The following is a 142,800-nucleotide window of genomic DNA, read 5'->3' as shown; positions in this document are numbered from 1 at the left end:
TCAGTACTGTGCATTATTAACTTTTCTCTTTCTCTCTCTCAAACACACACACACACACACACACACACACACACACGTACTTACCCCTGCTGGATAAGCTCATTTAGTTTGGCCACATTTTTGTCATCCATCACTAGAAGTAAAAGAAAGACATCAAGGAATGTTACATTCAAAATGTCCCATGTGCAAACACTTAAAATGTCCCCCTTGATCAAGAAAACCAATTGCCTGATATACTTACAGCCTCCAACCTTCTTCCTGAGTTCAGCATAACAGATGAGGCCGTAGAGCTCCTGAGAGGACTTTTTCAGCACACGTGAATACACTGAAATGACAACAAAAGCAATAGAAATAGAAGGAATGCATTATTTCAGGTTTCTTTGATGAATAGAACATTTAAAAGAACAGCATTTATTGGAAATAGAAATGTTTTGTGAAACTGTACATGTCTTTACTGTCAGTTTTCATCAATTTAATGCATGCTGAATATATGTATAAATCTTCAAACTTCTGAATGGTAGCATACTTTGAATCAACCAATAAATGACCAGAAATTGTGTAACGTCACAGTAGAGGGAAATGCTGTTTATATTACACTACCGTATGCTATTAAATCACAATAAGGATGCAATATATGTAATCATTAACAGGCAAACAAATGTGCATGCTGTGAACACACTCATGATTTGATAACACCCTGACTCACAAAAACAAGGCAGTGTGGCAGCCAAGAAAATTAAACTATAAGACAGATGAAGGTGACAGACTGAATTTAAATTGGATGACAGGTACATCTTTGTTGTGGCAAGCTGACTGGTGGACAAACAAATTATGTGTGACATGATGGGAAACAGAACTCAATGTGAGCCATGCCTGAAAATTGGTGGGGGAAAAGCTAATACAGCAAACTTGAAGAGGCATTTGCAGGTAGACCATCTTAGAATTCATGCAAAGAAAACGAAATCTCAACTGGAGAAAGTATGAGAAACTAGCTAAGTTACTGTTCGGTTTTGAAAAGATTATTTAAACTCATACTTGTTTGCACCTGATATTTGCTACGTGCACATTACCTTGACCTTGGAAGGTAAAGTTTAATAATAAAACAACGGCAAAGGTAAATAACAAAGCAGTGGTCATGTAGGTACCACCATTTCTGAATAGCACCAAACACATTTTTGGTAAGTAAGTCTGTTAGTGTGAAAGTAAAATGTGAAACTGTAAAATACAAACTTTTCTCAGGAGTCTTTGAACAGAAAGCTTAAAAGAACACCATTTGTTCGAAACAGAAATCTTTTGCAATCTTATAAATTTCTTTACTGTCACTTTTAGCTCTTTCAAAAAAATATATCTTACTGACCACTATATATTTATATATTTAGGAACTAATCTTGACAACTAACAGTCTGGTGAGAAGCAGGACAGAGGACAGCTTTCCACAAGACAATATCCTCCTATCAAACAAAGGACTCCACTGTAGCCATAAATGTCATACAAAGTATAAACTGTGCATTTGTCAGTCTCACCATTGTTGAAATCAATGTGTTTAGAGATCTTGTGCCAGGTCCTGTAGTAGAAATGGCGCACCTGCTCCTTGTTCTTCACCATACTTGCCGGTTTACCCTTCTTCTTATATTTAAGAGCAATATTGTTCTGAATAGCTTCAAAGTCCTTCCCATGCTATGAGAGGACAGGAGAGAGAATAAAAGACGAAAAGTTATTTATAGCTGTTTTCCAAAAGACTTAATGAAATACAAAAAACCTTCAGTTACATGACAAATCAGGACTTATTAAGAAATAAATTAATACAAGTCATCACAGACCTTAATTATACCATTAGAGATGACATGTAAACAAATTAAAACTATTAGGAGATTTAAATATCAGTTCATCCCTGGCAAGTCAGGGAGGGATGGAAATGTGGATAATGGAATTCGGAAAATGTTATTGTCCCATATCATTGAAAATAATCCTGCAATTTGCTAAGAGTCCAAAGAGCCGCCAAGAGCTTTGAGTGAGTTTTGTTACCATCAAAGCTGAAAAATCACCTCATAAAGTCCTTCAAAGAAAGTGTTTTTGTCCTCAGTGCTCCAAGACTCCCACTGTCTGCGCACTCGTTTCTGACTCCCCCCTTCTTCCTTCTCCGCAGGACCCTGGCCCTTTGGGGCCGATCTGGATGTCCCACCTGCCCCAGAGCTTCCAGCTGAACCTGCAGCGGCTGTCACACACACAGAGGGACCTGCTTCTGCACCTGACAAACAGAAAGGAAAAGAAAGAGGGTTAGTGTGTCGGTTGTTGAACACACACATATATACACACAAAGTACATATAAACAATAATATCATAATGTGCATCTATGTAAGCATCAACTATGCATTACTGTGCATAAATATAGATTTCTAATGTAAAATACAGTTTTTCAGATTACTGAGCACTGTTGACTATTCATTTAACTGAACACCATGATATATCACTTTCACCAAGGCATAGCTAGACCAACAAAAAAAAAAACAATATTAAACACACACAAATAAAACAACTTTCACTCACACACAAAAGATATCAGTGAAGAGTGTTGATGTAAGCAAGCTTAATTTGAATGACTGTGAAACCACAATTTATTTATAACACTTTGGGCTCCTAAATTTATTTTTGAACATAAGAGGTTTACAAAACCCAACTCACAACTCTTTTAAAAATCAAATTATCAGATCAAACAAATGAAATTTAATATTGAAAATAATTGCATAATGTCAGACCAAGACCTAAGAAAAATGTAACCCTGGACCACAAAACCAGTCTTAAGTAGCAGGGGTATATTTGTAGCAATAGCCAACAATACATTGTATGGGTCAAAATGAGCGATTTTTCTTTTATGTCAAAAATCATTAGGATATTAAGTAAAGATCTTTTGAAGATATTTTGTACATTTCCTACCATAAGTACATCAAAACATAATTTTTGATAAGCAATATGCATTGCTACGAAATTCATTTGGACAACTTTATTTGTATTATGCACCCTCAGATTTCATATTTTCAAAGTTGTATCTCAGCCAAATCGTTCTATCCTAACAAACATACATCAATAGAAAGCGTATTTATTCAGCTTTCAGATGACGTATAAATCTCCATTTCAAAAAATTGACCCCTATGACTGGTTTTGTGGTCCAGGGTCACAAATACTATACTTCTGTTCTTAATTAAGAAGGCCTACAAATTATTAGCATATTTAAATCATTTTATACACTGTGTTAATGTGCGTGTATGTCAGCAAGAGTGTCAGGAAGTATGTACAGAGTCCCTCGGACAGCATCCAGACCCGCTGCTCAGTGCACTGGTCCAAAAACAACACGTGGGGAACCGGAGAAGCCAATAACTCTCCCCCTTACTTACATAGGAGAGCATGCAATGAGAGCACCCCAGAATACTTTACAGCATGCAAGCCTATTGTCTAAATTTAAAATAAACATCAATTTCCATTTATAACCACTCGAAAACAGATCATTCAAACTCCTGACTTGTGATCCTGATCTGTGACCCTGGACCACAAAACAAGTCATAAGTAGCATGGGTATATTTGTAGCAATAGCCAAAAATACAGTGTATGGGTCAAAATGACCCATTTTCTTTTATGCAAAATAAATCATTAGGATATTAAGTAAAGATCATGTTCCATGAAGATATTTAGTAAATTTCCCGCTATCAAAATGTAACTTTTGATTAGTAATATGCATTGCTAAGAACTTCATATGGACAACTTTAAAGGCGATTTTATCAATGTTTAGTTGTTGTTGTTGTTTTGTTTTTTTGCACCCTCAGATTCCAGATTTTCAAATAGTTGCATCTCAGTCAAAATACTGTCCCATCCTAACAAACCACACTTCAATGAAAAGCTTATTTATTCAGCTTTCAGAAGGCACATCAAACTGACCCTTTGTGGTAAGTGGTCAGATTTAGTGTTGATGCAATCTCCTGAACAGATGCATCAGAATGAAACTCCTCAGTGATTTGTCACCTGCTGCTGTGTGACAGCTAAACTAGTGATATGAAAGGGAAATAAATAAATAATCATCGAGCACGCTGATTTAAAACAGTGCACTGATGCTTATTAAAGCATTTAATGTGGTTACAAGCAACCCAAACCTCCCAGTGCTGAGATTTCAGGGACTTGAGCAGATTGTCAAGTCACTTTCACTCCAGAAAGCATGAGAGCTTCTCCGCGTTGTCAAAGCAAAAGCAGCCCAAAGACTCACAGACGACAGCACAAATGCTGCAGAACACGGTCAAAAGTGAGGTGAAAGTGCAGGGAAAGGATGCACTGACAGGTGTGCGTCGGACGCACGTCGAGATGGCCACTCACCTTTCGCTTTCGCACCGCCGTGACCGTTCAGCGCCGGGGACGAGGCATCTTTCCGTATCCGCTTGCTCGGAGGTCGCACGCTGGAGCGGAGAAAATGATGCTGGTCCTGGTTGTTGGGGGCTGCCAGCACCGGGGAAAGCGCTGTCGGGTTCACCTGGGCTCCGGGCGGGCTTGATATTTGGGTGGAAAGGGTCGGAGCCGAACCGGGGCTGGCCGTGCTTGATGGATTAAGTGTTTCCTCTCCGACTCTCTTTGTACTCGTCTCCTCGCTCGCCTGATCTGCGCTCTCTCCATCCTCGCCTCCTTCGGGCTTTCGGTCCGGTTTGCTCGGCCCCTCGACTCCCGAACCGCCCCCTTGGCCCACTGTCATCCTGCGCAAACACAAACGAAGCACAATCGTAAACATTTTCCGCGACACAAAACAACGATCAACTTGGAAAGACGACATTCTGCTCAACTCAACATGGCCGCCGCTGTTTGTTTCAAATCCCCTCTCACCGTCCCGACAAATCGCATCGAAAAACAGCCCTTCGACTATTCACGAATGCGAGCAAAAACACACATCGTGCTTCCATCCCAGCCTCCCTTTTGTGTAGTTTCGCGTGGCTCGACTTGCGAGCTGCCCTTTATTTACCTTGAAATTCAAGCGAGAGCGCCTTCACTTTAGCGCCCTGCAGAAACGACAGACGACAACGCAAATCTTTCGCGCATTCGACCTCTATCTAAAGTGCTTGTTTCTCCAGCACCCTTACCCATTCTCGAGCTCTTCGGAAGCAGACGGCGTCTTCTTTCGCTTCACCATGAGTTCGAAGGTTTTCGAGAGCAAAACTTGACGAATTTGAACATATTCAAAGCGCGAACGAGGTCAGGCAAAGTCGTCCTCTCCTGGCTGCTGCTCCTACTGGGGTTCAACTCCGCGCAGCGCAACTGGGAGCTCTCGTAGCCACAGCAACTCTGACTCACAAACTCACTAGTTTTAGCACAACAACAAACACCTGTCATTTAGCACATGTTTGTGATAATACATCGCACGACCACGCTAAGTTTGAATCCTGGTCCGTTTTCAGGCATTTACCGCTCAATGCAAACCTAATGCACGCAGCCACTATTTCTCTCCCTGGACTTTGCTTACTCTATCTACGTCATCATAACTATCAGATCAGAAGCTGATTTATTATTCAAATTTAAATTTCGCTCACTGACACCCACAGTGCCAATTTATCCCAAGATAAGTGGACGTTGATTTCATCATCTCAAACACGAGCGGGACAGACTTGATAGAGCACATAAAGATCACGTACGCGAGAGGGGGTGTGGTGCTTTGCATGCACAGCAAAAACTTAAACATTAAACATTAGTAACCGCATATATGGCAGTGACTCCTTCTTGAATCTGTCACCTATGCCCGTTTTTAAAATAAAAAGTTTGCATTAGTCAACTAACACCATGTTTTGCTTGATTAGGGTGTGTCTTCAGTTCATAACAGCTTTGACACAACAGACTGTCAAAAAGAACAAACATTGAAGTTTTTACTTTGTAAGTGTAGTTGTGAACACCGGCCATGCATGTTTAGATGCTAGAGGTCTATTGCTTCCTATTATATTTACAACAATATTGCAGCCAAGAAATAAACCTGTACAGTGCTTAAGTCTAGTCCCAGACTAAAATGTAAGTCTGAGCTGTTTCAGCTGAAAGAAACTTGCACTGACTGATCTTAAAACATATCAGCAGCTTTGTTTTGTCTCAAGATGCAGTAATGTTTTTGTTTTTTTCTAAGGCGTGTTTATAAACATTTCTTTCATGTTGTAATTGAACTATTGCCTAATCCTAGCTTAGTCTAAGCCTTGTTTGTGAAACCAGGCCTATATATATAAGGTGTAAAGCAACATTTTGCTTGATTTATCCTAGGAACAACATTGTTATAATGTCTTTATGAAATAAGATACAGCAAGGCAATGCTGACTTCAGCTGCTCAACCACTGCTACCAACAGCTGCAGCTGTCAATACTCCAGTGCCCAGTCACTATTTGAGGAGAGCATTCAGAAACAAAATGTTTTTATATCATTGAGCGTTTAGTGAAATGCACTCACTAGTATAGACACCTTAGCATGTACAAAGCTAAAGAGCAAATTTGCACTGCATGAAACTCTGCATTTTCAAACATGGTACATCATTTGACTGGGCACCAACAGTGGCATGTGTGAAAAAACAGCTTGACATACAGTGACAACTTGATTTAGTGTCACATGCACCATTGTGAGTACTGTTTGATAGTAAATCCAGGTGGTTTAGCTATCAAAGCAACCCTAATTCTAAACTTAGGGTTAGTTTTTTGATAAGTGTTCAACTGTCAAAGTCACAATGTCATTGGGTGGCTGCTTGTTTATAGTTGCTTGTCAGCCCACAGAAAGCTTAGAGCGTCTTTTGGGGGGATAACATATTGCTTAACGGAAGGACTGTTAGTTTGATTACACCATAAGCGAATGCAACAACTGATACCTAACCAGTAACAGTTCATGTCAGCACCACAGTTGTTGACAAAGTTGCTTCGCTAACTTGCTAGCTAAACAGTTACCGTTTCGTTTCTGCTGAAGTCTCATAATCAGCTCGGTTGTGTCATGAATAATTACGTCTTGACAGAAAATGATTTTACGAGTTCTGTACCTGCTTGGGAGATTTATTTTTGGCCTTGAGAAACTCCACGGTATCCAGAAAGACCAGAGCAGAGGGGTAGCAGGAGAAACACTGAGAGCTGCATCCCTTCCTGTTTTCCTCGGCTGTCAGACACGCCTACCACAACTCAAAAACAAATCCTCTGATTGGTCGATAGCACGCACGTCGACGCGTTCGTAATATGATTGACGGACAAGATATGCAATCAATCATGACAGACAGAAGGGGCGTTTTTTCAAAGCAGCCAATCGAAACTTACGTTCACGGAGCGTATTTTTATTCAGCTGGCAAATGTTTTAAAATAACGGTCCCACCCTAAATGAACAAAGACCGACAGAAGTCGCGAAGGAAAACAGTATTGTTACTGAAATGTTAAATGTAAATGTTAAGTTTTTTTAATGCTTTAAAAAAGTCTCTTCTGCTCACCAAGCCTGCATTTATTTGTACTGCAAAAACAGTAAACTAATATATATATATATATATATATATATATATATATATATTTATTTAAAATAACTGCTTTCTATTTGAATATATTTTAAAACGTAATATATTCCTGTGATCAAAGCTAAATAATCATTACTCCAGTCTTCAGTGTCACATGATCCTTCAGAAATCATTCTGATTTGCTGCTGGATAAAACATTTATTATTGTTATTATTATTATCAATGATTAAAACAGTTGAGAAAAAAAAATTCTGGATTCTTTGATCAATAGAAAGATCCAAACATCTTTTAAAATTTAAAATTATGCAATTAATACTTTTATTTACCAGTTATGTTTTAAACTTATAAAAGGTGATGATAAAGACATTTATAATGTTACAAAATATTTCTATTTCAGATAAATGCTGTTATTCTGAACTTTTTATTCATCAAAAATCTAAAAAAAAAAAAAAAAAAAAAAAAAAAAACTTAGCTTTTTTCAACATAATAATAATAATAATAATAATAATAATAATAATTGAGCAGCAAATTAGAATATTAGAATGATTCCTGAAGGATCATGTGACTGGTGAAATGATGATAAAAAATCAACTTTAAAATCACAGGAATAAATTACATTTTAAAAAATATTCAAATAGAAAACAGTTATTTTAAATAGTAAAAATATTTCAAAATTGTACTGTTTTTTGCTGTATTTTTGATCAAATATATGCAGGCTTGGTGAGCAGAAGAGACTTCTTAAAAAAAAAAAACATTAAAAACTTTTGACTGGTAGTGTAATATATAAAATGTGTATCATTATTGTATGTTTAAATACAATAAATATTTTATATTGTGTATAAATTATTTATATATTAAAAATAAATAAATAAACAAGAACATACAAAGCACAAAACTGTACACCATGATAGAATTTCCAGAAATTATACAGGAAAATAATGCATTTTTTTGTTTGGTGAATTATACCTACAAATATAAAATGTAACTATAATAATAATAAAACAGTCACATATGGTTTATTTTCAAAACCCTTATCGCAATTTTTCATAACAAAACTTAACTTCTCTATATTATTTTTTTCATATTTTATAATCGAGGTTGCAGTCAACACTACTTAGAAAGTATTTAGTTAACCAATCAACATCCGACTTTGCACACTCTGTTGGCCATATTAACCTCACAGCCAATAGAATTCTACTTAACTCAGATTGATTTCTAAGAGAGCCATTCACATAATCATATTTGCAGCTCTGCCCTAAATGCATATGAGATGTCCAAGCCTTTCTGGGCGTGGTCGTTTAGACTTCACGATTTTTTTGGCATAGACTTGCAGTTTAGCGGTTGTGGCTGGGCACTTTCTGCAGGGAGGGCTGTTGTTGAAGTTACTGGGTCACGTCGCAGCAGACCGAGACAAGCAACCATGACTTCAACAAATATGTTTCAGGGACTTGATAGTACTGGCAAACCGAGTTCAAGGTATGGGCCGTGTACTGACAGTTTATCTGCAACAAACCGGTGTTTGTAGCTGGTTTGGTGTTGACACTTACATGTGTTGATCTGAATCAGCATTCGTGATTCTGTAGAAGGATGGAAGAGGAACTGTAGCATGGCTAAGCGCTACATGCTAACTCTTAGTAGTTAAGCGACAAAACTTGTTTTATATTTACATTGTGAGTTCAAATTAGTGGATATAACTATATGAATAAACTGCGACAGAGTGTGTGATGCTACAGTCTGATATTAGAAACTATGATTTTAATATGGTCAATATTATTTGTTAGCCGTTAGCGGCATATGTGCCGAGGCTCAAAGAGAAGTTTTGGGAGCTACATAGACGCATTTTACTTTCAACCAGAAATGTATTTGTAAATTTAGATGATGCTACCTTGAAGATAAACATGAGTTTCTGAATAAAGATGAACGTATGCACCATGCAGACTTTGAAGTAGGCGTATTTCCTTGAAGTGTTGTTGACCGGAAACGAAATTAAGCCGCAGGATTTAGTTTTGTTTACTGTGCGGGTCTTTATGTTTCTTAAAGAAATTAACTAATTATTATTAAAATTCAGCTTTTTTAACGATACAACTTGGTGGCCCATAAAAGCCTGGCCGCCTAAACTTATAACTGCAATTGCGAAGTTCCGCCTCACAGATATGGTGGCGCTGTAGCTTTAGATCATTTTATTAATCTATACATTTCAGTAATAACATATTATGTGTAATATCCTTGTGAATTATATGTATGTTGCAGGGTACTAAGACCTCCAGGTGGAGGATCAAGCAATCTCTTCGGTGGTTATGAAGAAGACACCACTGCCTCCAGACGGCCAAACAAAATGTCCTCCTCTATTTTTGCACCTCCGGAGGAGACCCAGGGGAGTCCCAAACGCACCAATCCACCAGGTGAGATTTCAGCAGACACTGTGTTTTTTGTCTGGGGCCTCTTGCATTCTCTGAGTGAAAGTCATCACCACACTGTTACTTAGTTTGATGTATTCGTGACTCTCTTTCTCTCTCTTCTTTTATGCAAACACGGGCACTTTGCATTCGTTATCATGTCACCAAAAGCAACATCAAAACCTCTCAGTCTAACTCTGTGAGATCATACACAGACTGAACTGATGAAATTAGACATCTTGAGAAGGTTAAAGGTCATAGTGATAAAACACTAACAGCTCTATCACAGGCTAAGTAACGATCTAAGTCTAAAGTGCTCTTAAACGTTGTCTAATTTTGAGACTTTAAGTTCTGGGTTGATAAATGATAAATGTTCATCTGGAATAGTAATAATATTTCATGCCGTTTACATGCTTTGCCCTAAGGAGCAGGTGTTGAGAATGACTCTCTCTCTTTTTTTTTTTTTTTTTTTTTTTTTCCTTCGCTGACATACATGGTGTTTTATAATTGACCAGGAAGAAACTATGTCACTGTGGTGTCATTACTATGGTTTTAGAAATGACAAGTTAGACCTGCAAAGAAAGGTTATTATCGTTACTTGAAATTAAAACCAAACTTTCTTAACTTGTTTATTAAGATTTTAAAAGAAGGTTTTTTTTTTAAATCACATGCAAATGTAAAACATATTGTGTCTTAATCTTACATAAATTGTAATTTTGTTTTGTTTTGATTTTATTTTATTTTATTGTATTTATGTAAATTGTTTTTTTTGTAACTTTTGTTACTACTACAACTAAAATAATTTAAAAAAAAAATTTAACTGATAAAATTAGAAGAACTTGATGTGCTATAATAAAACTAAACTGAAATAAGTAATAGAACTATATAGACACACACACACACACACACACAAACGTACATGTTTGATTCCACTGCAAAATAATCAGTTTCTCTGTTTTTACTATTTACAGGTAGGCCTATGTGATGGAGTAAAATGAACATTTTTGTTTCATTCTATCCACCTTTTTCTTCCTGTAAGAGTAGGCGTGGCCATTTGTAAATTTTATGGGTCTGGCTTCTGTTCTCATCCACGTCCAGCTATTTTTAGCTATACAAAACAGCTTGTTTGATGCTTGATATTGCAAATTGTTGTCCTACCATATTATTTTAATGTATTATGTATTTAATATATTATAATAATGTATGGGTTGTAGTACAAACAGTTTTACCATTTACTGCATGCTGATATTTTATCTTATTTCCCTATAGCGGATAATAAACTGGAAGTCTCACCCACAGACTTGTGCATTGAGGGAAGAGGTGGATAAACTTACTTTACTTTTGTTTTACTTTAAATTTTTAAATAAACACATTGTCTTTTTAGAGCATTTATTTGCAGAAAATGACAACTGGTCAAACTATTAAAAAAGATGCAGTTTTTTCAAACCTCAAATAATGCAAAGAAAATAATTATTCATTTTTAAACACAATACTAACATTTTAACTTCAGAAGAGTTCAGAAAACAATATTTGGTGGAATAGCTGTGAATTTCAATCAAAGCTTTCATGTGTCTTGCAATGCTCTCCAGCAGTCTTTCACATGTTGAGTGACTTTGTCATTCCTGGCGCAAAAATACTTCTTTGCTTCTCATTGAAGAAGGGCTTTTTTCTAGCTTTGCACGACTTCAGCCCTGCCCCTAGGAGCCTGTTTCAAACCGTTCTCACTGTGCACTTTACCGCAGCTGCCGTTTGCCATTCTTTTTGTAGGTCATTTGATGTCATCCTACGGTTGGTGAGTGATATTCGAATGAGTTGGCGGTTATCCCGGGCAATGGGGAGTCATTTTCGCCCTCTGTTGTCTGTAGCTTTGTTGTCTCCAATGTCTGCAGCTTGACTTTATGATGAAACACTGTCTTTGACATTTTAAGGATGTTGGAATCTTTTAGAGCTGTATGTTAAAACATAATGCAATAAAAAAATATAATAAACAATACCTATTTTTGGTCTAAAAAGACCAAAAAATGAAACTCTGCTTCTTAAGCTTCATTGAGAAGACCGTTGCTTGCTTTATGACACTGTATCTCAGTAAACTCTGATTTATGCATTTCTCATTGACTCAGGCGGAAAGAGCAGTGGGATATTTGGAGGACCAGAGGCTCCTTCGACTCAGAGCAAGCCAGTTACCGCTGGTGGAGCATCCAGTAACATCTTTGGGGGTCCAGAGTCAACCCCACCTTCTGTGAAAAGTCAACATCCCAACAAACCAAAGGTAGACAAACCCTTTTTTTTTTTTTTTTTTTTCCTGGAGCAGCAAATCAGCATTAAATTTAAAAATGTAAAATTTAAATATTAAAATTAAAATATTAAAATTATTTCTGAAGGACCATGTGACACTGAAGACTGGAGTAATAATGCTGCAATCAGAGCGATGAATTACATATTAAAATATATTTAATAGAAAGATATTTTAAGTTGTAATATTTCACAATTATCGTGACTCTATTATGCCATTTTATAAGTTTCCTGATGTTGTTTTAGGAGACTCCTACAATCGGTTTACATGCATGCAAGGTCAAAAGCCGTTTTTGTTTTTTCAAAATATGCATTTAATATCACCTAATATTTTCAACGATTCTCAAACAATACATTCAAAGCAGTTCAAAGATTCAGTCTCTCTAAACCCCTCCTTTCCGTGAGCCTACTCTGCTCTGATTGGTCAGATGGCTTAGTCTGTTGTGATTGGTGTACCGCGTTTAGCACGTGTTGGAAATTATACACCCACTGTCATAGTTCCGTATTTTGAATGCTCGATAGAAAATATAAACATCTATTATTTATCATACTTGCAGTTTGTAATTCAGTAGAGCCCGCTTGGTACTGAGCCATCTTTCAAAAGTAAGCGTTTTGTAAATCCGCCGTTAAACTTCCTGAGATTAGAGAAGCTGTCAGTAGTAAAGTGTCATGTTTGAGGATGGGTCAAGTTGTTTGCGGCATTATGCAAATGTGTTAACCCAAAGTGGGATTTGAGTTACTAACAACTCGATTAGGCTGTACAGATTCGATTCTTTATTTTGGGAGACAGTAACGTTATTTATACTCTTTCGGCTTTACAACTTTGCAGATTGTTTACGTTTACATACAGCTACATTACACACTGTAGTAAAGGCAATATTGAAAATGGCATAATGGGGGCACTTTAAAACTCTTTCTGAACAAAAAAATCCAACCTTGGTGAGTGTTCTTGTACCAGCCCTAAACTTTTGAATGGGAGTGTATGTGAGTCAACACAAATCTGTAATCATTGTCATTATGCTTCCAGCAAAACTGTATAAATCTGAAAATGTCCAATCATTTAAAAACTAATGGCCTTTTATTCTCTGCAGGACAATTTAAGTGTGGGTGTACCTGCTACTCCGGATCCACCAGGTAAAGAAAACCTGTTATTTACCCAACATTACTCATTTGTTCTTCATGCCCCAGTTTGTTTCTCCTCGGACATTATTGTTGGTAGGCAGTTCCCTTTCCCACCATTTTTCTCTCTGTCGCAGCCCCAGTGCCTAAACAGGAGACTGTAGTGGAGAAAGTGAAGACGGAGCCAGTGACTCCTCAACCAACACCTGAAAAAGAGCCAGCAGCCCCTGCACCAGCAGCCAATCAGAATTCTGAGCCAGCCACACAGCAACCAACAGAAAAGGACCACGAGCCACGCCTCGGACCCCGCCCTCGCTCTCACAACAAAGTGCTGAACCCACCAGGTGGAAAGTCCAGCGTGGTTTTCTATTAGCCATTGCATCATTGTCGCTTCCTTTCATCCATCTGCTTTTATCCTGTACTAAACCTATCCTTTCTCGTTATTTTTTTTTCCCCCTTAAGTCTGTCACTCTTCATTCCTTTTTGCTTCTGCACTTTGATTCATTCCTCATTTTCCCTCTTCTTTTTCATCTAATTAGAATCACTGTCGCTCAGAAAGCTGAATGGTTATGTTTCCTTTCTAATGGTGTGCGTTGACGGTTGTTTCTCTATATAATTGTTCTCTCAATTTGCTAATGTATTAAATACAAGTATGCCTCATGAAACTCAGCACAGTCTATGCAGTGTTCAACTGGTACCACTGTTGGTCACCAAAGCAAGCTCTTCAGTATCGGCATATTTAGATCTTCCTTTGAAACCCAGTGAATGTGCTCTGATGGCAATTTCTTTTGTGCAATAAGGTGACTTCATTTCTCATTTTTTACTATGTTTATGCTTTTTTGACACAAAGCGAATTGTAAAAGTAGTAGTTTAGAAGCCCAAACCAAAATGCACAGTTTTTTGTAACTGATGATCGCCAAAGCACACACGTATGACAATGAATCAGATATGTACAATCAGCCATCTTTAGCATATCACACTATTAAAATGTCCATACATGCATTTGAATGTAACCCGAGACCCTTAAACTCAGAGAATCGTCTGATATGCCTGATTCTGTACTTGAAAAGAGTTGCTGCTTCATTGATTGCGTCAATACTTCTGTTGAATTTGGCCGTTCCTCCCATTAGCCGTCTGTTTTATTCTTTACGTGGCAGGTGGAAGGTCAGATATGACATGTCTGTGAGTGTGTGTGTGGGCATTTCCCACATTACTAGTGCCATCCCTGCCCAAAATACTTCAGTGGTTGCTTGGCAATGTGACTGGTTGCGATGATGTCACAGAGGCCTGTTTCACACAATACACCCCTGTATTGTTCATTTGTATGCTGTTTTGTATTGCTTATTTTTTTTTTCCATGACAAAAGGATGTTTTACCATGTTGCTTGAAATAAACTAACAGAAATCATCATCTGAAAAGGTACTTGTTCATGTGCTTGTTGAATTTTTTCAGTCAGGTCAGTATTGTTCAAAGTAGGTGTCTTGAGTGATTCTTGAGTACAAAACAGACTACGTAATTGCAACTTAATTTGTTTATGTAACACTGAATTAATTTGGTTTCATGTTTTTGTGCAAAGCACAAAAACATGAAACTTTTCACAGTACGTCATCACTGTCAGATACAAAATGAATTTATACTTGGCATCAAAAATGTTTATTAATGAATATAAGTATATTATTAGGCCTACTTACTTCATAACATGTTAAATTTGGGAAGTGGAGCTTCAGGATGGAGGCTGATTTTGATATTGCCTGATTTTCTAGTATGTGTAGCCTTAAAAGGTATAATTTTTTTTAAGCCCTCTGGTATTCCTCATTTAATGGGTTACACTTGGGAATCTCTTATTTTAGTATTATTTGTTCTTTAATGTGTTTTAGTGGATTTCATGGTAATAGGCAATATTCAACTCTGAACTGTGCTATTTATATATCAGATATTAAAATGTTATGTATTTTTCTCTATTAATACCATGTTTAAGTTAGAACTACAGCAAAGTTCTGTTTAGTGTTAGATTAGTGTTGTCTGGAAAATCCTAGATGCCTGTTTATAGTCCCAAGTGCCCCCTTCAAAACCCCTTCATTTTTTGTTCATGTTATGTTGCTGCCTTATGTTAAACGGCATTAAATTGCCCCCCCCCCCATCAGTCTACACTTCATACACCGTAATGACAAAGTAAAAAACATGTTTGTAACAACTTTATTGCAAATCTATTAGACCCCCCCTGAAATGATTCCATTGCATAAGTATTCATACCCTTTTCTGGGACACTTGAAATTTAGCTCCGCTTTTATATCGCTTGTAGATATTAATACACTTTGAGTGTAGTTAAACTGTGGCAAAATCAATGGAATGAGTATGATTTGGAAAAGCACTCACCTCCCAAAAGGTCTAACAGCTGAAAATGCTTATCAGATCAAAAATCAAGCCCTGAGGTTAAGTAGAGCTCAGAAACAGGATTGCGTCAAGCCACACATCTGGTGAAGAAAAATTCAGCTGCACTGAAGGTTCACAGAAGCATATAGCCTCCATTATTCATAATGGAAGAAGTTTGGAATAAGTAGGACTCTTCCTAGAGCTGGCCTCCTGGCCAAACTGAGGAATTCATAGAGAAGGGTCCTGTGTAGACTGGTGACCAAGAACCTGATGGTCACTCTAGTTGAGCTCCATGATCGTACAGTGCAGGGGTGGCGAACGTCAGTCCTGGAGAGCCGCAGCCCTGCATAGTTTTGCTTCAACCCTAATCAAATGCACCTGAATAAGCTAGTCAAGATCTGAAGAATTATTAGAAAGCAACAGGCAGCTGAGTTTTAACTAGGATTGGAGCTGAACTCTGCAGGGCTTCAGAGTTCGCTACCCCTGACACAGTGTTTCCCGTAGGTTTATGGCTTTGGGAGGGATATCTCAACATTTTCTGGGAATTTTTCATTAACGATAATTAGACAATATTTTTCTTAGTGTATTATTGTGCTGCTGGTATCTTAAGGACTACCGTGGACACCTGACTCCTGAATTTGCAGTGATAGAAATAAATCTTCCAGTAAGTTTAAATTGATTTTTACTGTTTATGAGCATTTTTACATTTATAAAGCCATTTTTTTTCTAAAAGTGTGCATCATCTTTTGGGTCCAATTCTTACATTTAACTAGGCAATTAGAATAATAAGACATTTGGGCTGTTAGAAAGCAAATAAAATCAGAATCAACAAAATTCATCTTTGCAATGCAGAGGAAACACAGAAGCTGTATCTGAAGTGGCATTTAGATGTATTTACACACTGTTTAATGCAGCTCAGAGGGACATGGAATTCTTTAACCAACAGTTACAAATGCATAAATAATGTTCAGATATTTTAAACATATCTGAAATTATTTAAAAATGAAAAAAAGGCTACTTTAAGTATGAAATTAAAACTGCCAGTAGGTGGCAGCAAGTCACTGTTAAGTGAGTCATTGCAATTAAACCGAATCATTTTAAACAGTTGACTCATTCATGAACGAAACACTGTCATGTTTCTCAAAGAGTGCTAAGGCTGTGGCGAACAGTGCTGTGGCTGTGTTTGGAGTGATTTTTGTTGGCGAAACTGAGCAAAAAGAGGAAACATGCTATCTAAAAAGTAAGTCTTTTATAATATTAATTGCTTGTTTATTAAATTGTTGTATAAAATCAATCCATGTAGAGACAGAAATGACATGGCGTTGTGTAAATAAGATAAATAACGTAAGGCTATTCAGTTTGTTTAATAAAAGAATAAGGTATGGACTTGTTCTATAGAAAGGGTAACCTTAAATGACTTCTGTTGTGATCTGGGGTGGGGGTTTAGGGGAAACACTGTCATATATGCAGATGGGAGAAACTTACAGAAGGACAAACATCACTGCCACACTCCACTGATCTGGGCTTTATGGCAGTGTGGCCAAACTCAATCCTCTCCTCATTGAAGACACATGAAAGCCACTTGGAATTTGAAAAAAAAATCATCTAAAGAACTCTCAAACTGTAAGGCACATGATTCTCTGGTCTGATGAACCTCAAATCCAAGCATCATGTTTGGAGAAACCCAAGGACTGCTCATCACCTGCAAAGTACCATCCGATCTGTAAAGTGTGGAGGTAGCAGCATCATGCTGTGGGGCTGTTTTTTTTTTTTAATTATTATTATGCAAGTAGAAATGTGACAATATTTACATGTTCCGAAAACCCGGGCTGTTCTCTTTTTTTTTTTTTTTTGCTCTTTTTCAGCGGCAGGGACTGAAGGACTCGTCAGAATAGGAGGAAAGCTCAACACAGCAAAATATAGAGATAAACTTAACGAAAACCCAGTCCAGGGCGTTCAGAACCTCAGACTGGGCAAAAGATTCACCTTACAACAGGACAATGATCCTAAGCAAGAGTGGCTTATAGACAACTTTGTGAATGTCCTTGAGTGGCCCAGCCACAGACTGGGCTTGAACCCAATAAACATTTCTGGAGAAACCTGAAAATGTCTGCCAACCCCCATCCAAGCTGACGGTGCTTGAGAGGTAAAGAGGCAAGGAGAAGTTTGGCAGAGAACTGCCAAATGACTTATGCAATTATTTCAGTGTTTTATTTTTAATACATTTTTAAAGTTGTCACAAATCTGTTTTTTGCTGTGTCATTATGGTGTATGGAGTATAGATTGATGTGGAAAAAGAAGAAGCTATTTATAGCAGTTTAACATAAGACTGAAACATAAAAACATCAAAAAAATTAAGGGGTTTGAATACTTTCACAAGGCACTGCATATGAAGAGTTCAGATGCAAAAGTCTTTAAATTCATCTGACATATTTCTTTAAAATTAGCATTTCTTTCTGGCTACTTTGTATAGGTTTCTATGTAAGTAGGGAATTTAGCGAGTTTGAAGTAAAAGTATTTGATGGATGTATAATATGTGTCAAGAGCATTCACTCAGTATCATTATCTCATTTTTGACTGAGATGGCTTTTAGCTGGTTTTGCATCTGAACTCTTCATATATATCAAGTTTTGTAGGATTCCTATAACATAAAACAGTTTTAAATGACCGAAGACCACCAGAGGGTTAAATAAATACCATTTGCGTGTACATTTTGTTAAGAGAGAAATGTGTCTGTTAAAAACACTAATTTTTATTTTTCATGATGTATTGATATATTGTGACATTCTCATGAGTTTCGTTCAAGAATCAGTGGTCAGGTCAATACAAAGATGCAAATGCCAAAAGTTTGTTAAAAAAATGTCACAGGAATTTAATTAAAATCTATCTTCCTTTTCAATAAACTGCTGCAGACTGTGCCACACTGCCAATTGCGTTAATCGCAATCCCATTTGAAGTCGCGTGGGGGCTAGAGAGCAACATGATGCAATCCGTGATGGGTTTGGCGAGAACTTTTGCGGTCAGCTCAAAAAAAAAATTGCTGATGTGATGCCTTAAACCGATTATCTTCAACTGGGAAAGTGACCTTATATGTGTGATTCCCTGGGCCCCTAAATTAACAGCTTCTGTTTACACACTCGTTAAAAAACATATTTAAAAAAATCTTAAGTGAAAGAAGGACTATGTATTAATCAATGCGCCATTGTTTGCGTTTAATATTTACGGTATAGAATACATTAAACACAACAATAACATAATTCATTTCGTTAATGGTCGCAGGCGCACAGCAGCGATGAGACATCATTATCCTGGCCTGCTCCATGCAGGCGCTGTGACGTCAGCTGGCCCCTCCATCATCAGCCTGCGAGAGTCACCGACGGAAACAGCATCACGAACCCCCGCCGCCCTGTCAAGCACCGGACTGATCTGTAATGCCACAAATGATCAGTCTAACATAACGCTAGAACGCAAAATCCGATCAGTGACAGCAAGAGCTCATAGGCAAATCGCAAGGTAGCTATTTATTCCCGTATTTATTTATTTATACTCGTTTTTTTCCTCCATTGATTTTTCAGTAATGGCTGGGCTGGCGAGCTGCGGCTGTTGAGAGGCAGGTGCATCGTCAGTCAGACGCTCGTTGGGCGTGATGTGATGCGATGGATTTCGCTCCAGTGCAGCGATGAGACGGACGCAACCGGAGAACCATCGAGTAGCGGCGAGGCGCGTGTGATCGAGCTGCCGACGCTGTGGCGCAGGAGCACGGGCGGGGAAGAGGGCTCGTCCCCTCGAGAGCGCTCCGTCTGATCAACAAATATTGAATATTAAACGGCCGTGCGTCCCAAAATCCGGCTGTTGCTGGTGGAATCGGGCCGTGGAGCGAAGTGTCATCATGTGCACCTGATGACATTGTCATGAATTCATAGAAGCCATTTCGCCATTTCGATTCGTGTCGCCGGTGTATTATTTATTCTTTCTCTAATAACGAGCTTTGATCAAACGCCGCCAAGATGATGGAGCTGGACGAGGTGGTGTACCAGGACGATTACGGGGCCGTGTCTGTCATGTCAGAGCGGGTGTCGGGCCTCGCCAGCAGCATTTACCGGGAGTTCGAGCGCCTCATCAAGAGCTACGATGAGGAGGTGGTGAAGGAGCTGATGCCGCTGGTGGTGAATGTTCTGGAGAACCTCGACTCGGTTTTAACGGAGAACCAGGAGCATGAGGTGGAGCTGGAACTTCTCAAGGAGGACAACGAGCAACTCATCACGCAGTATGAACGGGAGAAATCGCTGCGCAAACAGGCGGAGGAGGTAAATATAATAACAATATTATCATCTCATCACACATCCTGCCATTCTCGTCATACAACCTCCTCTTCACACAAGATGGTTTTATTATTTGATCATAACTGGGTCTGTAAACATTTACAAGGGCCCTGTAAACACTGGCACTGGCTCTTTAACCCTGTGGAGCCCGGCATATGAAACAATAGTCAGAACAATGTATTTTGTTGAAATGGAAGTTTATAAAGACTAAAAAAACAAACCAAAAAGTCTAAAAAACGAAATAGTTTGCATGTGTTTGATTTGTAACATATTCAATACATCAGGCTTTTATAGCCAATTTAGCAGTGAGGATATGGAGTTCACTCATAAACAGATCAATTTTATTCAAAGCTGAGATAAAAGGCAATTTGCGGCTGTTGTTATTTATATGGCTGAAAAGTAAGATGAAATTCTAATAGCTTGATTTTTTTTATGACGGTATAACAGACTATTTACATAAAATGTATATAAATATCAGTCGAAACTCTGTATCTCCCAATAATATGACTTTGTAAGATGATATTCAGATTTGTAGATTTATGCTCAAAGCTCTGCCCAGATAACACACGTACGTCTGCAAGATGTCTGTTAAAGATCTCTTGATTTGGAAAACATCTGCTGTGTGCAAACGTCTGGCAGACGTCTGTAGGATGATAGTTTTACATGCATTCTAAAACATAGGCATCTTAAAGACATCTAATAGACGTCTATTTGACATCTGATAGGAAACGTTCAGTAGACGTATTGCAGATGAGCAAACTGCATCTTGCAGATATAAATGCAGAGGTCAAATAGACGTCTCTGAGATGTACGTGTGCTATCAGGGTGTAGTTTTAATTGTTGGGCGCCTAACATAATGCAGTGCAACACAATGATGATTGACAGATGTACAAATAAATGTTCCTTAGCTGTCTGTTGTATAATATTTGATACTAACATTTTAACATGATTTTCTTAAAGGGTTAGTTGACCCAAAACTGAAAATTCTGTCATTAATTACTATCCCTCATATCATTCCAGACCTGTAAGACTGTTAATCTTCGTAACACAAATTAAGATTTTTGATGAAATCCGAGAGCTTTCAGTTGCATAGACAGCAACTGAGATGACCACGTTCATGGTCCAGAAAGGTACCAAGAACATTGACAAATTAGTCCATGTGACATCAGTGGTTTAACCATAATTTTATGAAGCTACAAGAATACTTTTTGTTACGCAAAAAACTTTATTCAACAATTCTTGTAGCTTCATTAATTTAAAGTTGAACCACTGATGTCACATGGACTATTTTAACGATGTCCTTACTACCTTTCTGGGCCTTGAATGTGTCAGCTGAGTTGCTGTCTATGCAGGGTCAGAAAGCTCTCAGATTTCATCAAAAATATCTTAATTTGTGTTCTGAAGATGAATGAAGGTCTTAGGTTTGGAATGACATGAGGGTGAGTAATTAATGACAGAATTTTCATTTTTGGGTGAACTGTTCCTTTAAAAAATCATAATCAAGTAAACCAAAGTTGCTCCAGTCCAGTTAACATTCAGCAATATAAAATATTCTCACGTTTACTTTTTTATTAGTTATTATCATTAAATATTTCACAGTAAAAACACGTGTACCACAACATGAAGGGGGATGTTTTTAAAATCATACTAAAAGGCCTTTTACTTTAAAAAGTATAAACTGTCGATTAGACAACAGAAGGAATGTAGCAGATTGTGTGCAACAGGTTTTCAACACTTTTGATCATGTTGATAATTTAGATGCTTTATAAATTCATGTAGCAGATATGATGCTGTAGGCTTTATGGGGTTAAAGCCTCTGTCTATATCCGTTAGTATGAAATACTACCTTCTTTCTTTACTTACACACAGAAACTCATGTTGTCAACAGCTGTTGGTGTTTGACTTGGTCAATTTTTTGTTCTTGACCCTGGGATGTCCACTCGAGAGACTTAAGCCAACAGTCCAGTAGTAAGCACTACAGTTCTTCTGTCAACCCCTCTGCGTTGTCCCACAACAAAAATTGTATGTGTTGCTCAGCCTATACTTGCTGGAAACAAATCTCTAAATCTCCTACAAAAGATTATCTCATACATACTCTCATCATTTTGGGCATCAGAAGCAGGCATTGCTACAGCTACAGGGAACAGATGCCCTTTAACATTGTCAAAACATTTTCCAAATGTAACTATATTATCGACTGCACAGCCGGAACATTATTGGGATTCTTGTTGTGTTAAGCTTTATTGTAGAGTTTAGGCGATGTAAGTAACACACAATCAAAATGTGAGTGTGCTTCCTCTTTAAGTCATTGCAGTAATTGTAAAGATGTATTGTGTGAATATGTAATGGAGAGCGAGTGATGATAGATCTATCAGAACTGAGCAAGATTATTGTATCAGACCACAGAAAGAAAGAGAAAATACAGGCTGTGTTTCAGTATTGCAGATGCTACAGAGAAGGAACATGTGCTTATGAAATGCAGTAACTGCAGTGATGCTTCTCACCCATTACTTGATTACTTCTATTTTGCCTTGGAATTTTAACATGAAAGCCAGCCAAACATAGCAGTCTATTTGTTTTTCTTCTAGATTTATTGCTTATTTTAAATAGTTTTCTTCATTATTTTTTCAAAAATGTTCTTTATTTTATTTATTTATTATTTGACCATTTTTTTTCGAAAGAGGCTGCATTTTTAAGTAACGCACTTTTTATTTCTAGACAGTATTTACTCTATAATAAACATTTCACTCAAATCTATTGTGCATTTATGTAGTAGTTTCTAATGAAGAAAGTAATAGGTTAAGGTTTAAAACAATACAATTAATAAAATAAAATAGCTAAGTGTCAGGGATAGGTGATTTATGTTTTATTGCAGCAATGTGAAGACTTGTGTGCTTGGGGTGCAGAGGACAAAAGTGGGAGGATGATGGGCAGGGAGGGTGATTATGGGTAATCAATTTTCTCATGGAAGGAGGCTGGCTGCCGCTGTAATCCGATTCTCATGTTATGAGACAGACAGAGAGCACAGAGCGAGTGAGATAGTGAGGGATGGAGAGAGAGAGGGAGTAAACAGCATTCTCCAGTTTCGCATCCTCTGGGATTATGGCAGTAGACTATAATGGCCACAGTAAGAACATCCACCTCACTATTTCTCGCTGTCTTCTCTTACATAGACTCATCCATGTATGAACACATATTCTGAATGTCAGACAGCTTGATATAATACAATTATCGATCCTTGAGGGAGAAGTCAGTGTCTGATTACTCTGATTAAACATCATTGCAGTGAACTTGCGTTTTAGAATCTTTCTGATGAACTTGCATTCTAGAATCTTTCATTTAGAATCTTTTTGTTGTATGGTGGCGTAACAGGTGCACTTGGCTCTACTCCAACTTGTCATGTGTAATTTTATTCATTATTAAAATCGTGCATTATTAAAAAAGTGCAAGTGAAGCTGTAACTTACTTCCTCCAAAAAGTGTAAACACTGTGACTCTGCACAGTCATTTTTTTGGGCATCCCAACCAGCCTGACACAGCAATATAACCTCATCCAGTGCCGCAAGTTTTGGATGACCATTTGTCTGGCCAACCAGATTCTGACAGAGAGATGTGTTTTAAAACTTTTTCTTTGAAAGTGGGATACTGTTATGTCAAGGTATACCAAGAACTCAAATTAGCATTCTGGAATTACATTATGAAAAGGATTACGCAACTTTTAATGCCTTTATAATCCCATATGTAGACATGGTTTTGATATGATATGGGGTGTATGTAGTACTCTGGAAATGACTTTATAAGTCAAAACACTCATTAGAATGACATGATCGGCCTAGTGTGATGTGTTCACTGAAGAGAGATTTGAAATGTATAGTGTCAGATAGAGTGCATTTGGTTTTTCCCTCTCTTTGCAGTGCTGGGATTACTGAATTCCAGGAGGCTGTTTGTGGCTGGGCTGCACTGCAGAAAGAGCCTATTGTGTTCCACTTAAATCCTTGCAGCTCAAAGTCACCACACACTGCACTTGGAGTGTGTGTGTGTGTAATGTACCCGGGTAACTGTGTGTGTAAATGTGACTGTATTGTATTCGAAGAACAATCCCTTCTCAAAAATGCTTTTTGACCTTGTGCTGTTCTGCTTCATAATGTGGTTATAGATAATTTTGCACTGAAAGTCAGTTCAGTTATACATACACACACAAACACACACACTCTCTCTCTCTCTCTCTTTTTTTTATATCTCAGAGATCACATCTATCTATCATATGTTTATCAGTCTGTCTATTTATCCATCATTCCATCCAATTCAGGCTTTTATATGGTGGCCATGCAAATAATAAAACACCAGCAAAACAAGAAAACATCATTCTGACAACACATGCTACAAATACTCACAATGCAACTAAATACAGAAGCGTAGTACATATACTTACAATGCAACCAAATACAGAGATGCACTGCAAATACTCACAGCAATCCAAATAATACAAAAATGCACTGCAAATACTCATTTGCTGGTGTTTTTTCTATTTGCAGCTTGTTGGGCTCTCTTGGCCACTGTATTTTCACCTGATTCAGGCTGTAAGATAAAGGCTATAAGATCTGACCTTGTGTGAATGTGTGTGTGTTTGTGTGTTAACAGAAGTTCATTGAATTTGAAGATTCCCTGGAGGCAGATAAGAAGGAGTTGCAGTCCATGGTGGAGACTTTGGAGCTACAAACAAAACAACTCGAGCTGAAGACCAAGAACTACGCCGACCAGAGTAAGTCTGTGCATTTAACTACATTTGTTCATACACACACATTGACACAAATAGAGATTTGAGTTTCTTGCACTATGCATTTGTGTGATGTTCCTCTCCTGTAGTCTCTCGTCTGGAAGACCGAGAATCAGACATGAAGAAAGAGTATAACGCCCTTCACCAGCGCCATACAGAGGTCAGTAAAACCCCCCAGCACATATTCATAACTCAAATTAACACAGGATTCCCATAATAGAAAACCTGTAAATAAGAATGGAAAAGGATGTAGGAATTGTAGGAAGTTATGGGAATGGATAAAATAATATGGAAGTTAATGGAAATTTCGCTATTGGATATACTGTTTCTAGTTATTTGATTTATATATTTATTTAAAAAATGTTAGCTGCTAAAAATAGCTTTTTGTGATTGTGATCTTGATACATTTATTTTTGGCATGGAAAATGAATCGATACATAATGGAAGTTCATTAGTCAAAGTTGTGGGGACACTATTAGCAATTAGCTGCACTTCTCGAAAATATCAGCGTATACACTAACACTGATTTTTTTCCTCAGATGATACAGACATATGTGGAACACATTGAGCGCTCAAAGATGCAACAGTCAGGCAGCAACCAGTCCGAATCTACAGGCTGCGGACGGGCGTGAGTAACTTGTATAATTAACATTCATGCAGCAATTCCGACCCTTCATTTGCATGAAGAGTTTGGAATGCGCATTTGGAATTCATTTTTGTTTTGCATGTTTCTTTGTGCCATTAAATATCATGCTTTGTTGGTAACCAGTGGGAAGAATTCCTCTGATTTGTTCTGAAAAGAGTTAAAGGGGTCATCAGATGCCCATTTTCCACAAGTTGATATGATTCTTTAGGGTCGTAATGAAAAGTTTATAATATACTTTGGTTAAAAATTCTCAGTGGTTGTGTAAAACAACACCCTTTTTACCTTGCCAAAATCAGCTATGCAAAAATTATCCTGTTCTGGTTGAGGCTGCTTTAAATGTTAATGAGCTCTGTTCGCCCCGCCCCTCTCTTCTCTCTGTGGATTGACGAGCCTGTTTACTTTAGCCACATTTAGCCGCGTTTAGCCGCTAAACTTGCTAACTAGCACGTTATTAGGAAAGGTAATTGCAGAGATTCATAAAAAAACCTGTATACTCATTTCTGCTGTAAGTGAAGCTGGATCACGAATGATTTGCACGAACATAGACGGATATATGTAGATCAGGAGCCACATTCCCTTCACAAACAAATTGCACACACTGCATCTTCAGCGGCTCAGCTGTCGGGAGTAAATGACGACCACTACGTTCATTATTACATCCAGCAACACAACACCTCAATTGCTCAATCAAAGATATTCTTGTCTAACTTACATCCCTGCTTCAGCATCGAAACAATGGAGGTCGCACTGTGACAGCTGATCTGAGGTAAGATGCTCATGTCAGTCAACTGTCATGGGAGCCGCCTCTGTCGGTGTGAAGGGGATATTATTTTTACAGATTAATTAAAAACCACTGCATAGATTTTTTCATTATAGGGTAGATGTGTACATACACTGCCAACACACATTAATCTTCAAACAACATGAAAAAGTGAACTTTGCATCCGATGACCCCTTTAAATATTTCAAATTTTGAATTAGAAACTCATATTCTCTCATTTTGGAACATCAGCTATGACTGTGTATTGCACTTTGGATGTATGTATTGAATGCTTTGGATTTTGATAATACAAAATGGCCCATTATTGAAACAGTTGTCTTGGAGACAGCGTTGCTAGGCGCTGGGTGATGATGCTCAGTGACAGTTAGTCATATCTTGCTTAGTCAGAGCTAGAGTTGTGGCTGGCTTATAGTCATACTCAATTAAACACACATCTCCACACATTTCACACATTTCTCCTTTCATTGAAACACAGCCAGTTGATTTCAACCGATTAGGCATACTTGCAGGTTCGATTTTTGGATTTGTGACAGAGTCAGAACTGATGTTTTTTGCCTAAGGAAAACAATGCCTTCAGTTGCTGTTAGGGATGTAACGGTATTATCAATATCAAGGTACTGCAATAGCAAAACTGTCTCTGTATCATTGTGGTCACATGACAATATAAAACGATATGTCTTCTGGGCAAAAAGTGTTGTTTTTAAAATGTATTTAAACTTCTTATTCTAACATAAAAGGTCTTTAAAGTTGTGTTTTGGGTCAATTTGCTTTGGCACAGTGTCTGTCAAATGAACTAAAACCAAAAGCACAATATGGCTTAATCCCTTCGTCAAGTCGTTTCAAAGCTAAGCGAGCAGGCGATCAGCTCATGATCCGGTGTTTTCTGCGGCTCAGTTCACAGTGAATTCAATTAATGTTTATTGCATGTGCAGTGGGCTTAGCACGCATTTGGGAACGCAACAGCCACTAGTTATGCTTTATTTTCGCAGGAGTTTTCCATTAAAATAAAAGCTCTACTGCCGTTTCAATCAAAATAAAAGCTTAAAAGTTCAGTATGAATTACCAACAGCTAAAGGTTTAAATGGGTAACGTTACTGCAGTCCAAATTCAAAATATCTTAAGTGTAGAAATTAGGAAAGAAGTATTGTAATTTCCCTACTGTAGTGTAAAGGAAAAATAATATACCTATGAAATATTCATTTTCACTTATTTAACAGTATTTTACATTTTTCTTAGGTAATAACATAGGTTGCCAAACAATAATTTAACTTTAAAATGAACAAAAATATTCAATTTCTTTTTTTAAATATTGCAATAAATATGACTTCATATCTAGATATTATCATATTGTGAGATTTTTATATTGTTACATTCCTAGTTGCTGTATACATTATTTTCTTATGTTAGTAAATTATGAAATCATCAGATACAGCGCTTTTAAATAGCTTTAGGAGTTTAACCTTGACATGTCAGAGCTGAATCAGAGTCAGCTGCACTGATGACTCATTTATCCATGGAACGTAATAAATATTTTTGTTTTTGTATTAGGGTTGGTCAGTATACCAATAGACACAATTAACTAGAAACATGTCATGTGATGCTGCTGTGCTATGTGGTCACAAGAACATATAGTTTGCACGTGTTTTTAAGCATTGCTGTTTAAAAACAAGTGATTTTAAGCCACTGAAACACAATTGGCTGTGAAAGAGAATTCACGCTCAGGTTAAGACGGTGCTCATAGAGCACGGTGGTATTGAACCAAGTTATTTTTGCCGCTTTATAGTCCTTAAACAGTCAAATACATACACTTGTATGTATCAAAAAATTGGCCGTCTTTGCAAGTATCCTTGTAAAAGCAGTAATTTAGGTCTTAAGTAAAAGCAAACAGCTGAGAAAGAAAACATGTGTTTAATAGTATATGTGACCCTGGACCACAAAACCAGTCATAAGTGTCAATTTTTCAAAATTGAGCTTTATACATCATCTGAAAGCTGAATAAATAAGCTTTCCATCGATGTATGGTTTGTTAGGATAGAACAATATTTGGCTGAGATACAACTATTTCAGTATATGGAATCTGAGGGTGCAAAAAATTCAGAATATTGAGAAAATCGCCTTTAAAGTTTTCCAAATTAAGTTCTTTGCAATGCATATTACTAATCAAAAATTAAGTTTTGATATATCCACAGTAGGAAATTTACAAAATATCTTCATGGAACATGATCTTTACTTCATTTCCTAATGATTTTTGGCATAAAAGAAAAATCTGTCATTTTGACCCATACAATGTATTTTTGGCTATTGCTACAAAATATACCCCAGCGACTTAAGACTGGTTTTGTGGTCCAGGGTCACATATTAGATCCGGGCAGTGCTTAAAGTGACAGCAGTCTGATATTCATGCTGTCTGTTATTCATGTTAATCAAACAACAAAAGAGAGAAAATCTCTCACTGCTCTTGACTAAATCACTTTTGTAGCCTTAATAAGAAGAAATATATATTTCATTTACAAAGTGAAGAATATGCAGTGTTTTTATACATTTGATTACTTTATACAATGTATGTAGCATTTGCTATTTATTTGTTCTACTGTAGTTTTTTTGTCTTATTGCTTGTAATTAGTTTCTCATTCTTATTGGTTACTGTTTACTTGTTTGCAGTAAGCTTGAGTTAAACTGGTGAATACAATATGGTGACAAGGATTATGAAATTTTTGTGCTCTCAAAAATTTTGAAATGATAAAGATTGTATTTAAAGGAAAAATAACTATATTGTGATATCTATCTTTGAATATAAATTACATTTATATATTGTGAAATAAAATTACTCATGTCATGATATGGGTCATTCTGTAATTAGGGGTACATTTAGAATTTGACAGTGTGAAGAAAAAAGTTTTCCTGTTTCCCAAAAACCCAAACTTGACCTTACATAGCTGCTTTGAAACAATATATAGTGTATAAAGTGCTGTATGAAGTGCTATATAAATAAAGGTGATCTGTAGAAATATGTGCATTAAATACCATCTATGTTTGCTACTGTCTACCATGTTACCTTAACTGGGTAACACAGTTGACAGGTATCTTAGTCGACATTTTTAGTGTTTTGGGCCTACACTCAACATGGAAGACTAGAACTGCTGAGCATATGGTATGTTTAGAAATATATCTTCATAAACAAAACATATATTTTAGTTAAATTGTCAAATTTGCAGCAATAATGCTTGTGTAGCACTGTTGACATGCAATTAATCCACTCTTGACACAGGTTTGCTAGTTTAACCAGTATTAGGGAAAAGAGAGAGAACATGTTTCATCCATGTGCTTCTAGAGGAAATATCATCATATTGTGCAAATTATGTGAGAATGGGACAAATCATTCCTTTCTGAGGGGGAGGTTTCTAGTGGGTAACTTAGATGAAAATGTTTTTTTGAACACTTTATTAACACATTAACACATTTTATTAACACATTATTTTTTAAGCGCACACCCAAATGTCTTGATAACCTAATCTAACTGAAGGCAAAACTATGAAATTAATTTATATTTGAGGTAATTTTCATGCTTAAATACAGAGTAGAATGAGCAACTTTAGAAAATCGAACAGCTGGATAAAAACCAAACAAAGGATATGTCTTGTTCAATATATAGTAATGTGATTGTTAAAAACTAGAAAATTAAGTATCGGGGCTTTATACTGATGAAAATGTATAAAAAATGTACTTCACAGACATGAGATGTACCCACAATTATAGAATGACCCATATAAGATTTTGGTCATATTGCCCACCCCTATTTTGTATGTATGCAGTACATATGTATACATACATTGCTATAATGAAAATAACAAAATAACACATTATGAAATAAGTCATCCAGTTACACAGTTGCTAATTGTGACAATTAAGGTTTTGCTTGCAAATTTATCATGTTTCCATCTGTTTTTTTATGTACTGTGTACTGTATGTAATGTGACGTTATGTCCGGTGTCAGTGTAGTGTGACTGTGTTTGTGAGTGTGCGTGTGTTCACCTTCTTTATGTTTCTTTCTTTCTGTGCGTGTGCCTGTGTGTGTCTCTGCAGTCATCGACCCAACTGGAGGAAAAGGTAAAAATGCCCCGCAATATCGGACAGCTCCCCAAACCCCTGTGTCTCCCTGCAGTCCTTTTTATCTCCCATTTTACTCCTTTAAAATTTCACGAGTTCACCCTTACATCTAACCTGGTTGAGTAAACAGTAAGCTTATTTTGGCGCCTGGAATATGGCCCGAACCCAGAGAACTCCTCCATCCGAAGTATGGGATGAGGATAGATTAAGAGTGAGGAGTTGGGGTGGAGGGGGGATGCCGAAAAACTGTCAAATGACAGGGGTAAGTCAGCTGTGTGTATATATATATGACTTGTGCAAGGTCGGATGATTAGCTAGACGAGTTGCACCTGTGCTACTCGTGCTGCCGAACTTTGTTATTAAAACATCATAAAAAATTAACCTGCCATCCACCCAAACACCCAGTTTAGCAGTCTTGAAGTCAGAGACTGAAAAACCTGTACCTCTTTCTCCTATGTGGTTTTGTGTCTTTATATGTTCTCACCCTGTCCGTTGAGCTCATTTTTATGTGCCAGTGTTGGTTTAGTGTTTATAATATTTAATCTTCTTTGTCTCTCTTTCTATTTCTGCAGTAAAACAGAGCGCCCCCCATCACTGAGTTTGTTTCCTGGCGGAGATGGCATGGTACGTGGGGGTCCTGGGGGGGCTAGAATGGTTTCGACAGACGTCTGGCATTCCAGCGATCTCAGCAGACCTGTCTACGCCCCTGGCTACCAGGTGTGACAGATATGACTCCGCCCTGAAGCGTCAGGGGAGGAGTCATGATAATCATCATTCTGTCAGCCACTGTCAAGATCAGGTTCATGGGTGGTTTTCCGATGGACACCAGCAGGCCTCCAAGGGCCCATGATTTCGGTTTGGCCGTCCATCCTCTGCCTTGTCCTGTGACGTCGCTGTCTTATTTTAGCCATCTGAAATGAACAGATGTGTTTAAAATAAGCCGATTTAATGAACTGAAACTCAACTACACAAAGCATCTGTCAGCTGTGCACACATAATTATACATCTGTTCTTTGAAGGAAGAAGGAAGAACGTGATTCTTCACTTCCTGTTTTCCAAATGACTTAAGTCACATGAGTATAAAGCACTTTGAGTTTCAGTGCTGTCTGAAAAAGCTTTTGTTTCTGTTTTCAGCTTATAGATTTTTTGTTTTGAAGATACATGTCTTGATATTTAAAGGATGTAGTGGTACAGATATTTTAATATTTGAAAATGTTTTAAATGTTTTTTTATTTTTATGACAGTATATTTTTGTAGCATATAAGCCTGGGTAGTAAGCAATACCAAATTTGCTAGTTTAGAAGTTTAGCAGAGTGTTATCAAAATGTGTATGTAATATGTTGTTGTCTCTGTTTTAAGGAGGATGGCTCAGATTCAGATTCGGTCGCAGCCACGCCCAGCAGCACAGGGAGCAAATCAAACACTCCCACCTCGTCTGTCCCCTCGGCAACAGTTACCCCTCTGAACGATGGGCTGGTATCGGTGGGAGAGTACGGGGGGCGGGGCCGCAAGAATGCAAAGCGTCTTAGTAGAAACATGGAGGTGCAGGTCTCTCAGGAAACCAGGAACGTCAGCATTGGTGAGAGAGGGGAAGAACTGAGACCAAGAACAAAGAAAACTAGTGGTCGACCAATTCGACAAAGATTTATTTAAAGGCTGATGCCAATGCTGATGTTCATCAGTGTATCAATATTTGTTAACATATTCCTGTGGAAAAAGTTTGGGGTTAGCAAAATGTTTTAGTGTTTTTAAAAGAAGTCTGTTATGGTCACCAAGGCTACGTTTATTTGAAGAAAAATACAGTATTTCCTGTTATTTGAAAACCTTTTTTTAACAGTTATATAACAGTCTCTTTTACACAATCAGTTTAATAGACCTTACTGAACAGAAGTATTTTAAGTCTTACTGACTCCAAACTTTTAAACAGTACTATATATATTTTAAAGGAATTTAAAAGATAGTAAATAACATTCAAAACCTTTTTTCAATAATTATTTTTTAATATTTGTAGATATTATTTACTGTTAATTCATTTTAATAGTTTTTTGAAAATAATTAATATAATAATTGTATAATAATAATTTGAACTTGATAAGCAATAAATATTTTGTTATGTAAGCCTATTATAATATATAGCGGATGCTAGTAATTAAAAATTTTAGATATGGCTGCCATTAAAAAGTTTGGGATCAGTAAGATTTTTAATGTTTTTGAAAGAAGTCTTTACTGCTCATCAAGGCTGCATTTATTTGATTAAAAATACAGAAAAGTTATATATTACTGCAAATTTACTACAAAAAATAGTGTTTTTCTGTTTTAATATAATTTAACATAGATTTTGTTCCTGTGATGCAAGGCAAAATTTTCTGTATCAGTACTCCAGTTTTCAGTGTCACATGATCCTTCAGAAATTATTCTAATATGCTGATTTATTGTCAATTTTGGAAACAAATATTTTTAATTCTTCAATGAATAAAATGTTAAAAAGAGCAGCATTTATTCAAAATATAAACCTTTTGTAACAATATACACTGACGTTTCCAAGTTTGCGGTCAGTACATTTTTTTTCTTTCTTTATTTGTTTAAAAGAAATTAATACTTTTATTCAGCAAGGATGTGTTCAATTGCAAAAAAAAAGTGATAGTAAAGATTTACATTTTTAGAAAAGATTTTTTATTTTATATAAATCCTGTTTTTTAAACTTTTTATTCATCATAGAATCCTGAAAAAACTATCACAGATTCCAAAAAATATATATATATATGTTAAGCAGCACAACTGTTTCCAAGACTGATAATAAAGCCAGATATTATAATGATTTCTGAAGGATCATGTGACACTGAACACTGGAGTAATGGCTGATGACAATTCAGCTTTGCATCACAAAAATTAATAATATTTTAAAATAGAAAACTCTTATTTTCAATTGCAATAATATTTCATAATATGTGACCCTGGACCACCAAACCAGTCTTAAGTAGCACGGGTATACTTGTAGCAATAGCCAAAAATACATTATGTGAGTCAAATTTACCAATTTTTCTTTTATGCCAAAAATCATTAGGATATTAAGTACAGATCATGTTCCATAAAGATATTTTGTAAATGACCTACCATAAATCAAAACTTAATTTTTGATTAGTGATGCATTGCTAAGAACTTCATGTGGACAACTTTAAAGGCGATTTTCTAAATATTTAGAATTTTTCCCCCCCTTAGATTCCAGATTTTCAAATAGTTCTATCTCGAACAAATATTGTCCAATCCTAACAAACCATACATCAATGGAAAGCTTAGTTTATTCTGACTTATTTATTTATTATGACTGGTTTTGTGGTCCTGGGTGACATATTATTTTTTTCTGTATTTTTGATCAAATAAACAGAATTTTGATGAGCATAAGAACATAAGACTTTAAAATCTTACTGATCCCAAACTTTTGAATGGCAGCGTATTGGTTGGCAACTACTGGAAACCGCTCCACTCACTTACTTTCTACTAATTGCAAAAGTTTGATTTTTTTTTTTTTTATTACAAGAAAATTTTTGTCTTTTTTTCATTTGCATGTGTTCATGTGTGTCTGTAGGTATGGGCAGTAGTGATGAATGGTCAGAGTTTCAGGAAATTATAGACTCAACACCAGAGCTAGACATGGACCCTCGAATCTTCGGAGGAGGAAACAGGTAGACATACCGTACATATCATTCACACAATTAAGTAAGAAAATAAAAAAGTACAAAATTGCCAGTCCACACAAAAGGACCATGAAGGTTAAAGTTCTGAATCATTAAAAACGCTGTTTAGAAAGTAGCTTTGTGAAATATAAAGAATTTAGCCATTTAAGACATTTAAGCTTTGAAGTGAAATAAGGCACAGAAATAATGACGAAATTCCTGTTCCTTTGAAGTCCTTCTCAGGGCATAGTGAATGAGGCATTCGGCATCAACACAGACTCTCTGTACCATGAGATCAAAGACGCCAAGTCTGACATCATCGGTGATGTGGACGCAGGAGCGGAACTTCTCGGTAAGCTTCATAGTTCCAATTATGAACCTTTGTTGAATATTCTACCTGTGCAGTTTCTCATAAATGCAGGTTACCTTGGTTTATACGTAACCTGGATTTAAGATCAGTGATTTTTAATTTTCTGTTTATATAAGTACCATTGCTAAGCGTATGGTGGCTAAGGGACTTTCTTCCCTGCACTTTGAACTGCATGCCTTTTGTCAGGAAGCCACACTGCTGGATGTACCCCCAAAGCAAGGTCTCTTGGGATATCATGCTTGCTTCATGGCTGCGTCTCCTGCCCCTAAGCACATTTTAGTCTGATAGAAGTTATCCTGAGTTGTTTCATTTGAGTGATTCCTGTTATTTATGTTGGCAGATTTCTGATTTGTTTTGTTTCATTATCAAGGTAGAGCGGTTGATTTGTTTATCTCAGTGTGAAGGTGGATCTTTCTTTTGATTGGCCGTCTCACTCACTGACCCTTGACCCCTCTCTGTGCTTCCTTCCTGTGTGTGCTTCTCTCGGCCACGCCCCTAGGGGAATTCTCAGGTGTGTATCTGATCACCGATTGGTTGGTATTTTTTTAGTTCTCACTCTTTTTTTTGCTCTTCATGACCTTTGCATGGATTTAACATCAACATGAAACACTATTAGTCATATTAGTTTAAAGACGACAATAAACTGTACCTTGGAAACACATGACCAAAAAAAGAAGAACACACTACTGTTCAAACGTTTGGGGCCAGAATGATTTAGATTTAAAAAAAAAAAAAAAAAAAAAAAATACTTTTGTTCATCAAGGACTTTAATTGTTTAAAAGTTACTGTGGACATATTCACAAAAATGCATATTTCATATAAATTAAATGATTTCTGAAGAATCAGGTGATGCTGAAAATTCAGCTTTGCATCACAGCAATAAATTATATTTTAAAATGCGTTCAAATAGAAAACAGTTCTTTTAAATGGCAATGATATTTCATTATATTAATCTTTTACTGTATTTTTGATCAAATAAATGCAGGCTTGGTGAGCAGAAGAGAGTTATTTAAAAAACATTACAAAATCGCCCTGACTCCAAACCTTTGAATGTGTATGTGCATGTCTTTAATAAATAGCTATTTTGTAATTGTTAAAGGCAGTCCCTCAAAAATGTAATATATTTAAAGATCTGATATATTAATCATTGATTGATCATTTGTTTTAATTTTGCTTTATAAAGGAATGATCAGGTGTGTGTGCGCGCGTGCTTATTTGTGTGTGATGATAAATATCTAACATGTACCTGTCCATTTGTTTTTCTCTCTTCTCTTAATCTTTTTTTAATTCCATCTTTCTTCACTTCCGTCATTATCTTTTTCCTTTAATTTTCTCTTCTGTCTTTACGTTCATACCTTTACTCCTGTCATTTGGCTGCCTCCTCCTTCCTCGCCACTTTCCTTCCGTTTCCTCCTCGGCTCTCTATTTCAGTCCGGGATGATTTCTTTGGTAAGGCTCATAGCCTCCTGTTCCCCCTTCATGTTATTTTTAGTAGGACATTGTGATACTTTCTGTATTTGTAGCTATGCTTTGGTGAGATGTTCTCCTGTGCCTCTGCTCTTCTAATCCTATTAACTTCGGCTGCTCAGTGCTGTGCTTTCGAATGCATGGCTTTACGGCTCATATGAATCATATTACCAAGTCAGTTTGGATGTTCTCTAGTCCACTTATCAAGTTAGGCTGTATATCCCTTTGGATAAAACCCTTAAAGGTCATTGTTTAGTGTCCCAAATAAAGTGGAGATTTCACTGAAGTGATAAAATGTACTGTAATTCTTTGTGATTGTGGTGTAATTTTAAACAATTGTGATGTAGTTTTGAATCAGCTGTCCCTTAGTTTGTTTATCTGAGATTTGGAAAGAGCTCATGGTGGTCTTTACTCCTGCTAACACTGTATATCCCTCAGGTATGGGGAAAGAGGTGGAAAACCTACTAACGGAGAACAAACAACTACTTGAGACCAAGTAAGAGAGAAAGAAAGACAGAATATGTATATGCGTTTGTACATGTAAATATCCGTCTACATGTTCTAATGGAATCATTTGCTGTCTGTAGGAATGCCCTGAATATTGTGAAGAATGACCTGATTGCTAAAGTGGATGAGCTGTCGAGTGAACAGGAAGTTCTCCGGGAAGAGCTGGAAACAGTGAAACAGTCCAAGACCAAAGTGGACCAGAAAGTGAAAGAACTGGAGGAAGAGCTAAAGAGGTCTGTGTTTCCATTGAATTTTAAAGGTATAGTTCACCCAAAAATGAAAATTCTGTCATTATTTGTTCACCCTCATGCCGTTTCAAACCCGTAAGACCTTTGTTCATCTTCTAAACACAAATAAAGATATTTTTGATGAAATCCGAGAGCTTTCTGACCCTCATAGACAGGAACACAACTGACACATTCAAGGCCAAGAAAGGTAGTAAGGACACTGATAAAATAGTCCATGTGACATCAGTGGTTCAACCTTAATGTTATGAAGCTAGGAGAATACTTTATGTGCGCAAAGAAAACTAAAATAATGACTTCATTCAACTCATTCAACTCTCACGAAAGTATCACAACACGTGTGTGGTGCTGCTGACGGATGAGCCGACGTTCTGACAGAATTTGGATGCACTGCTCCTTGTTTTCAGAGGAAGGTCTTTGTAAACATATCTGAATATTTTGACAAAGAGGATGACCGGTCTTACTTATTTGAACCGGATTATACAGATGTTGAACTTAGAGAGATGGATGTTCTACATCAGCATGTGTCTTAGTACTTTTGTGAACATCGAAGACTGACAAAGAAGAGTAAAAATTGTGGAATGAAGTCATTATTTTTGTTTTCTTCGTGCACAAAAAGTATTCTTGCAGCTTTATAAAATTACGGTTGAACCACTGATGTCACATGGACTATTTTAACAATGTCCTTACTACCTTTCTGGACCTTGAACTTGTCAGTTGTGTTTCTGACTATGCAGAGTCAGAAAGCTCTCAAATGTCATCAAAAATATCTTAATTTGTGTTCTGAAGATGAATGAAGGTCTTACACGTTTGGAACGACATGAGGGTGAGTGATTAATGACAGAATTTTCATTTCTGGGTGAACTGTCACTTTAAAAACAATTTTAATCCAAGGCTATGAACATCATAGACACTGAGGGGGACAAGTCCCCCCATTAAAGAGATATGGCCAAATTGCCATGTCACCGTCCCTTCCTTATATTTCATATTATTGAAGCAGCTCTCCTGCACTCCATTACATGTAACTTTCTGTGTTGGGAAACAAACGGGTAACAAAAAGGTGAATAAGTTACATTTTAGGCTGGTCTGCCTCGGTGCTAGAACAGCTTGTTTATTATTTTATGTGATTTATGTATTTGTAATTAAATGAGAGTAACAGGGTTTTTTTGTGAATGTGTGTATAGTTTAAACTAAAAGAAAAATTGTTTACAGCCTTCTTTTGAACTACCACTAGCATGAGTTTAATCCATTACTCTTAGGGGCCGTTCACGCAAAATGCATTTCTATGCAATGCAGTATTGCAAAAAGCATGAGATGCGGGCAGTCAAAAGGACAGAAAATGCAAGGTTTTGAGACACGTTTTTATTATTTACACATTTGTTACTTATTTTAGCTTTTAAAATGCCTTGTCATGTGCGAGGCACTGAAAAATATGTGAGACTTGAGCACAATGGCCAAACATGCCCATTTAGCGAATGTTTACATAGACAACAAAAAGCAGCACAATGGAATGCAAAAAAACGTTCTGTGTGTCTAGAAGTGGGTTATGATCTTTTTAAGAGTCTCTGTGAGTCTAAACGTCTCTGTGACTCCAATCTAATTAAAGTCTGAATGTCTCCTTTTGATTAAAGGTTGAGAGCTGAAGCTTTAGGAGCATCTCAGGACTCTAAAGATGAGGGTGGAGAGGATGTAAGTCAAACACTTCAGTCTCATTTCAAACACCTGTTTTTCTGCTCCAAAATGTAGTGAGCTGCTTTACTGATGTATGTTTTTTCCAAAAACACCTTGTTTTAGCTCAGTTCAGCAGCAGCGTGGTATATCCACCTTATTCTTCAATGCCGAAGTAAGCCTGGGGGCGAGACTTCCTGTTCGCAATGAAGAAATAGAGGTTTATTTCCTCTATAGAGAAATAATGAGAATAACAACGTGCAGTAACAGTAAAACTGTTTGCACTACAAACCAGTGTGTTCATAATTAAGATAATACATTAAAATAATATGGTAAGATACACCTATTTGCAATATTAAACAGCAAAACAAGCTGTTTTGTACAGCTAAAAATAGCTGGACGTGGAATAGACTAGAAACCAGACCCATAAAATGTACAAATGGCTGCTACCGATCTTACGCAAAAAATAGGTTGGACACACTATCCTCCATGAAGAAAGCAATCCCAGAATGCACTGTGATGAGCTCAGTGAAAAATTCACGCTCACTAGGTTTTGGAACAGAGTCTCGAGTAACCAAATAAAGTTTTGTCTTATATTACTAATAATATTAAAACCATTTATGACCTTTAAAGTGTTATTTCAAAAGTATTACATTAAATCAAATCATAAACAGTCAGTGTTTGGATATGAGAACCGTTATTACTCTTCTGCAGGTCTTGCTTTGTTATGCTCTAACAGTTTTTAATGAAAATGCTATGCGGAGTAAACCTTTAACCTTCTCACAATGCTTTAGTAATCTCATATTTGATGCTGTGAACTGCTGAAGGCCTGATGCACTAACCTCCGCTTCACTGCTGCTGTGTTTTGCGGTGCTGCTCTGTTCTGTGTGGCTCTGTGGTGCAGTACTCATCTCCACTGCAGGACGATGTCGCCATGACGCAGAGACGAAGGTTCACACGTGTGGAGATGGCCCGAGTGCTGATGGAGCGCAACCAGTACAAGGAGAGACTGATGGAGCTTCAGGAAGCTGTGCGCTGGACCGAGATGATCAGGTCAGGGAGAAGCAGCCAGAGACATAAAACATCACAACTCTGATTCAGACACTTACTTTTCCCAGAGATTTGTATATCTAAATAACTTTATCAATACAATACTCACAAAAACCTGGTCGATAGGGGAGTAAAAATGCATTGATGCATTGTAATCTGATATACAATGTTGCAAAATACCCTAATGTACATAACTGATGACATACACAATACTATAAGAAATGTTTCCTGAGTGCCAAATCAGCATATTAGAATGATTTATGAAGGATCATGCGACACTGAAGACTGAAGTAATGATGCTGAACATTCAGCTTTACATCACTGGAATAAATTACATCTTGAAACAGTTTTTTACATTGTAATAATGTTTCACACTATTACTTTTTTAATGTTTTTGATCAAATAAATGCAGCTTTGGTAAGCTTCGGAAGATACTCAGTTCAAAAATATTTAAAGATCTTACCAACCCCAAACTTTTGTTTGGTACTACTGTGTATAAAAAATAAACACATATGATGCATCATGCAGGGACTTCTGGGAATGCCCTTTCTCCATTGATTTTTTTTTTGAATAAAATTATACAATAATTTACTTAATTTTCTTGTTGAGTATTATATTAATTGTAACTTTAAATTATATGCTAATTTATACTTTCTAGTTCCAAAAAAAAACTTTACAGTAATTATATAATATAATTATATAATGCTGTGTTAAAAGATTTATTATTTTCAACACTGTATACTGTAGTAAGGTAACTTACAGTTAACCAATAAAAAGGTTTTAACTGTGGCATTTATAAATAAAAAATATAAATAATTTCTTAATTTTTTCTTTGTGCATTTAACTTCTACAGGGCGTCCCGAGAGAGTCCTCCTCTACCAGAGAAGAAGAAGTCCATAATTTGGCAGTTGTGAGTATTACAGCAGATTTAGACATTTTCAGTAGGGCTGTTCGATAACAAAAATTTTGGAATTGAGTCCAAATCCGATTCCTGGTTCCAGAATCAATATGAATCGATTCCAGGAATCGATTCCTCACTGTTATTTTTGATTCTTTTTCAATTCTTGTTTTTTTGGTTTGGAGGAACCTAATTTCGCCATGACTAAGAAAGTATAATATGAATAATATGCCCATAATATGAAGCTTTATTGTAAAAAAAAATATGATACATTTCTGCATTTAAATTGTAATTTCACTGCATTGCCCATGAAATTAGTCACAGCCCGCAGAGCCTTTTGAAGCTGCATTTACACTGCATTTTGGAAATTCAAACTCATGGGTACCATAGAAGTCCACTATATGGAGAAAAATCCTGGAGTGTTTTCCTCAAAAAACATCATTTCTTTACAACTTAAGAAATGCATGAACATTTTTGTTCTGGAAGTGAACTACTTCTTTAAATCAGTATGTCAGGATTTCACATGTAATTGAATTCACAAGGCTGAAATATCTTAATGATGTTATTATAGATTCTGTTTTCCTTTTCTTTTGCTTACTCACTTTGCTCCGTCTCTCTCCAGCTTTGCACGCCTTTTCAGCTCATCTGCGAGTCCTCCTCCAGTGAAACGGCCGTACACCAGTGTCAACATCCACTACAAGTCTCCTTCTCCTGCTGGCTACAACCAGAGACGCTCCCAAACCATGTGCCAGATCTCCACCTCCAACTGCATACTGGAGTTCATGCCTGAAGAGTGAGAAGAGACATGCATACCTGACTGTGTCTTTGTACCATGTGTCCTCACATCCTCATCCACACATTGTACCTGTTTGTGTGTCCTCTCTCTTGCTCTGTCCCCCACGTCTATTTTCTCTCTCTCTTTTCTGCTCAGGCAAGCTAACTCCTGCTAAATGCTGTGTGCTAATGCTGCATTTGACTGTTAGCTGCTGCACACTCGCGCACACGTTTACTTCAATATCCAAGGAAATATCATAGACTTCTATTGCTTTAAATAATACTACTAATAATAAAAACTACAGACTAATTCTAACATTATATCATTTTTATTTTAGCTTTAGTTATTGTATTTTTAACACTTTAACTTACTTTGTCTTTTAGTTGCAGAGGCAACGTTCAAGTTTTGAGTTTTAAATTTCTTTTCTAATAAATATCATTTTATTTCAGCCTTTTCAGTTCACGAAAATTAATTTGAATAGTTCTAGTAAAGAATAGTGCACTGAACTTTTTTAAACATTAACATTTTAAAACATCAGTTCATATCAACATATACCTCACACTCCATTAGCATTAAATAGCATCTCCCAAATGATGCATCGCATTTTCACATCACGCAGTGTGTCTGGCATTTCTTTTTGGCCTTGGCTGGCTGGCTGGCTGGTTCTCTCGCTCTTTCGCTGATCGCTCCCTCTTTCTTTCTCTTCGCCCTGTAGACTGCCCAGTAATGGTGTTGCGTCTCTCCTCAGCGATTCTGCACTCTGTACACGCAGAGAGCAGCGTCGAGAGCAGTACCGACAGGTGCGTGAGCACATGCGCCGGAAGGACGGCCCCATGCAGACCTGTGGCTGGAGTGTCCCGTCCCGATTGAAACAGGTATCTGCACTTATGTTGACCCTTAAACCCCGATCTCTCTACGCAGTTTAAAAAGTATGTGACGGTTAAAGTGTTCATCTACAACAAAAACTATATATCAGAGGTTGCGTTAACTGAAAAAATTGTCCATCATTGACGGAATTTTTTTTATCAGAGACGAAAAATCTGAAGGCCGTCCGTCACGTTGACACATTACACTGAGGACGATCTATTGTAACTTCTAATTGTAATTCCCACCCCTCTACAGTTGGTGGCGAGTGTGCTCCAGTGTAGCAGCAGAGTACAGGATCCAGAACAAAAATGAAACTGTCACGAATGTTTTCCTATACGTTTGATTACACACAGGCGAGTACACAGAAGCTACAACGATCTATCACATCACATTACAGAGCGCCAAAACAGTATTTATTGCTGGAATTTCCTAATGAAATGGACAATTTGACATCTGAGACTTTGTTTCATATCAAAAGTAACACAAAGCTTAGGCTATTGCGATTTATTGGATGGGAGGCGCACATGTACCGTTCATTCATTAACTGAAAACAGCATCGATTTAAGAATCAATAATTGGTCATAAAAATGAGAATCTATTAAAATAGCTGTCACTGTGGGGTGTGGTGTTGAACATGAAAAGTTATGTCTCATTTGTTCATCTGTTCTCTTCAAAATAAAATAACGGGTAATAATAGATTATGACGGAATTTTACGACCCTGTCCGTCAAAATGACGGACAATGTTAAATTGTAGCGCAACCTCTGATATATATTACGGTAAAATCATTAAAGTGAATCTAATTAGAACCTATAAATCTAGGAGGTCAAATTGTGATGAACTAAAAACTTTTACATTTTTTAAACTTGACAAAAACTGCAAAAAACAGTTTTTCTAAAATAATTTAGGTTCTAAGGGAGACAAAAAGTGAATGTTAGCTTATTGTCTTCGCTCATTTTGCTGTAAAGCTGCAAACAGTAAAATGTGATGAAAAATACAACAATTTAGAGTTTTCTCCTGCTAACAACTTAGCACCTCTTTTGAAGGATTAGTTCACTTTCAGAATAACAATTTGTTGATAGTTAACATTCATGTCTGTCTTTCTGTAGTCGGAAAAAGAAATTAAGGTTTTTGAGGAAAACATTCCAGGATTTTTCTCCATATAGTGGACTTCAATGGGGATCAACGGGTTATAGGTCCAAACTGCAGTTTCAGTGCAGCTTCAAAGGGCTCTACATGATCCCAGGCGAGGAATAAGGGTCTTTTCTAGCAAAACGATTTGCCATTTTCTAAAAACAAATAAAACTTTATATAGTTTTTAACCACAAATGCTCGTCTTGCACTGGCAATGCACGTCTACGTCTACACACATTATGTAATCACATTGGATCTCCAACTTCAAAATCGTCCGACATTGTTGTTGTACCTTTTTTTTGTAAAGGGTGTTTGACTTTCTTTGCATGTTTGCATTGTAAACACTGGGTCGGTACTTCCGCCTACATCACACGTGACCTTTCCAACATGATTACGTAATGCGTGAAGTCAAACTAGTGCAAGATGAGCATTTGTGGTTAAAAAGTATATATATATATATATATTATTATTTTTTTTTTTTTTAGAAAATCGTTTTGCTAGAAAAGACCCTTATTCCTCGCCTGGGATCATGTAGGGCCCTTTGAAGCTGCACTGAAACTGTAATTTGGGTCTTCAACCTGTTGATCCCTATTGAAGTCCACTATATGGAGAAAAATCCTGGAATGTTTTCTTCAAAAACCTTAATTTTTTCAACTGAAGAAAGAAGGACATGAACATCTTGGATGACAAGGGGGTGAGTAAATTATTAGGAAATGTTAATTCAGGAAGTGGACTAATCCTTTAACTATTATAAATGGTTTAAAATGTTCAGTGGCACATCATTTATCTGACTGTTCCTGTGACACAGCAGCACAACTATGACTGTATGTTGCCATTGCCTTAGTAATGGCACACTGGTTAGTCTGGAATAGTATTTTCTTTTAGTTATGTTTCTTTCTAGTTAACTAGTCCACATTGTGCTGGTTTCTGGAGTGGCAACAGTGTTAGGGTTGCCACGGTGACAGTGTGTTTATCAGGTTTGCCGTGGTGACAATGTCGCCGTGGCTCTAACTGTGATCTCCCACAGAACGGCTCCCAGGCGGACAGTGCTCAAGATGCCGCAGCGAAGAGGACGCAGGCAAGTCTGAGCGGCAGAGGACCAGCATGCACCTCTCCCACCCTGTCCCTTTAAATCCTGGCCCTAACCTGACTCAGCCTCAGTCAGCAAATCATAGCATAGACGCAGCAGAAAACTGATACAGCAGAGAATAATGTCTTTGCTAAGTTAAATATATCTTTAGGAGTGAAAGTTCTAGTATTTATAGCTTTTGTCATGCTTTCCTGTTGTTTTACTAACACTATCAAGTTAACACAATGTTTACTGCATTTTAGACATTTGGACGATTTTACAGTCGCTTACAACCTACACTGAGATAACTGTCAGCGATGTCAGCGTTATTGCAAGACAAGCTGTAATATGTTGATTAATATGTAGTTCAAGTATAGTGGTACGTGAATATGGTAATCATTCAGAACTCGATATGCAAAAGAGTAGTAAGTACCATAGTATTACCATCTGATATCACTATTGTACTATGGTATCATTAGGGTGCATTTTCAATATGATTTTGACTTAATAGGATAACCAGTAACACTTTACAATAAGGTTTCATTAATCATAGTTAATCTATTAACTAACATGAATGAAGAATGAACAATACATTACATTATTTATTCATCTTTGTTAATGTTAATTAATGAAAATACAGTTGTTCATTGTTTGTTCATGTTAGTTCAGTGCATTAACTAATGTTAACAAACACAACTTGTGATTTTAATAATGCATTAGTAAATGCTGAAATTAACATTAAGATTAATAAATGCTGTTGAAGTATTGTTCGTTCTTAATGTTAACTAATGTAGTTAACTAATGTTAACTAATGAACCTTATTGTAAAGTGTTACCAGACAGCCCTTTTTAATATTTTGTGAAAGACGACCTTTCTACTAAATTTCACTTTTACTTTAGCTTATTAAAACAAACAAACACTACAATTAAAAAAAAAAAAATCATATATTTAACTTTATTGCAGAGATTTCTTAGGTCAGTAATGCAATAGCCATAGTTAATTATTATTACAATTTAATTTACATAGTTTGATTTCCCTTGTGAAAAAGCATATTTTTAAAAAATTCTGTACTTGCATATAATATTATAATAATGAAATGAAAGGCCACTTACACTCAAGTGCTTTTAAAAATATATTAAGCGCTTAACTTTAAGCATTAAATCATTGTTTTAATGTTTTTTGTGCTTTAAAGACTTGCTTATTTTGACTAACTAACTACTATAGCACATGTACAGTACTTGATTATCATATCAAATGTAGTGTGTTATTCAGTATTAAATTTCATATTAATATATATTAAATGTACTAAATTGCAAGGTCATCATTACAAATGTGGCAAATATATTTAAATACATGACACACAGGTTTCAGTAGACATTATATTTAAGCATATTTACCGTATAGTTTATCATACTTGCTTGTCAGTACATTTGGCAGTGTGGTTTAACCATTTCAAAAACAATAACAAGTATGAATTAAAAATATGCTAAAGTGTACTTCTTTTTCACAAGGGTTGCCTTTTTAAATATAATAAAGATAAATGCACTCTAAAAAAATGCTGGGTTAAAAACAACCCAGCGCTGGGTGAAATATGGACAAACTCAGCGACTAGGTTGTTTTGACCCAGCAGTTGGGTTAAATGTTTAACTCGGACCTTGTGAGTAGTTTCATTTAACTTAAAATGTAGTTTGAAAATGACTATATGTCTGGCTTAAAATGAACCCAAAAATTCATATACATAATTAGAGGCCTCAGCAGTAAAAAATAAATAAATAAATAAAAAATAAAAAGGTTAACATTTGTTAATAAGCTGTTTGAAAAATGTTTATTATTTAATTATTATTTATTCAACTAAATGTTCATTTATAGAGGATATTAATAAATTAAGTTAATTTCCAACTTATTTAAGGTTCATTTTAAGCAAAAAATATAGTCAATTTTTAAGCAATAGTTGAGTGAAATAAAACTACCCAGAAGGTTTGTTTAAACATTTAACCCAACCACTGGGTCAGAATAACCCAATTGCTGGGTTTATCCATATTTCACCCACTCTGGGTTGTTTTCTAGTATGTATATGAATCTAGTATGTAAGCAGGGTTTAGTTGAACTCTGGTCTAACAGTTTCAAACAAATTCCAGATGTCTAAAATGTAACAAAAGCTCATTTTAATATAATCACATTCCACTATTTAATTGTATACAGGGCAGATAGTCTTAGATGAAACTAAATTAATTCAGATGGTAAAAAAATACTATTTTTTCAGTGTTTGCTGGTCCATATCAAACCTTCCTCCATCTTAGAAACAGTTGAATCATGATTTACTGCTCTCTCTGTCTCTCAGTGGCATTTGCTGACTATACTGTAGATTGACTTCTGTCATTGCGCATGCGTCTGCCTTGTAACCCTCTAACACACTTTGATCTGCTGCTCTGGTTTGCTGTTCTTGGTTTCCCCTTTCTCTGTCTGCCCTAGATCAAAGCAATCTTAACCAGGGCATGATGGGAGCTCTGATTATGCCACTTTCTGCTTGTAGTGTGTGACAGTGATCTTGTTTACAAAGGCCTTGTGAACATCACTGTCTTCCTGTGTCCTCACAGGCCAATGAGAAAGAGGATAATCGCATGAAAAATGTCCCTGTGCCAGTGTACTGCCGCCCTCTGGTGGAGAAAGACCCGAACAGAAAGGTATGAGATACAGTACACAGTCTTACAGACTATTTGTTTTGAGGTATTGAAGTTATGAACTCAGACTTGTTCTTCAGCTGTGGTGTGCTGCTGGTGTGGATCTCACTGGGTGGAAGACAGCCAATCAGGAAACTGCAACTGTTAAGCCGTCCAACGGCTCAGATCCTTTGACTGGTGAAGATGAAGGTGGAGATGGCAAGAGTGAGCAGAGCTCACCAGAGAAAAAGAAGGTAAACAGACTTGAAAAAATAAAATCAAATAAAATTGGGATCTGTAATTAATTTTTTTTTAATAAATTAATGTTTGTATTCAAGGATCCAATAAATCAAATCAAAAGTGACAGTAAAAACATTTAAAATGTTACAAAAATTATATACAAAAATATATATATTTTGAACTTTCTATACAATTAAGAATACTGAAAAAAGTAACATAACCTGCACAAAAATAATAAGCAGCAACATTTTTAACATTGATAATAATTAGTTATGTTTATTGTATATAAAATTAGCATATTAGAATGATTTCTGAAGGATCATGTGACATTTAAGACTGAAATAAATTACATTTTAAAATATATTACAGTAGAAAACAGTTCTTTTAAATTGTAATAATATTTCACAGTTTTTATTAAAGTCATAATATTTTAAGAATAAAGTCTAAATATTTTGAGAATGAAGTCGAAATGTTTAAAGAATAAAGTCCAAATATTTTAAAAAATGAAGTCAAAATATTTTGAGAATAAAGTCAAAATGTTTTGAGAATAAAGTCAAAATGTTTTAAGAACAAAGTCCAAATATTTTTTTAAAATAAAGTCAAAATATTTTGAGAATAAAGTCGAAATGTTTTGAGAATAAAGTTGAAATGTTTTAAGAACAAAGTCCAAATATTTTTAAAATAAAGTCCAAATATTTTGAGAATAAGGTAGAAATGTTTTGAGAATAAAGTTGAAATATTTAGAGAATAAAGTCCAAATGTTTTGAGAATAAAGTCAAAATGTTTCAAGAGTAATGTCAAAATTCTGACTTTATTCCTGACCCTTTTCTTAAAATATCACAACTTTAATCTCGTAATTTTAGATTTTTTTATTTTTTAACATGGCACTAAAACGGCATCGTACAAAAGAGAAAAAAATATCTTACCATCTCCAAACCTTTAAACAGTAGTAGAACAAACACAGTGGGATCAGAAAATCCATGTCAAACATTTAATTTCAATTAAATTTAAATTTGGAAAAAGTTATTTTGCAGCTAAATTTAAAGTACAGAATGTAAAGAAATGTTTTGATGTAAAATGACAGTTCTACACTTTTTATAGGTTACTAATCAAATAAGCATATTTGTGAAAGTGATTAAACGGGATCAAACGGGGCACAAACTCAAAATATGAAGAAATTCTCAAATTTATGCTCATTTAAGTTACACATTCACTCAATTTGTTCTGCTTATAATAACATTTCAGTCATTTTTAAATACTTTTTAAAATCATTTGATATAATTGTTTATTAAATTCACTAGTCACTAGTTAAGAAGGGGTCATAGACTTTTGGACCTAACTGTACATCATGTACATCTCATTCCTGTTGCTTACCTTTCTATCTTTAAGTAAATAAATCCTGGAGGTGTTTAAACTATAAATTGATTTAACTAAACATTGGTATTTCTTCCACTTTTAGCCTAAAGAACTGCATGAGACTGACTCTATGAGCAGCCGCGTGTGGATTTTGACCAGTACTCATTCAGCCAGTAAAGTGGTCATTATCGACGCAAACCAGCCCTGCTCACTGGTCGACCAGTTTAATGTGTGTAATGCTCATGTGCTGTGCATCTCCAGTGTACCAGGTTTGTGTAGTGCTATACACAAGTAACTACACTCTCAATTGTTACTGACACTGTAGAAGATGTTAACTGTCGCTTGTATTTTTTGTGCATGTAGCGGCCAGTGAGAGTGATTACCCAGCAGGTGAGATATTTCTGGAGCAGCAGTCTGGAGATGGGGCTTCAGAGGAGAAGGGTGGAGTGGAGGGCATGCTAGCAGGGATCACCATCGTGGGCTGTGCCACAAACTGCAGCGTAGTGCGCAGCAACTGCTCCTCACGCACCGACACACCTGTGCAGGACCGAAGCCAAGGTGAGCAAACTGACTGAAAATGCCTGTTAGCAATGTTTGAGACTACATAGTGTTCATCACATGTTTGTGTTCAGCTCCTACAGCTCCAGTGTGCAGAAGCTTAGCAGTGTCACAGTCTGCGGAGGAAGCGACAGAAGCCATTGAGGTGTCCGAGGAGGCGGGGCCTAACGAGAATGCGGACAGCACGCTCGGATCTTTCACCGAGCATGTCTTTACTGACAACACACACAGGTACCTCACATATAACCTGCTAAATCACAAAAACTTCAGATTGAAGTGCCTAACAAATGCCTTCATAAAAACACTTTTCTAAACCAGTCCTATTTTTCTCAGATGGTTTTCTGTTTGATGAATACTTTCGGAAATGGTTTAGGTATGAGTGTTAAATTAAAATGGTCTGCTCTGCGTGTTGTGCCATCAGTGAGGCAGGTGTGCCGAAGGAGCAAGTGACATCAGCCCCCACAGACTCAGAAGAAGCAGGAGACGACCGGGCGGGAACAAGTGCTGCCCCGACCATGTGGCTGGGAGCCCAAAACGGCTGGTTGGTATCACATCTTCAGTTGCATATGCACATTCTTAAGTCATAATTACGTCTCACATATTATATGCACCATGTAAAATATTCTGTAAGGTCTTTATAAACTCTGTCCACAGGCTTTATGTCCACTCTGCAGTGTCCAACTGGAAAAAATGCCTCCATTCAATCAAACTCAAAGACTCTGTACTGAGTTTGGTGTAAGTAGAGTCCTAATGAAGTATGTGCACTACCGTTAAAAAGTTTGGGGTCGGTTTTTAAAGTTTTTGAAAGAAGTCTCTTATTCTTAACAGGGCTGAATTTATTTGATCAAAATTACAGTTATAACAGTGATATTGTAAATACCTATTGTGTTTGTTTTCTTCTTCTTCTTCTGCACTGGGAGTCTGTGGCAGCCCATAGAATCGCTTGCAGGAAGAGTCCACTCTCCTCATGTATTAACCATAGCAATTTTGGAGTCTCTATCTCAAACTCTCCAGCGTCACCAATAGGCCAAATTTGCACCCATATTTCTGCTAATAACTTTTAAACTGTAAGGTCTAGTAGCAAAATTCTTTTAACTGATTCGCTGGCTCATACCAAGTCGAATGTATACCAAAACTTAAATTTCTACAGTTCAAGATTTTTCACAGTTCTGAATTTTTTGGGGAAAAAAAATCAAACTTGCCCTAGATGGTTTGTCTCATTTTCACCAAAATTGGCTCAGATCATCTTATCCAAAGCTTTTTGATATACCAAACCATTTTTTCAAATACGGTAAATGAATTTGATGAAATTTGTGCAAAAATGAACATGAGACTTATTCGGCAGTGTTTTAGCAGATTCAGACCAAACTTGGCAAGCGTTATACCAAGCAAGACCTGAGGGCACATGAGTAGTTTTGGCACAGCACCACCTACTGGTCAAAAATTTTATTTTACATTTTTGTTTATAATTTCTAAACAGTTTGACCAAAAATGATGAGTGATCTTGTTAGATTCAGTGTGGCAAACCAAATTTTCCTATGTGAGCCGTTTTGAGCGTGGACCTTTTTGAATTTTGTAGTAAAATGAATTTTGTGTTTTTCAAATGTTTTAATATATTGTAATGAATCTAATGAATCTTACAGAATTGCTAATAGGAAAGTTATGAAATTTGGCACACAGATAGAGGACAGTTCTCATCATTAACCACAGCAGATTTGGAGTCTCTAACATAAATTCTGTAGCGCCACCAACAGACCAAATTTGCATTCATGTTTCCAATAATAACTTTTGAACTGTAAGGTCTAGGAGCAAAAATTTTTTTCCTCTGATTCCTTGGCTCATATAGAGTCAAATGCATACAAAAATGTATATTTCTACGAGTCAATATTTTAGAATTTTTCAAAAAACGACTTTTTCGAACTCGTCCTAGAGGGCAGGTTTAATTTTCACCAAAATTGGGTCCGATCATTTTCAGTTCATTGTGGCAAAACGTTATCAAAAGCTTTTTGACATACCAAACCGTTTTCGTAAAGTGCGATAACCAACACAAAAGTTGGTGCAAAATTGGACATGAGGCTACATCTCCGCAATGCTTTAGCAGATTCAGACCAAACTTGGTACATGTTATACCAAGAATGACCTGAGGGCACACAAGTCATTTCAGTATGGCGCCACCTATATAAAAATATATAAGAAATGGACATTTCTGCTTATATAAATCATAAGATTGGTATAGTTTTGAGTGTTGTAATAAATGACTGTATCGACAAATCTTTAACAGGGATCTCCAACCCTGCTCTTGGACAGCTTCCATACTGCAGTGTTTAGTTTCATCCTTAATCAAACACACCTAAACCAGTTAATCAAGGTGTTCAAGGATACTTAATTACAGACAGGTGTGTTGAAGCAGGGTTGGAACTTAAGTCTGCAAGAAGGTAGCTCTCCAAGAGCAGGGCTGAAGAACCCTGGTCTTTACTGAGTAATTAAAGACCACTCCTCAGCTCTTCATTTTACCTCTGTTGTACTTGGACCATTAATTGCTGCTTGCAGCTATATTTTTTTTTTTTTTACATTTTAAAATAATTTGTTGAAATATATTAATAATATAATATATATTAAAATTGTATTTATTTCTGTGATGGCAAAGATGAATCTCCAGCATCATTACTCCAGTCTTCACTGTAACATGGTCCTTCAGAAACCATTGATTTCGTGCTCAAGAAACATTTCTTATTATCACACCTGAAAACTGTTGTGCTGCTTAATCATTTTTTGTAAACCATATTATTTTTTATTATTTAAAATCTTTTTTACAAAGAAATATTTTGTAACAATGTAAAAGTCTTCACTGTCACACATGCATCCTTTCCAAATAAAATTGTACTGACCCAAATCTTTAGAACGGTAGTATATATAAAAAGACTACAAGCCTAATATCAGATGTATGAAAAATACTGATCATTTCCTACTTTGTCTCTTTGTGCTTCAGACATGTGAAGGGGAGAGTTTTGGTTGCATTAGCTGATGGAACTCTTGCAATATTCCACAGAGCTGAAGGTTGGCTTCATCTTTGTAATGTTAAACTTATGAAAAAAAGGAAAAGAGTATTTGTTGAAACAGTTTTGGTATAAATATTTTTCTTTTATGCATTTTATAATAACAAATGTGAAATGTAAACACAGATGGACAATGGGATCTATCTAACTATCACCTAATGGATCTGGGAAGACCTCACCACTCCATCCGATGTATGGCTGTGGTTCATGACAAAGTCTGGTGTGGTAACAAGAACAAGATCCATGTGATCCAGCCCAAGAGCATGCAAATAGAGGCAAGTCTCAAAAAGTGAATGTGATGTCCTCATTATAATCTTTGTCTTGGGACTTCATTTTATGTTTCTCTCTCCTTAATATAGAAATCATTTGACGCTCACCCACGCAAGGAGAGCCAAGTGAGGCAGCTGGCATGGATTGGCGATGGCGTCTGGGTTTCAATCCGGCTGGATTCTACGCTCCGCTTGTACCACGCACTCACACATCAGCATCTGCAAGACGTGGATATCGAGCCTTATGTCAGCAAGATGCTGGGTAACACTTCTCACTTTGTTGCTGTTGTGACTTCAACACTGATTTATAGTGTTCTGTGTAGAGATTAGTTTAAAACTGAGATTATACTTAATCTCTGTTTTCTATGATTGACAGGTACAGGAAAGTTGGGCTTCTCTTTTGTTAGGATAACTGCGCTGCTGATTGGAGGAAACCGGTTGTGGGTGGGGACTGGAAATGGTGTTATCATCTCAATCCCTCTGACCGAAAGTAAGTTTGTCTGACAAGGTCCTTGATCATCTGAACCATTTCCCTTTTCACTGATCATCCAATACATTTCCCTGTCATTGGTATATGCTGGTTAGTGCTACTTTTGGTAGTCAGCCAACATGTTCTTGCTCATTCTGAAACTGTCTGACCAAGGAAGTCTTACTGGTTAAGCTAGTTAAGAGGCTTGAATCTCACCAACCCTTGAGTTCATTGGGTTGCCACCACCCTGGGATAAGCTTGCCAACTTTAATGTCATCATCCCCGATCATTAACCGCTAGGTCAACTTTCTTTCATCCATTGATTACCCAACAATCCCTGTGACCCCTCTTGTGGTTTTCTTTTCAAGCTTTTCTCCTGTTCCTTTTCCTCTATTGTACCACTACCCTCTTTCGCTTTGTCTCATGAGTGTTGCTCTCTTGTCCGGCCTTGTTCCCCTTCCCACTTCCTCCTTCCTGTAGCTGTAGTGCTTCATCGAGGGCAGCTCCTCGGACTGAGGGGTAAGTGTGGAGCGTTACAACTGTCATTCTTATCATGTCTCATCACACTTATTTTGGGTACTCCATGGTCTTCTTTCATTTATATTTCATTATTTAATAAACCTGATTTTATTAAGTGGTTTTTGCATGTTTTGGTCATGGATGAATAACCTGTATCCTACTATCCTAATTATTTTTTGTTCATTTTTTTTTTTTTTCAAAGTTATTTATAGAGTGGAATGAAGAGTCATATAAATTCACATATGCATATTTATCAAAAAAGTTTCCTAAAGGAATAGTTCACCTAAAATGAAAATTCTGTCATTAATTACTCACCCTCATGTCGTTCCAAATCTGAAAGACCTTCGTTCATCTTCAGAACACAAATTAAGATATTTTTGATGAAATCTGAGAGTTTTCTGACCCTGCATAGACAGCAACGCAACTGACACGTTCAAAGCCCAGAAAGGCAGTAAGGACATTCATAAAATAGTCCATGTGACATCAGTGGATCAACCTTAACACTGTGTCCTAACCACACATGACGCGACAAGATTCCAGCCACAAGCAATTTGGCTGTCCACACGAGACGCATGCGACAGACGTGACAGAATCACTAAAATATCACAGCCATATAGAAGCACAGAAGTGCACTGCACTGCCAACGAAATGGACAAGTTTATAATCTAATTCATAAATATTAAACCTTTTTAACACCTTTTTTAACAACCTTTTTAAAACTACATACTGAGTGACTGATCTCATCTTTGTCATGGATAACACTTGCATTGAGTTCGCAGTTTTAATGTATATGCTTACATTTATTTTCAAGATCTGAGGGAAATTATCTATTATTGGTTTCAATATGGCTGTAAGTGTCAGGCAATATGACATTCAAACTCACATTAGACACGTTACGCTGAATAAAGCACAAAATTTCAATTATGATTATGAATTTAGATTATAAAGATTATGATATATAGTTTGTATGTTGTTCCAGCCGTGACATCGCAGGAATAGAAACCTTTTCTAAAATAGAGATTTTGCAGCGCTGTCGTGGCTAGTTAGGACAAAACCTCTTATTAACATGGGAAAGATACATTTTTTTTACCTTTCTGGTGTAATGTTATGAAGCTATGAGAATACTTTTTGTGCACAAAGAAAACAACAACTTTATTCACCAACTTCTCTTCCATGTCAGTCTTCCATGTTCACGAGAGTATCACAACGCATGCGTGTGGTGCTGCTGACACAGGAGCCGGCGTTCTGACGTAGAACTGTTAACAAGCAAAGAAAGACGCATGCTGTACATAAAACAGTCTTCATAAACATAATCTGAACATTTTGGCAGAGAGGATAACTTGCAATTTTTTGCCCAATCTTACTGATTTGAACCAAAATATATGATCACGTCACATGATCTATTTCAACAATTACTACCTTTCTGGGTCTTGAACACGTCAGTTGTATTGCTGTCTATGCAGGGTCAGAAAGCTTTTGGATTTCATCAAAAATATTTGAATTTGTGTTCTGAGATGAACAAAGGTCTTACTGGTTTGGAACGACATGAGGGTGAGTAATTAATGACAAATATTTGGAGTTAAGGATCCCTTTAACATAAATAAAAATCAATAATATAAGTCAATTATTTTTTCAACAAACTAAAAAAGTAAACACTTCTGACTTTCATTCACTCCATTGTTCAATAGATTATTTCTGTCAGCAGTTTTAGCATGTTTCAATTATTAACTGTCTCTGTGTATTACTATCTTCATGTTAATTATGCTTAATTTTCATGTTTCATGCTTTATGAATGTGCCTATTTTTGCATGCTTTGTAACACTGTTTTTCTTTGCAGCAGATTTAAGCACTGACAGTCCCAGTGAGTTTCTGTGATTGGTCGTTACGCTTTCTGATTGGTGTCTTCTGTTCTCCTGCAGCCAATAAGGTGTCGCCCACGTCGTCGGGGGGCGTGATCCACGTATATGCAGATGACAGTAACTCAGAGAAGAGTAGCTTCATACCGTACTGCTCTATGGCACAGGCTCAACTCTGTTTTCATGGACATAGAGATGCCGTCAAGTTCTTCGTATCAGTGCCAGGTTTGTGTCAATGTTAAATGTTTAAAGATTAGATAACGGAAGAAAAACAACAACATGCTGTAAACGGTAAAACTCTTTGCACTACAAACCATAATTAAGATAATACATTAAAATAATATGGTAAGACACACCAATTTGCAATAACAAGCACCAAAACCAGCTGTTTCGTACAGCTAAAAATAGCTGTACGTGGATGAGACCGGAAGCCAGACCTAGAAAAAGGTGGATATATTACATGTATTTTTTTTAGACATATTTAAAATATATATTTGAATGTCATCTGTTGTTTCCAGGCAATGTGTTGGCCACCCTGAATGGTAGTGTGTTAGACAGTCCATCAGAGTCTCAGGGGTCCTCAGCCCCGACGGACACAGAAGCACAGAGCGTTCAGAACGTGCTGGTGCTGAGTGGAGGAGAGGGTTATATCGACTTCCGTATCGGTGAGAAACAATAAATACACTAAATTATACGTGTTAGGTTGGTCATACAACCATTAATAGCATCTACTCATTCTCTTTCTCAGGTGACGGCGAAGATGATGAGACAGAGGAAGCAGATGATGAAGCTCCTCAGATGAAGCCAGCGTTGTCTAAAGCAGAGAGGAGTCATATCATTGTATGGCAGGTGTCTTATGGTCCGGAGTGACGTGAACAGACGCCTCCCGCCTGCCCCTCTTTTCCGCCCTACAAGTCCCACCCCCCACCCCCCACCCCCCAACCCCCCAAAGATGAAGTATGAATCCTTTCTGTAACTATGCCCCGATTCTGTACCTAAGCTATGTAACTACCACGGCCTTGTAACTACCCCTTTAAAGTCTTATATTGACCCCGTTAGCCTGTATTTTCCTACCCTCAATTATAACTACCTGTACGACCCTTCAATCCACTTTGTAACCTTCCCTTCCCAACAAAAACACACAAAGTTCAAGAACTTCCTGCATCTTCTGACTGAATGGCAATTTCAAATGAAATATAAACAGCTTAAACCAGTACCAAACTACGTTCCTGAAAGAACTACCCAGTTTTTGCCAAATACCCTGACCTTTATTTTTACAGTCCGTCAGCACACAGCTCACTGAACGACAGGAACTCGTCATAAACTCAAGTGACTTCAGAGATGAGAGGAATAATTTTTCTAGATGTGTAATGGAATACAAGAGGGAAATGCAAAAGAGACCTCAATGTGTAAATACTGGAAAGCATCATGGACTGCAGAGAGAGAAATACGAGTGAATACTTGAGGATTATCAAATAAGTGGTCCGGATTTCTTGGCAATCTAGGACAACCCAATGTCCAATAACATTTCAACTCATTATTAAGTAAATATGTAAAAGAACATTCAACAAAACTGACTTAAAAAGCTCTAAATCACTTCAGCTATTTGCAGCTATCCATTTTCAGCCTCAGTGAGATGTGTGCTGACTAGCTCTGCTAATTTCCCTTTGGGATTAAGAATGAGGTTAACAGCTAAACCGAAGCCTTCGATTGGACGAGGTTTGAGAGAGATGGACGTCCCAGTCGCCTTGTATGTAAATCATCACTCTGTGTTCTCTGTGTGGTTAAGTATTAAGAAATAAACATGTTTATGTGCTGAATACTTCTGCCGTCAGTGCCATAATTTGTTGAAATGCTGTCAGGATTTAATGGTCAGCGTTGCCAGGTTTTCACATCAAAATCCACCCAATTGCTACTCAAAACTAGCCCAATGGGGCCTTGAGGTGGATCCCCCAGTAAAAATTGCATCCTGGGGGTAAAATACACATTCTTCACATACATTGATAGTGTTGCCATAAAAAAAGCATAATTCCGAGACTGAGGACGTGAACAGCTCCGAGTAGAACGTCACATGTTGTCATCTGGAAATTACGGTAATTACGATATGGTGTGAACGCAGCATAAATATAACGTTATTGGCGTCACTTCAACCTGCAGACATGAAAAACAAGTGTTAAAGTAGCTCAATTCCATGGAAAACCATGGACTTGGCAACACTGTTCATGGTATTTTTCTTTAAATAAAAGGTAGAGCAATACATTTTACACATTTTATCAACGTAAAATCTCGTCTGACTGGAGCGGTGCTTTACATTTCCGGTCTGTGGTGTTTCTAGTCAAATTAACATTTTCAAGCCGATAATATAACGCTACACCTTCGCACATTTTTACACGTAGTTATAACGTTACTGAAAAAGTTTCAGTGCAGTCTACCTTTTTTTTTTTTTTTTACCCGCTTTAACATGGAATTTCTATGGAAGTAGAATCCTTAATGGCGCCGTTCATCGGTTTCTCAGAAAAACGTGGATTGATTATAATGGCGCTGTTGAATGCTTGAATCTGATTGGCTGACGAACGTTCTGGAAAAGTAGTTCCAGGCAGGTCTTGTCTCATTTCTCCCGCTCTCTCTCCCTTACAAACGCACACACATAGTACAGACACAGATGTGCACAGAAACATGTTAGCGTTTCTTCGACGATTTTATTAGTCAAATAGTTTAGCAACTTAAAAGCTACATTTCATTTCTCACTATTTACGGTGGTTTTCTTGAAGATGATAAACTTCGCTATTAGAAAACGCTGGTGCCAAACGATGTTGAAAGACTCAAAGAGGTAATTCACTCACGCTTAATCGCTCTCCTTGTAATAGTTTTATTATTAACTGCATTAGTGCTATCAAAGGCTCAAGCCTCTGTTTCTAAGGCTAAAATGACGTTTTATCTGACGAATGTCTTTACATCATCTGAACAATATTTGAGGTGTGGTAACCGTAGTAAAAGCGGAATAATTGACGACCACCTCGTGCATGCATTATTTTCTAATAATTCAACGGCCTATGGTCATTTATTCCTTACTAAAAATGTTTTAGTGAAAAATACACTACCATTTTTTTTTGAAGGAAAGTAATACCTTTATTCCTGGGACACACGGCTCAATACTGAGCTGAAATAAAATAAATTTATAATGTTACAAAAGATTTCTTTTTCAAATAAGCACTGATCTTTTGAACTTTATATTTATCAAGGAATCCTGAAAAAAAAAACAGCTTTCACAAAAGATTAAGCTGTAAAAATGATTTTCAACATTGATAAAGGTTTCCTGAACAGCAAATCAGCATATTATAATGAATTCTGATGGATCATGAGTTTTGAAATCATTGTAAGATATTCCTTTTTATAATATATTAAAATAGAATCCAAATATATCAAATGTATATTTGACTAAATGCAGCCTTAATGTGCATGAGGCACATTTTTCAAGCATTTAAAAATCTTTGCAAACCCAAACTTAGATATGGTTTACAGAAAATAACGCATACAAAGACTACTGAACAAAGGAATAATTTATTTGTATAGTAAGGCGCCCTTTGGTCAACTGAGTTCCAACCACTAGAAAAAGACAAAGCATTACTGGGATATTCAAGTTAGTTTTCAGAGCATGCTGGCCCTTTATCATTCATTATTGCTTTCGTTTTGAGTCATGATTAATTAGTGTTTTTTTTTACAGAGTGCATCAAGATGACACATGTCCACATGAAAAATTGGAGGTAAAAATGTAAACAACATCTTTCGAGTGGATGTAAACGCCTCAAGTAAAATATCTTAAGAGTAGTGCATGACCTACCAACCTACCAAAGATTAGCAATGAACTGAATATCTGTGAAGATTAAACATTTGCAAAGAAAGCAATAAGAAAACCATTACATTCAAGATAGCTTGACCAACAACTGGATTTTAGGGAATCCAAACCAATGCAATTACCTTGTCAATATAAGATAACGTTTTCTGTTTTGTTTTTTGGTCACTTTATGGCTTGAGCAGAGCAGCGTTCTCTCTATGAGGAGCAGATGAAGCTGCAGAAGCTGTATGTTACAATGAGTGCATGAGTGTTACATGAAGGGTTTCAAGCATAGATCCAGTGCTCACTGCACTCTTCCCAGCAGAACAACTCGTCATGCTTGAACCACAGTGAAATCTCCCTCTGAGCACTTTGAACTGAATCACTGCCATGAATCACATTCCTGCACAACAAGGAAAACAATTTAACAAGCATTCATGTAAATACAGTTATAGATATATTCATGCAACTCAGTCCAGTCTAGGAAAAATACTAAAAATCTATACAGTGAAAAACGTTTACTTCGAATCAGTTTTCTAATGCTACGTTTAAGCAAATTTAACATGAAATTTGGTATTTCTTCAAAAACTAACCTGCCCACTTCAACGCAATAGTCTCCTCTGATGGTGCCTGGGAGAGAGTCTGCTGGGTTTGTCTCTCCAAGCATCTTTCTGGCGGTCTTCACCACATCCAGCCCTTGCCATACCTGAATAAAAACAAACACAAGTGCAATGCACCATTACAAGTCTTTAGATGCAAAAATCGTAGCAGCATAAATGCAGAACTCATATTTTGGACCAATATGTAGGCACTGTGTTCCCTACCATTGCAACGATGGGTCCAGAGCTCATGTATTTGACCAAGCCGTTGTAGAAAGGCTTCTCCCTCAGATCCCAGTAGTGCTGCCTGAGCTGCTCTTCTGATGCCTACAGGCATAAATACATACATATATTATTACAAACGATATATTCTCTTGGTGAATTTCATTTGAAAGATGCCCCAGTGGAGCTCTCACCTGCAGGAGCTTCATGCCGACCAGTTTGAATCCCTTGCGTTCAAAGCGGCGGATGATTTCACCCACCAGTTTGCGCTGAACTCCGTCTGGCTTGACTGCGATGAACGTGCGCTCGTTTGTGCCAGTCCATCCTGCAATGAATATAAGAAATTAAACTCTTTCCTTGTGACTCTCAAAGCTATTGAAAGTGATGTAGGATGATTTTGAAGTTGGGGAAGAAAACGAGATGGGAGTTTTTCAACATACCCTAACTGTACTGACCGTATTGAACCAGAAAAAAACAGAGTTCACACAGATGTAGACAAGAAGAGGATAGAAGAGGAGGTTAAAAAGGATATAAATTGTCAATTTGTTTAAAAAAACAGGTTGTTTTGTTAGATAAGACCCTTCTTCCTCGGCTGGGAACCATTTGAAGCTGCATTTAAACTGCATTTTGTAAGTTCAAACTTGGGGGCACCATTGAAGTCCATTATATGGAGAACATTCCTGAAATGTTTTCCTCAAGAAACATAATTTCCTGTCGACTGAAGAAAGAAAGACATGATGGATGACAAGAGGATGAGTAAATTATCTGTAAATTTTTGTTCTGGAAGTGAACTTCTCCTTTAACACTGTTGCCACAGGTTGTTTTTCATGTCTGCGTGTTGAAGACAATAACATAACGTAATATTTAGCCCCTGGAATGCTAATTTTACCATGGAAACCCCACCAAAAAACTACTTTTGGGCTAGTTTTGAGTAGCAAGTGGGTGGGTTTTGTTGTGAAAATCTGGCAACCCTGACTCCGGCGTTTTCGACCCTTGAAAACAAAGACTTACAAAACGCTGCAGACCCTGTTTTAGACTCTGGGGTTGCGTTTTAGGCCTTGTCCACACTAAAGCTACGTCATTCACACTAGCATTTTCAAGCGACCTGGATGTGTCAGTGAATGGTGAGATCTTCCTAAATAAAATGACACAGCCTCAGTGTAAACGGACCAAAAGAAGGACCAAACGACAGTGTGGCTAACCACATTCGATCTGTGTATCCTTGACGACCATGTAAACCAGGGGTGCTCATCCCTGTTCCTGGAGGTCTACCTTCCTGCAGAGTTCAGCTCCAACCCTGATCAAACACAACTGAACCAACTAATTAGGATCTGAAGGAGCGCTTGATAAACAGGTGTGTTTGATCAGGCTTGGAACTAAACTCTGCAGGAAGGTAGATCTCTAAGAACAGGGTTGGGCACCCCTGATGCATCATGCATAACATCATGCTCATTATGAATGGTCTGACATGCGTTTTCATTTATGTCGTGTGGACGGAGACCATTTCTAAAATGCAGTGAAAATGGCAGTTTAGACATGGATCGTTTTCATTTTAAAATGAAAACATACTAGTGTAAACAGGGCCTCAGAGTAATCATGTCATCTCCATAAGAACACTATGACAGGCCAATTTGGACCAAACTGGACTTCATTCGTTAGCTTGTTCTTTGTGCTCATACCTATAATCTTCATTCTGTGTTCACACAGAGCACATAACTGGTAATTTACTGGTAATGTTACAACTTTTCATACTGTTAAATTGCTAGAATGAATTTATCAGTGTTTTTCGAAAAGGTCCTGTTCACACATTATCTCTTAACAGAAATTTACCAGTAAAGGCTACATGTGTGACAGGGGCTTATGTGTGGTATTCTAATTTATTGCACACCTCACATAATGTGCAGATTTGATTGGTCAGTCACAGCATTTATGTTTATTATTAGTGACTGTTTCTTACATAACTGTTCTTGCACTCTCTCTGAGATCTATATAAAACAGCAATTTAAACTTTAACATTATGTCAGTTCCATATATAATAATTTCGAGTTCGAGTATTCGAGTAATAAGCCTGAAATTATTTGCTTAAAGCCATTCATTAGATACAAAGTTTATTTTGACTGACTACATCATCCCCAACAAAACATATCTTGCAGATATATTATAATAAGCTATATAAATGCTTAACATTTACAAAAAAAAAGTCTAAATAAAAATACACATTATTAGAACACAAACCGTTATGAAAGCAGCATATGCCCTATTAATACCAAAGCAATAAACCTCTTAGTGCTCGCCACCTGTCTGTATAGGTCACATATAAACCGACGCACTCAGAACGCAGGTTTATGCCCAAATCAAATGCATTATTTTTTATTTACATACAGATAAATGTTATTATATTTTTTATAAAAACCCATATAGAATAGTAAATATGATACTAGCGCGATCTCGTTCAGTTCGTGGTCAGTGCAATACAGTGTGACTGAAATGGCTTGAGGTGTATTACTAATAGCAGGTGTTCTTCTGCATACCTGATTCAATAATCCTGGCGTGTTTTGCCGCTAAATCCGCGAACTCTTTTGTGTCAGACAACGACCTTTTAGAACCCATTATATGTGCAGCAGTCTGGCGCGGTTCAGCACACCAACTGACCAATCACGGGTCAGCATTGCGCAGGCAAATACTTAAGAACCAATCACAGGAACGCAAACCGCACTATTAATAGGATCAAGCTTAGAATGTACAGAGAACGCGTTTGAAAACCTGTTTTCTTATTTCTTAAAGGTTATGAATGTTCAGGTTTTTGGAACATTAAATATTATTCGGCAGCAGAGTAGACTGGGACCCAAGACACATTTCTAGGTGGTAACCTACTTATGTAGATAAATGACGTGAATGGGCCGCATGTGTTAAAGCAAAATGCTTGCATTGCAATGCATGCTGCTGTAACTGAGCACGCTTTAGCTCTGAAACATAGTAGTGTTACCTAAAACTCGGCAGTTTGGGCGCACATACGTACGACAGTAAATTGTACATCTGAACAGTCAGGCTAGCAAACAATAACTCACAGGATGTAGTAAAATGAGGCTCAGGCATGAGGACTGCTGGAGTCGTTCCATCACTTCAAACTCAGTCAGCACATAAACGGCTAACATTAATCTGCGGCACTACTCACCAGTCTTGAAGACGTTCGCAAATATCGTTAAGCAAAGTATGATCATCTTAGCAGTCCAAGGCGCACGGACTGCCTCAAGAGTTTTCGGAAGAAAGAGAGGGAGGAGACGCGTGCGCGCGCTGATGAGTGTCGCTAGGTGACATGCGCGTGCGTGTCTCATTTTGCATGTCTGCACTAGTTAGGCAACATCTTGAAAACAACCCTGTATCATGCATGTTGAAAAAACCTCGGAAGCAGCTAACTTCTTTGTTTAACCCTTCATATATCAACACACTATGAAGTATCAAAAAACAAGAAGAAACTATACTGTAAAGTATTACAAATAAAGTCCATGTTATCATGTTTTTATTGTGTTTTATTGTGTTAATTAGTCAAACAGTTAGTTAAACAACCCAACTGCAGTTTGATTAATATTACTTCGAATGCAAAATGTAAAAAAAAAAAAACAGGATTTTTGAACATTTTAAAAAACGGAGTTATCTGTTTTTGCAAATGAACTCTTCATATACAGTGGAGATCAAAATTAGAGAACAATCTACAATTTCCTAAATTTCAAGGTCACAGCTTAGTCCTATTTGAAGTTATTCTAATAGGAGTAGAAGGGCAGTTTTTTGAAGCATATTTTATACATTAGCTGTATTCTGAAGCACAATAAATGCAATATTTGAAAAATAACTTAGAGAACACTTACAGATCCCACCAAGTTATTGGTGTTAATTGGTGCTAATTTCCTTATTTATATGACAAACCTTATATAACTGGCGGCATTCCTCCCAATTTTCACTGGGATTGCAAGTTGGCGGGTTGCTGACTAAAACCCTGCGACAGGAGGTTGTCCAGATGAAGGCCAAAGGGATGACCCTTTCAGCCACTGCAAGAGAAGTTGTTCATTCTAAATCTCTGATTTCTCAAATATTGCCATTTACAGTGACACTAATTCATTCAATTCCCCCCAAAAAGCTAAGACACGAAAAGACAGGATAATGCAGAGACTCTCAATAGGGAATTGCTCGCCAGTTCAGCTCTGAACCATATTAACGGTCTGTCTCTGAATGTTTATGAGAAGTCGGACTGAAAGTGCACTCTGCAGTGACCAAGCCTTTCATCAGCAGAAAGAATCAAAAGGTTTGGTTTAACTTTGCTGAGGAGCATGTTCTGTGGAAAGAGGAGAACTGCTACAAAGTTGAGAGCAAGTTTAATTTTTTGGGGGTCTGATGGAAAAACATTATGTTCGGTGTCAAATTGAGGCAAGACTGAAGCCCAAGTAAATAAAGTTGTTAGTGAAAGAGGAAGTGAAATAGTTTGAGGGATGTTTTCTGCAGCAGGATTTGGGCCTCTTGTACAGATACATGGCAGGGTGAATACAAATGTTTAGCAATATGCAGTTCATGCAAGACAATGCCCCAGTCACACTCCAAAAAGGGAGAAGCTGTTCTTGAAGCAAAAAAAAAAAATGAAATATTGAATTGGTGTGCCAGAGTCCTGATCTAAACTCGACTGAAAATCTTTGGAAAATCCTTGCCGACAAAGTTATGCATAAGAGAACTCCCTACAGTTAACCAAACTATGGAAGAGAGTGGAAGAAGAGTGGACCAAGATCACACCACCACAGTTTGAGAAAGTAGTGATGTCCTGCGGCTGCAGGGTCACAGAAGGTCATTCAAAGCAAGGGCCTCTACACTTCCTACTGATTTCTGACAGCTGTAACCCTCCAAAATTTTAGGTAGAACCCCTTTTTTGTGCTCCAGTGGTTACTGATCTCTAATTTTGATCACTGTGTTTTACACAAACTAAAGGTTTTTATTGAAATGCCTTTGATATGTTGTCAAAGAGCAGTGTTATACCTACGGCTAATATTTCTTAAAATTCTGAGCAATGAAGATAAACAAAAGTTTAGTAAAAATCAAGTGTTTTTAGATTGTTCTCTAATTTTGATCTCCACTGTACATATATATGTATGGTATGTGTTTTTTGTCCAATTATTCTCAATTGTGGTTTTCACTAAATTTTCATGACGAGATCATGAAATTTGACTTTGACATTAGGCATAATTGTATGACAATGAAGTCAAATTTAGACCAAATTCAGTTGACCCATTTTTATTCTATATCTGCAAATAATGCATACAACTTCATATTTAACTCACATATTGTACAGAATATCACACAGATATTAACCTGACGACAAAAAAGCAGTCTTCCCACAGAGGATTATCCTTTTGGGTTTGGTCACATGTCCAAAGATATCTCCCTTTTCCCCTGTCATCATTAGCCACAGGATCACAGGAAGATAGCTGAAAACATAAGGCTACATTTTGTCTTACCAAAACATAGCATTAAAACACAGACCAGTCTTTAACCACAAAGCAGTGCCTATAAAGTTAGGAACAAAAGAAAAAGTTCCTATTAAGAGCACTGCAACTCAGATCTCCTCACCATGACTTTAACCCCTCTGAAGTGGACCTAAGCATCAGACAGGTGTACCCTCATGTTTCTTCTTCTCATCCTGACTCCTGAAGTACTCATAGTTAAGCAGGACATCCCGTTTTAATGGCAGAGTGGGCTCTGGGACAGTGCTGACATTCACACCCAGCTGCTTGGCTTGCTGGGCCAGGATCATGGCACGCAGGAGAGGCGGGTATCGCACATAACGCACAGGAGGCTCAGGAACGGGTTCACAGCGTTTGAAGACCTCTTCTTCATGTTTGGGCACCAGTCGCCAGTCGTGGTACATCACCTTATCCACCTCACGCTCTTCAGGCTCCTCTTTACCTGAAACACACATCCAAACAATGTTTCACAGTGAGGTTGCTGACTTTATATTTATTTGATACAAACTTTGTATAATTCTACTCAAAATGTAAAATGATGTTATTCATTACTGTTCAAAAGTTTGTGGTTAGGATTTTTTTTTCTAATTAGTTTGAAAGAAGTCTCTTATGCTTACCGAAGATGCATTTATTTGATCAAAAATACATTAAAAACAGTAGTAGTGTGAAATATCTGTACAATTTAAAATGATTGTTTACTTGTAATATATACCTGTGATCAAAGCTAAATTTTCAGCATTTCTCCAGTCTTCAGTGTCACATGACCCTTCAGAAATCAATTTAATATGCTAATTTGCTGCTTATGTAACATTTCTCATTATCAATTTTCATTCTTTGATGAAAAGAACAGCATTTATTTTCAATATAAACTTTTGTAACATTATAAAGGTCTGTCATTTTTTATTAATTTAATGCATTCTATGCATTTAATGCATAAAGTATATGCTTCCTTCACAGAAAAAAAAAAATCTCACCAACCCCAAACTTCTGAACAGCAAACCATGACTGCAAATAACAGAACTGTCACCTGCTCGAATATTATCTGTACAAATACACCACTGTAACTATTGAGCTTCCTATAAATAAAATATTATAAAACAGGACTGTCACAATTACACCACTAGAGGCCAGTATTAAAAAGTTATAGTCAAATCATTAGTCTTGCGTCTATTCATTAAGCAGAAGCTGTTATCCAGAATGACTTATCATAAATGTATTAGCAGTATCACAATGGCAAAATCGCTAGTGTAGAAGTGATACAGCAAAACAAAAGAGGAAAGAGATTTTAAGGAACTAACTTTCATTAAAAACAAATGCTACTATTTATGGTTGTGGATTAGTTAGGTGTTCACAGAAACCTCTTTTCTCACCTTTAAATGTTCGAATGCCCCAGGCTTTCCCATGATCCATGTTCTAAAGAAGAAAACACAATAATTTTCACAATTATTTTCGTTGCATGGATTAAAATAATCACAGCTAGAACAATGCAGAACACATAAAAACAAATAGGACGTACCTCTGCTGTATAATCCACCTTGACTTTTGTTATTTTCCAGTAGCATGGCTCCGTATGCTCATCCAGCCATGACTTGCGTGTAAAGAGTCGACCCACACCAAACATGCGCATACCAGACAGTAACGTAAAGAGGCGCGTTTCTCTCTGCACATCCTTCCAAGCCAACACTGGCAGCTTTTTGCCGGTGAAGGGTCGTGTCATGGTTTCGTAGTCTAGCGCATAGCGCTGAGAGTCCTGGGGTTGATTCTTCAGCTCCCGGTAGGCCCGGATTTTCCGTGCCATCTCGGCTATAAGCCTCAGACGCTTTTTCTTTACCATTCTGCCTGGATGGTCAATAAAGAAATTACAAAAATTAATGTAAACAATGCCACTAAACCAAACAAAACTCGCTGATTTATTGCTGCTGAAAATGGTCAATTATCGCCATGTTTTGGGCTGTACTCATCGGTAGGACCAGGAAAAACATCTGGAGTACTATAGAGTGACAAAACAAATCAAGGAGAAGAGTGCAAAAAACTGTGGTTGTGGTTGGCCAAACTGAATCAGGATTATCAGGGCAAGAATCTTGACAACATTCGGGTTTGTTATCTTCATTTCCAGTCAGGCAGGTAAAATATTAGGCTAATATCTTAATTAATACTGATCGTATATATCTTTACCACCCATTAACAAAATATTGCGCCCTTTCCTGCTTACTATGTCCTTCTCTATATGATTTAGCAGCTTCAACACGGTTTTTTATATAGTTTAGACAGCGTAAATTAGCAGTACAACGTATTCAGTAGTATATGAACCATGCAATCCATGCTATCGTTTACATCCGAGTGTTGCCAGTATGGCTGCGCATCCGGGCAACTGACCAAGGGTAAATGACATAATTGCAAACCCTCTATGGAAGTCAATGGCTTGGCTACCATCAACTGTTTGGTTACCATCATTCTTCAAAATATCTCCTCATGTTCAACATGCAAAAGAAACTCATACAGGTTTGGCACAACTTGAGAGGTAGTAAATGATGACAAAATTTTAATTTTTAGTGAACTGTCCCTTTAAAGTACAAAAGCTGCAAATAAAATCAAACCATGCTGAAAATACAACTGGAAATGAAAGAAATAAAATACATTTGAAAAAGCTAATACAAAATAAAAACATTATCATTAGTAATCTAAGACTGTAACTGAAAACTGTCTATTATCACGTATAAATATGGTATTATATTAAGTATTATATGAAAAATACGATGCATAATGCACTATTATATGGACATGTCTTTATGTATTTCGCACAAAAACACTTTGAAGTCCTCAAACCTCACCTGAACTTGACTTATAAATGATCAGAAATTATAAGTTTACTTTTAAATGAACACATTACGACAAGGGTTTTAAGGCATATTTAAAAGGAGACTCAAGTATATAAAGAGATGTAGCTGACTCCATTCATCTGTCTACTGATGACAACACACGACACAGGCAGCGTTATGTGCTTATTTGTAAACGTAGCGTAATGTAAATGTAAACATACATCAAATACAAACATCTGAACAGTAACTTTTTTTTTTTTTTTAAAAACGGACCAGCTAAACATCAGCTGCACAGTCTTGGCACACATGCTTCACGTGTTACAGCTCGTTGAATCGTAGGATATTAGACATTAAACAGGTGAAGACGAAATATTACAACCAAAGCGGACAGAAGAATAGCGAATGAAATAAATAAAAATAAGCGCGCATTTCAACCCCATTTTTCTGTCAGTGACAGTTTTCTTACCTGTCTGTTTGACTTGACCTCCACAAATACGTCACGCCTTCTGCTGTTCGTCAGTGAAATCGGTCCGTGCGATTCGCGCCTGCGTATTCTGGTTCCGTTTAGAGGGAGCATTCAACCCACTGGTCTATAGATAGATCTATCTATCTATCTATCTATCTATCTATCTATCTATCTATCTATCTATCTATCTATCTATATATATATACATATACATATATATATATAATTCTCTATTATAGATCAGTGGTTCAACCTCACAACTGCTTAGTACAGTTGAGGTCAAAAGTTTACATACATCTTGCAGAATCTGCAATTTTACGAAAATAACAGGAATCATACAAAATGCATGCTATTTTTTTGTATAAGATATAAGATGCATGTTATATTGATCAGTACTGACCTGAATAAGATATTTCACAAGAGTTTTACACATAGTCCACAAAAGAAAACAGTAGTTAAATTTATAAAAAATTACATACACGTGATTCTTAATACTGTGTTGTTACTTGAATGATCCACAGCTGTGTTTTTTGTTCAGTGATAGTTTGTGGGACCTGAAGGAATTTTCTGAAGAACAGGGGACAGTTTAACTGTTCAGGATTCACAACTATCACTAAACAAAAGAAAAAAAAACACAGCTGTGAATCATTCAGGTAACAACACATTAAGAATGTAAACTTTTGAACGGGATTATTTTATAAAGTCATCTATTATTTTCTCTTGTGGACTACATGTAAAATATCTTATTCAGGTCAGTACTAAATAAAAAATAACACGCATTTTGTATGATCCTCTTATGTTGGTAAAAAAAAAAATAACATTTTGCAGATTCTGCAAGGTGTATGTAAACGTTTGATCTCAACTGTATATGTGTATTACATATCAATACATACTAACATCAATAGTAACATTTCGAAAGAATATGTCTTCCACTTGGTCATTAAACTGTCCAGCTAGAACCGTTCTTGATTTGTTAGTCAGACCTACATAAGTAATCTCACCTGCAGTAACTTCATTATGCAACATTTTGTCAGAAATATTTTGTACAAAATGTATTAGAAATTCCTTACCTGTCAGCGCCGATAACCTTGTGAACAGCGCGCTGCCATACAGCGCTATTGCGCTATGGGCGTCCCGAGTTCGAATCCCGATTCAAGGACCTTTCCAGATCCCGCCCCCTATCTCTCCGCCACTTCGCTTCCTGTCTAATCTGTCCTATTGTAATGAAAGCAAAAATGCCTTTTTTTTTTTAAATAAATTAATTATCCAAAATATGTAATATGATCAAAAGTATACTTTAAATAACTATACAACTATATGATTGATTTTTGGAAACCTTTATTAAGATCTCAAAAAGAACAAACATATTCAGCCCCTTTTTTAATGCATATATAATTTTCCTTATTTTTTTCTTGACTCATATAAAAGGCCATGCTTAATGTATGGTGTAGAAGCGAGAAAAGGAAGAGAGAAGACAGAGAGCGAATGAGAGATAGAGAGAGCGCTTATGACATACAATACACGTAGAACACAGCACAGGGACCTGTATATATTCCTACATACATACAATAAGCGCAAAAAGTGCTTTATGCATAACAAAAACATGATTTGCTTTTTTTAAACAATGAATTACAAAATCTGCAATATAAACCCCATACGAATTCAATATGAACCTCATGTAGAGATGTTGCACAGATTGAAAACTGAATCAACCTCCACTTCAGTTAGCATCAGTCAGTTCGACAACTGCATCAAGGACAACAGTATTTCTGTGGAATTACTGTTCAGATACACATTAACACACTTTGAGTAATAACTAGGGCCCAAAGTAATTCCTAGAGACAAAAACTGTCCAAATACACAGGCATTTTCCTCACCATTTCAACGTAATGGTACTTAAAACACATTTATGCAGACAATATTCATCATGACGTCACTGTTGTTACTTACTGTCTGTTCGTAAACTGTTTGATAAAATAAGAATAGAGTAAAAACGTACAATGATTGTTCAAACATAAACAGGGAACAGACCAAGACACTCTGAAGTGCTGAGATGTTTGACTGGCCTGTAATGGAGAAAGACATGAATATGCATTACTTCAGAGGAGATCAGGTAACTTTTTCTGCCTCTAAGTAATGGAGAAATTTACAGTTCACTCAAGGTGTCATGTATCGTTTGTGTTATTTGTGTGTGTGTGTGTGAGAGAGAATGCAAACAGTGCAAGTGTTTGCCTGTGTTTCACATGTTGTTGTTCCCCACCCACATCAGAACAGGTTCATGAGGTTCATATCTTGCTTTAGTCTGAAGAGCTGATGGTCTTCATTCCAATGGGAGTTCACAACATCATAAAGACTGACTATGAATACTGTAATACATATTCGAATGTCACCTGATGGAGCAAACTGCCTTTAGAGCCTTGAAAGATGAATATCTACCAGCGATGCAACCAGTAAAACAGGCTTGACTGACCTTACAGCAAGCCCTGTTATCCACCGTTGTGATTGACAGCACACGTCCAGTGTTTATAAATGTTGGTTCTTTTTTTTTCTTATTCGCGGAGACATTTTCTGATGTGTGCATAATGATGCATAACGGACGCCTCAGGTCCAGCGGCAACGTTTCCGCTGGCAGGCTTCCGGGTCGGAGGAGCAGCCCTCAGAGTCACTGCCTGAGGAGGGTCCTGGCGGGGTGTGTGTGTTCGAGTGTGTGTGCATATGATCCAGGCTTAGCACCCATCCCAGTTTGGAGTGAAGAAGGTGTCTGAGGCCGGGCGGCAGCGGCAGGACTCGGAGCGCATCGACTCCAGATGGGAGCAGCTTGCGAAGTCGCGAGCAGCAAAGGTATTGTAGGGAGGTGGGAGCCGAGACTGAGCGAATCACCTTCATGCTGCTTTTGGCCGCGGTGGAACATGCCATCGGAAAAACACGCTTATTCTTCATCTCCGTAGCTGCTACACCTGCCACACACACACACACAATATACAGGTTAAATGTTATCAAATGAATGTGATAAACCTGCTCTCCAGCTGTGTGATTGTTCTTTAGTGTCTGATCTCTAACAACTACAGATAGGCAGTTACTAAGGATGTAATGATATTATCAATATCGTGGTATTGCGATAGCAAAACTGTCTTGATATTATCGTGATCTCATGACGATATGAAACAGTAGGTCTTCCGGGCAAAAAGTGTAGTTTTTAAAAATATATTTAAACATCTTATTTTAACATAAATCATCTTTAAAGTTGTGTTTTCGGCCATTATGCTTTGACACAGCATCTGTCAAACGAAAACCGAAAGCACAATATGGCTAAATCCCTTCATTAAGTCTGTTTTCGCTGCGTGTTTCAAAGTTAAGCGAGCATGAGTTTAGTGCGTGTGTGGGAACCCAGCGGCCAACAGTCATGCTTTATTTTCATGACAGATGGTTACAGCATTTCACTAGATTTGTAGTGAGATGCATTTTTTTAAGCCTGTTTTCACTGAAGCTGGCGTCAAAATAAAAGCTCCACTGTTGTTTCCGTCTGTTGAATTGCTGACAGCGGTTTAAATGGGTAACGTTACTGCAGTCAAAATTCAAAATATCTCTTTCAAGTGTAGAAATTAAGAAAGAAGTATTGTAATTTCCCTACTGTAGTATAAAGCAAAAGTAATATTCCTATTAAATATTCATTTTCATTTATTTTACAGTGCATTTGTTTTACAATATATGGCTATTACTGTCATAGGAATAACAATAATATACAATTGTTGTTATTATTATATTGTTTATATTTTTATTATATTTTGTCTAATTTATTTGGCTTTTGAAACACCATTGTGAATGTAATTTAGACTGAGACAGTATACCACAAATAAAAAGGGGTTGAGTCTCCTTTAAAGTTCAGGTACAAGCCAATTTACTTTCTTTTTTTCTGACTTATGTTTTCTTAGTTAAGAACATGGGTTGGAGCTCGTAATTTTGAACACCCCCACCCCCCTCCCACACCCCAAGATCATTTAGTTGTTAGAAAAAAATCGATTATGCATGTTAACAGAAATATTGCACAAAAATAAAACAACACCAGTATTATAAAATATACCATTAAAAAGTGTATAAATCGCTAGTTTTTCTAACATCGTCCAACTGCGAAACCAGCAGGTAAAGTTATAGCGGGAGTCCACGTCTCTCTCGCCTCCTCTGAGTTCATTGAGTTTTAACAGTTTTAACAATGATTTGGTGGGGTGTAATGGACCACTTGCACTAAGCGTTGTGACACACTTCCATTTCGAAATGTTACGGCTCAGATTTTTCCAGTTACGTACGTTTTCAGTGTGCTGTAATCATCTAGTTGACTTAAACGCTTAATAAATTGAGAGTTCATGGAATGATTTCAAAATTTTCAGGAGACAGGAGAAGACATATTTTGATGATTACTGAGTACAGAATTTTCCAAACTCAACGGAATGTGAAGGTTTAATCCAATATAAACTGATCTGAGAAAGCAGTGGCTGGTACCTTAATCATACGTACATCATTGATTCACCACAGTGTGTCAGTGCTCTACATTAGTGGCCTAATCGCGATGCTGCAGTGTTTGTGAGATCTGATGAATAAGACCGTAATGAACCTTTTTTTTTATCTGTAATAAATATTTAAGTCATATTCTGTGTCATCATTTCACTGTATGTATCCTAATGCCAAAATATAAATATTTTTAAATAGTCGCACTTAACGTGTTACTGTTAAAAATTATTTAAATGTTTAACATTTTTAAATAAGGCAGTTACCGCACATTCATCCAGCCATTTTAAACAATGGAATAAGTAGAATGGGCTCAGAATAAGAGCACCAACACACACAAACAAATTAGCCATGGTTTTACTACAAATAAAACCAAAAATTGCAATTGAAGTTAAACCATATAACCACAAATTAACTTTTAACTTTTACTACACTGAGCATAGTTTAACGATGGTAGGCTATTTGTAGTGATAGAAAAAAACATTGCACTTTTACTGTAGTAAAACCATGGTAAATTTTCATAAGGGTATCAGAGTGTGTTTACCAAACTCATTTAAAAGTACATTCATCAGGTATGAAATATGATCAGTAAAAGAAAAATACTGTTCATGAGAATGCAGCAGGTTAGTTTGGAAATATATTTATTTATTATTCAGAATGCACATACCGAAGGGAAATACATTTCAAGTAACCTTTCAGCAGGTTGAATATGATTCATGTTAACGTAGAGAATATGATTAATTGTTTTTATAAAGAAATGCCAGCCCTAAAATGTAGTAATAATCAGCGTTCTCATGAGAAACTGTCTGTATGAAGGTGCACTGAACGCACTGAACGGAAACTCTCGAGCTGTAACAAGTAGAATGCAGAAATAGTTGTGCAAGTAGTCCATTAAGAATGAATATAGAAAAGTCATGTGAGAGGAGCCAATGCCTCCATCGCGATACGACTGGATATGACTGGTTATGTTCAGCTGGGATTGGTTTATACGATAAATCTTGCGTCGTGTTTGCGTGTGTTCCGTGTTCACAAATCAGACTGAATGAACAATATGATGCTGTTAATGGGAAGACTAATTTAAAACAAAAAAGTAAGCAACTCACACACTTCGACATAATCACTTTGTTACATCAACATAAGACTTAAAATGGCATGAAAACATAATCTGTGGGAGTTTTTATGTGAGTAATCAGCTTGGTGAATTTTAAAGTAAATCTCTGTGTCACTAACCAATATTTACCAAGCTCTGATGACTGATGATAAAAAAATTCAAAAATAGGTCAAAGTGTTCTATTAAACAGAAGAGCTGAACATAAGTTCACAAACAAAACATGTTGTTTCAATTGTTACTGCCTTGAGTTATTATTTTGGAACAGATGCACAATGCTTAAAACACTAACTTGATGAGATTCATGTTTTCTTTTTCTAATAGTATAAGTAATGTTTTTTAACCAAGAAAATGTGACTGGGACTTGAATTATTTGGTGATTTAAAATAAAATTAGGATGTTCCTCCTCATTTCAAAACCACTGACACACAAACACACAATAAATTGTAATGTGTCAAAAACATGTTTGCCTGGTTACTAAAAACAGCTTTGACATTTTAGACAGAGCACTTAAAAACATTCTTCTTACAAGAACATAACTGTTCATATTTTACATTCCTAGAGAGAAACTGACACTTAAAAATGTGTATTATATTTCAAAAACAAGACAAATAAGATCGCAGCTGCAAGGAGTTTGTCATCTTACCGATGCATTTGCGGTTTTTATAGAAGGTGAGGGTGCCGTGCCAAGTGTCCAAGTGAACACCAATAATTGAACCCTGTCCGAAACGCGACGAAAAGCTCACTTTATCGCCGTTATGATGTAACAGACCTGAGAAAAACACAAACATACATTAAATTACAAAAGAATCCTTACGCGCCATGCACCATGTTAAGTATAGGTGTTTGTGAACAAAATCATGCGTTTGCAAACTGAACCCGTTTTTACCTGTATATGAGAGACCCCAACTGTCTTCATCTTTACCCAGGAGGCTGCAGAATGTATGTCTATATTTGTCCAGATTCACATCTGATGTGCCAATACCAACCATCTTCATAAACAAACAGATAATTTAACCATCAAGTTTAAACAAGCCCACAGTGTTCAGTGTCACATGATCCTTCAGAAAGCACTCTAATGCTTCTAGGTGTTCGAGAAACATTTCTTATTATCAAAGCTGAAAAGGTCTTTTGTACATTTTCAAGAAGTATGCACAACTACCCAATGTAGCTCACATCTTGGGAAAGCTCAACTGACTCAGCAACTTTCATCCTTATTAGCTGTCTGCTGACAGTTATGCTTCAGTCTGCTGAATCTGCCATGCTGCAAAATGTAGTTTTGTATCTGTAACGTTTAATATCTGCCATTTTCAGATAAAATGCCCAAAATAAGCAAATATCCCCCATTTACAAAAACCATATGAAATACATGGTTTCTCACCATGTCTGTGCCGTAGACAGGAGAAGTCATTTTAATCTCCCAGAAGTGCTGTCCCTCTGAGAGTTCTTTGGAGCCGCGAATGGCTGCCGTTCCACAGCTATACTCTGAGTGGAAGCTCACTTTCCTGTTCTCACAGCTCAGCAGCGTTGCAGACGACCGGCTGCCCTCATCCCACACCCAGTCGAAATCTGACAAACAAGTGAACAGCCATTAAGAGAATAAGTTTAGTGACAATAAGCATGATCAAGGTAAAACTAATGTATTAGCATTGCCTGTGTCACCACCTTGGTCATCTTCTCCACAGTGGCAGTCTCGCAAGTGTGTGTAACCCCGGAGGCGTGGGTTACAGCTGAGCTCCATCTGTGAATCACAGCTGCAGTATGACTCTCCCGTTACAGGCACTGCACTCGGAACCGGTGGAACAATGGCTGGATACTCGGCTTCAGAATCAGAGTCACTGTACTGCAAGACACATACGCGCAAATTCAGATATGACATTGTTTTGGTTCTTTTTGTCTGTCATGTATGTTTTTTTTTTTTTTTAACTGAAACAACTCTTAAAGGAGCATCGGGCAGCCATTTTCAACAAGTTGGTGTGATTTTTTAGGGTCTTCATGAAATGTCTGCAATATACTTCGGGTAAAATTCCTCAATGGTCGTAAAAAAACACCCTTTTTACAAAAACAGCTCTGTTCACAGCAAGTCTCTTTTAATGATAATGAGCTACTGCTCACCCAACCCCTCTCTTACATCATCAAATACAAAACTAATCCACTGCATCCTCAGTGGCCCTGATGTCGGGAGAAAATGAAGACTCTTATGTTCACTTTTACATCCAACTACAAAAACATTTGCATTGCTTACAAGACATTGTTGTCGCTACAGTAGGGCCCTATGAAATCTGTTTTATTTTTTTCCAAATTCCCTTTTATTTTTTCACAAATTCCGTTTTTTTCTGTTTTAATTTTTCTGTACTCCTTTTTATTGGTTAAATTAAATTTTATTACTCAAAAAGCATGTCTAATTACTAAAAATCTTGAAACATCAGTTTATTAAAAGTTTAACAAAATTACGTTTAGAGCTCAACAAAATGTTTTTTTTTCTCTCACCTTATGTTTTATTGTTATTGTTTTAGCATGTCTAATTATCTGAATGTATAAAAACACAATAGCCTTATGAATTTTTTTCTCCTCTCAGAAATTCTGTTGTGTATTTACATTTTTCTGGTTATCAAATAAAGACATAAAACATTGATTTAATTTATCTTTTAATTAATGAAAATTAAACATTTTTTTTGGCAAAGAAATGGGATTTACTATTAAAATGTAAACATGGAAGAAATACTGTGTGATTATTTCTTAAAAAATAAAGTTTTTTTTTTTCAACAGCAGCAGTAGTATTAGTATCATACATTCTACTAAATTATAGTAATATAAGCCTATTTCCGGCAAAATGTCTTCAAGTTAAACCAAACTCTTATTTTAACAGGTTGTCGTGAATTCCTTTAGATTTCTGTGTTTACATGATATGATGCAAGTTTTACTTAAATGAAATGCCACAGCCCTGCAGAGTTTTGTTCCAACCTTGCTCCAACACAAATACTATGCAGTTTTCAATTAAGCCTGAAGGACTTGATTAGTTGGATCAGGTGTGTTTAATTAGGGTTGCATCTAAACTCTGCAGGGCTGCGGCCCTCCAGGACCAGAGTTTGACACCCCTGCCTTAGATGCTCAGCACTTCATAAAAAAGGCCCTCTCACACTAAAAATAAAAAGGAATAGTTCATCAAAAAATGAAAATTTGCAGAAACACCCAGGCCATCCAGTATGTAGATGGATTCGTTGCATCAGAACAGATTTGGAGATATTTCACCATTGAATGGGTGCCATCAGAATGAGTCTAAACAGCTGATAAAAACATCACAATAATCCACATGACTCCAGTGCATCAATTAAATAAAGTTCCAAACGTAGGTTCAGGAGGAGCCTAATCATTCAGTCCTATCAATCATCATTACGAGCCTATATAAGCAGCTCTCATTGCACTGTCCCAGCCTCAGTTCTTCCGGCATCCCTCCACCTTCTCCATTTCTGTTATTTTCCCTCTAGGTAACATCGCAATGGGGGGGTTGAACTCTGCGCTCAAGCCGAGCCTCGAGTTCAAGCCTCCATTAAAGACAGCAAGCCAAGTTTGTTTACCATTGCCCATCAGGACTGGATGGGTTCAATTCAAAGTTTTTAACTTCAAACTATTGCTTCTGTCTAAAATATGAGTACTCCATTCATTCTATTGCATTTCTTAGCGAAAAAGTTGTCTTGTCTGAATCAGGAGACCACAGATCAAGCACCATTTAAAAGAGAAAACAGTTCTAAACAAACATTTTCACTGGAGGAAGTTTTATTATAGTTCAAGGACTCATGTTTTGGCCAGAAGTGACTTAAAGATAAAACTCCTTAATAATGGATTCGTTTCTTAGAAACAGAACTTTTCACTTCACAAGATATCAATGGACTGGATTGGTGTGGATTACCTGCGAATTACTGTGGTTTTATTAGCTGTTTGGACTCTCATTCTGACAGCACCCATTCACTGCAGAGGATCTACTGTTGAGCAAGCGATGTAATGCTAAACTTCTCCAAATTTGTAATGAAGAAACAAACTCATCTACATCTTGGATGGCCAGAGGGTGAGCAAACTGTCAGCTAATTTTCATATTTGGGTGAATCATTCCTTCGATTCCTGCCACATCATCCATACACACCTGCTGGCGATCATAACCCCACTCTTCGTTCTCAGAGGCAAGCACCAGTGCTCTTGCATCTGCATCCCGTCGAATTCCACTCCACACGTACCTCCACGCCCTGCTGTTTCTGCTCCGCCTCGACATGCCAACCAGGAGCCTCCGCACCTGTCAATCACGAAAAGAGCAGTTGCTTGTTACAGAGCATAAACAGAGAGAGCAAACAGTCCTCCTGCAAACACAATCAGGTCAAAATTATTTGTATTATGTTTTCATAATGCACATCGTTTCAAAGCAGCTTTACAGAAATATTACACGCATACAGACATCTGTTAATCTAACATCTCCAGTAACAACTACAAAAAACATCACGTTGTTGCATATAGTGTACCAAAATATTAAGTTTGTCAGAAGCCATAAACTTTTTGTGTCCCTACCACATGTGTTCCACATTAAAGCTTCCAATAATTTGACAAACGGATTGTCCAATGTGCGTTTTATTGTAATCCCGCTCCCTTCCACTGTAGTATTTCTCCCGCGCAATGTAAACACTAGCTGGCAACACGCTCAGTTTAATTGCCAGTGACAAACGCATTCAGTCATTTCATTTCGCATGAACAGTCATTTGACAACTAGCCGACATGTCGGTATACTGTAGCTCCTAAAGATAGATTCCGGAAAATAACATAACATGTTCTCTTTGCTAGGCCTCGCAGAAAGTGCTCAGCGAGAGCCAGGCACCTTGCAAGTCTGCAGAGATGAAGACTAATTCGCGTATGGAAAAGCAAATCGCCTGCAATCATGCTAATACTACCTAATACCGTTTGGATTTCAAAATTATTCCCAGCCTGTATGACAATAATTGTAAGAAAGTGCAACAGGCTTCGCCATATATGCATGATCTTGGCGCTAACGGACTTAGCAGGCGCTACATCCTGCTTGCTACGCTCACTAGGATAAGCTCAAGCAAACTTACCTGTCTTTCAGGGATACCACTGCGATCGTTGGAGTCTCGTATACCTACAAATTTTAGTATGACACTCTAATGTATGTATCTGTAAAAGCAACCAGATTCTGTCCACCAGCTAACTGTCACACTTTCCTGTGACCTACTTTCACGACAGACGTAAACAATGCTTTAAGAAGTCCCGCCTCCTTAGTTCAAACTCCATTGGTCAAAAATGTCACGTGGGCGGGGTTTATTTTCTAGTTCGCGTAACTACAGGTCTAAACAGCTGTCACTCAAATGTCAAACTCGTCCCAAGACTACAGGCTAAACCCCTTTCTGATGTTCACGCTTCCCCATCCAGGCAAGTGTAGCGACAGTACATGGAAGCAGATGTTAAACTGTCATTATTAATTAACTAGACTTTTGGACAAACAGCTCTTAGCTGTGTTCTTCATGTTCTGGTATAGTAATCTTCAACTGAACAGTGTAACAACTATTGCGTAATATTCTGCTAAATGTTTCAGAACAATGTTATCTACAACAATGTCAACTTAGTTCATACCTATAATGTTAGATCCTTATTTTTGTTCATAAATCTTGATTAAGATCTGTATTTACGTATTACATCCCTGCCATGCCTATCCAGGCTTAGCTTAAAATCAAGAGTAATAAGAATCTATCTATCTATCTATCTATCTATCTATCTATCAGTCTGTCTGTCTGTCTGTCTGTCTATCTATCTATCTATCTTTTTGTCTGTCTGTCTGTTTCTATGTCTGTGCATCTATTTATTCATCTGTCCTTCCATCCGTCCAACCATCTATCTGTCTATCTTTCTGTTTGTCTGCCTGTCTCTCTGTCTGTCCATCTATTTATTCATCCGTCCTTCCTTCTGTCCAACCGTCTGTCTGTCTATCTGTCTATCTTTCTGTTTGTCTGTCTGTGTCTCTGTCCATCTGTTTATTCATTTGTCCTTCCTTCCATTCAACCGTATGTCTGTCTGTCTGTGTCTATCTATCTATCTGTCAGACTGTCTGTCTGTCCATCTATTTATTCGTCCGTCCTTACATCCATCTAACCGATTGTCTGTCTGTCTGTCTCTCTGTCTGTCCATGTATTTATTTGTTTGTCCTTGCTTCTGTTCAACCATCTGTCTGTCTGTCTATCTATCTATCAGATTGTCTGTCTGTCCATCTATTTATTCATCCGTCCTTCCATCCGTCCAACTGATTGTCGTTCTGTCTGTCTGTCTATCTGTCTATCTTTTTGTCTGTCTGTTTCTACGTCTGTGCATCTATTTATTTGTCTGTCCTTCCGTCCGTCCAACCATATATCTACCTGTTTGTCTATCTATCTATCTTTCTATCTATCTGTTTGTCTGTCTGTCTCAGTGTCTGTCCATCTATTTATTTGTCCGTCCTTCCATCTGTCCAACCGTCTATCTATCTATCTATCTTTCTGTTTGTCTGTCTCTCTGTCTGTCCATCTATTTATTCGCCCATCCTTCCATCCGTCCAACCATACAACTGCATGTTTGTCTATCTATCTGTCTGTTTGTCTGTCTGTCTCAGTGTCTGTCCATCTATTTATTTGTCCGTCCTTCCATCTGTCCAACCGTCTATCTATCTTTCTGTTTGTCTGTCTCTCTGTCTGTCCATGTTTATTCGCCCGTCCTTCCATCCGTCCAACCATCTGTTTGTCTATCTCTCTATTTGTCCATCTATTTATTCGTCTGTCCTTCCTTCCGTTCAACCGTCTGTCTATCTAATTGTCTGTCTTTCTATCTATTCGTCTGTCCTTCTGTCCATCCAACCAACCATCTCTAATGCAAAAAATGTAATGTAAACTGTAATGCAAAAACAAACATGATTTGTCTGCACAAACAAAACAAATACTATATATATATATATATATATATATATACAGTAGTCAACATTTGAAGTGGATCAAAACCTTTCATCAAAGTTGTCCTAAAACCAAAACAATACCCGTTCTTGTTTTAGGACAACTTTGATAAACTTTTTTGATCCACTTCAAATGCTGACTACTGTATATATATTCTTTATAGATATACCCCTGGTTTCACAGACAAGGCTTAAACCTAATCCCAGACTGTTTCAACTCAAAGAAACTTGCACTAATTAATCTGAAATTATGTCAGTGCCTTTGTTTTGTCTCAAGATGCACACCAGCAATATTTTTTATAAGGGACATTTATAAAAACTACTTAAATGTCGTAACTGAACTATGGTCTGTGAAACCAGGCCAATATTTTTAGTAAAATATAATTTTAGCAAAAATATAATCTTGTTTTCTTTGTTGTAAACCTTTGACAGGCTTTGTGACTATTGTGTATAATCACAGTAAGCTATAATGTTGCTGTTATTATCACATTAAAAAAATCCTTATTTGTTCAAAGAACGAGAAATTGTCTTTTCCTATTGCTGATGTGATATATGAACAATTTAACTGACACTCTCGCTTTTTATTCCATATGGGACAATTACACTGTTTCTGGTAATGATGTGCAGTGCTGCTCTATAGCGCCCCCTTTCTACCTGTGGAGGCGTGACTGCAGCAACGCGGTGCGTGATGAGGAAGTTAGGTTGAGGCTGCAATGCAGTGATTCAGACAACCAGATGGTAACCTGTGGATTAATCCCTCATGTTACAGTCTATTTGAGTCTCTCCCTGAGCATCATGATTATTAATATATTCTGATGAAACACTCCTCAGATGTCATTTGTTCACCAGTGATAGATGAAAGATCATACTTGGAAGTTATAATAGGTTGTAATTTGTGCAACATGAAGTTCAAAGACAAAATACGTTACACTCCAATGATTTGGCTAGCACTTTGAACAGCTGCAGTATATTTCCATCACATCACGTGTGAGTTTCAATAAGAAGGAAACTGAAATTAGGTTGAGGAAGTTTTATTCGGAAACTGGACAAGCTGCGCTGGTGTTCACCCATGATGGAACCAGAAACAGTATCAACTACAGGTAAAACGCTACACGTCTGAAGAATGTCACGTTAAGAGTTAAAACACGCACACTCGCTCACAGGCACGTGTGCGCACCCATTCGTTTCACGCACACTTAGTAAACTTGCACATCAATACCTTGATTAACACAACGGTCTTCATGGTAATCAATGATTACATACCCAAAGAAACTCCACAAATTTCCCACAGTGCAATTCACCTACCTATACAGATATATATGTATATATTTCTGATACACACACACACTCATGTATTTAGATAATCATGATTTCAATAAAGACTTTGATCCATTTAAATGTTTAATGAACATCTCAAAATCTTCATAAATAATCAGCAGAAACAAACAAAAAAAATAAACAGTAATAATCCATCTTTTTTACATTTAGGTCCTCAACATCTGTGTTTGAATTTAAATGGTCCCAAAAGTGAAAAAACAAAATGACGGCTGATTTGTTCTTCAAATAAGAATAAAATTATGACAAAATAAAAGAATGACAAACAAGTGTAGCCTAGGAGAAAGAGGGCATCTATTTAAACACACACACAGGACGAGAGCAATAGCTACACAGCGCATTTACAGGGGGAACGCACGTCAGGCTACTATACACAGAGAGGAAGTTCAATCACACATTCACTTGCAAACAGCACACTCACGATACACGCATGCACGCAAAAATTCCTCTCTCATCATTTCGGGTGGTGAAGTTACTCAATGTGTATCATTAGGAGGATGTCTGTGTAGGTGCTTGTGTGTGTCTGTGTGTGTGTGTGTGTTTGTGTGGTTGATGGTTGTTCATGTGTAAGAGATGATAAGAGCGATTAACCCTTGGTGGACAGGATAAGAGCGACAATTAGCCCGTAGAGACCCAGAACCTCAGCGAAAATAAGGATCAGGATCATCCCCACGAACAGGCGAGGCTGCTGAGCTGTGCCCCTCACTCCAGCATCACCGACGATACCAATGGCGAAGCCAGCTGCAAGACCACTCAGACCGACGCTCAGCCCGGCACCAAGGTGCAAGAAACTCCTATAGAGAGAGACAAACGCAGAACATGGATAGTTTTATATCTTTTTTTGGTAACAGTATTTTTACAATATAATAGACAACAACTGAGGTTCTCTCATTACTACCAAATAAAATATATAAATCATAAATTACAGGAAATAATATTAACAACAATTTACAAAAAGAACAATACCGTTACACCTCCATGTACAGATACAGTAAAGTTTTTGTCAAAGCCCATGCTATTCTTAATTTTGACATTTTCATTTTTATACCAAACATATATGTCGGTTGAAATTATCGGTTAACAATCTACTTGATCTATAATAATCAGTATCAGCCGAACTCTAATATATTTATTTATTTATTTGGGGTCAACCAATTTTTAGCACTAATATTAAGCATTTTTATGGTTATCGGTATCGGTCACTTTCAAAACCATTTGCCCATAAAATTTAAATTTAAAAACATTGAAAGAAAATTTTTGCCAGAGTCCTTGTTCTTAATTTTAACATTAATTTTTATTTTTACACCAGACATACATATTATTTAAAAATATCTGTATCGGCCCTGAAAATCACATATTGATGGACACTTTATATATTTATTTATTTATTGTGGTCAACCGATTATCAGTGCTAATATTAAGCATTTTTATGCTTATTGCTGATAACATAATTTAAAAGCATTTAAAGGAAGTTTTTGTCAGCCCTTGTTATTCTTAATTTTAACAGACATTTTCATTTTTATAGCAGACATGTATATCGGTTGAAAATATCAGTTAACAGACGACTTGATCTGTATTAACTGGTATCAGCTTTTTAAAAACACATATCTCTAATATATTTATTTATTAGGGGGTCAACCAATTTTTAGCACTAATATTAAGCATTTTTATGATTATCGTATCGGTCACTTTCAAAACCATTTGCCCATAAAACAATTTAAAAACATTTAAAGAGTTTATTGAGACCTTGTTATTCTTAATTTTGACAAATTTTTATTTTTACACCAGACATGCATATCGGTCAACGGTCTATTTGATCTGTAATAATCTGTATCGACCCTGAAAATCACATATCGTCAATACCTTATATTTATTTATTTATTTATTTATTAGGGGTCAACTGATTATTAGCACTAATATTAGGCATTTTTAATGTTATCGGTATTGGTCATTTTCAAAACCATTTGTTATTGTTTTTGTTTTGTTTTTTTCAGAGCCCTTGTTATTCTTCATTTTGACATTAATTTTCATTTTTACACCAGACATTTATATCAGTTCAAAATACTGGTTAACAATCTACTTGAGGTGTAATGTTCAGTATCGGCCCCAAAAACATGTATTGGTTGACCCCTTATTTATTTATTACCATTTATTATGGTTAATGGTATCAGTCATTTTCAAAACCATTTGCCAATAAAATAATTTAAAAACATTAAAAAAAAAAAAAGAAGGTTTTTTTTTTTCAGAGCCCTTGTTATACTTAATTTTTAAATACATTTTTATTTTACAAAAGGCATATATCGGTTGATATATTTTCTTATAACAATACTTTTATTTGTCAAACATTACAAAGACAATATAACGTAGAGAGTCTTTGGATTTTTTAAATTTGAACGTAAAGAATATATTAATAAACAATACCCAAAAACATACAGATAAATTATCTCTTTAAAACTGTTCATATGCTCTTAATATCTATTAATTCTAATATAGCGTCATATCTTTTTAGTAACAATAAATTTATTTGTTAAACATTATGTGAAGCCAACACAATGCAGCGTTAAGATTTTTCCATTTTAACCAATTTAAAAAAGAATAATAATAATAATAATAATAATAATAAAAAAAATGAACAAAACCCTTTCACGTCCATGTACAGATACAATAAGAGCTTCTTTAGTTGTTTATCTACCTATAAATGCTAATATAGTGTTATATCGAGATTATTCTTATTATATTATAGTCAGCTATTTGAATAACATTACTCAGCCACCAATTAAATACATGCTATATTTTGTTTCTGAGAAGGCTGAGAGTGACTCGTAGGAAAATGCTAAGCAGACAAGGCACAAGCGAAGTGTGTGACTCACTTGTAGAGTGTGACAGTTTCAGAGATGTTGTTGGCAATAAGTACAGCCACCACCAGGCCGTAGATGGCAATGATACCCGCCATGACCACAGGAATGATGGACTTCATGATCAGCTCTGGCCGCATCACTGACATGGCAGCAATGCCTGTGCCGCTCTTGGCCGTCCCATATGCAGCACCCAATGCTAAAAAATAAGGAAATGCCAATTAACATGTGCAAAGAGACAAACAGAGTGAGAACAAGCACTTATGATGGGTTAAAGTTTAATTAATACAGGACAAGGCAGACGTTGTAGGTTTAAGCAAATACCCAACTAATGAACACCACTTTAACACATACATCTTAAAAATCAACCCCCCCTAAATACAAACCAGCTGTTCCAGGAATACTTTGCAACCATTTTAAGGCGAGACACTACAGGCAATATCATAGTATTTTCATGCAATGCTCAATCTTGAACGGTTTTGCTTATCTATTTCCATCTTTAAATTTTAACTGCATTATATATACACTACCAGTCAAAAGTTTTTTTTTTTTTTTTTAAAGATTTTTATTGTTTTTAAAGAAGTTTCTTCTGCTCACCAAGTCTGCATTTATACATCCAAAGCATAGCAAAAAATAGTACAAATTGTAAATATTTTCACTATTTAAAATAACTGCTTTCTATTTTAATATATTTTCAAACATTTTTATTCCTGTGATTTCAAAGCTACATTTTTAGCATCATTACTCCAGTCACATGATCCTTCAGAAATCATTCTAATATTCTGATTTGATGCTCAAAAAACACTTATTATATCATTGATTGTTGAAAACAGCTGAGTAGAATTGTTTAAGGTTTCTTTGATGAATAGAAAGTTCAGAAGAACAACATTTATCTGAAATATTTTGTAACATTATAAATGTCTTTATCATCACTTTTGATCAATTTAAATAAAAGTTGTTAAATAAAAGTATTAATTTCTATCATTTCTTTACAAAAAAATAAAAAAATAAAAACATTATACAGGCTCAAAGCTTTTGAATGGTATAGTGTATAATGTAACAAACGCTTTTTTATTACGGATAAATTATGATCTTTGGATCTTTCTATTCATCAAAGAATCCTGAAAAAATTTGTTTTAAATATTATTAATAATAACAACAATAATAACAATAATAATAATAATAATAATAATAATAATAATGTTTCTTGAGCAGCAAATCAGCATATTATAATGATTGCAGAAGAATCATGTGACACTGAAGACTGGAGTAATGATGCTGAAAATGTAGTTTTGAAATCACAGGAATAAATTACGTTTTAAAAATACTGAAATAGAAAAAATATTTTAAATAGTAAAAATGTCAATTTTACTGTTTTTCTGTACTTTGGATCAAATAAATGCATGGTCGGTGAGCAGAAGAGATTTCTTTATTTAAAAAAAAAAATAAAAATCTTGATGAAAAAAAATCAAATGGATGTTTTTTTTAAATTAGTTTTTCTCCTGCACTGAGTCAGAGACTTCACTTGAGTAGCACTTACATCAAAATTTCGTTTTGATCTACAGATGTATAGATAATTCTTATCTATATTCTAAAGGTTTTTACAGAGGGTGTGTTTATAGGACAATCACATGATTCACATAATTTTTTAATGTCTAATGTTTTGCTCTGAAAATGCATTCAAATCCAGACATTCAAACCACTCACTTCCATATCATTTTAACCTACCTATGGAAGTCGACGAATACGTCAACTGTTTGGTTACTAACATTCTCCAGAATTTTTATTTTTATTTTTTGTGCTCAACAGCATAAAAAAACTCATAAAGGTTTGGAACAACATGAGGGGGAGTAAATGATGACAGAACTTTGATTTTGACGCGAGCTCTCTCTTTATTTAGATTAGTCAAACATAATGTCTGCATTAACCTATTCACCTGTGGTGTCTTGTTTTAAAGACTTTAAAAGGCAAGCTCAGCAAAACATTAAGACAGCAGCCAAATGCTTTCGTTCTCAATCACATGACTACAGAAGCGAGTCCCTTTCGTTTGTATGAAGCGGACGAGGAGTTGCGTCAAATTTATGTGGATCTTTCCGGGACTGAGGCACGATGTGCTGAGACTGCACTTAAAAAATTAAAAGCAATGCCTGTCGTTTGAGTACACACAATAAGTGTGGCTCTGAGATAAACAGTTAAACTGATCTGGGCGTATAGCTCGTGTTTTAACAATGGCCTGTCGCGTTAGATAAGAGCAAACCTGTTTATGTTAATTAAGTAATGCATTTCGTCTTCAATTGAAAGAAATCAATGGCACTTAATCGGTCAGACGACGCTGCTGTTACATCTAGCAGACCTAGTATATGAAAGATACGAGATTATAAGACGACTGTGTGATGATAAAAAAAAAAAACTGGTGTTTCCAGCCATATAGGCTTAGAGGACATTTATATATGACGTCCTTGCGCAAACATTAAAACAGGAGATTCGCCTCATCCGACACGACAGCGTCTTAAGTTTACCGCGAGCCGTAACAATGAAGGAAATAATGAAACGAAATAAATAATTTATAGACATTACGTCAACTGAGACGTCATGTGCCGTGATGGAAACCTTCGCATCCCTTCTCCTACTACAGGTAACAACGGCTCATCGAGCCGCGACACCGGGCCGTTCACAGCCGCTCGACCGATCGCGGGCATCGCAACCCGTTTACTCAGGCTGTACATTTAATAAAGCATTCAACAGTCAATTTAAGGTTAAAATTACGCGTCTCTTACCACTGAACACCATTGCTGCTGAGGCACCCATCACTGCGAAGAAGGGAGAGTACTGTGGGGCGGACATTCTTCTCGCGCGCTGACAAACCTAAAACTAAAGACAGAAAGGGAAGAAGGCTTCAGTCTAGACGGTTTAGGCTCTAAGGAAGCTCTGTTCTAGGTTGACAGGTCTTGAAGGAGCAGGAGCAGAGCGCAAGAGATGGTCACGAATCCGACAGGAGCTTGTTCGCCGGCGGAGAGGAAGAAAATGGCGAAATGGAGAGTGTCACATGATCAACCATGAGTGCAGGGTCCATTTCCGCTTCTTTAGGGATGACTTATGAATACGCAATTTCTTTCTTTCTGGGATTTTGTAATGATCAACTGTCACGGGATCGCAGAGAGGATTTTTCGATGTTTCAGTAGAAATGAATTGAAGTTATTCGTTTTGTCTAAACACTGAGCGGTTTTGTCAGTTGAACGACACCCCTATTTGATAGGCGTTTTGGTATATTCCATTGCAGGCTTCCACTACGATCTTTGAATGCATTCTCAGATCAAAGGGATATAGACTTGAAAACCAGTTGTTTATCTGGTAGAACTTGTTTCATTCTTTAATAACCGCCAGATGTTGGCCACATATTGTGTGAATAAGTTTAAATCTTTTATTGTATTAACCAATAAGGATGTGAAAGTGCAGGATACAACATATTATATTTTTAAAAAAGCTTAAAATAAAAATCTCAGTGCATTTACTACTATTTGTAGACTGGAAAATGTTTACTGAAGCATTGAGATACCCATGAGAGAGGTTGTATGTGGACATTGAATGAGGTGTACATTGTCATGTGCTTGGTCTTATGACTTCTAGGCTTGGAGCTGGAGAGTCCAGAGAGGAAGTAACTTTATGTTACTCACTCTCGGGCACAGGGATAGGCAGACTACTGTAATATTAAAACTTGTGAATTGTTCTGTAATGTGTGTGCGCACTTCCCTTTTAATTGTGTGATTTTTGATGTGAGCCTAAATATTGAAAGTTGCACTCCAGATACTCCTTCCTCTTGGGTGCTGATGACAGTCACCTGAGATTATACTACCTACATTTCACACAGTGGTAGTTACTATAAAAGAGATAAAGAAAAGGCAACAGTAGGCAAATGTGGATAAGGAAACACATGCTTTTCTTCTATTGAATAATAAATGCAGTGTATACACTATATACTTTATATATTTATACACACTAGGCCAGACGTTGTCAGGTGCATAGTGGGAAAATATTTCTAAGTACTGTTTTCTGTCTATAATACATTATTATATCTATAAACAATAACACACCAGTTACTCAAATATTAAAATATGTAATGCCTTAATGATTTAACTAGCTTTTTGGTTAATAGTGTTAATAGTAACATCAACCATGTAATAAACATATGTGACCCTGGACCACGAAACCATTCATAAGTGTCAAAGCGAGCTTCATACATCATCTGAAAGCTGAATAAATAAGCTTTCCATCGATGCATGGTTTGTTAGGATGGGACAATATTTGGCTGAGATACAACTATTTCAGTATATGGAATCTGAGGGTGCAAAAAATTCAAAATGTTGAGAAAATCTCCTTTAAAGTTGTCCAAATTAAGTTCTTTGCAATGCATATGACTAATCAAAAATTAAGTTTTGATATATTTACAGTAGGAAATTTACAAAATATCTTCATTGAACATGATCTTTATTTAATTTCCTAATGATTTTTGGCATAAAAGAAAAATCTGTCATTTTGACCCATACAATGTATTTTTGGCTATTGCTACAAATATACCCCAGCGACTTAAGACTGGTTTTGTGGTCCAGGGTCACTTATGTAACTTGACAGTAAGAAAAAACAGTTAAAAGCTGAAACCATATACACTACCAGTTTTTGAACAGTAAAATTGTTTATGTTTTTTAAAGAAGTCTTTTTTGCTCACCAAGCCTGCATTTATTTGACCCAAAGTACAGAAAAAAATGTGAAATATTTGTACTATTGTACTATTTCTATTTCTAATTTATTCCTGTGATTTCAAAGCTGATTTTTTAGCATCATTACTTCAGTCACATGATCCTTCAGAAATCATGCTAATATTCTGATTTGCTGTTCAAGAAACATTTATTATTATTATTATGTTGAAAACAGCTGAGTAGATTTTTTTCAGGATTCTTTGATGAATACAAAGTTCAGAAGAACAGCATTTATCTAAAACTAAAATCTTTTGTAACATTATAAATGTTTTTATCATCACTTTTGATCAATTTAGCATCCCTGCTAAATAAAAGTAGGAATTTCTATAATTTCTTTCCCCCAAGAATAAAAAAAAAATATACTCACTCCAAGCTGTTGAATGGTATACCGTATACAAAAGCTTTTTATTTTAGATAAATGCTGATCTTTGGATCTTTTTATTCATCTAAGAATCCTGAATAAAAAAATGTACTCAACTGTTTTAAATATTGATAATAATAAATGTTCTTGAACAGCTAATCAGCATATCAGAATGATTTCCGAAGGATCATGTGACACTGAAGACTGGAGTAATGATGCTAAAAACTGAGCTTTGATCACAAGAATAAATTACATATTAAAATATATTCAAATAGAAAATAGTTATTTTAAATAGTAAAAATTTTTTACAATTTTACTGTTTTTGCTGTTCTCTGGATTTCTTTAAAAACATAAAAAATCTTACTGTTCAAAAACTTTTGGCTGGTAGTTTAAATACAATGACGTTTATAATTAAAATAGATAAATAGCCTATACTATTCCAGTATTTGGCTGATTTGACTGAAGTAAATCTAAATCCACATATTTTTACAAAGTGCTTTAGAATGACCCGGATGGTTGAGATGGTTAATGTACGTAGTGCCATTGGATGTCGCTGTAATTCTTCATATTTCGTTTCATTGCCTACGTGGCACTCGCTCATCTGCTGTCCGGTACTGCTCCCTATTGGTTGTCTGTATCCAGCATCGCTGAAAAACAACCGGAATCACTTGATATTATAGTCTCAATGTCTTCATTTATCGTTTGTCAGTCTAGTTCAGTTATGTTATGGGGGCGAAGGGCTTGTTTGGACGTTTTGTATTAATGAATATACAAATACATTAAGCATATGCATTTTCCCAAAATAACTGTAGGGGGCACCCGGATTTGAACCGGGGACCTCTTGATCTGCAGTCAAATGCTCTACCACTGAGCTATACCCCCTATCCGTACTGAAACATATTTTAGTGCCTACTTATTTACACTAAAATGAAACACAAATAATAACAAATGATTGCTAAAATAATAGTTCCGTTTGACCATAGAATAATGACTGTACACAAAAGGCAGTTTCATCCTCACAAAGGCTCTTTATTTTGAAAACCAGTCATTTATGAACATCCATGGACATACAACACATGCATTTGATGATAGTGTCACCTAAACTGTAAGTTTGTAAATAGTCATAGCAGAAATTCCACAGAATGACAGAAAAAGAAATAATAGCCGCACAGTCACAGATCTTAAGGTTTCGTGGCACTGTTTCAGCCATGGTCTGTACTTTTGGGGAACGTAGTTGAACACTGTCTTTTAAATTAAAAGGGGAGAATCTAATAGTGTGGTGTAGGTTTTGTGTCAGCTGCTATCCTATAGGAACAGTGTTTGTGTGACAGAGAGACGGGTGAAGTCTCATCGTGTAAGTGCATCCTGCGTCCTCCAGTGAATTCACGTTACAGCTGCTCCTCATCTCACGACTGAACAAACAGAGCCTCTTCCTGTAGGGTGAAACAACATACAGTGCAAATATGAGCACAAGAACCTGATCAGTGACACTTTCATTTGAGCTCTCACATAGAAAGAGGCCTTGTCATATATTGTTATTTTTTTGCAGATAGCCTACAAGCAGCTACGTTTTGAAATTATAGGCTTAATTATTAATTTGTATTACACCATTATTTAACCATAATCAAAACCTGCTTACTATATGTCCGCCTGCAATTTCAGGTGGTTTTTCTCGATAAAATGTAAAAATACAATTAGGTAAAAATGCATCGCCAACCTTTGAGCTCATGTCCCTCCGGTGGACGTGAATCACGCAGTCGCTCTCACGACGGTCCATCGATTCTGCCGTGATCAGAGCATGTAGATGATGTAGGACAGGAACACAAGGCCCATAATGGCGAAGAACATCAATAACAGGACGTCCAGCATGATGTTCACAGAGCAGCTGGTCCAAAAGATGCGGAGGATGCTCGGTCACCCTGTAGCAAGAGCGATAACGGTTGTGTCCGCTGGACTGGAGACCCTCCCCGGCCGCTGCGCAGTAGTGTCCTCCCTTCTAGAAGATGCAGCGAACAGCTGGGGGCAAGAGCTGTAAATGGGATTCTTAATGTGCATCCTGTTTTGTAGGGTGCAAAAAGGCTTTTTAGGACCGAACTATAGGGGAAAATGAGGGCGACTACACTACCAGTCAAATATTTTTGAACAGTAAGATTTTAAATGTTTTTTAAGTCTCTTCTGCTCACCAAGCCTGCGTTTATTTCATCCAAAATACAGCAAAGGCGGTAATATTGTGAAATATTTTCTATATACTGTTTGAATAAATTTCAAAATGCAATTAAAGTTAAAAATTTCAGCATCGTTACTTCAGTTTTAAGTGTCACATGATCCTTCAGAAATCATTCTAATATGTTGATTTGCTGTTTTTTTTAAATTTATTATTATAAATATTTTTAAACAGTTGGGTACATGGGTACATCCAAAGATCAGCATTTATCTGAAATAAAAAAGCTTTTGTAGCAACATAATAATAATAAATGTTTCTTGATTAGCAAATCAGAATATTATAAAAATTCAGCTTGGATTTTGAATCACAGGAATAAATTGTGACCCTGGATCACAAAACCAGTCGTAAGGGTCATTTTTTCAAAATCGAGATTTATACATCATATGAAAGCTGAATAAATAAGCTTTTCATTGATGTATAGTTTGTTAGGATAGGACAATATTTGGCCGAGATACAACTATTTAAAAATCAGGAATTTGAGGGTGCAAAAAAAAAATCAAAATATTGAGAAAATCGCCTTTAAATTTCTTCAAATAATGTTCTTAACAATGTATATCACTAATCAAAAATTAAGTTTTCATACATTTACAGTAGGAATTTTACAAAATATCTTAATGGAACATGATCTTTACTTAATTTCCTAATGATTTTTGCCATAAAAGAAAAATCAATAATTTTGAACCATACAATGTATTTTTGGCTATTGCTACAAATAAACCCCAGCGACTTAAGACTGGTTTTGTGGTCCAGGGTCACAATTAGATTTTAAAATATGTTCAAATAGAAAGCAGTTATTTTAAATAGTAAAATATTTCAAAATCTTACTGTTTTTGCTGTACTTGTTTTGGTGAGCAGAAGAAACTTCTTTAAAAAAAACATTAAAAATCTTACTGGTCAAAAACTTTTGACTGGTGGTGTACATAAAAAACTGCCGTTTTATAACAGACCTTTAGAATTTGAGTGCTTATCAGGGGTGAAAGATTAAATTAGTTAGGCAGACAATTGCGTTACAATTGGAAGTTGAGAGGGATGTGTCTGATTCTCGGAAGCTTTGACTTAAAATGCATGTTTAGATGGAGAACCATGACTTGCATGAGGGTAAGCATGAGTTTACACATACTCACAGGGTTTTTAGACATGACCTTCATATTTTTTCCCCCCAATTTTTCCACCTTTTAGTTCCTTTTAAATAACCTTCCGTTTATTTTTTTTAACCTTTATTTTTGGGTGATTTGTCATTCAATAATGACCATTACTAATAGTGAGACATTACTGACATAGATTTTCCACCAAAGAGTGTGTAAAAGAAGAGAGACGCTAATCTTGTCAGATTTGTGCATTGGAATTAAAAGATGGATCAAAACAAAAGGTTTTAAATGTAGTAATAAGGATTGTTGTATTTAGATGAGCTAATTTGGATATCTATGGACAATTTTTGGATATTTAGATATCTCACCTGCACTGGACAATTGGTTTACAAAGGTGAAAGTACATGAGAATCCAGTATATACAGTTGAGGTCAAAAGTTTACATACACCTTGCAGAATCTGCAAAATGTTAATTATTTTACCAAAATGCATATTATTCTTTATTTAGTACTGACTTTTTCACATAAAAGACATTTACATGTAATCCACAAGAGAATAATAATAGTTGAATTTATATGTCCAATTTGAAAGTTTACATGCACTTGATTCTCAATACTTTGTTGTTACCTGAATGGTCCACAGCTGTTTTTTCATTTAGTGATAGTTGTTCATGAGTCCCTTGTTTGTTCTGAACAGTTAAACTGTCTGCTGTTCTTCAGAAAAGTCCTTCAGGTCCCACAAATTTTTTGGTTTTTCAGCGTTTGTCTGTATTTGAACCCTTTCCAACAATGACTGTATGATTTTGAGATCCATCTTTTCACACTGAGGACAACTGAGGGACTCATATGTATCTATTACAGAAGGTTCAAATGCTCACTGATGCTCCAGAAGAAAACATGATGCACTGAGGACCAGGGGTGAAAACTTTTGAACAGAATGAAGATGTGTATATATATATTTTTATTTTTCCAAAAAAATATATATAGTACTGCCCTTCAGAATCTACAGAAGATACTTACATGTTTCCCAGAAGACAAAATAAGTTAAACTCACCTGATCTTCAAATTCAAAAGGTTAATGTATCGTGTTTTCTTGCTGAAGCATCAGTGAACGTTTTAACCTTCTGTAATAGTTGCATATGAGTCCTCAGTGAGAAAAGATTGATCTCAAAATCATACAATCCTTGTTGAAAAGCATTCAAACTAGGGACTCATGAACAACTGTCACTAAAAAAAAAAACAGCTGTTCATCATTCAGGTTGCAACATAATATTAGGAATCAAGTGTATGTAAACTTTTGATCAGGGTCATTTATATAAATTATTATTTTCTCTTGTGGACTATATGTAAACGTCTTCTATGTGAAATATATTATCCAGGTCAGTTCTAAATAATAATTAAAAAAAACACGCATTTTGTGTGATCCCTCTTATTTTGGTAAAATAATTAACATTTTGTAGATTCTGCAAGGTGTATGTAAACTTTCAACCTCAACTGTACTTCACCATTGAACAGAATAGGTCATAAAGTTTGTTTCTTTTAAAGAAATAATCAGTCTTTTTAGCAAACATGCTTTAAATAAAACAAAAGTGACTAAAGACATGTGTAATGCTATAATATTAATGTTATACTATTATATTGTTATAATATTAAGCAGCATAACTGCTGTTTCTTGAGCGCCAAATCAGCATATTAGAATGATTTCTGAATGACCATGTAACTTGAAGATGCTGAAAATGCAGCTTTACCATCACAGGAATGCTTTAAATTTGCTTAAAATATAAGCAGAAAGCTTATTTTAAACTCTAATTTTGTATTATTTGGTGAGTTTAAGTGGCTGTTTTCCCCAAACCCAAACTTCTGAATGTTACTGCACACAATAAACATATACTATAACATGTGCTGGAAAAAATGCAGCAGGTTTTTACAAACTAAATGGTTATAATGTGCAAAACAAGGTGTTTGAGGGGGTGCTGTAACTAATTAGAGAAACATTGGCGACAGTGCACTGATAGATATTGAAGATATTCTGAAGAATATGTTCTACTGGTTAGCTAAAAAAAAATCAAATGTGACCCTGAACCACAAAACCAGTCATAAGGGTCCATTTCTGGAAATTGTGATTTATCTCAAAGCTAAATAAATAAAAGAAAAATGGATAATTTTGACCCAGACAATGTATTTTTGGCTATTGCTACAAATATACCCATGCTACTTAACAACACTGGTTTTGTGGTCCAGGGTCACAAATGAGTAACCAGATATTATACCTCTGAAGTGGCAATAGTGGAAATAGTGTCTTGAGAAAGCAAAACACTTACTTTGATCATTCTCTGCATCTATATTTTGGCATTTTAGAGAACAACGATCAGTAGAATCTCATTAGAGTCTTTGCACAGTAACATTGTTTCCAGTTAGAGAGAAATACATGCTAGGCTCTAAAACATTCGAATACCGTTGACAATCTGTCGGCTTGACAAACCCCGCCCGCCTTGGTATACAAATAGATTTTTTTATTCCACTGATATTGATAAATTGACATTAAAATTCCGTCTCGTACAATACCAGCAAGGCAATGAGAATAAGCAATGATATGAGGAAAAAACAAAAACATCAATAACAACGTCTTACAGAACAGCTCTGAGATACAGTTCGATACAATGCACATGGAATGCTCCAGAACCGAAATGGAACAGAACCAATGGAATGATTAAAATCCAAAGCTAAAATGGTCTACAGAATTGTGCTTGGGCTCCTCTCTTCTCTCACTATTCTACAATGCTGTTCTGCTCCTCGCTTGCTAAGTGACTATATAGTTTCTTTTTTTTTCCCTTTATGAAGAGCAAAATACATCACTATTTTCTCGCATTTTTTTTGAAAGCAAGAGCAGCAGAACAAAATTACAGATATATATTCTACGTAATTCTGTAAAGGGCTAGAGGAATGTGAAGGAGCTAAAGTAAATGTGTAAGTATCAAAAGGCTCCGTCCTTTTCTTACAGTTTCGGGAATGTCCAGTCGAAAAGGAGGAGCCTTTGTCAGATTCCAGTTTCAACACATGATGCAAACGGCCAGACGTATGGAATGATAACTGGAATGACCAGTAGTCTCATGATTGAGCGTTGTAACTCAGACCCACAGCCAATGAGATGTGAAACTGTACTGAATACATTACAAATACAAGCTGCAAAGAAGATATGAAACAATGAAAATATATATATATATATATTTATAAAAACTGAAGTTCGGACCATTCTTTCACAAATTGTCATAGCAACTGATAAGATAAGCGAGTTGAGATGTCTGCGAAGTGCTCTATAGCAGGCCCTAAATATTTCAGAGGCCCGTGCGGTCATGTATTCTGAAGGTTCTTGTGTGTGCGAGTCTTAAGACTTTAAGCGCCACTTGTGACAGCACCTTTCCAGGACTGAGGAAACACTTACTAAAAAGACAGACAGATAGACAGCGAAAGCAATAGACAGAGAGAAAAAGATGGGCGAAAGTAGTAAATCATTCACTATTTATGCGAGTGCGTGTATGCGCTGTTGCCGTGTATGATTACTATGCTTGTTTTGGATCATAACCGGGTCTTAGAGGCCGACCCCTTGATAGGACAGTTAGTGCAGGAAAAGAAGAAGAAAAAGATGAGCTCTTGAAAGGTGAGAGATGGCACTCGGCTAATCATCTGCGTATCTCTGCTGCAACCCACTCTTTTATCTTTTTCACCCTTTCCCCTTTTTCTCTCTTATGTTCAGATGGCCTCTACATAGTTAGCCGGCAGCATCCCCTGCTGGCCGGTGCGCTCCACTCTTCCGTACATCCATCCCTCATCGATCTGCTGCACGTCCAGGATTATGTCGCCGTCCATGAACGACACCTCGTCCTCATCAGCGGCGGTGTAGTCGTACACCGCTCGGTAGCGCTTCTGCAACGCACACACACACAAAGACCATCGTAAGGACTCGGAAAGACGGAGTGTGAAGGACAGTGTGTATAAGAGAGTTTATTACCCCAGAGCTGGGAGGAGGGCCGGCAGCGGCCTGACGCACGGGCTCAGGCTCATAGTGATAGTTCGGAGATGCTGCCGAGGGTTGATATGCTGCGGGAGAACAACGTGTTTATTTTATGGCCCGTTCAAATTGAGATTTTATTGAAGAACAGACAAGCGAAACAGATTGTGTACCAGGAGCTGTGTTCTGTTGAGGTGACTGTGGGTGCAGAGGAGGGCCTTCTCCTCCCATTCGGCTCTTCTCAAAGTCCTCATGGTACTTAATCTAAAACACACGGATACATATACAGTGTGTCAAAACAGACATACATCCATGCAAACATTCATATTTTTTTTTCATATCAAAAGATTTTTAATGTTTTTTAAAAGAAGTCTTTTCTGTTCATCAAGGCTGTATTTATTTGATTAAAAATACCAAAAAATAAATATTAATGCAATTTAAAATAGTGGTTTTCTATTTTAATATACTTTCTAAATTCTAATATGCTGATTTATTATCAGTGTTGAAATCAGCTGAATTTTCATCAGCAATCAGAAATTATTCTAATATGCTGATTTATTATTAGAATTATCAGTGTTGAAAAAGTGCTGCCAAATATTTTTTGTAACCTGTGATTCTTTTTTTCAGGATTCTTTGATGAATAACAGGTTACAAAGAACAGCATTTATTCAAACTATAAATCTTTTCTAACAACGTAAATCTATGCTACCACTTTTTATTAATTTAACACATCCTTGGTGAATAAAAGTATTCATTTCTTTAAAAAAAATTTACTGACCACAAACTGAACAGTAGTGTATATTGTTAAAACAGATTTTCTATTTTTAAATGCTGTTCTTTTTAACTTATGTTTTAAAGTATATTAAAATAAAAAACATTATTTTATATTGTAACATTTTGCAGTACTATTGTTTATTTTTTCCTGTATTTTTGATCAAATAAATGCAGTCTTGATGATCATAAGAGAACTTTTGAGCAGTAGTGTATATATATATATATATATATATATATATATATATATATATAATTAGAAATTTTTGTAACAATATATACTACCGTTCAAAGTTTGAGGTCAGGATTTTTTTTCTTGTTTTGCTTGACAGAAATTAAATTAAACTGATAAAAAGTGACAGTAAAGACTTACATTGCTTGAAAAGATTTCTGTGCTAAATGCTGTTCTTTTAAACTTTTTATTCTTTAAATAATCCTGAATAAAGTATCATAGGTTCCAAAACCAACTTCCAACATTGATAATAAATCAGCATATTAGAATGATTTCTGAAGGATCATGTGACACTGAAAACTGGAGTAATGATGCCGATGAAAATTCAGCTTTGCTTCACAGACATAAATAATATATTTTCAAGTATATTAAAATAGAAAACTTATTTTAAATATAATATATATATATAAGTAACATAATACTTCTAGCCCTTCAGATATAATATTTCATAATATTACGCTTTTTATTTTTTATTTTTGATTGAATAAATGCAACTTTGATGAGCATAAAAGACTTTTGAACAGCAGTGTACTAAACACTGTTGTTGTGAATTCTGCTAAATAAGTCACCAAAGTAACATTATTTAGCTGGATAACACAGTCAAAATTGGGATAATTATTTGTTATTAAAAGCAGATGTCTTGGAGCTGTTAAACGGGTTGAAAATTATAAACATATGCAACATATGACATTAATTTCCAACAAAAAAGTGTACATGAATCATGAAGATAACAGCTGTAAAACTCTCAGCAAATTATGTTATTATATAAGTTAAATACATTAATTACATTTTTCTGGCACGTAAAAATGTATAATTTTAAAATGTATAGTAATGTACAATGTAGTAAAGCTTGTTAACATGTTGGCAGGACAAGAACAAAAATTACTACTGTTGCAATCAGGCCATCAGAAAAAAAAAAAAAAAAAAAAAAAAAAAAAGATTGTTGAGCCAGATTATGGGACCAATGTTAAACTGATTTTGTAAGTATCTATTATACAAATCAAAGCTGGTATTTTTCAAATAGCTCAACAAGCTGCATTTATTTGATTAGAAACAATGTAAAAACAGCAATTTTGTGAAAATGTATTACAATTTAATATAAAGGTTTTCTATGTTAATACATTTTAAAATGTCATTTATTCCTGTGATGGCAAAGCTGAATTTTCAGTATCATTACTCCAGTCTTCAGTGTCACATGATCCTTCAGAAATCATTCTAATATGCTGATTTGGGGCTTAAGAAACATAACTTATAATTTTTACAATTTAAAGAGTTGTGCTGCTTAATATCTTTGTGAAAAACACAATATATTTGCAGGATTCTTTGTTAAAAATGTTAATATTTCTATAATATTTATATAGGAAATCTTCTGTAACATTATGTACTGTCAATTATTATCAGTTTTATGTTGTTTTTTTAACGCTTGCGGAATAAAACGTACCACATTTCTTTCAGAAAAAAAAAAATTTGAAAGGTAGTGTATGAAGACTTCACTGACAGTGTACTAAAAATAATCATAGAGAACAATGAAGAACAACCACACTGCTGTCCATTTTACAGACACGCCCTCAACTGAGTGAATTTCTTCCACAGCAGTGGGCACTTTGGGTAAGCGGTTCAGACCAAATTAACTGCAGGAAATTGAGGTGAGGAAGAAAAAAAATAGAATGCATGAGACATACTGATGCAGTGTTGTCTCATAATTAAACCACTCAGAAAACGGTCCTTCATTTTGATAAGTGGTGGTTTCAGCAAGAGGTTTTAATTTAATTAAACTTTATTCTGAGCCAGGATAAGAATTAATAGCAATTCCTGCACCATCCACAAGGTGTCTTCTAAGCCAGAAAATAACACTGACAGGAAATGACATTGCAAAAAGGAAGTTAAGGGACATAAATGTTACCAGGCAACCAGAGCAGACACTTCATTCGAACAGGTGTGGTTATAAAGAAGAAGAGGAAGGGTGGAACTAAATAAGTGCTCTAACAAAGTTAAATAATTATTACTTCTTGTTAACAACTCATTAATAAACAATGAGAGGAAATTAAGGTAGATAAACCGTGTTTCTTTCGGTTTGTGGGAGCATAATAGATAGAGTTTGCAAGGCACAAAATAAAAAGCTAACTTAGCAACTAAAAAAAAAAAGAGAAAATATGAATATGTGAAAGAGAGAAGTACACAGTTGTTGGACATACGTTGCTGATTTGGTCTTGTGTTTTCTTGATTCTCTGCAGCTCTGGTGTGTCAGCCACAACGCTGAAGCCCTTTCCTTTGTTCTTCTCAAATTCCTCCTTGTAGAGCACCTGCAACACAAACACACACACAAATTATCAACAACTATCCAAATAATCATAACGGTTTAATTTACTGTTCAAGTATAACAGGTTTACAGGTATACTTCCTCCTTTATATTATATCAGCACATATGCAGCTTAGTTAATGAATAATCATAAGAACAACATTTGGCATTTTCCACATTCCACATGGTAAACGGCCCTCAAACTCCTACGTCTTTCTTTTTTCTCTTTTATTTCAATGAATGGTCAGTGAAAGGTGCATAACATTTAAAAAAAAGTTCATTTTTAACATCAGAAGATCAAACTAAATATTATGAGCCATTTTCTATTAATTTTACAATAAGGTTCATTAGTTAACATTAGTTAAAGGAGAAGTTCACTTCCAAAACAAAGATTTACATATGATGTTCATGTCTTCCTGTCTTTAGTTGTAAAGAAATTATGTTTTTTGAGGAAAACATTTCAGCATTTTTTTTCCATATAATGGACTGATATGGTGCCCTGATTTTGAACTTCCAAAATGCAGTTTAAATGCGGCTTCAATCACAAATGTGGTTGTAAATGATCCCAGCTGAGAAAGAAGGGTCTTATCTAGCGAAACGATCGGTTATTTTCATTTAAAAAAACACAATTTAAATACTTTTTATTCTCAAACGCTCATCTTGCCTTACTCTTCTTGAACTGTGTATTCTGACTTAAGACAGTTCAAAAATCATTTCAAAATCGTCCTACATCGCTGCAGAGGTACCGACCCGGTCTATGCAAAGTGAACATGCAAAGAAGATCAAACACCCTTAACAAAAACGGTAAAACGCAATATAGGATGATTTCGAAGTTGAGGGAGAACATGAGATGGGAGTTTTTTGACATACCCAAACTGTCACGAACTGGAACAAAAACAGTCCAAGCAGAGCAAGACAAAACGAGCATTTGGCATTAAAAAGTATATCAATTGTATTCTTTTTATTAAAATAACTGATCATTTCACTAGATAAGACCCTTCTTCCTCGGCTGGGATCGTTTACAACCACATTTGGGATCATTTGAAGCCCCATTTAAACTGCATTTTAAAAGTTTAAAATCGGGGCACCATATCAGTCCATTATATGGAGAAAAATGCTGAAATGTTTTCGTCAAAAAACATAATTTCTTTACGACTGAAGAAAGAAAGACATAAACATCTTGGATGACAACGGAGTGAGTAAATTATTTGTTAATTGTTGTTCTGAAAGTGAACTTCTCCTTTAACTCCATTAGTTTATATGCACTAAGAATGAACAATACCTCTACAGAATTTACTAATGCATTATTAAAATCACAAGTTGTGTTTGTTAACATCAGTTAATGCACTGGTGTAATAAATGTATTGTTCATTGTTCGTTCATGTTAGTTAATGCATTAATGTTAAAATGACACCTTATTGTAAAGCATAACCATTTTATTTAATGTGTTTGGGTCTAAATACAGTTTAAAATCCTGATTTGTGCAATTTTGTAATTAGCTAGCAATAAATTTGTTGTTAATAATACATACAAATAATAAAACAAAAAACAATCATACAATAAAATGAGTAATGTCACAAGTAATTATTGCAAATTAGTCTCAATGAATCTGTCACGCAGTAGAGGCTAGTTTGGGAACACAAGTTGGTTGATAGCTACTGATAAACTATTTCCCATAAATATTTGCTCATTCTTTTTTTTCTGACAATAATAGAGATAGCAGGCTTTAATTGTTTATCTTTGCTAATGCAGTGAACACAATAACGTGTAAATACTGAATGAAAAACTGAATTAAATGTCATGACGTTTTGGTTTTAATTGTTGCTTAAATAACAGTTTATCTGATATATCTAATCATACCTGGTAATAGTTCTCACTTAAAAACATGGGTTTTGTGCTTCTAATGTTTTATAAGTTCATGAGATGCCAAAATGTTCTGTGCTTCACATAAGAGCAGTGTTGAGTGTTGAGGGGCTTTCATACTGGCGGTTGAGTTTGAAACAGGGCACGGTTTTTGCATTAAAAAATGTTAATGTGAAAGCAGTCATGTGGACCCGGGAACGCACAGAGTTATTGAACCCATGACTACCTGTAGGAGGTGGTCTGAGTTTGGTTGCAGTGGAACTGTGACACAGATCGTGTGAATGTGAAAGCAACTCGGACTTGGGTGTGCACTTGATCAGGAAGTAAAGTGAAACGTACATGCATTTCAGCCATGATGATAATGTTGTTAGTTCAACAAAACACTTGATATGGATGAGAGTGTTGAAGATATGAGCAAGAGTGAGAGTGCAGTGTAATCATGTATAGGGACTGCAATCAGAACAGCAAATGAATCAGCTGTCTCCTCAAAACACTTCATTTGTAAGCCTTCATGTGAAGCATATACAGTAAACGTAAGTCTTGTTCACTTTGCTGCACATAATAACACCAAATTAATAAAAAAAAATCTCACAGATATTCGTATCCGTTCTGTTTTCAACATGTGCCATGCACTTTGTGATGACATTAAGATGAAAGCAAATGCACTATGGTTTGAAAGAATCAAGCGAGTATGAAAGCAGACCATTTCTCTCAGGTTCGGGCCGCAGCAAACGTGCTCAGCGTGAAAGCCCCCTTAGGAAGGGTACAGGTGGAGCTCTGGGAGATGATCATGACTTGATTTAAGCATCCATTTAGTATTATTTTGTGCTTAGGAGAGCATTGACTAATGCCACAGAAGCATACAGAAATAAGGAATCGATCAGAGTGATTAGGGAGTATGCGAATGTTGGCGTGTTATACCTGGCTCTGCATCTTGCTTTGCTGTTTCAGGCGCAGGTTCTCCGGAGTGTCTGCAACACTGGTGAATGACGTCTTCGGATAGTGTCTGAAACACACACACACACACAGAGGCATTTCAGTTAACATCAGCATTTGAAATCCAGTGAGGATTTGCAACTAACATCTCGGTATTTCTCCTAGTTAAATTACAAAAAAAAAAAAAAGTATCATCATACACTGCCAGTGAAAAGTTTTTGAACAATAAGATTTTCATTTTTTTTTTAATAAGCTATACCAAGCCTCCTTTTTTTGATCCAAAGTACAGCAAAAACAGTAGAATTTTGAAACAATTTTACTATTTAAAATAAGTGTTTTCTATTTGAATATATTTTAAAATGGAATTTATTTCTGTGATTTTAAAGCTGAATTTTTTGCATCATTACTCCAGTTACATGATCATTCTAGTATTCTGATTTACGGCTCCAAAAACTAAAAATAAAACAAAAATTATTGTTGAAAACAACTAAGTAGATTTTTTGTCAGGTTTCTTTGATAAATAGAAAGTTCAGAAGAACAGCATTTATCTGCTGCATTCTTTTGAACAGCAAAAATAAATAAATAAATAAATAAATAAATAAATTAAAAAAATTAGAATTTTTGGAATGGTATAGTGTATAACGTTACAAAAGTGTTTTATGTCAGATAAATGCTGATCTTCAGATCTTTCTCTTCAAAGAATCCTAAAAAAAATACTCAACTGTTTTAAATATCGATAATAATAATAATAAAATGTTTCTTGAACAGCAAATCGTCATATTAGAATGATTTCTGAAGGATCATGTGACACTGAAAACTGGAGTAATGATGCTGAAAATGTAGCTTTGATCAAAGAAATAAATGAAATTTTAAAAATATTTAAATAGAAAGCAGTTATTTTAAATAGTAAAAATATTTCAAAATTGTACTGCTTTTGCTTTGGATCAAATAAATGCAGACTTGGTGAGCAGAAGAGACTTCTTTAAAAAAAAAACATTAAAAATCGTACTGTTCAAAAACTTTTGACTTGTAATTCTTGCAGGTCACCAAATGTTAGGTAAAACCATTTAAGTTACTTAGGCAAAACTATTAAATTATTATAATAGTTAGGTAAATCTAATTAGGTTAATTTTATTTTTATAATACTGAACTTTTCAAGTCAATGTTTTATCAAGGCTACCTGGATGCTTTTTAACCATGTTGCAGTTAAAGAAAGATCATGAATTGGTTACTGTAAAGGTGAATGTCCACATTTGCTTATCACTGATCTGTATGAAGGCGCGGGAGTGTAATTTATGCCTTGTGTAAACAAGGCAGCTTATTTGTCCTATTTTCACAGACCAACGCAACACAAAATTAGCATGACAGCGACAAACCCAACCACAATCATCCAACGCAGCACACAATTAGAGTGCCAGAAATAACAGAACTGTACAACAGAGAACACAAATTACAATTACGACATTAACCAATATATTTGGTAATGAAGTCCTAATTATTTTGTAATACAGTCTTAATCATTTAACTACAGTTAATTGATCACGCAACCTTATGACAACATATAGTGTGCCACAAAAGGATTTAACATGGCTTATTCAGAATTTAGATATTAACAATACAACAACTGAGCCAAACAAAACGTAGTCTGTTCCTGGTTACCACAGGACACCCAGTCTGCTTAGTAAACCTCCATATAGCACACAGAAGCTGTGTTGCTGCAGGCAACAACCACATAATACAACACATGCTCTGTAAACCAGTGGAAATAAATATTGCCTGATCTAGCATTAACCTTAAAAAGCCATGCCAAAGACTTTACAAAATTCAGGTAGTGGCCTATAACGCAAACATACTTTTAAACTAGTGCTGTGTTTATTTATTCATTTTATTTTTTGATACACCATTAGATTGAAAACACAGATCCTTTAATTTTGAGTTTTAGTAATTTTATGTGCTTTTTCATTTGTACAACTTTAATTTTTTTATTTTGCTTTATTTTTATTTCAGTATTAGTTTTAGCAATTTTCAAACTTCAACTTAAAATTATACATTTTCTTTTTTTTTTTTTTTTAAGAGTCATCTAATATTCAAATTGCATTTTATTTGTCACCCTGGACAAATAAAAACCAATCTTAAGTAGCATGGGTATATTTGTAGCAATAACAAAAAATACATTGTATGGGTCAAAATAATCGTTCTTTTATGCCAAAAACCATTAGGATATTAAGTACAGATCATGTTACATGATATTTTGCAAATTTCCTACCATAAACATATCTAAACTTAATTTGTGATTAGTAATATGCATTGCTAAGAACTTCATTTGGACAACTTTAAAGGTGATTTTCTCAATATTTTCATTTTTTTGCACCCTCAGATTTTAGATTTTCAAATAGTTGTATCTAAGCCAAATATTGTCCTGTCCTAACAAACCATACACCAATGAAAAGTTTATTTATTGATTACTTATTTCAGCTTTCAGACGATGTACAGTAGTCAACATTTGAAGTGGATCAAAAAAAGTTATTCAAAGTAGTCCTAAGACAAGAACAGTTATTATTTTTGGTTTAAGGATGAATTTAATGAAAGATTTTGATCCATTTCAAATGTTGACTACTGTATAAATCTCATTTTTAAAAAATGTACCCCTATGACTGGTTTTGTGGTGCAGTGTCACATTTCAGCTTTATTTCATATAACAAAAATGATTTAAATAAACTATAAAAAACACTGATGGGCTGTTGGCCTAGTTGGGTATTTTGGTCCAGTTGAAGAAACAGACACGTGCCCTGTTGGGTCAGTGATGCTTTAACATTACAATTGTTGATCATGTACATATGTTTTATGCTGTAAAAAACAGTAAACATTTGTTTTGGTGTGACGTATTAAACACTGAAATATTAGCAATTACTGCATAACAGCCTAATTAATTAAAGTGGATTTAAAGATATTAGGACTGTCAGTTTTCCCATTGTCACACTTTTAGACACTGTGTCAAGTTGAAGAAATTTAAATGAGTCTGACATATAAAATACATTTACACTTTTTGTGATGGACTCAACGAAAAAGTACAAATATCAACTCTGACCTGACTTGACTGCACCAGCAGTAAAAAATTGTTATTGGTTATTGGTTAATTACCAGTTTCAGCCAATACTATCAGTCGGTATATTGGCTGGCAGTCCAAAACGCTATTTTTTTTTTTTTTTGCATAAGAGATGTGGTTAGTTCACACTCAAATCACACAGATACAGAAAGGAAAACAAACATAAACAAATAAATGGCAACCAGACTGATGTTAGTATCAGTTAACAGACAATCCTAGCACAGTCCAACCAAATGCTTTTTTACTTCCGGTGGACGTGTCATGAGACCATCACTCTGAGAAGCAAACAGGGTTTGATCTGTTGGATGCATGAGGAAATTACTTCACCATGCTCACTTACTCAGATTATCTTTGTAATAAGGACTGAGTAAACAGTGGAGGAAGCAGATCTAGAGAGAGAGACGGACATAAATCATTTGCTAAATAAAGACTAAAATCCCCTGGTGCATTTCAGAAGTGTGTGACAGTGAGAAATAAGGACCTTGAGCACTCACAAGAGGGATGCATTTGCATACTTTATAAAGTCATGATGACCAGCTGGCATACAAAGTATTCTAGCCATGTCAAAACAGCATCCTAGGCCTGGTGCTCTGCATTAAAACAATGCGACTTGAAGTATGAATGGTAACCTTCAAAAAACAGGAATGCTATAGCTGAGGTATCTGACTCACAACACTTAGTGATCAGAAGTGGATTCCACAGAAGTGAACTCATTTGTCTATGCGTGTATGGGTCATTGTTGTGAAAATAGGAATTTCCCTCCAATACCCTTTCACCGTATGAATGCACAAGTCAGCTACTGTGTTCGCAGACGTGACCTTTCCATGATGAACTAACACTAATGAAGACAAATGATGATCAGAAACAATCAAAGTACAACTCTGTTTACATTAATGCATGTTTCTTGTCTTATGAAAGATCCGTCAGTGCATGCCATTCAAAAGACAAACGTGTCTGAATTTGAATCTTCAAAATGTAACTTCCTCTTCTTTTGAGACTCTCTATTTCCGCTAGAATCATTTAAGCCCAGCCAGCCACTGGAAACTGTTAAGACACTTGTCAAACAGACGTTGCTTTAGAAACTTTCTGGCGCAATTTTGATATCTAACACACTTTTACTATCTGATTAATTCTTAATATGTGACCCTGGACCTCAAAACCAGTCATAAGGGTAAATTTTGTAAAATTGAGATTTATAAATTTAAAATAAGCTGAATAAATAAGCTTTCTGTTGATATATGGTTTGTTGTATGCACTGTAAAAAACAATTTGTTGAGTCAACTTAAAATAATTTGTAACCTGGCTGCCTTAAAATGTTAAGTTCAGTCAACTCTTTGTTCAATCTTGAAATGTTAAATTATACTAAGTGACAACTTACATATTTGAGTTGAATCAACTTAAAATTTTAAGGCAACTGGGTTACTTACCCATCTGTTAAGTTAAGCAAAAACAAATATCTAAGTTGATACTTACTACAACTTAACATTTCAAGTTGAATAAACCTATTTTAGTTGACTGAACTTAATTATTTTAAAATTATTTTAAGCTGATGCAAACAAATTTTTTTTTTACAGTGTGGGCACAATATTTGGCTGAAATACAACTATTTGAAAATCTGGAATCTGAGGGTGCAAAAAAAAACTAAATACTGAAAATATCGCCTTCAAACTTGTCCAAATGAAGTTCTTAGCAATGCATATTACTAATCAAAAATTAGGTTTTGATACATTTACAGTAGGAAATGTACAAAATATTTTCATGCAACATGATTGTTACTTAATATCCTAATGAATTATGGCATAAAAGAACGATAATTTTGACCCATACAATGTATTTTTTGGCTAATGCTACAAATACACCCGTGCTACTTATGACTGGTTTTGTGGTCCACGGTCACATATATCAATTCCTGTGTATAAATTTGTTTCTATTGAATATCTTAATTCACTAAAACAGGGTTGCAAATGTTTTTATTATATAGAATGAAAAAAATGTGAAAAGAGTAGCATGTCTGAATTCATAATATTTGGAAAAACAACAGCGGAAAAGTACCCAGATGATCCTACTGTTTTGAAGAGTTGTGAACGGCAGTGAAGTGATGCAACTGACTCTGTTAGGTCATGTGACACTAACAACATGGCGGATGTAGCACATCTGTTCTACTCATACTAAATAAAATGCACTTTTGTTAACCGTCATGAAATAAGTGTCAAACCAAATACAGTAAGTACTAGACAGTATGCAATTTTGGACACAGCTTGTGACTTTACAGCCACAGTGAAATGAAAGATGTGACTGATTTACTTTCTGTATTACGACATATTTCCAAGTAAAACAGATCACTGAACAGGAATAATAAAAGCAGACACATGATACACACAAGCAGAAATACTTACGCATTACAGTATGGTCTCTTCTCAAAGCCTTTGTAGTTCTTCATGTTTAGAGTCATCTTACAGACTTCACAGCTAAAGCATCCTTTATGCCAGTACTGAAAGAGAGAGAGACACATAAAGGATTGACGCTTTAAAATGTGTTTGTATGGGGAGGTGTATGCAAAAGAAATAGGGAAATTGTCTGCAACTGAGCTGTGAAAGATAAAAAGAGCAAATGACACAAAGTCCTTCAGCTCCCTTAGTGTTGCCAATTCAGTCACTATGGCCGTTGCACAGTCTACGCAATTTGCTCTGAGGATTAAACACAAAAAACAATGGAGTGCTTGTTCTTTGAAAGCACTCGGAAAGAAATAGAGGAACCGGCACCACGTGTGTCGCAAAAAGAAACCAACTTGAGGTTATGTCCATTTAAAGTAAAGACATGTTTGTTTTTTTGTTCCTGTGTGAATGCATCTATTTTAAAGGCTTTCTGGCACAGACATTTTATATTATACACCCATCTGGATCACACTGTCAAGTGGTTACTGAGTTACATCACCATTTTCCCAGCTTGTTGCAACATAAGGAAAAAAAAACAGAAAGAATGATCCACAAACAAACAAATGCTGGGAAACACCCAGACTCCCATAGCTATACACTAAAGCATGCAGCTTTGATTTATGCTATACTTTGATTACCAGCTTCCTTAGATAATGTTGACCATGGGAGTGTTTCAGTGATAAGAGACCACACACACTTATGCATGCACACACACACACACTGAAAATGGACTGGGGGGACTGACCTGACCCGCTACCCTACATTCCATCTATGCAGCCAGTCACGCATGCTAACTGCAATGCGTATAATTTAGATGGTATTTTTGTCTTTCCATATCCAACACTTTCTTACCACTCAGCTGGAATGTAGTAGTCTGATCACATGAGTATGTGAGCAAGAAAATCATGCATCTGTGCTGCACTACCAGAGAGAGGAAGCTGCTAGCAAACGCTCGGTTCATTACCAAAAATATACCAAAAACCCCCACTGACGTATTTCAAAATGCTTTTTAGGTGTCTAATCAGTTGCTAACGGGCTAGGAGAGATGAAAGAGGAAATAATATAAGAAAACACACCAGAAGCAGCACATAAGGGAAGGATCTGTAAAGAGGTATAAGAGACTCTTAGTGTATTTCGATGGGATAATTAATAGCACATTCTATCTATAGACTACACATTAAAAATAGATTGCAATTATATTGCGCACGGTATTTTACTGATGAATAAATGTAAAGGATTATGGAAAATTTCAATCCTTGAAAGTGTTAAAGGTTATTTTGTAGCACACTGTATATGATAGCAGACACTTTCTGCATGGTAGCATCTTTGCATTATTTTAAAAACATCTGCTTTAAACACAATATTGCAATTTACTCAAAAAAAGCATTACTCTTACAATACCATTCAAAAGTCTTTTTTTTTCATGTTTTCAAGTATCTTATGCTCACTGAGGCTGCATTTATTTATTCGAGTAAAAATACTGTAATATTGTGAAATATTATTACAATTTAAAATAAACGATTTCTAGTCTAATATATTTTAAAATGTAATTTATTCCTGTGATGGCAAAGCTGATTTTTGGCAGTCTTCAGTGTCACGTGATCCTTCGGAAATCAGTCTAATTGTGAGCCTAAACCACAAAACCAGCCACAAGAAGCACGGATGTATTTGTATATGTATAGCAATCGCCAACAATACATTGTATGGGTCAAAATTATCGTATATTTCTTTTTTGATTCCAAAAATCATTAGGATATTAAGTAAAGATCATGTTTCATGAAGATATTTTTTACATTTCCTACTGTAAATATATCAAAACTTAAAGCTTGATTAGTAATATGCATTGCTAAAAACGTCATTTGGACAATTTTAAAGGTCTCAGACAATCTCAGTCAAATATTGAATTTTTTTTTTTTAATTGGCCATTATGACTGGTCTTGTGGTCCAGGGTCACATATGCTAATATTTGGTCCTTAAGAAACATTTCTTATCATTATTAATGTTAAAAACATTTGAGCTGATCAATACTTTTGTGGACACTGATAATTCCTTGTTTAATAGAAAGTTCAAACTAGTAAGTTTTTAGTGGAAATCTTTTGTAACATCAAAAAGTCTTTACTGCCATTTTTGATCAATTTAATGTCGCATAGCTGAATAAAAGTATTGATTTCTAACAATTTACCAATGTAACTTTTTGAAGCTTGACAGTCACTATCTTTATTATCTGGACATTTTTCTCAACTTCTCTTTCTGTGTGCCACGTCAAAACACAAAAAAACACTACACTTTTTTTGAACAACATTCATTTTTGGGGCGCCCTCTCCCTTAAAATGCCACATAAGTACTCCCTCCCCAGACCACCTCTCCTGGGTGCGGTTCTTCTGAGATGTTCTCCAGGATGACAGCTGATGAGCTCAAGCACTGAAGCAGAATGACAAGCCATAGTTGGCCTCTCTTCGAGCTGAGGGAAGCGTCTGCATGCCTCGACAAAGCGTCAGCATGAAGCAACTTATGCAGGCCTTGTGCTCCAGGCAATGAATGGGAACCAACTTGTATACGTGTGTGGGGTCAGTGCTGTTTTTGTCAACATTTGTGGGAGGTGTGCCATGAAAACACCCCCACGTTTACTCTTACATAAACTGCACGTCTCATTCAGGTCTGTATAGTCATTCCTCAAGCTGCTTCTTCGTTCAAGGCCAATCGATTAATGTGCTTTTAACGTCCATTACACGCGTTATCACTCCGCCCCAGTTTCTCTCCCGAGCAAATACTTGCGCTGCATGAAAATAAAAGACGGCGACCCCACCCTCTGGAGCATCTAAAGCAATTCAGAAACTCAAGATTTCACCACACTCTAAACGAGAGCGATAAGGATATGGGTTAAGAGGGGGGTGGGGTCTGCATATAAAACGTTTCACAAGCGTGTCGAACAGCAACACTTCCTCTGACCAGTTGGTAAACATGCATAGATGTGCACATCATGTAAATGCAAACCCCGACTAATAACATTTTATGCACGTAGCGTTTTTTTTTTTTCCAAAATCGCGTTTTTTTTTGTTTTTTTTTTACAGGCCTCGGTGTTGTACATCCGCGAAGTTGTACATCTGCAAACCTGGGTGGATAACAAAAAACGAGATCGTGTACAACCCAACCAGTCTTGGGGCTGTTATTATAAGGGTGCAATATTCACATTAGCTTTTAACGTGACTTGGGCTGTTTTGGGCTCTTCGGGTCCGTCCATGTCGCCCACAGGACAGACTGACACGTCATAAACAAACCTCCTCCTCTTCGCGACCGAGGCCACGAACAAGCTGCCGCCGTTGGGTTTGAAAAATAACGACTCCCGTCACACCTTTCAATCGATATCACACGATATCCACACCGAGAAAATGAATAAATGATAGACAACTTGTAGCGTGCTGTGAAGTTAGCACAATCGAGGCTTTTCCTTACTAGCCCGTTTCCGCTCTGCCCACATTTCTCAATAGTCACCACATCGGAAACGGTCTCTTTTGAGCCACATTTTTAAAAAAAAAATATGTACTATACACAAGCAGAGCCGCATATTCCCCATTCTCACAGCCAGAGGTGTAAGCTTTGCTAGCGTATGCTAAGTTTCGTTTAGCCTTACCTTGTCAAGGCAATTCACTTTTTCCGTGGGATACACCACTCGGTTACATCTGCTACACAGTGGATTCATTTTGGAGGAATTGTGCGGCGACGGAATGAGATGAAGAAACGATCCGCGGAGCAGTATTTGGGTTGATAACGCGCGAGGTGTGGATCGCTAGCCGTTGACGAGTCCAGTTCGCACCGCTGGCTGTCAGCGAACGAATCAGACACGGAAGGCGCGCTCACGGCACTGCCGCTGTGTCCTGCTGCGCGCTCCCGCGCTGAGATAAGCAAGGGCATTCAGCGGAAGACTTATCACTTTTGAATATTTTTCGAATGCTTTAGCATTTTAAATTAAAGAAACGTCTTGCTCGTGAGTTAAATTGGCTAAAGCGTATCTTATATTGCGTTTAGATTCACTTTAAGCTATTTTAAACCCACATCATCAACCGGATGTTGCACACTGGGAGTGTACCTGCCCTCACACTGCCTGTTCAGTGAAACTGCCACCTTTTATAGTAAACGCTAATAACAAAGTGGTTTTAAATAGTGTGCGTTCAGCATATTCAAACTTTGAGTAAAGTAAAAACCCTAAGCTAACTTTGATCATCATGACGTCTTTGCTACTGTTTGTTCATGTAAATCACTTTGCACACAAGTCGTTCACATTTTATCCAAAGTAGTCAAACACCATTGTTTCAGTTTCGAATCGGATGCGCCAGAAATACTTTACTCTAGCGCGAGATTTAGTTTCGGCCGTCCTTTGTTTAAGTGACACCTGGTGGCTATGTGCAACTATATACATTTTAGTTCATGTAGGCCTACAGGTGTGCTCAAAATTATTCACACCCTTGGTAAATATGATCAAAGAAGGATGTGAAAAGAATCTGCATTGTTTAGCCATTTGATCTTTCATTTAAAAATGTCATATTCATTTGCTGGACAATACAGGAACTTCAAACGGGACTGGGTATTCGACGAAAAGTAAAAATGATTAAATGTTTGTCAGATGAAAGTAAACAATAAGCTTTTAGTAGCAAACACTCAAAATGGGTTTGGTGCACTGCAGAAAATTATTTTCTTACTTTTCTAGTATAAATATCGAAAAACTCTTAAATCAAGATGAATTTACTTTACAAGTAGAGTGACTTAAGATATTATGTCTTGTTTTCTGACGACAATTATCAAAAATTTAGTACTTTTTGCTTAAAACAAGCAAAAATGTCTGCCAGTGGGGCAAGACAAATAATCTTGTTTAGCCTTGGAATTAAGATTATTTTTCTTACCCCACTGGCAGATATTTTTGCTTGTTTTAAGGAAAAAGTACTAAAATTGTTGTCAGAAAACAAGACATAATATCTTAAATAATTTTACTTGTCAAGTAATGCATCTTGATTCAAGCATGTTTAAATATTTATACTAGAAAACAAGTAAGAAAATATATTTTTTTGCAATGTGCACACAGGGATATAAAAGTACCCCATGTGTACAATGAAATATACTGCTGCATCTTTAATGTTGTGGGTCTATTTTTCTGTCAGAGGTCCTGGATATCTTGTTTAGATAGATGGCATCATGGATTGTAACAAATACTGGCAGAGAAAAAATTAAAAACTGACTGACTGCTAGAAATCTTACAATGGCCCATGGTTGGATCCTCCAACAGGATAATGCTTCACAAACAAACACCAAAATTAAAACAAAAATGGGCCACTGAGAACAAAACTGAGTTTCTGCCACGGCCAGCCTAGTTCCCTGACCTGAACGCTGTAGAAAATGAGTGGGGTGAACTGAAGAGGAGAAGCATTCTGTCAGATTCTGTCTTAAGGAACGGTCTCTGATCTCTTGCCAGATGTTCTCTAAACTTATCAGGCACTATAGGTGAAGACTCAGAGCTGTTATCTTGGCAAAAGAAGGCTACAAAAAGTATTGAATAAAAGGGCATGATTAATTGTGGCCTGTGTTTTTGAGAAAAACATTTTTTTTCTGCAATGAAAGGTTAGATTTTTGTACATTTTTAAGAGCACAACTGTACATGAGTGTTTAGTCACATCTGACTGACATCTGTCTGTTTTGTGTTTTTGCCAGACTCGTGGTTTAGTGTGAGTGTTGCTCAGGTGTCTGCAAAGATAGTTAGCTTTACTGTAACCGTATGTTTTCATTTGCATCTTCCTGTTGTAGCGGAGACTGTGGCTAGTTATCACACAGGGAAGTTGTTACATTGGCTATATCTCAATAACTATAAAGTTTAGTGTCTATTAGATGAATGTGTGTTGTCTCCAAACTAAACATTTAGTTGCACTACATTTTTGTTATAGCTGCTGTTAATCAAGTGGATGCAATAACACTGATAAACATTCAGAGAAGTGTCTAATGAGAACTGTGTAATGAAGGTAGATACTATCGGTGGACAGATATTTATTTCAGGACATGGGTGTTCTTCAAAAATGTCACAAAGTTGTATTGGGACAAGTTGCCACATGTTTTAATTGTTCTAAATTTATATTCAGGACTTACATGTACATTTGTTTATTCACGTCATCTTGATAGATTGACATGTGGTCAGTGAATATATATTTTACATTTTAACTGAAGTGTACTGAGGAACTCATATGCAACTATTACAGAAGGTTCAAGCGCTCACTGATGATCCATGAACGAAACACGATGCATTAAGGGCTGGGGCGGTGAAAACTTTTTGAATTTGAAGATTAGGGAAAATGTAACTTATCTTGTCTTCTGGGAAACTTCTGGGCTTTTGAAAGGCAGTACTAAATGAAAAACATACAGTCATTATTGGAAAAGGTTCAAATACACAAAAATGCTAAAACACCAAAAAAATTGTGGGACCTGAAGGATTTTTCTGAAGAACAGCGGACAGTTTAACTGTTCAGGACAAACAACGGACTCATGAAAAACTAACACTAAACAACAAAAAAAATAACAACATCAACAAAACAAACACAGCTGGGGATCATTCAGGTAACAACACAGTATTAGGAATCAAGTGTATGTAAACTTTTGATTGGGGTCATTTTTTATAAATTCAACTATTATTTTCTCCTGTGGACTACATGTAAACGTCTTTTATGTGAAATACCTTATTTGGGTCAGTACTAAAAAAAAAAAAAACATTTAAAAAATATATAATTTTTTAACATTGTACAACAATTTATTGTACATTTTTTGGAAAAAAAAAGAAAAGGCCTTGTTTTTTAAATTAATTAATTATTTAATTTACTTGTGTACAAGATTTAGTGGCCAATGCTGATATTTTCTGGAGAATAATGTAACAATGGCTTCACCACTCTGTAGGTAGAGAGGTGTAAAATGTATTTAAAAAATAAATTACAGTCATAAAAGGGCTGAATGTACATATGGCTGAACTGTATTGTGTAATGTCATTGTATATCTGATTTTAGATTACTTGTGGCCTCAACCACATTTATACAAACAAACAAGTAACACAAAAGAAAACCCTGATTATTACAGTTATTTTTGGGTCCTGCAATAGGGGGACAGCACACAGCTATGTGCTTAGAAGAGACACAAAACAAACACTTACACTTGTATACACACCTATTATATACACAAAGGCCTTGAGCACTCAGTAACTAACCTGTGAAAGTGTCACCTGTGGCATTTCTTTACAGGTGGGGGTATAGCTCAGTGGTAGAGCATTTGACTGCAGATCAAGAGGTCCCCGGTTCAAATCCGGGTGCCCCCTGTTTTTTTTCCACACCACTTAAAAATGAAGAGAAACTCTCTTATAGTGGGTTTCAAATAGAGTTTGGCAATAACATAGGCCAGATACATGAAACCTGCTGTGGATATCACCTAGCAATAACACACAGATTGCACCTGTTTACCACACACAGATCTGAAATCCCTTAATGGCCACATGAAGCTTTTTATAGCTTTCTCTCTTCTTTAGATTCTATGTAAAAAATTGTGGAAGTCAAACCAGCTGTCGCTTGTTTAGGCCAATAAGCACAATAGTAGGATTACAAAGAAAATATGTTAAGGATTTCATAGGCTCGAACCCAGGATCAACTGCATTATAAAAAGAAAACAGACACACACAAACTCACTGATGACTTAATCTGATGAAAGTCCCATGAAATCAACATGTCTTACTGTATTTGGAGTGAAATGCATGTAGTTGTGTATTTAGCCACTAGGTGTCGACCCATACAAAGGGTAAAACAGGGATTATGCCTGTAATCCCATATTAAACTATTTAAATGCAAAGAAAGTATATAAAACAAACAGACTGTTATACACACCTTTAATTACATTGTTATAGATGGCGACTGTCCTGTAAAAAAGACACCTGTGAGGAGGTGTTGTGTGTGGGGGTATAGCTCAGTGGTAGAGCATTTGACTGCAGATCAAGAGGTCCCCGGTTCAAATCCGGGTGCCCCCTATGGAACTTCTTCCTTATTGTCATCAGGCCACATGCCTAGATGGCAAGAAACCAATATGAATACACACATATCTAATCATAAATCCTAACAATTACAGAAAACTACAACCCGAAACCTTCCGTGAATCTTCATGGCCATGAATCTCAGCTACCAGTATCACGTAGATACAGGTCCTGGTTACCAAATGCACACCCTGACTTCATTATTTTGGACTTATTCTCTTAGGAGAATTCATGAATAGACTGTCATCAAATGTGCTCACTCAACAGGGCCACGGCGTCATCACGTCGCCAATCTTAGTCCTTGGTCCGAGGATTACGATAGGCTGTCCTATCTGCCTGTCAACGTATGTATTTGCAGTTTTGCATACCTCCGAGCAAGCTTGCTATTGCCAGCCTTTCTCACATTTCCGGGCTTCTCATAGTGGAAGTTGTCATAGTTGGGTAAAATCCAAGAGCAGTGATTCGGAGAATACCACAAATACATTTCTGGCATTCCAATTTGCACAAATAGCAAAAGAAAAACTCCACAATAGTGTTTTCATGACTTTCAATCAAAAGGAAAAAATTGAGAGAGACTGATATCGGCAGTCAATAGAGATTCAAATTTACCGTCCCTGCCATAGACTCTATGAACACCCTTGCATTAGCATTAACTAGTTTTTGTAACTTGATGAAAAGGTGAAATAATACTAAGTATAGTGTTATAAATGTACATATATTTAAAAAATATATGTATATATAAAAAATATCTTTCGTACATCAAATTATGGCATTATCCATACAGAAAAAAAGTATAACAATAAATTACCTCCTTTTACAAAAGTTGTCATAATGCAATAAAAATTTGGCACTCTGTTTGTTATTTGTAAGTCTAAGAGATGAAACGAGAGAGTCAAGTTCAGAAAGAAAAAGGGGAAACAACAGGACATTTAAGCCATTTTTGCTTATGAATGAAGAATTTTGCATTCAATATAAGAAAATTAACAACATATTCAACAGATAATAGTTTTGGATTTTCATAATAAAAAATAACATCTTTGAGGACGAAGGTATTGGTCACATTTGTAAGACTAAAAACATAGGTGCTTAAATCAACCCACAATTTGTTGGTTACACCACAATCAAAAAATAAACGGGCAGCTGTTTCCTCAACAAAACCACAAAACGAGCAAGACTCATCAACATCAGAATATTTAGAAATAGACATAAAAACTTTCAAGGATTTGTGATTATGATGACCATTGAAACATGTCATCACAGTCGTGAAAAAGGTCCAATGCCTATTCTAACTTTTTAAGCAGGCCTGATCTTTCTTTCCGCAGTTTTAGAGGAAGACTTTCACTCTCAAATAGCTCTTGAAATTCTTTATCATTTGAAATTAAGTCAAACTATCCACTTTTAGCATAAACACTGATAACACAGTGTTTTTAAATAATGTGCATTCAGCATATTCAAACTTTGAGTAATACGACAACAGCTAAGCACTTTTATTATCATTGTGTATTGTTGGAAATGTCATTTTTTGGTAGTTTTTTGAAAATTAATTAATGAAAAGACTTCTAGATTATTACCATTATTTTTGGGTATTGCAACAGGAGAACAGCACGTTAAAGGCTCAGAAGAGACACAAAACAAACACTATATACACACCCACTATACACATAGAGGCACTGAGAACTCAATAACTAACCTGTTAAAGTAATACCTGCGCCAAATAACTGCAGGTGGGGGTATAGCTCAGTGGTAGAGCATTTGACTGCAGATCAAGAGGTCCCCGGTTCAAATCCGGGTGCCCCCTATTTTTTCCCCACATCACTTAAATGAAAAGCAACCTCTGGTAGTGGATTTTCAAATAGAGCTTGAGATAACGTGGGCCAGATGTATGAAACCTGCCGTGAAACCATCTTGCAATAACACAGAGATAGAAGCTGCTTACCACACACAGATCTGGAATCTCTCTTTTTTAGATTTTAGTAAAAAGTTGTGAAATTCAAACCAGCTGTCCCTTGTTTAGGCCAACAAGCACAACAGTAGAATTACAATGAAAATATTTGAAGGTTTACACAGGATCGAACTCAGGACCAGCTGCATTGCAAAAAGAAAACAAACACACATAAACTCACTGAGCTACATATCAGGTACAAATTATGATGCACAACTTAATCTGATGAAGGTCTTATTAGATCAACATGTCTTACTGTATATGGAGTGGAATGCATGTAGTTGTGTACGTAGCCACTATCCACTATATCATTATACACTCAGTAATAATGTTTTTATTTATCTAGAGGTTTTTGTAAACATAAAGGCTGGAACACACTGCATGACTTAAAATCAATTTTAAAACACTAGACATTATAAAATTGTTGACTTTGTAAATTATTAGAAATTCTGCACTGTGCATCATAAAGGACTGAGGACCTCACTACTAGCAGTGTTGCCAAGTCCACGGTTTTCCAGCAGAATCAGGCTACTTTAATGTAATATTTAACCCCTTGAATGCTAATTTGACCATGGGAACCCTGCCAAAAAACCTGCATTTTACCCCCGGAACAGGATTTTTAACTGGGGGCCTGCCCTCAAAACGCAATTGGGCTACTTTTGGGCTAGATTTGAGTCGCAATTGGGCAGGTTTTGTTGAGAAAACTTGGCAACCCTGACTACCAGATGTTCAAGTTGTTCCGAACACAATAAACTTGTGTAAAAACATGCGGTTTGTTGCTAAGAAACATGCGTGTGACAAATGAAAACATTATGTTCCAAAAAAATCCCGTCCCATCCAAAAGTCCTGTTTTATGGTATTTATACCAAACTTGATGTAACTACATTGGAAATGGGTGATTGACAGGCAGAATATATTGACTGATTTCAACAGAACTGGATTATTCATGTTCTTACATTCCTTTTGTCCTTTGTTTGTTTGTTTGTTTATTTGAAAAAAATCTGTATGGAGTGTTTTCATGACACCTCATCAGTTAGCCATATTGGCGGCACTGAACGTAAACAATGCTACTGAACTGAACGAAACTTGCTTATTTTGCTGATTATTGCTGCTGAAAACGGTCAATTATTGTCATGTTTTGGGCTGTACTAATCGGTCAGACTGGGAAAACCATTTGGAGCACTATAGACTACCAAACGTTATAACAAATCAAGAAGAAGAGAGTAAAAGACTAAGGAACAAAAGGCGTTTGGCCAAACTGAACCAGGGGTGTATTCCAGAAAGCAAGGTTAACTTACCACCTGCTAAACCCTGAACTCTCGGTTGATTAACCCAAACCTTGCTTACTCGAGGTATGCTGGTTCCAAAAACGCGTCCGAGAGTAAGTTCGTTCAACACGGAGTATGCTCCTGGTTAACACGCAAGACATTTTCAACAGATCGACGAATCAAGGAGTCACTATGGAAACAGACGCTAAGATAAAGCGCCATACTGCTCTTTCTTCATCTATCGTTCAAAAGGTCGTTTACATACTTAGTGCATATCGCCACCTAATTGGTGGTCTTTTTTTGTTTGTTTAATCTTTAATCCATTAGATTTAAGTATCATACAACCCTATATATATCTGTCACGCCCACAGGAGTCTCCTCAGTAGGTCACGTATGCGCCGATCACTCTGAAATAAGTTAAAACACTGAAACATAGCCTGCCCCATAGCAGGTTATCTTCAGAGAGCAAGTTGCTATGGCTACTTACATACCCTGAAAGTTACCGTTTTTGGAACCAAAAGTTGAGGTTATCTGCTTACTTACCCTTAAACATACCCTGCTATGTCACATAATCTGCTTTCTGGAATACCCCCCTGGATTTCCAGGGCAAGAATCTTGACAACATTTGTGTTTGTTCTTATCATTTCCGGTCAGGTAGGTGAAATATTATGCTAATATCTTAATTAATACTGCTCGTACATATCTTTACCACCTATTAACTTTAGTTTGTCAAAATATTGCGCCTTTTCCTGTTTACTAAGTGCTTCTCCAAATGATTTAACAGCTTCCACACGTTTTTTCTGTGGTTTAGACAGCATAAATTAGCATAAATTTTACATCAGAGTATTGCCAACATGGCCGCGCATCCGGGTAACCTACCAAACCGTGACGTAAGTGCAAACCCTCTACTGCTGTCAGTATGCCATGTTTATCCTTTCTACCTTTTGTACATATTTGTTAAGATCTTAGTACACACCAATAGTAGTTACATTAATACTTCCCAACAGATATTGTCCCAATTGATATTTCCTGGAAAGACATGTCATTTTCATTTGTAAGTAGTATCCTGATATTGTTTTATGGTTCTCGACAAGATGTGCTACTCATGATGTGGTCATGTTCAAACTGGCTTGTCCCAATAAAAAAGTGAATTTAAACAGGTAAGCATGACATTTTCAAGTATCATTAGATGATCCTAAGCCTGCAGGTCTGATATTCAGAACAAAGTACTGCAACACAAATACCCCTATTTCTTCAAGCTGCATTGATAAAATCATTATCAGTTGTATATATTTTTTGTGTTTTTTTACCCATAGGAAAAAATATAAAACTTACTCAGACTGTCGGACACATCCTTAAATACTTTGTTATGAACCATTAGGTGCTTAACCTGTGAAAGGACACCTGTGAAGTGATGTTGTGTGAGGGGGTATAGCTCAGTGGTAGAGCATTTGACTGCAGATCAAGAGGTCCCTGGTTCAAATCCGGGTGCCCCCTACGGTTCTTGTTTATTGGCATCAGGCCACACATTTAGATGGCAGGAAACCAATATAAATACGCACATGTAACTAATCGCAAATCTTAACAATATTAGAGGCCAAGAACCCGAAGCCTTCTGTGAATCTTAATGGCCATAAATTTCATCTACCAGTAACACGTAGATAAAGGGCCTGGTTACCAAATGTACATCCTGAATGACTACATGAGCGATTATTTGATTATTTTGGACTAGGTTAATGACTCAGCAGAAGGAGAAAGCATGAATAGGCTGTCATCAAATCTGCTCACTCAACAAGCCCACGTCGTCATCATATTCTTTGTTTCAAGGATTACAATAGGCTGTCCTACCTGCCTGTCAACGTATGTATTTGCATACCTCCGAGCACTTTTACGCACATGATATGTCATCATAGCAGACCAAGTGAGAATCAAAGGCGTTATTATTGTTATTATGCACTTTGTACTGTAATGTTTTCTCACCGGTGAATGAAACATGAGGTAATCTGACAGCACTGCATCCACCAATGGTTGGTTAGGGCTAGAAGGGATACAGCTACGCCCAGATGACGCAAAATCTCGCCATAAAATAACAATAAATTAAATTTACTACCTATCAGACTGTATTTTATTAATATCTACCCCAACCCTAAACCTACTCTTACAATAATGTAAATACAGTAATTAATTGTTGTTCAGTGTGACAGCAATGAAGTAACATTGATGTGCGCATGCCTGATAAGCCCTGGTAGGACAGTCATCGTGTTGCTGGTCTGCCTGTGCACATTCATGTGTTTTGGAGAAGGTGTGGCTGTGGAGAGCCATTCGCAGGGAGGGTGGGATCTTATGCTTTTAAAGCTAGTTTGCTATTGCTGGCCTGTCGAATTTGCCTACCCTACCTTTAGATAGGTCTGATCTCCCTTTCAGCATTTTCTAGAGAAAGACTTTCACTTTTGAATATTTCTTAAATTCTTTATCATTTGAAATTCAGTCAGATTATCACCTTTTAGAAACACTGATAACAAAGTGTTTTTAAAGGGGCCATCGGATGCCCCTTTTTCCAGTTGATATGGTTCTTCTTAATGAAAAGTCTATAACATGCTTTTGTTAAAATTTCTCAATGGTAGTGTAAAAAACACCCTTTTTACCATGTCAAAATCAGCTCTGCAAAAATCAACCTGTTCTGGTCGATGTTGCTTTAAATGTTAATGAGCTCTGCTCGCCCCACCCCTCTCTTCTCTCTCTGGAGTGATGAGCCTGTTTACTTTAAATAATGTGCATTCAGTATATTCAAACTTTGAGTAATACTAAAACAGCTCAGCACTTTTATCACCATAGTGTATTGTTGGAAATTTCATATTTTTTTGTAGTTTTTGTGAATTAATTAAATAATTAAGTAATTAATTAATTTCCTGATTATTACAGTTGTTTTTGGGTATTACAACAGGAGGAAAGCACACATCTATGGGCTCAAAAGAGACACAAATCAAGTACTCGCCCTTGTATACACAATGGGTTTGAGCTTTCAGTGGTAGAGCATTTGACTGCAGATCAAGAGGTCCCCGGTTCAAATCCGGGTGCCCCCTATGGGCCATCTTTATTGTAATCAGGCCACATGGGTAGATGGCAAGAAACCAATATGAATATGCACGTAATTAATCGCAAATCCTAACAATATTAGAGGCCAATAACGTGAGTCCTTCCATTGAATCTTCATGGCCCTAAAACTTGTAAAACACGTAGATAAAGGCCCTGGTTACCAAACGCACACCCTGACTAACTACATGAGCAATTATTTCATTATTTTGGACTTATCTAATGACTCTACAGAAGGAGAAAACATGAATAGACTGTCATCAAATCTGCTCACTCAGCAAACCAATATTGTCATATATAGAAGCAGGATCTTCCATTTATCCCCTAGACACACAACATTTTAAATAACGAGACATGCTAAATTCAAATCTTAATACAATATAGTTTCATAGGGCTTGTTGAACAATCAAACAGCAAAAAATTTTTTGAAACAAATAAAAGTGAGAGTTTTATGTTTGTATATATTCTATATATCAAACAGTTCTTCATTACAAAAATGTTTGTGTCTATGATATATGCTACTTAAAATGTTATTGTCTATGATACTTCCTACATCACTGCTGAAGTACCGACCCAGTGTTTACAAAGTGAACGTGCAAAAGAGGGTCAAACACCATTTACAAAAAAGGTAAACCAGCAAAGTAGGGCGATTTTTAAGTTGGAGGAGAAATGGGATGGGAGTTTTTCGACATACCCTAACTGTCATAAACTGGAATACACAGACTACGCATGTGCATCACAGAGCTAGACAACACAAGCGTTTGACGTTAAGAAGTGTATAAACTGTACATGTTTTAAAGAAAATGACTGATCGTTTCGCTAGATAAGACCATTCGTCCTCGTTTAGAGCCATTTGAAGCTGCTTTTAAATGGCATGTTCAAACTTGGGGGCACCATTGAAATCCACATTATGGAGAGAAATCCTGAAATGTTTTCCTCAAAAAACATAATTTCTTTATGACTGAAGAAAGAAAGACACGTACATCTCGGATGACAAGGGGGTGAGTACATTATCTGTAAGTTTTTGTTCTGGAAGTGAACTTCTCCTTTAATGCACATCTAGTTTCATATTTTTGTCTTGTCTATTGCTATGGTTATCATATGCTATGGATATGTCAATTACTGCAATTTCGAGAGTGAATCCGTGAATTTGAAAGTGTATGAAACTTTGCAGCTTGTATGTGGCCAAAAATAAGCGTTTCATACAGTTCTTTAATAGATTATAGCCTATATCATTTTAAATTCAGTCAAACTATCATTTAGCCAGCTCTTTGTGAAAGTATCACCTGGGCCAGGTAATTGCAGGTGGGGGTATAGCTCAGTGGTAAAGCATTTGACTGCAGATCAAGAGGTCCCCGATTCAAATCTGGGTGCCCTCTGTTTTTACCACAGCACTCAAAAATAGAGAGCAACCTGTAGTGTTGTGTTAAGGCCAAGAAGCACAATAGTAAGACTACAACGAAACTATGTCAAGGGATGCACAGGATCGAACCCGGGACCACCTGCACTGCAAAAAGAAAACAGACGCACACAAACTCATTGAGCTACATAGCACATACGAATTGTGACGCACAACTTCATCTGATGAAAGTCTAATGAAATCAACATGCCTTACTTTGGAGTGGAGCGCATGTGGTTGTGTACGTAGCCACTAGATGTCGCCCCATATAAAGGGTGAAACAAATAATTATCAAAAATCTGGTGGAAAGTGTGAATATTGTAAGACTCTGGACCATAGACGACGCTTTGTAACATGGTCACTAATCTTTCTTTAAGTTTCTTTTTAGTAAGAGCTATTGGTGTGGCCATACCAGAGTAATCTGTTACCATGCCATCAATCTGTTGACTTATCCGCTGTAGTGTACCGTAGGGTTCACGGTATACAGTAGTTCTTGTTAAATGTAACACAGAACAATGTTTTAATGGAAGCTGATTTCCTCATAACAGGCTCATTCTAGCACCATCCAAAATTCTCCCTTTATGGTCTTTCGATATTTAGCTTGATATTTACCTACGTTGGAAATGTGTAACTGGCAGGCCTGCAACTAAAAATATAGACTGATTTCTACACAACTGCATTTGTGTTGGGGTTTTTAAGTAAACCATATGGATGTTCTTACATCCCCTTTTCCATTGCCCCTTGCTCCTATTATTATTATTTTTTTTTTTTTTTTTTTTCTCCCCTCAACCATTTTAATATTGATTTTCTCACAGTAGCAGAGGTGACCATGAAGACCCAATGCAACATTAGTTTACTGACTGGATTGATTATATCACCTCCCTACCAGAGTAGAGTAATACACAGCACTGAACTAGAAGTTTTATTCCTGGAATCCTGTATTAATTTATTTGGATGGAAAGAAAATATATAAAACATACTCAGACTGTTAGACTCCCTAAATTACATTGTTATAGATGCACTGTTATGTGACTGTCCTGTGAAAACTGTGAAGTATTGTTTTGCATGGGGGTATAGCTCAGTGGTAGAGCATTTGACTGCATGAATAGACTGTCATTAAAGCTGCTCACTCAACAAACCAATACTGTCATATATAGAAGCAGGATCTTCTATTTATCCCATAGACACACAACATTTTAAAAAATGAGCCATGCTCATTTCACTTACTGCTATCTTTTACATCAACAAAAAATTGTTTTGTATATATTCTATATATCAAACAGTTTTATTCTTCATTACAATAATGGTAGTGATATGTCTATGATTTTTTGTGATTGTTGATATATAGCTTACTGTAAATCAAAATGCACACAGCATGCATAGCAAATAGATGTTCAGGTCTTTGGTTGGCTTTCATGAATTAGCATATGGATCTATAAAAAGAGGGGACAGATTATCATCTGAATGATCAGTGCAAATTCAGCTGTAGTCAACTGTTTCTAGTCAATTGACTAATCAGTTAAATCATTGACGGTGCTTTAGCTTTGATCTACACATCTATTTTCACATCTATTTTTGTCCCGTCCATTGCTATGGTTCTCACTATGTCAATAACTGCTATTTCGAGAGTAAAGCCAGCATAGATATGCGAATGTCATTCCACTTTGCATCCTATATGTGGGCAAAAACAAACGTTTCATACAAATCTTTAATGGATTATAACCTATATAATTTGAAAATCAGTCAAACTTTCACCTTTTAGACAAAGTGTTTTTAAATAATGTGCATTTAGAACATTCAATTTTTTAGTAATACTAAAACAGCTATTAACATCATGACATGTTGGAAATCTCATTTTGTTTAGTAGATTTTTGTGAATTTACCTATTTATTTATTTCCTGATTATTACAGTTATGTCTGGGCATTGCAACAGATGGACAACACACAGTTATGGGCTCAGAAGTGACACAAAACAAACACTTACCCTCGTATACACAATCATTAGATACACAATGGACTTGAGCACTTAGTAACTAACCTGTGAAAACATCACCTGTGCCACTTCATTGGAGCAGGGGGTATAGCTCAGTGGTAGAGCATTTGACTGCAGATCAAGAGGTCCCCGGTTCAAATCCGGGTGCCCCCTATTTTTATCCACACTCTTTAAAAATAAAGAGCAACCGCTAGTATTGTGTTAAGGCCTACAAGCACAATAGAAGAATTATAAAGAAAATATGTCAAAGGTTGCACAGGATTGAACCTGGGTCCAACTGCACTGCGAAAAGAAAACAGACACAGGCAAGCTTACTGAACTGCATTATGACGCACAACTTAATCTGATGAAAGTCCCATGAAATCATCCTCTCTTACTGTATTTGGAGTGGAGCGCATGTAGTTGTGTGCTTAGCCACTAGGTGTCGCCCCATACAAAGGTTGAAACAAATGGTTATCAAAAATTTAGTGAAAAGTGGGAGTATTGTAAAACTCTGGACCATAGACGACACATTGTAACATGGTCACTGATCTTTCTTTAAATCAAATCATTTTTAGTAAGATATAATGGTATGGCCATACCAGAGTAATCCAAATCTCGCAGTTATTTTTGCTATTTTCGTTATTGGGGACAATACAGACTACGGCAGGGATGGTGAAGGTCGGTCCTGGAGAGCCGCAGCACTGCATAGTTGTGCTTCAACCCTAATCACCTGAACAAGCTCATCAAGGTCTGAAGGGTTACTAGAAAGCAACAGGCAGGTGAGTTTTAATTAGGGTTGGAGCTGAACTCTGCAGGGCTGTGGCTCTCCAGGACCGGAGTTCGCCACCCCTGGACTACAGCTTAGTAAGTTTCAAAATCACCTCAAAATATCAACCATATTTGTTATCATGTTTTATATATTAATAACTTGAGGTTAAAATTCTGAATCTGTGCCATCATACACTATGAGATTTTTTTCTGTGAAATCTGTTAAAACGGCCATCTGACGCCCATTTTCCACAAGTTGATAAGATTCTTTAGAGTCTTAATGAAAAGTCTATAACATGCTTTGGTTAAAAATTCTCAATGGTAGTGTAAAAAACACCCTTTTTACCATGTCAATATCAGCTCTACAAAAATCATCCTGTTCTTGTCAATGTCGCTTTAAATGTTAATGAGCTCTGCTTGCCCCGCCCCTCTCTTCTCTCTGTGGAGGGACCAAGCGGCAACCTCCCGCTCTCTCTATTGAAACCAACACGGAAGTGACTAAAACTGCAATTTATCAACTGGCCGCTAGAGACTGGCTCCAAAAGGGAGTCAATCCCATAGACTCCCCATGTTAAAATGCCCAACTTTACAGCAGAAAAAAATATGTTTACAGCCTGGTACAAAAAGTGGTTTTGGTCTATAATTTTGCCCTTCATGTCAACTGTGAGGGGGGTGAATTTTTTCATAACTCTATGTCTATATAACTCTATATTAAGTCTTAAAGTTCTGCATAATTTAGGGCGTGGCCACTTGAGTGACAGGTGGATTGCCGCTGCTCTCACCACCGTCGTGCTAGGCGGGCGTGGTTTCAGCAACCAGCTCCACCTACATCCCGCCTTTTTGCCGATTTTCGATTATCCGGAAGTGACGTGCAGTGACGCGATTCCAAGACGGCGACAGCCGACTCCCGCCCACTAAGAGCTTCAAAAATGCTCTTCAGAAACCTATGGGTGACGTCACGGGCCACAGTCTATGGGAGTGACGAGCCTGTTTACTTTAGCCGCATTTAGCCACGAAACTTGCTAACTAGCACGTCATTAGGAAAGGCGATTGCAAAGATTCATAAAAACCCCCCTTCACTTCTGCTGTAGGTGAAGCTGGATCACAAATGATTTGCATGAACATAGTCGCATTTATATAGATTGGGAGGTGCGTTCCCTTTACAAACAAAAGTCATCCACTGCATCTTCAGCGGCTCAGATGTCGGGAGTAAACGACGACCTCTATGTTCATTATTACATCCAACAATCACTTTAGGAGCCATTCTTGTCTACATACCTGCTCCGGCATCGAAACACTTTGGCGATAGGAGTGTTACTGCTCATTTAACATGGGTCTAAGGTAAGACGGCCATGTCAGTCAGTCTATTGTAAGAGCGGCCTCTGTCGTTGTGACATCACACAGACAAGATGCTGAGAATGGCTTGATTTGAAAAAGGGGAAATTATTTTTACAGATTAAATAAAAACCACTGGGTGGATTTTTATCATTATAGGGTGTTTGTGTACACACACTGCAAACACACATTAATGTTCAAACAACATGTAAAAGTGAACTTTACATCCAATGACCCCTTTAAAGGCGTAGTTCACTTCTAGAATGAAAATTTACAGTAATGTACTCACCCCCTTGTCATCCAAGATGTCTTGTCTTTCTTTCTTTAGTCGTAAAGAAATTATGTTTTTTGAGGAAAACATTTCAGGAATTCTCACGATTGTTATTTTATTGATAGGATTAATTATATCACCTCCTTACCCAGAGTGGAGTAACACACAGCGCTGAACTAGAAGAGTTTTATTCCTGGAATCCCATATTAATCTATTAAAATAGAAAGAAATATAGAAAACAAACTCAGACTGTCATACAGACCTTTAATTACATTGTTATAGATGGGCCATTAGGAAACTGACCTATGAAAATGACACATGTGAGGTAAGTTTGCGTGAGGGGGTATAGCTCAGTGGTAGAGCATTTGACTGCAGATCAAGAGGTCCCCGGTTCAAATCCGGGTGCCCCCTGCGTGACCTCTTCTTTATTGTAATCAGGGCACATGTTTAGAAACATGATTACGCATGTAATTGATCACAAATCTTAACAATAACAAGAAGCCAAGAAAGAGTATTCTGTGAATCTTCATGGCCATTAAATCTCATGTACCAGTAACAAGTAGATAAAGGGCCTGGTTACTAAACGCACACCCTGACTGAATACATGAGCAATTATTTCATTATTTTGGACTTATTTAATGACTCAGCAGAAAGAAAAAGCATGAATAACTTGTCATCAAATGTGCTCACTTAAGCCCATATTGTCATCAACAGAAGCAGCAACTCCCATTGATCCCATTGACACACAACGTTTTAAATAATGAGACATGCTCATTTCAACAACTGTTATCTAATTTCAATGACTGTTATGTTTTACAATAGGAAGCCTACATTTATTTAATCAGCACAATATCAGCACATCAAGTCATTTACAGGTCCATAGGCTGAAGTACTGTTTAGTAACAGCATTTTGTATTTCTCTGTTAAATATTAATAGGTAAGGCCAAAGTTTAAAATCATGTACATGCCTCTCAGTCATTTGGCTAAGCATTATCTTGAGAAACACTATCCAAATATTTGCACTCAGACTGATTGAGGCATCTTTATTGTGCAGTGTTATTCCATTAAAAAATCTATTTATTTAACAGTTTTTAAGAAAAGGCCATGTACAGTTATATATTTATATATCCCAGCCAAGTTTTATTTTTAGCTACAGTAATTTTTAGATTCTATGATATTTTGTAAGGCTAGGCATAAAAATATTGTTCTGGTCCAAAGAGAATTAATTGCTGTACTTATTATCTATTTTCCTATACTCAAGTATACAGTCATGGCCAAAAATATCGGCACCCTTGCAATTCTGTCAGAAAATGCAACCCTTCTCTCAGAAAATTGTTGCAGTTGCAAATGTTTTGGTACTCACGTTTATTTATTTATTCTTTTTTTGCACTGGAACAACACACACACACACACAAAAGTCAAAATCTGATAAAATTCCACACAGAACCCAAAAATGCACTGGACAAAATTATTGGCACCCTTAACTTAATATTTGGTAACACCCCTTTGGAAAAAATATCTGACATCAGTCGCTTCCTGTCACCATGAATGAGTTTCTTACACCGCTCTACTGGCATTTTGGACTGCTCTTCTTTTGCAAACTGCTCCAGGTCATTCAGATTTGAAGGATGCCTTCTCCCAACTGCTGTTTTGAGATGGGATTCAGATCTAGACTCATTGCTGGCCATTTCAGAACTCTCCAGTGCTTTGTTTGTAATCATTTCTGAGTGCTTTTGAAGTGTGTTTCGGGTCATTGTCCTGCTGGAAGACCCATGATCTCTGGTGGAGGCGCAGCTTTCTGACACTGACCACTACATTCTGCCCCCAAATTCTTTGGTAATCATCAGATTTAATGATACCGTTCACACAGTCAAGGCATCCAGTGCCAGAAGCAGCAAAGCAAACCCCAAAACATCTTTGAACCTCCACCATGTTTGACTGTAGGGACTGTTCTCTTTTTCTTTTCTTTTTCTGTAAACAGTGTCACAATTTCCTTTACCAAAAAGCTCTACTTTTGTCTCATCTGTCCACATTACATTCTCCCAGAAGGATTGTGGTTTTGTCACAAGTTTTGGCAAACTCCAGTCTTGCTTTTTTATGCCTTTGTGCCAGCAGTGGTGTCTCCTACCATAGCGTCCCTTTTCATTCAGATGGCGACGTCTGTGTGCTGTGTCTGCAGATCAGCTTGAATTTGTTTGGAAGTTAATCGGGTTCTTTATCCACCATTCGAACAATCCTTTGTTGTTCAATTTTTCATTAATTTTGCTCTTCCGTCTATGTCCAGGGAGGTTAGCTACAGTGCCATGATCTGTAAACCTCTTGATGATATTGTGCACAGTGGATACAGGAACATTAAGATCTCTGGAGATGGACTTGTAGCCTTGAGATTGTCCATGTTTTTCCACAATTTTTTCTCTCAAATCCACAGTAACTCTTCATACTTCTTTCTTTTCTCCATGCTCAGTGTGACACACAACACAAAGGTTGAGTCAACTTTTCTCCATTTTAACTGTGATTACTATATTGCCCACACCTGTTACTTGCCAAGCAAGTACTTGCCGTGTCTAAATACAAATTGTAGAAGCATCACATGCTTGAAAAGCAATGATTTCTTACAATTTTGACAAGGTGCCAATAATTTTGTCTAGTCCGTTTTTGAGTTCTGTGTGAAAGTTTGATTTTTCTTCTTATTTTTTTTTACGTGTTGTTGCAGTGCAAACAAAAAAAATAAGCATGTGAATACCAAAACATTTGCAACTGGAACAATTTTCTGAGAGAAGTGTTGCATTTTCTGACTTGCACCATTCTGAAAACCTATTTTGCACCTGTAAAGATTTACTAAGTTTAGCGCATCACCTGTACAGGAGTGCAAATTAGATCCCACCTTTGTGAGGTGTAAAAACAAGTTATTCCAAAGCCTAGGTTGAAATAAAACATTCACGACAGATTGTCCACCGACAATGAAACATAGCTTACTGCATTAGCAAATCAAAATGCTCACAACATGCATTGCAAATAAATATTCACATCTTTGGTTGGCTTTCATGCATTAGCATGTGGATCTATAAAAGGAGGGGACAGATTATCATCTGAATGATCAATGCAAATTGAGCTGTAGTCAGCTGCTGTTTGATCTGATAATCATTGATTGTCTTTATCTGCGCCTCTATTTCACCTACTCAACAGTCACATACATTTTGAACCCAGGCTGAATATATTCCTCCAAGACAAAGGCATATTTTTAGTAGATTTTTTATTTGTACAAAACTTTTTTTGTACAAAATTATATAAGAAAGCATACTATGAATATCCAGTCTACTTTCAAAAATAAAATACTTGAACACGTTCCATTCTGCATGCACACATCTGTACAACATACACAAATAATTTCCATTTAAATACTTCAAGTAATGCTTGCTCAATAGCTTAGTGGCTCATCATGAATCAGCACGGGCATGTGAACCATTACCCCCACCTCCACCCTTTTTGAGATGGACGCCTGTAGACAATAACTCCACGTGAGCAGCGGAGCCGTCAGCACAGCCGGAGGTGAAAACAGTGGCACCAACACATCATGATCAGGGTCAGATCATTTCAGAAGTCTGTAATGTAAACATGTGGACCTCTAGAACGGAGTCACATAATGTACAAACACAAACGTTTATACACACACATTCACTCACTCTCTCTCTCTCTCTCTCTCTCACACACACACACACACACACACACAGAGTCTCCAGGCTTGTTCTGATATCCATAGTAAGTGGATGAAGCGTGTTCCTCCAAGATTCAGTATTTGAAGTTTACTCAGACAGAGGCACTGAGAGCTTGATGAAAAGTCTTAAGCAGGCCTGATCTCTCTTTCAGCAGTTCCAGAGGTTTCAGAAGCACTGTTGCTGGACTAATTCGCCACAACTCGGGAGCGCATCCAATCTAGACTGGCTGGTAAACTGTAGGGGGAAAAGAAAGAGATGGTTACGCATCAAATAAATAGGCTTTCACTCAGGAATTGCGAAACACAGGTAAACAAGTGCACTCCTAGAAAACACACATACCCTTCTCCAGTGAGCGCGCAGCAGGCCTGGACATGCCAGGAGCGGGCGTTGAGCGAGCTGAGAGTCAGACTCTGAGAGATCTCTGCAGCAGACATGCTGTTTTTCATGTCCTGCTTATTTGCCAAAACCAGCACCGATGCGTTCTGCAGATCCTGTGTGGAGAAAAAGGAGAAGTAATGAAATTAAAACGTCAACAAGAAAGAATAACGTTCAAAACAGTTACGACTAGGGCTAGACTCCGTTGGAATGGTCTAACCCAACCCTAAAAATCTGATTCAATCATTTGTTTGCCAACGTAAAATGACATGAGAATCCCTAGATGACATTTTAATCACGTTCAAATGTTTTGAATATATGTAAGCAAATATTTCTGTTTGGGGTAAGAATTATAAAATAACATATACAACATTCCTACTTGTGTCCATTTTGTGAAAAACATGCCTTATTTTCATGACTTTAACAAAAATTTGATGTATTTTACTATCAGATAGGATATGGTTTCCTTTCTCCTGATACGGATTATGTTTTTTCTGATTGGAGACACCTTTTTTAGACATTATTTTGAACCAGTGTGATTATTGTTAACCAAAACTACCAAAAACCTTTTTAACTGAAATAAACTGCAATGTTGTTTTGACAACTGACCAAAACAAGTTTAGGCTCAAGTACTAAAATGTAACTGTAAACAGGTAAAATTGGAATAAAAAAAAAAAAAAAATGACAAAAGCGTATAACAAAATGACTTGAAAAAAATTAATCTACAATTAAAACTTAATGAAATTTAACAGACAATTCAAAAATACTATAGTTACAGTATTTTGAGCATACTCGAAGGTCTAAATAAATAAAATATTACATACACAACCAGTCAAAGGTTTTTGAATAGTAAGATTTTTTTCATGTTTTTGAAAGTCTTTTCTGCTCACCAAGCCTGCATTTATTTGATCCAAAGTACAGCAAAAACAGTAAAATGTTTATGAAATGAAATAATTTTACCATTTAAAATAACTGTTTTTTACTTGAATATATTTTAAAATGTAATTTATTCCTGTGATTTCAAAGCTGAATTTTAGCATCATCACTCCAGAACACATGATCCTTCAGAAATCACTGTAATATTCTGATTTGCTGCTCAAAAATTATTATTATTATGCTGAAAACGGCAGAGTATATTTTTTTAGGTTTCTTTGATGAATACAAAGTTTAGAAGAACAGCATTTATTTGAAATAGATTTTTTTGTAACATAAATGTTGTTATCATCACTTTTGATTACTTTAAAGCATCCTTGCTAAATAAAAGTATTAATTTCTAAAATTTTAAATAATCTTTTGAATGGTATAGTGTACAATGTTACAAAAGCTTTTTATTTCAGATAAATGCTGATCTTCGGATTTTTCTACTCAAAGAATCCCGGAAAAAAAGTACTGTTTTAAATATTAACAATAATCATAACTGAATATTTGTTCAATTATATTAGACCAACTTCTGAAGGATGATGTGATGCTGAAGACTGAAGTATTGATGCTAAAAATTCAGCTTTGATCACAGGAATAAATTAAATTTTAAAATATATTCACATAGAAGAGTTTTAAATGGTAAAAATATTTCAAAATATTACTGTTTTTGCTGTACTTTGAATCAAATAAATGCAGGCTTGGTGAGCAGAAGAGACTTCTTTAAAAAAAAAAAAAAAAAAAGGAGCTAAAAATCTTACTGTTAAACCCAGGCACCGATACCACACATGTGAAGTGCATTAAATACCCATCATGAAATATTCATAACAACTGTGTCATGAAGCAGCTGAATGTAAACTAACCTCATGTGCAAGCATGCGATGAAGCTCCTCTTTAGTTATAGTCAGGCGTTCTCGGTCAGTGCTATCAACCACCAGGATGACAATCTGTTATTTAGAGAGGCAGATTATACATTTTATAAAGACTACAGAGCTGACAATAATATATTGTATCTGCCTGTAATCAGTAGGGAAAGTGCAATCATTAGAGTACCACAAATTTCCTGTCACACAAGCAAGGCACGCAGGTTAATGACACACACCTCTGTATTACAGTAATACGAGTTCCAGGTAGCTCTGAGACTCTCCTGACCACCGATGTCCCAGACAAGGAAGCGTGTTTTCTTCACTGCAATTTCCTCTACGTTGCTGCCAATTGTGGGAGAAGTCTGCACGGCTTCTTTAGTTAAACTGGAAAGAACAAGGCATACAAAGTTCAAAAGCTGAGTGGAAACATATAACACGTAATAACAGACTGACAAAGGTCATGTGCTTCTGTTTATGCTTTCGAAAAGAAAAACACTTACAACTGGTAGAGGATAGTGGTCTTCCCAGCATTGTCCAAACCGACAATAATCACTTTGTGTTCTAAAAAGAGAGAAAAAACAGACATTGTTTAATCTATTCTGCATGAAAATGTCATCTGATAACATCGGCCTGACTGACATCATGCTATGTATTTCTAAGAACTCGGTGTTCAGTGATCTATATCTGTTTGGGTTTACCAAGTTAAGAAAAGCTGAGGAAACTGCTGTGGAATAACTGTAAGCAAGCAAAACTCCCATGATCTTTGAACCTCACTAGCGTACAATCTTATCTGACATGTACAGAAAGAACAGAACATCCTAACACAGACGTTATTAATGCCACTTAATCTTACATTTCAACACTATCCAAATTTTATCCCACTGTACATTTGGTTATTCATGCAGTCATTGTTATTGGCTGAACAAAAAGCACAATCTGTGAGTATTTTAATGATTAAATCTGTCTGTAAATGTTTTAAGAGAACGTCAAATCATAATTCTTATGAAACATAAAGTACAATCATAAGGGAAGTTTTCAGAACACAAACAAAGCTCATGAATATTTAATGAGAACGAACTGAGGACGTTCGTGATTGGTTGTAGACTGCTAAACAACTCGCGTTATTCTAACTCATAAATGTAATAGACTTAAAAAAGTATAAATATGAAGAAATGATTAATTCAGACTTCATCAATAGCCTTTATCCGGAGTTTGAAAACAGGTAACAATTAAGAAGTGTGTTAAAAACCCTGAAGGGTACAACTTGTAAAGTTTCTCAATAGCCAGGACAGAATTGTTTTTTTAAACAAAGTTAACTACAGTTACATTAACAAAAACCACTGTAGCGTCACTGACTGTTGATAAAACGCGTAGATTGGAAAATAATAATAAAACGCAAACGTTTATTAAACTAGCTTACCTCTGTCTCCGAAAACAGTCATCAGTTTGGCAAACAGCAGTCCCATTTTTACAGGCAGTGTATTTTAAAAGGCCAGTTCTGTTAATCGATCACACCAGGTTTTCTAAATTCACCGGGCGCCGAAGTGATGATCTTCTGGTTGTTTTGATTCTCTACAGTTGCGTTAAAATAATGATCCAACGATGGTAGTATTTCCTTTTTGCTTGTTGATGTGTATTGTCAAGCAATACAGTTTGGTTAAGATGCCCGAACTTATAGTCTAAACGTTGAGAGATTGTCTCCCTGAGTGCTTGTTATTTGATCGTCGGGTGTCTGTCTAATTACCCCTCCGCTGTGCTACGTTAAATCGGCGAGGAATACGGAATTTCGTCGTGTTTTCCGTGGGCGTCTGCACATTTAAACGATGAGTAATGACGCAGAGGCCGCGTCACGCGTTTCAGCGGTAGTCTGAACTACAAATCCTCATTGGACGCCTACGATTATGACGCAAATTTCCGTATTGTTCCTTTTATCCGTATTTGGAACGGGGCGGTTACTTCTTCGGGCCGTGCGGCTTATTATTTTCACACTACAGGGGAATTTGAGAGGAAGTTTAATAGGACGCTAATCAGAAAGTAAAAGACAGCTCACGGAATTCCCTGGACTCTCTATAACAATCTTAATAACAACAGTTTCTGTCACGTGATCTTCTTTAAGTTATTAAAACAGACATTGGCTTGCATAACTGACTCAAATCAGTAACCTCACTTGACATATTCTTCTGACCTCAGTGACCTCTGAGAGTCTTTCTCAAGCCTTGTACAACCAGAAATCAATTAGATACAGAACAACACACCAACCAAAAACAACATTATTGACCGTATTATTAAGTTTGAAAAACTAATTTGCTGATATGCTGTTCACGCTAATATTGTTTCTTCGAGCCGAAAATTAAGCTGTATCTCTACCTTTAGCTTTCAAACTAGAACTGCAAAACTCGGCCCAGACCTTCAGACTGGTCTGACTCGGGTTGCCATATTTTTTCTAACTCATCGGACTTACGATTTCTTAAAAATGACGATGAAAATTGGGAAAAATCCCATAGACTTACATTGACAGAATGCTCAGATGAGCCGAGACTTTATGCCAGCAGCATCCTAAATCATACTAGCAACATGCTAAATCATTGGTTTTAGCTGTGTGTTTTAAATAAATCAGCAGTTTTTCACTGGTTTTAGCTGTTTTTTTTAAATAAATCAGCTGGTTTTTAGCTTTATTTACTAAATCAACTGGCTTTAAGCTGTTTTTGGTGGTTTTAGATTTTTTTTGTTAAAACAGCTGGTTTTAACAGTATTTTTTTTATTTTTATTTTTTTGCTGTTTTGTCAAAATCAACTGGTTTTGTTGAAATCAATTAACTGTTTTTAAGTAGTCTTTCTTTGCTAAATCAGCTGGTTTTAGCTGCTGTCTTTTAATAAATCAGCTGGCATTTAGCTTTATTTACTATTTTTTTATTTATTCATTTATTTATTGCTGTTTTGTCAAAATCAACTGGTTTTAGCTGTTTTAAGCTAACTTGACTGAGTATAGCTGTTTTTTAATCTGTTTTGTTTTTTGTTAAGTTGGCTAGTGGTAGCTATTTTTTGTTTTGTTTTGTTTTTTGCTAAATCGACTGGTTTTAGCTGTTTTTAAGCAGTCTGTTTTGCTAAATCAGCTGGTTGTAAGCAGTTTTTGATGGGTTTAGATGTTTTTTTTTTGTTAAAACAGCTGGTTTTATAATAAAATAGCTGTTTTTTGTTAAATTGGCTAGTTTTAGCTGTTTTTTTCCTGCTAAACTGACTGGTTTTAGCTGTTTTTAAGCAGCTTTTTTTTTTTTTTTTTTTTTTTGCTAAATCAGCCTGTTTTAACTGCTTACCTTTAATAAATCATCTGGTTTTTAGCTTTATTTGCTAAATCAGCTGGCTTTAAACTGTTTTTTCCTAAATTAACTGGTTTTAGCTGGTTTTATTAACACAGTTGGTTTTAACTGGTTTTCACCTGTTTTGTCAAAATCAACTGATTTTTAACCGTTTCGTGCTAACCCAACTGGATTTAGCTGTTTTTTGTTGTTGTTGTTAAGATGGTTGTTTTGAGCTGTTTTTTTTTTTCTAAATTGACTGTTTTTAGCTGTTTGTAAGCAGCCTTTTTTGCTAAATCAGCTGGTTTTAGCTGTTTTCTTTTAATAAATTAGCTGGTTTTAGCTTTATTTACTAAATCAACTGGTTTAAGCTGGTTTTTGTTAAAACAGCTGGTTTTAACTGTTTTTTTTTTTTTTTTTTTTTTTGGTGTTTTGTCAAAATCAACTATAGTTTTAGCTGTTTTGTGCTAACTTAACTGGTTTTAGCATTTTTTGCTAAATCAACTGGTTTAACAAGGTTTTAGCTGTTTTCTGTAAAATCAACTAAGGCTGATTTTGGCCTGTTTTTTTTTTTTTTTTTTTTTTTTCAAACTGCAAGCTTATAAAACTGCTTTAAACTTTCTGGCTAGGCTTTTCAAGCCAACTTAAAGTTTGTCTACAAATGTCTTCATTCTGATTTAAAACATTATAACTTAAAAAAACAATATTAACAATGTACAAAGTGATAAAACCACAGCCTTTCCATAATGTCATGTGTTCTGCTGTTTCTGTTCCTCTTGATATGATCTGAGCATGATGAGTTTCCTGCTGTCACTAGTATCGTGAAGTAAATCAGGTTTTTTGCACACCCACACCTGAGAACTTGTGTTTTCACAAGATGAGTCTGTGTTTTGAGCAATCTGAGTAGCCAAATTAAATGTCTTGGTATGCGGAATAATCTGACACAATGTGAAAACATTTGCTACAGGAAGAACAGAAAAAAAGAAATGCACAGAGTGCATGCACATCAGCGAACAAATGCAAGAGTGTGGTTAAGTGTCATCCGCACATCTGGACAAGAATTATGTCAAGTCTTGTGTGGTGTATTTTTTTTTTTTCATTTACCCACCTGTGAACAGAAACTGTTGCTGGTTCAGGTCAAGATGTTTGTGTACAGACAGAAAGAAGGAAGAAAATGTTTCTCATGCTTAACTACAATTCCAGACAGTCCAATCATATTTTGCATGATATAAAAGAAATAAAAGGTAATAATGAAAGTAGTCATCATCGATTCCAAAACTGTGTACGTTTCTTTCTTAACAAAAGAAGATATTTTAAAGAATGTCAGTAACCAAATAGTTGATGGTAACCATTAACTTCCATTGAACTGTAAAATGGCTACCAACATTCTTCAAAATATCTTCTTTTGTGTTCAACAGAAGAAACACACTCATACAGGTTTGGGACAAGAGGAGGGTGAGTAAATGACAGAATTTTCATTTTCATTTTTGGGTGAACTGTCCCTTTAAGACATCTTGATCAGAAACTTTGCATGATTAGCACATGCTTTACATTTCACTTGTGTAAATTCAGGAGTTCGACTGTAAACCAGGATTGCCCCCATAAATGAGAGGTGATGACCATCTTTTCGGTTCTTCCTCGCACCCCGTTGTCTCTATCCTCCATTGTTTCCTCGCTCCTTCCTTTTTGTGTTCTTCCTGACCCCCCCACCACCAGATATTCTTTCTCACCCTGTCCACCCCCATCTCTTCACACCATTACTTCTTTCCCCTCTATTTATCACTTCACTTTGTCATCCCTTCTTCTCAGGTTTCCCACAAGTCCCCAGTGGATCTATACCAGTGGTTCTCAGCCTGTCTGACTAAAAGGCTCAATATTCAAAGGCCTCCCCTCCATATACACTACCAGGCTTTGATCACTAAGCCTGCATTTATTTGATCCAAAATACAACAATAGCAGTAAAATTGTGAAATATTTTTACTATTTAAAATAACCGTTTTCTTTCTGAATATATTTTAAAATGTAATTTATTCCTGTGATTTCAAAGCAGACTGTTTAGCATCATTACTCCAGTCACACAATCCTTCAGAAATCATTCTAATATACTGATTTGCTGTTCAAGAAACATCTATTATTATTATTATTACTATTATCAATATTTAAAAGAGTTGAGTACATTTTTTTTCAGGATTCTTTGATGAAAAGAAAAATCCAAAAATCAGCATCATAGAAGAAATTATAGAAATTAATACTTTTGTTTAGCAAGGATGTTATAAATATATCAAAAAAATATGATAAAGACGTTTATAATGTTACAAAAGATTTCTATTTCAGATAGATAGTGTTCTTCTGAAGTTTCTATTCATCAAAGAAACATGAAAATGTTATACTCAGCTGTTTTCAACACAATAATTATGGTTTTTAAGCAGCAAATCAGAATATTAGAATGATTTCAGAAGGATCATGTGACACGAGTAATGATGCTAAAAATTCAGCTTTGAAATCACAGGAATAAATTACATTTTAATATTTATTCAAATAGAAAACAGTTATTTTAAATAGTAAAAATATTTTTACGTTTTTTTTTCTGTACTTTGGATCAAATAAATGCAGGCTTGGTGAGCAGAAGAGACTTCTTAAAAAAACATTAAAAATCTTACTGTTCAAAACATTTGACTGGTAGTGTATGCTAAGATATTTCTGATGCAATTCTGACAAAGCTACTTTTATCATACTTTTTATTGATGTATTTAATTTATTTATGTGGTTAATTATTTTTAAAATAATATATTTCCTGAGTGTTGAGAACCACTAATACTTTGCATCCATTTTTATAAGACACTAAATGACATGAAAATATGAACGGCACAGGAAACAGTTGATCCAGATTAAAATTTTTAATTAAAATATGAATTTATCCACAGATTAAAAACAAAAAGTAAAATGGAGCTACAATCAGGCACCAAAGAATACGTTTGTTTTCCTTATATTTTGAAACAATTGCGATAATGCAACAATAACATTATTTAGTAAGCTATCTACTTGTATATTTAGCGAATTTCATCATGAAGATCTTTTCAAACATAGGTGAGGGTAAAAAGAGGCTCAAAGACATTCACCAAGGCTCTGGTTACATAAAATAGTAAAGACTCCAGATTTTCTCCCATTTCATACACGCACGCGCGCACACAAACATACAGTCCTGGCTTAGAAATTGGCCACAGAGATAACAACACAAAAAGCAGTAGCATTAGCATGAGTTTGGCAGTAGGATGTGTGTATGTATGTACGTCAGTGTCGTCGAGTTTGTATTCAGCTTCTCAGCCTGTGAAGAGTCATGCAATAAACACCTTGTTTAATCTTAAAATGGCTAGCAGGGCAAACATGTCGCTATGAAAACAAGGTAACATGGCAGTGTAGACTACTATCACACACAAAAACAACATCTATATGTGTCGCACTGAGTTAAGACAATCCACCGTGTTTACGGTGGGAGTGGCCTGATGAGAGATTACGGCACTTGTGATTGGTTGGCTTGTGTGACTGACGTGCGAATAAGGCAGAGTATGTTTCCAATGGCAGTGGTACACTAGCGGCACGAATGCTGAAAGCCCTTGAGCAGGCACAGAAGACGGGACAGAGCCGGTTACAACCAACACAAAGCTATTTGTGTTCGACTTTAGCAGTGGTCTTCGACATTTTGGGCTGTTAGTTCTCAAATTTGACCTTCGTAGTTGTCTTATTTATATTTGCATATCCTTTTAGAATGGATTAACATCATGTCAGCGCTTTTTAGCCCTATTAAACTATAGCGTGTGAGCACCACAGCACCCCTTGTGGATTGTAGGAGTACACACAGCAGCGGTGGAGCTCTGTAAAGGTTTTAGCAGGCTAAAATCTGGATAGACCTTTTGAGACGCAATAAATAAAATAAATAGAATAAAATATGAAACAAAAACACACTCTGCAGTAGTGTAGACTGGGAAAACTAATTGGTGGATCACTCCCAAGACTACAGTGTATCAGAAAGACCCTGTTTAAGACTACAGAGGATGCACACGCACACACGCATACGCACCCGACCACCGAGCCACACGGACGCACACATACGTTTGCAAGATTTTGGTTATACATTCTGAATCGTGTTTAATGCTCAGCAAGAACAGTTACTAACCTTATAATGATTAGGAGTCATGCAGTACTATACAAAAGTAAAATAGAAATGAAGAAAGGTTCTCCTGCGT

The 142,800-nt window shown here is 36.3% G+C and overlaps 9 protein-coding genes, 1 long non-coding RNA gene and 8 other non-coding genes across 38 annotated transcripts in view; 9 read left to right on the top strand and 9 right to left on the bottom strand.

Moving 5' to 3' along the window:
- The window catches only part of cramp1 (cramped chromatin regulator homolog 1), a 22,048-nt gene extending 14,921 nt beyond the window's left edge, over positions 1 to 7,127 (bottom strand). The window contains exons 1-6 of one of the 2 annotated variants that reach the window (XM_051106397.1): positions 7,025 to 7,127; positions 4,360 to 4,730; positions 2,046 to 2,248; positions 1,524 to 1,677; positions 242 to 325; positions 85 to 133 (exon numbers count right to left, since the gene is read on the bottom strand). In XM_051106397.1, the coding sequence (XP_050962354.1) occupies positions 85 to 133; positions 242 to 325; positions 1,524 to 1,677; positions 2,046 to 2,248; positions 4,360 to 4,729 (860 nt within the window). In that variant the 5' untranslated portion in view covers position 4,730; positions 7,025 to 7,127. Of the gene's footprint in view, positions 1 to 84; positions 134 to 241; positions 326 to 1,523; positions 1,678 to 2,045; positions 2,249 to 4,359; positions 4,731 to 5,111; positions 5,617 to 7,024 lie in introns of those variants that run through there. The other variant, XM_051106396.1, reaches the window with a different exon arrangement.
- A 1,649-nt stretch (positions 7,128 to 8,776) lies between these two features.
- Positions 8,777 to 14,709, top strand: jpt2 (Jupiter microtubule associated homolog 2). Of its 2 annotated transcripts, XM_051106415.1 has the most exons (6): positions 8,777 to 8,956; positions 9,731 to 9,882; positions 11,146 to 11,196; positions 11,997 to 12,145; positions 13,260 to 13,302; positions 13,425 to 14,709. In XM_051106415.1, the coding sequence occupies exons 1-6, from the start codon at positions 8,901 to 8,903 to the stop codon at positions 13,658 to 13,660; spliced, it is 687 nt and encodes a 228-aa protein (XP_050962372.1). In that variant the 5' UTR covers positions 8,777 to 8,900; the 3' UTR covers positions 13,661 to 14,709. The 2 variants fall into 2 exon arrangements, with proteins under 2 accessions (XP_050962372.1, XP_050962373.1); XM_051106416.1 differs by lacking the exon at positions 11,146 to 11,196 and having other exon boundaries at positions 8,782 to 8,956.
- Positions 14,710 to 18,987: 4,278 nt separating this feature from the next.
- On the top strand, positions 18,988 to 55,932 carry mapk8ip3 (mitogen-activated protein kinase 8 interacting protein 3). 18 transcript variants are annotated; one of them, XM_051105424.1, is made up of 34 exons: positions 18,988 to 19,967; positions 24,623 to 24,743; positions 24,848 to 24,918; positions 25,298 to 25,386; positions 30,269 to 30,292; positions 30,865 to 31,009; positions 31,652 to 31,871; positions 33,879 to 33,975; positions 34,200 to 34,318; positions 34,836 to 34,847; positions 35,768 to 35,785; positions 36,242 to 36,299; positions 36,391 to 36,543; positions 38,187 to 38,244; positions 39,146 to 39,276; positions 40,127 to 40,183; positions 40,794 to 40,964; positions 41,662 to 41,821; positions 43,974 to 44,024; positions 46,613 to 46,699; positions 46,777 to 46,929; positions 48,375 to 48,540; positions 48,635 to 48,829; positions 48,904 to 49,060; positions 49,251 to 49,370; positions 49,484 to 49,564; positions 51,819 to 51,886; positions 52,012 to 52,160; positions 52,245 to 52,416; positions 52,531 to 52,644; positions 53,104 to 53,142; positions 55,062 to 55,223; positions 55,517 to 55,663; positions 55,747 to 55,932. In XM_051105424.1, exons 1-34 carry the CDS (start codon positions 19,668 to 19,670, stop codon positions 55,866 to 55,868), a joined length of 3,987 nt encoding a protein of 1,328 aa, XP_050961381.1. In that variant the 5' UTR covers positions 18,988 to 19,667; the 3' UTR covers positions 55,869 to 55,932. The 18 variants fall into 18 exon arrangements, with proteins under 18 accessions (XP_050961381.1, XP_050961398.1, XP_050961409.1 ...); XM_051105446.1 differs by having other exon boundaries at positions 18,990 to 19,967; positions 30,865 to 30,916; positions 39,128 to 39,276; positions 41,695 to 41,821; XM_051105444.1 differs by having other exon boundaries at positions 18,990 to 19,967; positions 30,865 to 30,916; positions 39,128 to 39,276.
- Positions 55,933 to 58,540: 2,608 nt separating this feature from the next.
- Positions 58,541 to 62,977, bottom strand: nme3 (NME/NM23 nucleoside diphosphate kinase 3). 2 transcript variants are annotated; one of them, XM_051106893.1, is made up of 5 exons: positions 62,830 to 62,977; positions 59,849 to 59,979; positions 59,658 to 59,759; positions 59,427 to 59,539; positions 58,541 to 59,236 (listed from the first exon to the last, which is right to left on the bottom strand). In XM_051106893.1, exons 1-5 carry the CDS (start codon positions 62,873 to 62,875, stop codon positions 59,119 to 59,121), a joined length of 510 nt encoding a protein of 169 aa, XP_050962850.1. In that variant the 5' UTR covers positions 62,876 to 62,977; the 3' UTR covers positions 58,541 to 59,118. The 2 variants fall into 2 exon arrangements, with proteins under 2 accessions (XP_050962850.1, XP_050962849.1); XM_051106892.1 differs by lacking the exon at positions 62,830 to 62,977 and adding an exon at positions 62,186 to 62,311.
- Positions 62,978 to 64,912: 1,935 nt separating this feature from the next.
- On the bottom strand, positions 64,913 to 68,531 carry mrps34 (mitochondrial ribosomal protein S34). Its single transcript, XM_051106875.1, has 4 exons — positions 68,444 to 68,531; positions 66,675 to 66,997; positions 66,529 to 66,571; positions 64,913 to 65,600 (listed from the first exon to the last, which is right to left on the bottom strand). Exons 2-4 carry the CDS (start codon positions 66,990 to 66,992, stop codon positions 65,299 to 65,301), a joined length of 663 nt encoding a protein of 220 aa, XP_050962832.1. The 5' UTR covers positions 66,993 to 66,997; positions 68,444 to 68,531; the 3' UTR covers positions 64,913 to 65,298.
- Positions 68,532 to 69,764: 1,233 nt separating this feature from the next.
- spsb3a (splA/ryanodine receptor domain and SOCS box containing 3a) lies at positions 69,765 to 79,300 on the bottom strand. The gene is made up of 7 exons (XM_051106417.1): positions 79,151 to 79,300; positions 78,196 to 78,342; positions 75,720 to 75,897; positions 75,436 to 75,623; positions 74,944 to 75,046; positions 74,701 to 74,826; positions 69,765 to 71,400 (listed from the first exon to the last, which is right to left on the bottom strand). The coding sequence occupies exons 2-7, from the start codon at positions 78,319 to 78,321 to the stop codon at positions 71,045 to 71,047; spliced, it is 1,077 nt and encodes a 358-aa protein (XP_050962374.1). The 5' UTR covers positions 78,322 to 78,342; positions 79,151 to 79,300; the 3' UTR covers positions 69,765 to 71,044.
- A 2,742-nt stretch (positions 79,301 to 82,042) lies between these two features.
- On the bottom strand, positions 82,043 to 88,263 carry atp6v0ca (ATPase H+ transporting V0 subunit ca). Its single transcript, XM_051106390.1, has 3 exons — positions 87,995 to 88,263; positions 85,233 to 85,416; positions 82,043 to 83,156 (listed from the first exon to the last, which is right to left on the bottom strand). Exons 1-3 carry the CDS (start codon positions 88,059 to 88,061, stop codon positions 82,949 to 82,951), a joined length of 459 nt encoding a protein of 152 aa, XP_050962347.1. The 5' UTR covers positions 88,062 to 88,263; the 3' UTR covers positions 82,043 to 82,948.
- A 2,879-nt stretch (positions 88,264 to 91,142) lies between these two features.
- trnac-gca (transfer RNA cysteine (anticodon GCA)) lies at positions 91,143 to 91,214 on the bottom strand. The gene has a single exon. It is a non-coding gene; the product is annotated as a tRNA-Cys (tRNA).
- A 126-nt stretch (positions 91,215 to 91,340) lies between these two features.
- On the bottom strand, positions 91,341 to 93,352 carry LOC127163054 (uncharacterized). The gene is made up of 2 exons (XR_007827440.1): positions 92,050 to 93,352; positions 91,341 to 91,765 (listed from the first exon to the last, which is right to left on the bottom strand). It is a non-coding gene; the product is annotated as an uncharacterized LOC127163054 (long non-coding RNA).
- A 2,783-nt stretch (positions 93,353 to 96,135) lies between these two features.
- Positions 96,136 to 113,170, bottom strand: lasp1 (LIM and SH3 protein 1). The gene is made up of 7 exons (XM_051105976.1): positions 112,926 to 113,170; positions 109,256 to 109,350; positions 103,739 to 103,823; positions 100,851 to 100,958; positions 97,826 to 97,916; positions 97,653 to 97,741; positions 96,136 to 97,567 (listed from the first exon to the last, which is right to left on the bottom strand). Exons 1-7 carry the CDS (start codon positions 112,992 to 112,994, stop codon positions 97,394 to 97,396), a joined length of 711 nt encoding a protein of 236 aa, XP_050961933.1. The 5' UTR covers positions 112,995 to 113,170; the 3' UTR covers positions 96,136 to 97,393.
- Positions 113,171 to 116,561: 3,391 nt separating this feature from the next.
- On the top strand, positions 116,562 to 116,633 carry trnac-gca (transfer RNA cysteine (anticodon GCA)). The gene has a single exon. It is a non-coding gene; the product is annotated as a tRNA-Cys (tRNA).
- Positions 116,634 to 117,260: 627 nt separating this feature from the next.
- Positions 117,261 to 117,332, top strand: trnac-gca (transfer RNA cysteine (anticodon GCA)). Its single transcript has one exon. It is a non-coding gene; the product is annotated as a tRNA-Cys (tRNA).
- A 1,729-nt stretch (positions 117,333 to 119,061) lies between these two features.
- trnac-gca (transfer RNA cysteine (anticodon GCA)) lies at positions 119,062 to 119,133 on the top strand. The gene has a single exon. It is a non-coding gene; the product is annotated as a tRNA-Cys (tRNA).
- A 2,837-nt stretch (positions 119,134 to 121,970) lies between these two features.
- Positions 121,971 to 122,042, top strand: trnac-gca (transfer RNA cysteine (anticodon GCA)). The gene has a single exon. It is a non-coding gene; the product is annotated as a tRNA-Cys (tRNA).
- A 2,903-nt stretch (positions 122,043 to 124,945) lies between these two features.
- Positions 124,946 to 125,017, top strand: trnac-gca (transfer RNA cysteine (anticodon GCA)). Its single transcript has one exon. It is a non-coding gene; the product is annotated as a tRNA-Cys (tRNA).
- A 2,094-nt stretch (positions 125,018 to 127,111) lies between these two features.
- trnac-gca (transfer RNA cysteine (anticodon GCA)) lies at positions 127,112 to 127,183 on the top strand. The gene has a single exon. It is a non-coding gene; the product is annotated as a tRNA-Cys (tRNA).
- A 2,542-nt stretch (positions 127,184 to 129,725) lies between these two features.
- On the top strand, positions 129,726 to 129,797 carry trnac-gca (transfer RNA cysteine (anticodon GCA)). The gene has a single exon. It is a non-coding gene; the product is annotated as a tRNA-Cys (tRNA).
- Positions 129,798 to 132,621: 2,824 nt separating this feature from the next.
- Positions 132,622 to 137,096, bottom strand: arl5c (ADP-ribosylation factor-like 5C). Its single transcript, XM_051106693.1, has 6 exons — positions 136,682 to 137,096; positions 135,762 to 135,822; positions 135,498 to 135,645; positions 135,259 to 135,342; positions 133,442 to 133,593; positions 132,622 to 133,336 (listed from the first exon to the last, which is right to left on the bottom strand). Exons 1-6 carry the CDS (start codon positions 136,725 to 136,727, stop codon positions 133,288 to 133,290), a joined length of 540 nt encoding a protein of 179 aa, XP_050962650.1. The 5' UTR covers positions 136,728 to 137,096; the 3' UTR covers positions 132,622 to 133,287.
- Between the last annotated feature and the right edge of the window lie 5,704 nt (positions 137,097 to 142,800).

Source organism: Labeo rohita, chromosome 3, assembly GCF_022985175.1.
Source record: "Labeo rohita strain BAU-BD-2019 chromosome 3, IGBB_LRoh.1.0, whole genome shotgun sequence".
NCBI lineage: Eukaryota > Metazoa > Chordata > Actinopteri > Cypriniformes > Cyprinidae > Labeo > Labeo rohita.
The sequence above is the reverse complement of the archived record's forward strand: the minus strand, read 5'-3'. Positions and strand labels throughout refer to the sequence as shown.

What these genes read in the sequence shown, in the direction of transcription:
- atp6v0ca (XM_051106390.1), bottom strand. Translation starts at nt 88,061, where the DNA reads ATGTCCGCCCCACAGTACTCTCCCTTCTTCGCAGTGATGGGTGCCTCA. An exon ending in AGCAGCAATGGTGTTCAGTG is followed by an intron (nt 85,417 to 87,994) that starts GTAAGAGACGCG and finishes CTTATTTTTTAG; the next exon opens with CATTGGGTGCTGCATATGGG. An exon ending in GAAACTGTCACACTCTACAA is followed by an intron (nt 83,157 to 85,232) that starts GTGAGTCACACA and finishes CTCTCTCTATAG; the next exon opens with GAGTTTCTTGCACCTTGGTG.
- nme3 (XM_051106892.1), bottom strand. Translation starts at nt 62,264, where the DNA reads ATGGGTTCTAAAAGGTCGTTGTCTGACACAAAAGAGTTCGCGGATTTA. An exon ending in CGCCAGGATTATTGAATCAG is followed by an intron (nt 59,980 to 62,185) that starts GTATGCAGAAGA and finishes TATTCATTGCAG; the next exon opens with GATGGACTGGCACAAACGAG. An exon ending in TCGGCATGAAGCTCCTGCAG is followed by an intron (nt 59,760 to 59,848) that starts GTGAGAGCTCCA and finishes TTATGCCTGTAG; the next exon opens with GCATCAGAAGAGCAGCTCAG.
- jpt2 (XM_051106415.1), top strand. Translation starts at nt 8,901, where the DNA reads ATGACTTCAACAAATATGTTTCAGGGACTTGATAGTACTGGCAAACCG. An exon ending in ACTGGCAAACCGAGTTCAAG is followed by an intron (nt 8,957 to 9,730) that starts GTATGGGCCGTG and finishes TGTATGTTGCAG; the next exon opens with GGTACTAAGACCTCCAGGTG. An exon ending in AACATCCCAACAAACCAAAG is followed by an intron (nt 12,146 to 13,259) that starts GTAGACAAACCC and finishes TATTCTCTGCAG; the next exon opens with GACAATTTAAGTGTGGGTGT.
- mapk8ip3 (XM_051105410.1), top strand. Translation starts at nt 19,668, where the DNA reads ATGATGGAGCTGGACGAGGTGGTGTACCAGGACGATTACGGGGCCGTG. An exon ending in TCTACGCCCCTGGCTACCAG is followed by an intron (nt 31,010 to 31,651) that starts GTGTGACAGATA and finishes CTCTGTTTTAAG; the next exon opens with GAGGATGGCTCAGATTCAGA. An exon ending in CTGGAGGAAGAGCTAAAGAG is followed by an intron (nt 36,544 to 38,186) that starts GTCTGTGTTTCC and finishes TTTTGATTAAAG; the next exon opens with GTTGAGAGCTGAAGCTTTAG.
- mrps34 (XM_051106875.1), bottom strand. Translation starts at nt 66,992, where the DNA reads ATGGTAAAGAAAAAGCGTCTGAGGCTTATAGCCGAGATGGCACGGAAA. An exon ending in AGGTGGATTATACAGCAGAG is followed by an intron (nt 66,572 to 66,674) that starts GTACGTCCTATT and finishes TTTCTTCTTTAG; the next exon opens with AACATGGATCATGGGAAAGC. An exon ending in GGGCATTCGAACATTTAAAG is followed by an intron (nt 65,601 to 66,528) that starts GTGAGAAAAGAG and finishes TGTGTGTTTCAG; the next exon opens with GTAAAGAGGAGCCTGAAGAG.
- spsb3a (XM_051106417.1), bottom strand. Translation starts at nt 78,321, where the DNA reads ATGTCGAGGCGGAGCAGAAACAGCAGGGCGTGGAGGTACGTGTGGAGT. An exon ending in GGGGTTATGATCGCCAGCAG is followed by an intron (nt 75,898 to 78,195) that starts GTGTGTATGGAT and finishes TGTGTCTTGCAG; the next exon opens with TACAGTGACTCTGATTCTGA. An exon ending in TAAAAACCGCAAATGCATCG is followed by an intron (nt 71,401 to 74,700) that starts GTAAGATGACAA and finishes TGTGTGTGGCAG; the next exon opens with GTGTAGCAGCTACGGAGATG.
- arl5c (XM_051106693.1), bottom strand. Translation starts at nt 136,727, where the DNA reads ATGGGACTGCTGTTTGCCAAACTGATGACTGTTTTCGGAGACAGAG. An exon ending in ACCACTATCCTCTACCAGTT is followed by an intron (nt 135,646 to 135,761) that starts GTAAGTGTTTTT and finishes TGTTCTTTCCAG; the next exon opens with TTTAACTAAAGAAGCCGTGC. An exon ending in CGTATTACTGTAATACAGAG is followed by an intron (nt 135,343 to 135,497) that starts GTGTGTGTCATT and finishes TCTAAATAACAG; the next exon opens with ATTGTCATCCTGGTGGTTGA.
- lasp1 (XM_051105976.1), bottom strand. Translation starts at nt 112,994, where the DNA reads ATGAATCCACTGTGTAGCAGATGTAACCGAGTGGTGTATCCCACGGAA. An exon ending in AAGTGAATTGCCTTGACAAG is followed by an intron (nt 109,351 to 112,925) that starts GTAAGGCTAAAC and finishes TCTCTCTTTCAG; the next exon opens with TACTGGCATAAAGGATGCTT. An exon ending in TCAACAGAACACAGCTCCTG is followed by an intron (nt 97,742 to 97,825) that starts GTACACAATCTG and finishes GTTCTCCCGCAG; the next exon opens with CATATCAACCCTCGGCAGCA.